This window comes from Mobula birostris, chromosome 21 (assembly GCF_030028105.1).
Source record: "Mobula birostris isolate sMobBir1 chromosome 21, sMobBir1.hap1, whole genome shotgun sequence".
Taxonomy (NCBI): domain Eukaryota; kingdom Metazoa; phylum Chordata; class Chondrichthyes; order Myliobatiformes; family Myliobatidae; genus Mobula; species Mobula birostris.
Genome location: NC_092390.1, coordinates 26,257,990 through 26,402,168, shown reverse-complemented (window position 1 = coordinate 26,402,168; position 144,179 = coordinate 26,257,990). Strand labels below are relative to the sequence as shown.

At 43.8% G+C, this 144,179-nt stretch overlaps 1 protein-coding gene across 1 annotated transcript; it reads right to left on the bottom strand.

The window, feature by feature from the left end:
• Positions 1–77,229: 77,229 nt before the first annotated feature.
• Positions 77,230–134,395, bottom strand: tmem26b (transmembrane protein 26b). Its single transcript, XM_072239717.1, has 6 exons — positions 134,148–134,395; positions 105,033–105,162; positions 80,488–80,556; positions 80,015–80,211; positions 79,854–79,930; positions 77,230–78,697 (listed from the first exon to the last, which is right to left on the bottom strand). Exons 1-6 carry the CDS (start codon positions 134,336–134,338, stop codon positions 78,357–78,359), a joined length of 1,005 nt encoding a protein of 334 aa, XP_072095818.1. The 5' UTR covers positions 134,339–134,395; the 3' UTR covers positions 77,230–78,356.
• Between the last annotated feature and the right edge of the window lie 9,784 nt (positions 134,396–144,179).

Here is a 144,179-nt window from a genome sequence, read left to right as displayed (position 1 = left end):
TCTGTTAGGTACACCTGTACACCAGGTTGCTAATATCTATTCAGCCAATCATGTAGCAGCAACTTGATGCATAAAAGCAGGCAGACACGTTCAGGCGTTTCAGTTGTTGCTCAGACCAAATATTAGAAGGGGGAAGAAAGGCGATCTAAGTGACTTTGACTGCGGAATGCTTGTTAGTACCAGATGGGGTGGTTTGAGTACTGTGTACATACATCTACTGATGCTTCTGGACACACCTTCAGTGATATTCCTGGAATCATCGGGTGTTTCGGGTCTTTCAACATCATACAACCTCCTCCAGGTGACCCAGCCGGGGCTGATCAGACCCCAGCTTGTGTCCAGATGGCTAGCTACTTCTGACTCCATGGCTCCCCTCTTTTGAGCTACAGCCATCTTGAGGCCCTCTCTACCGCATCGGTGGTACTGCGGATGGCTCTCGTCTTCCTCTCTCCCTCGATGCCCAAAATGCTGAAGGCTCTAACTAAAGAACGGGCTACGAATATTAGAATGACCAAATATTAGAATGGGGAAGAAAGGTGATCTAAGTGACTTTGACTGTGGAATGCTTGTTGGTGCCAGATGGGGTGGTTTGAGTACTCAGAAATGGCTGATTTCCTGTGTGTATTTATAATGTAAGTCCAATTATAAAAAGTGGTTTAAGTGTTTATAGTGCAGTGATGGGGCTAATAGATAGAGGGGGTTGGGGGGCTAACTGGAATGGTTGATCCGATTAAATGCTTGGGGTAAGAAACTTTTAAGTTGGCACGAATATTTTTGTTTCAATAGCTCCTCAGGGCTTTCCAGAAGCAAGCCTATTGAGAAGGCAGTTTGCAAGGTGGATGGTGCCCACGGTGATTTCTTTTTCTGCACGGTCCTTTATCCTGGTCACGTACAAGTTCTGCAGTGATGGTAGACTGCAGCCAGTGACCTTCTCTTCTGACCTGACAGTTCGCTGCAGTTTTTGTTTTTTTTTGTATACTGTGAAAGGACGCTGCACCAAACCAGACAGTAATGGCTGATGTGAGGTTGCTGTCTATAATGGCAGTGCAGAATTGCGCCAGGATATCTGGGAAAGATGGAATTTTACCAACTGCCACAAGGGAAGAGGTGATCTGTGAGTTGAGGAAACTTAGGAATGATAAAGTGCCCTTTAAAGTTGGGGAGGGTCAATTTTAATAAGAGTGATCATCTCTATGCTTGTTGCATCCAGGCCCTCCCGTTTCTTTCAAGAAGTTTTCCCAGCTTTTCATAGTCATAGTCACAGAAAAATCCAGCACAGGACCATATCCGTTGGCCCACCTACACCTTGCTCGCCCAATTAAACTGCCTAGTCCCATTGACCTGCACCCGGACCATAGTTCTCCATACCCCTACCCTCCACATACTATCAAAACTTCTCTTAAACGTTGAAATCGAGCTTGCATGCACCACTTGACCTGACAGCTTGTTCCACACTCTCGCCACCCTCTGAGTAAAGAAGTTTGCCCTCATGTTCCCCTTAAGTTTTTCACATTTCACCCTTAACCCACAACCTCAAGTTATAGTCCCACCCAAACTCAGTAGAAAAAGCCTGATTGCATTTACCCTATCTATACCCCTCATAATTTTGTATACCTTTATCAAATTTCCCCTCGGTCCTCTACATTCCAAGGAATGAAGTCATAACCTATTCAATCTTTCCATAGAGTTCAGGTCCTCCAGTCCTGACAACATTCTCGTAATTTTCTCTGTACTCTTTGAACAGTATTCACATCTATCCTGCAGGTAGCCGGTCAAAACTGCACTCAATACTCCAAACTCAGCCTCACCAATGTCTTATACAACTTCAATATAAATTCCCAACTCCTGTACTCGATGCTATCATTTATGAAGTCCAAAATGCCAAAAGCTTGCTTTATGACCCTATCTCCCTGTGCCAAGACTTTCAATGAATTATGGACCTGTATTCCGCGATCACTTTGTTCTACCACACTCCTCAGTGCCCTACCATTCACTATATAAGACCTACTCTAGTTGGCCCTACTGAAGTGCAACACCCCACACTTGTCTGCATTAAATTCCACCTGCCATTTTTCAGCCCATTTTTCCAGCTGGTCCAGATCCTGCTGCAAGTTCTGATAGTCTTCCTTGCTGTCCACAAGACCCCCAATCTTGGTATCATCTGCAAATTTGCTGATCCAGTTAACTATATTATCATGCAAATCACTGATGAAAATAACAAATAACAACAAAGCCACCGCTGATCCCTGCGGCACACCACAAGTCACAGGCCTGCAGTCTGAGAGGCAACCATCTACTACCACTCTCTGGTTTCTCTCTCAAAGCCAATGTATAATCCACTTCACTACCTCACCTTGAATGCTTAGTGACTGAACCTTCCTGAACAACCTCCCATGGGGACGTTGTCAAATCCTTGCTAAAGTCCATGTAGACAACACCAACTGTCTTGCCTTCATCAACTCTCTTGGTAACTTCCTCAAAAGACTCTATAAGATTGGTTCAACCCAACGTACCATGCACAAAGCCATGCTGACTATACCTAAGCAGTCTCTGTCTATCCAAATACTCATGTATCTGTTCCTTTAGAAAGCAGTCCAATACCTTTCCCACTATTGATGCCAGGCTCACTAGCCTATGCATTTCTGGGTTATTCTTAGAACCTTTCTTAAGCAGTGGAACAGCATTATTTATCCTCCAAGCCTCCAATACCTCACCTGTCACTAAGGATGTTTTAAATATCTCTGCTAGGGCCCCTGCAATTTTTGCACTTGCCTCCCACAGGGTCCAAAGAAACACCTTGTCAGGCCCTGGGGATTTATCCACCCCAATTTGCCTCAAGACAGCAAACACCTCCTCCTCTCTAATCTGTGTAGGGTCGATGAAGTTGATACTGTTTGCCTAACTCCTTATAGACTTTGTGTCCATCTCCTGAGTAAATACAGATGCAAAAAAATCCATTTAAGATCACCCCCCATCTCTTTCAGCTCCACGTGTGTATTACCATTCTGATCTTTCAGCAGACCAATTTTGTCCTTTGCAATCCTTCTGTTCTTAACATATCTGCAGAATCCCTTAGGATTCTCCTTCACCTTGTCTGCTTGAGCATTCTCATGCCTTCTTTTAGCCCTCCTGATTTCTCTCTTAAGTGTTCTGTTGTATTCCTTTTAGTATTTCATTTGTTCCTACTTGCCTATACCTATTATGCACCTCCTTGTGTTTCTTAACCAGGGCCTCAACATCACTTGAAAAGCAAGATTCACTAAAATGTTATCTTTACCTTTTATCCTGACAGGCACATACAAGCTTTGTACTCTCAAAATTTCACCTTAGAAGACCTCCCACTTTTGCTGCAAAACAGCCTGTCCCAATTCACACTTGCCAACTCATTTCTGATACCATCAAAATTGGCCTTTCTCCAGTTTAGAATCTCAACCCGTGGACCAGACCTATCTTTTTCCATATTTACTTAGACACTAATGGCATGTGGTCACTGGATGCAAAGAGTTCCCCTTCACAAAGTTCTACGTCATTCTCATGCCCTACCTCATTCCCTAATAGCAGATCAAATATCACACACTCTCTCACTGGGACTTCTATGTAGTGATTAAGAAAACTTTCCTGAACACATTTGACAAACTCTATCCCATCTAGTCCATTCACAGTATGGGAGTCCCAGCCAATATGTGGAAAGTTAAAATCACCTAGTATAACAACCTTATGTTTCTTACAACAGTCTGTGATCTCTTTACAAATTTGTTCCTCACTAATGGCTATAATGTCATAATTCCATGTGTTGGTTCAAACCCTGAGCTCATCTTGCTTTCCTACAAGACTTCTTGCATTGAAATATACGCAGCTCAGGACACTAGTTGCACCATGCTCAGCCTTTTGATACCTGACTTTATCTAAGGTCTTAACTACATCTGTCTCCACAACCGCTCACTGTGTGTTCTGATACTCAGGTTCCTGTCCCCCTTCAACTCTACTTCAAACCCACCATGCAGCACTAACAAATCTTCCATTAAGATATTAGTCCCATGCCTGTTCAGGTGCAAACCATCCGTTCTGTACAGGTCCCACCTTCCCTGGAAGAGAGCCAAATGATCCAAAAATCTGATGGCTTCCATCCTACACCAACTCCTTAGGCTCATATTAAACTGTATGATCTTTCTATTTCTGTCCTCACTATCCCATGGCACAGGTAACAATCCTGAGATCACAACCCTGGAGCTCCTGTCCTTTACCTTAGCGCCTAACTCCGTGAATTCACTTTGCAGTACCTAATCCCTCTTTCTACTGATGTCATTGGTACCGAATGCTGAACGTTCAATGTCCCAGATGGCATCTACGAGGCAGCGTAACATCTGGGAATCTCATTCTCGTCCACAGAAATGTTCCCCTAACTAACAAATCCCCTATTACCGCAGCTGGCTTTTCCTTCCCCCAACCTTCCCTTCTGAGTCACAGAGCCAGACTCAGTGCCAGAGACCTAATCGATGTGACTTCTCCCTGCTAGGTCATCCACCCACCAGTATCCAAAGTGGTATACCTGTGGATGAGGGGGATGTCCACAAGGATAACCACTTTACCCTTTCCTGTCTCACCCATCCTGTGCCCTGCACTTGGGTGTAACCACCCCTCTATACTGTACGTCCTATCTACCACCCACTCAGTCTCCCGAATGATCCGGAGCTCATCCAGTCCCTGCATAGTATCTGTCTTAGAATGTTTGATACAGGCGAAGACTGCGAGAGGCTGGCTACAGACAGTCTGCAGGTACTTCAGGTGTTTGCCACCTGGCCCCTGCTCTGGGCGAGGTGACGGCTTCCTTCTGCAGAGTAGTCAGGGTAGCAAGCCCAAACCCAGTGTCCGGCAGGATCACCATGTGTCAGCCAGGCTCAGAGTGTCATGGCATCTGCTCCTTCAGCAGCTGTGCCAGGAGGTTTGCTTGCTCATACCAGCCTGGGTGGTGTCTCTGGTGAAGTAAGTAACTTGGTCCGAATAGAAACATAGAAAATAGGTGCAGGAATAGGCCATTCGGCCCTTCGAGCCTGCACCGCCATTTATTATGATCATGGCTGATCATCCAACTCAGAACCCCGCCCCAGCCTTCCCTCCATACCCCCTGATCCCCGTAGCCACAAGGGCCATATCTAACTCCCTCTTAAATATAGCCAATGTACTAGCCTCAACTGCTTCCTGTGGCAGAGAATTCCACAGATTCACCACTCTCTGAGTGAAGAAGTTTTTCCTAATCTCGGTCCTAAAAGGCTTCCCCTTTATCCTCAAACTGTGACCCCTTGTTCTGGACTTCCCCAGCATTGGGAACAATCTTCCTGCATCTAGCCTGTCCAATCCCTTTAGGATTTTATACGTTTCAATCAGATCCCCCCTTCAATCTTCTAAATTCCAACGAGTACAAGCCCAGTTCATCCAGTCTTTCTTCATATGAAAGTCCTGCCATCCCAGGAATCAATCTGGTGAACCTTCTTTGTACTCCCTCTATGGCAAGGATGTCTTTCCTCAGATTAGGGGACCAAAACTGCACACAATACTCCAGATGTGATCTCACCAAGGCCTTGTACAACTGCAGTAGTACCTCCCTGCTCCTGTACTCGAATCCTCTCGCTATAAATGCCAGCATACCATTCGCCTTTTTCACCGCCTGCTGTACCTGCATGTTCACTTTCAATGACTGGTGTATAATGACACCCAGGTCTCGTTGCATCTCCCCTTTTCCTAATCGAATGGCTTGGGAACCCGTAGATCACGGGCCAAAAGGTGCCACCTAATTGCCACTTCCCATCACCAATGTCGCTGAGCCCAAGAGGAGGGCTTCACAGGAGACTCATGAACGAAACTAAACATCCGAATAGCTGGCATCCGATTGTTTGGAAATCTGACTCACTCATCAGTGTGGAACATGAGACAGGAGGACCAGAGTGTAAGGATGGAGCTGAGGACCTACAGATAGTCAGAGGCTGTCGAAACTCGCCTGTGGGCTGGGTGTGTGGCTGCCGGGAATGTTACAGGACCAGAGTGTGGCTGGAGTCAGGAATAGTTGTGTATTTCCCATTCATTTTAAGTTCACGGGGTTCACTGTAAAATTTAACAGACCGGTGTGAGATGGATGCAAGATTTTGAGGAGACCCTTCTGTCTAGGTTATTCCTGATCCACGTGCAGTCACCTGTACTGCAGAGCTGTTGCGCATGATTCAAGATGATAGATGTTCGGAGAAACTTGATGTCGAAAGCTCCCAGCCCTGTATCGACTCAGGATTTGTGCTCTATAATCTCTACAGTGCGCCTTCTCCAACTCTTACTCCAGTAGGAGCCTGGCAGTTTCAGTACATGCAATTACAACACTGTATTCTGCATTTTATTATTGTCTTACTTTGTGTCATTGTATGGATGGATCTATATGAATGATATGCAAGACAAGCTTTTCACTGCATCTTGGTACATGTGACAATAATAAATCAATTTACCAATTTTTAAATGTTGCTCAAGTATCATAAAGTCACAGGGTTACACCATGTAGAAACAGCCCCTTTGGTCTAACTGGTCAATGCCAGCCAAATGCCCCTCCAGAACAATCACATTTGCCTGCATTTGGCCTTGATCATTCTGAAGCTTTCCAGTCCACGTGCCCGTCCTCCTGTGAGGTGGACGTCCAGCTTTGTGCTGAGCAGCATCAAATGTTAGCACAGATGTCAAAATTCCACAGGTCTGAAATATGAACCAAGCAAAAATAAACAAACAAGCAAACTGACAGATAGATAAATGATACTCAAAGATCAAAGTTCAAAATTGGAAGTAAATTTATTTATTTATTTTATTTCGCGGTGCCCCACAGCATAGGACGTCCTGGCCCTTCGGACCACACTACCCAGCAGTCCTCCTGATTTAACCCTAAAATTAATCACAGGACAGTTTACAGAGACCAACTAACTTACTAACCGGTACGTCTTTGGACTGTGGTAGGGGGAATCTAGAGCACCCGGAGAAATATCACACGTTCCACAGGGAGGCATACAGACTCCTTACAGATGAAGTCGGAATTGAACTCTGAGCTCCACGCCCCGAGCGGTAACAGCATCGTGCAACTGCTGCGTGTTCTCTCGTTGTTCAGACCAAGCATCAGAATGGGGAGGAAACGTGATCTAAGCGATTGACTGGGGAATGATTATTCGTACCGGACAGCATGATTTTTGAGTCTCAGAAACTGCTGATCTCTTGGGATTTTCACACACAACAGTCTCTAGGGTTTATTGAGGATGGTGTGAAAAACAAAAGAAAACATCCAGTGAGCAGAAGCTCTTTGGGAGAAAATGCTTTGTTAATGAGAGAGGTTATTGATTCAAGCTGGTAGGAAGGTGACAGTTACTCAAATAACCATGCTTTACAATCTCTGAGTGCACAACTTGTCGTACCTTGAAGTGGGTGGGCTACAGCAGCATAAAACCATGAACATACACTCAGTGGCCACTTTATTAGGTACAGGGCACTTTCTTGTGCCCTGCTCTATTTTTGTCTTTCTCAGCCTCAAAGGGATCCATGTTTATTTTCACTATGTTCTCTTTTTTTTCCACAGACATTTACCACCTTGAAAAAACGTGCTGCTAAAATAGCAGTTGTCAAGTTTGCTGGGAGTGCAATGTTGAGACATCCCTCCCTAGCAGGATTCACTTCCGGTCCCTTGGGTCTGAAAACTGTGGCAAACTGGAGCAGAATTCCAAGCTGTGTCCATGGTAACAGCGCATGAGATTTATGCGGCGTCGCTTCCATAAATAATTAACATTTAATTAGGTGGTGTCTTTAGAAAGGCTAGAATTTCAGGCCTGTTTTAGTGGAGTGACTTATCTGTTATGATTAGATACATTTGCTTCAGGCACATTCAAGGTCACCTCACTGTAATTTTGGTGATCGCGTCAAGCAGTTCGAATATATGTCAGATCACATTAACCAGTCCAAAGCACTTCAACTCATCCAGGAGGGTGTCTGACACATTGAGATGGAGCTGTCTGGACTGGTATCTCCATGCTGCCCTCAATTTCATGGAGCTGCCTCATATCACTCGCTTAACCCTTTGATGAAGACATTGTTCTGAATAGTTTATGTCATCCACCCATCACTGAAAGGCATTTATCCAATATGCATTCAGGCTTTGGTTTTGTATTCCAATGAACTGAAGCTCAATTGCTTTGTGTAAATTGGTATTGTTGTCACAATGAACACAGATAGAATCATACACTTCATAATTATAGCCCATTCATTACTTCGGCTGTTTGGGTGAGGTGCTTTCCGAAATGAAATCTCAGAGTAAAGCTGCATGCTGGAGAGTGAGGCAGTGAACTCTGTTTACAATATACACTTCACATCCTGATATCGCCTCAGAGGTCTCCACAATGGCGAAGAGCACGAAGCTGCAAGGAGCCACCTGCAGCAAGTGAACTAGGTGAACGGACAATGTTTTAAGTCACTTTGGTGGAGACGTGAATACTGGCTAGGAGACTGGAAGAATTTGAATCAGGTTTATTACCTTTGACATGTGTTGTGAAATTTATTGTTTTATGGTGATAGTACAGTGCAACACATTGAAAACTATAAATTACAATACGAAATATGTTTTTTTAAAAATAAATTAAATTAGTGGTACAAAAAAAAAGAACAAAAATAGTTCATGGGTTCATTATACATTCAGAAATCTGATGGTGGAAGGGAAGAAGCTGCTCCTACAACATTGAGTGTGCATCTTCAGGCTTCTCTCTGAAGATGCACACCTCCCCTCACCTGCTCTCACCTCCTTTCTGAAGGCAGTAATAAGAAGAGAGCATGTCCTGGGTGATGAGGGTCCTTAATAATGGACGCCACGTTTTTGAGGGATCGTCTTTTGAAGAGGACCTCGATACTGGGGAAGCTAGAGCCCAAGGTGGACCTGGCTGAATTTGGAACCCTTTGCCACTTTTTCCAATCCTGTGCAGACCACATACCAGAGAGTGACACAATCAGTTAAGAGTGCATCCGTAGAAATTTGCTTGAGTCTTTGCTGACGTACCAAATCTCTTCAAGTTCCTAATGAGCAGTAGCCACTGCTGTGATGAGGGGGTGAGATAGAGTTAGGACTCCGTGAAGGTCTAATGCTGAGTCTTTATAAGATCATAAGACCATAAGACAAAGGAGCAGAAGTAGGCCATTCGGCCCATCGATTCTGCTCTGCCATTTTATCATGAGCTGATCCATTTTATCCTATTTAGTCCAACTGCCCCGCCTTCTCACCATAACCTTTGATGCCCTGGCTACTCAGATACCTATCAATCTCTGCCTTAAATACACCCAATGACTTGGCCTCCACTGCTGCCCGTGGCAACAAATTCCATAGATTCACCACCCTCTGACTAAAAAAATTTTTTTGCATTTCTGTTCTGAAAGGGCGCCCTTCAATCCTGAAGTCATGCCCTCTCGTACTAGACTCCCCCATCATGGGAAACAACTTTGCCACATCCACTCTGTCCATGCCTTTTAACATTCGAAATGTTTCTATGAGGTCTCCCCTCATTCTTCTAAACTCCAAGGAATACAGTCCAAGAGCGGACAAACGTTCCTCATATGTTAACCCTCTCATTCCCGGAATCATTCTAGTGAATCTTCTCTGTACCCTCTCCAACGTCAGCACATCCTTTCTTAAATAAGGAGACCAAAACTGTCCACAGTACTCCAAGTGAGGTCTCACCAGCACCTTATAGAGCCTCAACATCACATCCCTGCTCCTATACTCTATTCCTCTAGAAATGAATGCCAACATTGCATTCGCCTTCTTCACTACCGACTCAACCTGGAGGTTAACTTTAAGGGAATCCTGTACGAGGACTCCCAAGTCCCATTGCATCTCAGAACTTTGAATTCTTTCCCCATTTAAATAATAGTCTGCCCTTTTATTTTTTCTGCCAAAGTGCATAACCACACACTTTCCAACATTGTACTTCATTTGCCACTTCTCTGCCCATTCTTCCAATCTATCCAAATCTCTCTGCAGACTCTCCGTTTCCTCAGCACTACCGGCCCCTCCACCTATCTTCGTATCGTCAGCAAACTTAGCCACAAAGCCATCTATTCCATAATCCAAATCGTTGATGTTCAATGTAAAAAGAAGCAGCCCCAACACTGATCCCTGTGGAACACCACTGGTAACCGGCAGCCAACCAGAATAGGATCCCTTTATTCCCACTCTCTGTTTCCTGCCGATCAGCCAACGCTCTATCCACGTATGTAACTTTCCTGTAATTCCATGGGCTCTTATCTTGTTAAGCAGCCTCATGTGTGGCACCTTGTCAAAGGCCTGCTGAAAATCCAAATATACAACATCCACTGCATCTCCCTAGTCTAGCCTACTGGTAATTTCCTCAAAAAATTGTAATAGGTTTGTCAGGCAGGATTTTCCTTTAAGGAATCCATGCTGAGTTCTGCCTATCTTGTCATATGCCTCCAGGTACTCTGTAACCTCATCCTTGACAATCGACTCCAACAACTTCCCAACCACCGACGTCAAGCTAACAGGTCTATAATTTCCTTTTTGCTTCCTTGCCCCCTTCTTAAATAGTGGAATGACATTTGCAATCTTCCAGTCTTCCAGAACCATGCCAGAATCTATCGACTTTTGAAAGATCACCGCTAATGCCTCTGCAATCTCCACAGCTACTTCCTTCAGAACACAAGGGTGCATTCCATCTGGTCCAGGAGATTTATCGACCTTTAACCTATTCAGCTTCCTGAGTACTTTCTCTGTCGTAATTGTGACTGCACACACTTCTCTTCCCTGCCACCCTTGAGTGTCCGGTATCCTGTTGTCTTCCTCAGTGAAGACTGATGTAAAATACTTGTTCAGTTCCTCTGCCATCTCCTCATCTCCCATTACAATTTCTCCAGTATCATTTTCTATCGGTCCTATATCTACTCTCACCTGTCTTTTACTCTTTATATACTTGAAAAAGCTTTTAGTATCCTCTTTGATATTATTTGCTAGTTTCCTTTCATAGTTAATCTTTTCTCTCTTAATGACCTTCTTGGTTTCCTTTTGTAAGGTTTTAAAGACTTCCCAATCCTCTGTCTTCCCACTAATTTTTGCTTCCTTGTATGCCCTCTCCTTAGCTTTAACTTTGGCTTTGACTTCTCTTGTCAACCACAGTTGCATCCTTTTTCCACTCGAAAATTTCTTCTTTTTTGGAATATACCTGTCTTGCACATTCCTCATTTCTCGCATAAACTCCAGCCACTGCTGCTCTGCCGTCTTTCCCGCCAGTGTCTCTTTCCAGTCAACTTTGGCCAGTTCCTCTCTCATGCCACTGTAGTTTCCTTTACTCCACTGAAACACCGACACATCAGATTTCAGCTTCTCTTTTTCTAATTTCACAGTGAACTCAATCATGTTATGATCACTGTCCCCTAAAGGTTCCTTCACCTCAATCTCTCCAATCACCTCCAGTTCATTACACAATACCCAATCCAGTACAGCCGATCCCCTAGTGGGCTCAACAACAAGCTGTTCTAAAAAGCCATCTCGCAGACATTCTACAAATTCTCTCTCTTGCGATCCAGTGCCAACCTAATTTTTCCAATCTACTCGCATGTTAAAATCCCCCACAATTATCATAACACTGCCCTTCTGACAAGCCTTTTCTATTTCCAGCCGTAATTTGTAGTCCACATCCCTGCAGTTGTTTGGAGGCCTGTATATAACTGCCATTAGGGTCCTTTTACCCCTGCTATTCCTTAGCTCAACCCATAAAGATTCTGCACCTTGTGATCCTATATCACCTCTTTCTAATGATTTAATATCATTTCTTACCAATAAAGCCACGCCTCCCCCTCTGCCTACCTTCCTATCCTTCGGATACACCGTGTCTCCTTGGATGTTCAGCTCCCAGAGACATGCATCCTTTAGCCAGGTCTCAGTGATGGCCACAATATCATACCTGCCAATCTGTAGCTGTACAACAAGATCATCCACCTTATTTCTTATGCTGCGTGCATTTAAGTACAACACCTTAAGACCAGTATTTGATACTTTTTGCTTTGATTTCACTGCAACTCATCCCAATGGCTACACATTTGCCCCATCACCTGGCTTTGGTCCAACTGCACTTGACGTGTATTTTTGGTAATTGCATCAATATGGGTGGGGCCCAGGATCGATCTTCAGAGATGTTGAGACCTGAAGGTCTACTTCACTCTTGACAAGGGCTTTATTAAGGCTTTTTGATATCCCAAGGATGCGTCCTGGAAGACTAGCATGCCTTCAGGGTTCCAGGTTTTCATGGCTCTGGAGACATGCTGACTGAGGCGTCGCGGGAGAACACGGAACATTGGGAACAGTGGGTTAGCTGCCGGGGGTTGTGTGTCTGAAGAGCTGTGCCTTTCTGGGGCCGACTCTCTGGGCGCAGAGCTCAGAAAAAGCGACGTAACAGACTTTTAGCATCGTAAATCAGCAAGTTGTTTGTTACGTCTCCCATCTTGCTGTGAAATGGGGACATCTCGTTTTCCCTTATTGGGGAGAGAGAGAGAGCCTGTGGTATGTCGAATTACCAGGTGAATGGGTAGTCTCTGGGGTACTGCAAGTCTGTGTCTTTATAGATGCTTGCTGCACGCTTGAGTGCTCTTTGGAGGGCGCTGATGCTTTTTTGCTGGTGGGGGTGGGGGGATTGTTGCTTTGCAGCTGCTTGTACGTGAGGGGGGGAGCTGGGGGGGCTTTGGGGCTCTAACATCTAACTGTCATTCATTTTTTGGGGCACTCTGTTTTTGTGGATGTTTGCAAAGAAAAAGTATTTCTGGATGTATATTGTATACATTTCTCTGACATTAAATGTACCTATTGAAACCTAATGTCCATCTGATAGAGAAGATGAGGCCTAGTTTGACCTCTCCATTAAAAGTCTACACCTCCCTCAGTGTGTCAGTCAGCATTATCTAAGGCTCTACATTCCGTTGTCTGGGGGGCTTAAAACCATAAGCTTGTGAATAAAGTACAAAAATGCTCGCCTTAAACCACAATTGACAGCAACCACATCAATGACACATTCTCTTACTGAAGCATTTATCATTCAAAACGGCACAGACATTTCAATGACAGATACAGGCAGAGCAGAAAATAGAGGAGACAGGGAAATATCAAGAGTGATGAGCCGGGGCTTTATGAAATAGATGGTTTGGCAACACATTTTTGTGTGGACATGTAGTTGGAGATTCAGAGAGCAAATCCACAGAGCCAAGGGAGCGATGCAGATGGTAGGGGAGAAGGGGATAGAGACTATGAATGGGGAGAGAGATGGAGTTACAGGTGGGGAGGGGGATGGTGGTGCTTGGAGGACAGGTGAATGGAGTCAGTGGGTGGGGAAAGGAATGGAGTTGTACGAAGAGAGATGTAGAATCAGAGGGAAGAGTGGGGATTGGAATCACTGGGTGGGGAGGTAGATGGAGACAGATGATAAGAAGGGAAATCAAGATAGTTCTCCATGAAGATGTAATGCTGAGGCTTTAGTAGGCTTTGGTCAGACCGCACTTGTGGTTTTCTGTGCGGATTTGGATCATTTATCTAAGAAGGAATGTGCTGGCGTCCCAGTAATGAAAGGGTTGACGTATGAGGAGTGTTTGATGGCTCTGGGTGTACTTGCTGGAATTTAGAAGAATGAAGGGGATCTCATTGAAACATATTGAATGTTAAAAGTCCTAGATAGATGCGGAGAGAGTATGTTTCTTATAGTGGGACCAGAGGCACAGTTTCAGAATACAAGGATGTCCCTTTAGAACAGAGATGAGGAGGAATTTCTTTAGCTGTGGGGTAGTGAATCTGTGGAATTCATTGCCACAGACTGCTGGGGAGGCCAAGATATTGGATATATTTAAAGCGGAGGTTGATAGGTTCTTGATTAGTAAAGGTGACCAAGGTTACGGGTCGAAGGCAGGAGAATGGTATTGAGATGGATAATAAATCAGGCATGATGGAATGGTAGAGAAGACTTAATGGGCCAAATGGCTTAATTCGGCTCCTATGCCTTATGGTCTTAAGTTAGCATGGGATGTTGGTGTGGTTGCTGAGTGGGTGGGGATGAGGAATTTGGAAGTGGTGAGCAATTTGCACTGGGAAGCTTCAGATTCTGGAAACTGTGCTGATTAACACACGGGACTACGTACAGGCATGTGCATGCGAGCGTGCGCGCGCGCGCGCACACACACACACACACACACACACACACACACGCACATATTACAACACCTTGTGGCAGTGGAGAAAATCAGGGCACAGTTGACAGCGTCAGTGTTGGCTTGGCTTTTTGGCAGTCTCTGAGACCCGATGACTCTCCTTGTTCTACAAGCACTGAATCTATTTCTGGCATGTTTAAATGTTGATTCATCGGAATGTGGCTAGGGGACAAATCCTTTGCTTGGTACAGCAAAATGCTTGTCTCCTTTGATTCAAAAAAAGGTGAGATATGTGATACACATAACGTTAGAAGTGAAGGACGTCTTTCCATTCAACATATTCCTCCACCAACACCACTCCATTGTGTCTTGACTTCTCTTTATCCTTTCTTATATTGATAAATATGTAGTATTAAGATTACCTTTCATCCTTTCACTGAACTTGACTATTTACGCCAAATATTTACCACCCTTTGAGCAAATGATTTGAGATAGAAGTACAATTTCTTCGAGGTCTTCTTAGTTTTGATTGGTAAACAGGCAAAAATCCTTTCTGTTAGTAAGCAGGTAGGAACACAGAATTTTGATAATTGGCAAAAGAAGTCAGAGATTGATGAAGAGAATTTTTTTTACAGCAGTCTGGGCTGTTATGGCCTACACTGCATGACCTGAAGGGTGGTGAATCAGTAACTTAGTAACTATCAAAAGATATGGATCAATATTTGTGTGGAAAAATACTGCAGGACCTTTGGGAAAGAGAGTTAAGTGGGCCAATAGAACAGCTCTTCTAAAGATCTGGGACAGGAACGATGAGGTGATTGACAGCCTTGTGCTCTGTGCGATTCTAGATCTGCTTTAATATAATGCCACATTTTAAATGCTATCCACTCCCTGCCCTATGACTTTGATTTTGGTTTATTAAAAATGATGCCTCTTTTACAATGATAAGCTTAATGTTGTAGCATGCCACTTGTGACATACAGTACAGGGAAATGACAGAATCACTCTGCAGGACGTGACACCCAATATGGAATGTTTTCTGGGCTTTCACTCTTTGGTGGTCAAAGGCCATCTTCTGGCCAAGACTGGTATTGCACATCAGAATCAGAATCCGGTTTAATATCACAGGCATACGTCGCTTAATTTGTTAACTTATCGGCAGCAGTACAATGCAATACATGATAATATGGCAGAAAATAAGTAAATAAATTACAGTAAGTATATATATGTATATTAAATAGTTAAATTAAAAATTGTGCAAAAACAGTAATAATATATAAAATAAAGTGAGGTAGTGTTCATGGGTTCAATTCCCATTTAGGAATTGGATGGCAGAGGGGAAGAAGCTGTTCCTGAATCAGTGAGTGTGTGCCTTCAGGCTTTTTCTTCCTGACAGTAGCAATGAGAAGAGGGCATGTCCTGGGTGATGGGGGTCCTTAATAATGGACACCGCCTTTGTGAGGTACCGGAATGTGTGGCAACACTTGTGTGCAGTCTCCAGCTTGCTCTTGGTTGTATTGGTAGTTAACACAAATGACACATTTCGCTGTATGTTTTGGTGTACACATGATAAATAAACTTGAATCTTGAATCTTGAAAACATTAAACTGTGTCGTGTACCTCAATATTATGGAGAGGTTGCATCCCTAGAAAACATTTCTTACCACGACTTTCAATTATGTAAGTTGATGTTTCAGGCTGAGACTCTTTAACAGGACAAAGCCCGAAACGCTGACTCTTTATTCATTTCCATAGATGCTGACTGACCTGTTGAGCTCCTCCAGCATTTTGTGGCTGTACTCTGTTTTTAATTAAGTGAATCCTTTCTCCCCCAATTAAATCCCATGTTATCAGTGGAAATGTGTTCCCAAGGAAAGTTTTTCTCTTGATAATAAAGCCTTCTCCAGTGCACAGTCCATATCAAGGGAATTCTGATTGTATTGTTTGCAGATGTTGCTTTAAATAACTTGGAATAGATGTTATCACTGTACATTGAAGAATTGTTGAACAAGTATCAATAGAAGAGATTGCCTTGACATTTCCCAAAACAAATCTCTTTAGTGGCCTCTTGCCTTATACTAGTAGCATATGACCATTGCTCTTGATAAAATAGTTTAGTTCTATTTATATACTTTGTGTTTATTTATTTACATGTAAACTTCATAAAAGCAAAATTGAATTCTATATTCTAGCCTCTTTTTGTGGCAAATTTTCTAACCGCTGTTACGCAAACTGTCATAAAGTAGAATACACTGTTTTGGGTTGACATTAGGTTAATCCACAGGGATACAGGGTATTGTGATAACAAGGCATCTTATCACTGCAATGAGTTCGCAAGAGCACGAGACAACTTGATCGTAAGCTGAAGGTTCTATATAGAACGGTTGTTATAAAGGGCATTTCCTCACATTGCAGAATCTAGAGCTGGGGGTCAGTTTTAAACAAGCACAATCATAACAGAGATGAGGCAAAATCTACTCTCATGAGTCCTTGAACTCACTTCCTCTAGTGAGTCTAGTGGAAACAGAGTCATAACTGTTCCTGAACGTGTTGGTGTGGGACCTAAGGCTCTGCATCTCCTGCCTGATGGTAGTAGCGAGAAGAGGGCGTAACCTGGATGGCCTTTGATGGTGGACGCTGCTTTCTTGTGGCAGTGCTCCATGTGAATGTATTCAATGGTGGGGAGGGTTTTGCCTGTGATGGACTGGGCTGTATCCACCACTTTCTGTTGACTTTTCCATTCCGGGCTATTGGTGTTTCCACACCAAGCTGTGATGCAACCAGCCAGGATACTCTCCACTGTGCATCTATAAAGTTTTGTCTAAGTTTTTGGTGACATGCCGAATTTAAGCAAGAGCCTAAGAAAATGGAGGCTCTGTTGTATCTTCTTTGTGATGACACTTACTTGCTGGTACCAGAATAGATTTTCTGATAGGTTTATGCCAAGGAAATTAAAACCACTGACCCTCTCCACCTCCGATCCCCTAATGAGGACTTGCTCATGGACTCCAGCTTCTTCCTCCTGCAGTCATTAATCAGCTTTTTAGTTTGCTGACGTTGAGTGAGAGGTTGTTGTTATGGCACCATTCAACCAGATTTTCAATCTCCCTCCTATGCCGTACATCAATTCATCAACACCTTTAATTCAGCCAACAATAGTGCTGTCGTCAGCAAACTTAAATATAGCATTGGAGCTGTACTTTGTACACAGTCATTGGTATAAACTGAGTAGAGCAGCGGGCTGAGCACACTGCCCTGTGGTTTGCCTGTGCTGATGGTGATGGTGGAGGAGATTTTGTTGCCAATCTGTACTGACTGGAGTCTGCAAGCGAGGGAATCAAGGATCCATTTGAACAGGGAATTATCAAGGCCCAGGTCTTGCAGGTTAATGATTAGCTTTGAGGGGAGGATGGTGTTGAGTGCTGAGCTGTAGACAATGAAAAGCATGTATCTTCATTGACCAGATTGTCCAGAGCTGAGTGAAGAGCCAACTAAATGGTGTCTGCTGCAGTCCTGTTGTGACAGCAGGCAAACAATAATTCAACCCGTATTTGATATGCTGCATGACCATCCTCTCAATGCATCTCATCACTTTGGATGTAAGTGCAACTGGACGAGGCACTGAGGCAGGTTGCCAAGTTCTTGTTGAGTACCGGTATGATGGATGCAGGTGAGTAGCTCAGACTGCCAAAGCGAGAGGTTGAAAGTGTCCGTAAGTGCGCCAGTTGGTTGATTAGCACAGGTATTCAGTACTTGGCCAGATACACCGTCTGGGCCAGGTGTTTTCCACAGATTCACTCTCCATAGAAAATATAGTGGATACAGCCTAGCCCATCACAGGTAAAGCCCTCCCCACCATTCAGCACATCTACATGAAATGTTGTCGCAGAAAAGCAGCGAACTCCACTGCCCAGGATTTTCTCTCTTCTTGCTGTTGCCATCAGGAAGAAGGTACAGGAGCCTCAGGACTCGCACCGCCAGGTTCAGGAGCAGTGACTACCCCTCAGCTATCAGGTTCTTGAACCATTTGGGATAACTTCACTCAACTTCACTCGTCCCATCACTGAAATGTTCCCACAACCAATGGATTCATTTTCAAGGACTCTTCATCTCAATATTTATCACTTATTTCTTTATTATTATTATTTCTTGCTTATTGTATTTGCACAGTTTGTTGCCTTCTGCCCTCTGGATAACACCTAAGTTTGTGCAGTCTTTCACTGATTCTGTCATGGTTATTGTTCTTTAGATTTATTGAGGATGCCCGCGAGAAGATGACTCTCAGGGTTCCATATGGTGACAGACATATATGTACTTTGATACTAAATTTACTTTGAATTTTGAACCTTGAAGGATGCTCTCACGTCAGCGTCAGAGTCTGAACCCACAGGGTTGGCGGGGGTTGTGGGAGTTCATGATGGTGCCTTCGTGTTCTGTCAGTCAAGGCGAGTATAAAGGGCATTGAGCTCAACTGGGAGTGAAACCTCATTGTTACTTCTGTTGCTTGGTTTTGCTTTGTACGAGGTGATGGCATTCAAGTTCTGCCACAGTTGTCACTTATCCTTCTGTGACTCAGGTTTAGCGTGGAAGTGCCACTTCGCATGTGAGATGGCTTTCCAGAGCTTACACCTGGATCTCCTGAGCATACTGTCCCAGATCACCAGTCCTAAACACCAACGATCTAACCCTCAGCAGACTGCAAAGCTCTTGGTTCATCCAGGACTTCTGGTTGGGGAGGACTGGGCATGATTTTGTGGGGAGACACTTGCCCAAGCGTGACTTTATAAAGTCTGTCACAATCATTGTATGTTCATTCACATCCCCTAATGAATCCTTCAACATGGCCTAATCCACCGACTTGAAGATAGTCCCATAGCTGCTCAGATTCAGATTCAGATTTATTTATCGCATACATCAGAACTGTAGAGAAATGCGCTGTTTTGCGTTAACAAGCAACACAACCTTGGGGTGTGCTGTGGGCAGCCCACAAGCGTTGCTAAACATTCCAGTGCCAATCTGGTATGCTCACAGGGAGAGAACAACACAGAACACAGCAGGCAACAAAACTACAACAGAGAAACAAGCCCCAGGCCTCCCTTCCACCCACACACGTAGACAGACTTCCAGGTCATACCTCCAACCCACTCCTCCCTTCCACCCGTGCACAAGGGCAGACCTCCATCCCCAGGAAACGCCTCCAGCCTCCAGTCTCCAGGCTTCAGTCATTGGGCTTTAACTTCTGATCTTCCCATCAACCCCAGTTGGTGGTGCATTGAGATCAGCGCCGGACTCTGGAGCGAAGGGTCCTGAGTTCGAATCCGAGACGGGCCACCCCCCCCCGAGCACGCTTTCCATCCGTGCCGGGTTGAGTGTCGAGCTAGCCACTCGAGCTCGTAAAAATAGAGGGGTCGAGTCAGGAACATTCATAATGCGACCCGGTTAATCCTGACACCACACGCCAGACAAGAACGGCTGACTCTCTGGTGCAACATGCTTAAAAAAAGTCAACCCCAGAACTAGCCAATGATGAGACCCTGAACTCCAAGCTTCTCTGCTCCTGTTGTCTTTGTTGGCCTTACCCCTGGTGCCTTGCTGTTTAGTCTCTGCCTATATGCAGGTAAGAGGAGGACAGCCAGATGGTCAGATGTCCTCAAAATGCAGCTGAGAGATATTAGGATAAAAGATAAGGATATTCCAACTGAGAAATTGATGTTTTCCTGAACCTCAACATTTCACCTTATTTATTAAAGACTTGAATGAAGGAATAGAATTTTATAAAAGTTAATAGAGGTTTGGACTCATTTTCAAGCAGTATAAATTGGTGATAAATTGGATCACCAAATTTGCAAATGACACCAAGATTAAGGATGAAGTAGACAGCAGGGAAGGCTATGGAAGCTTGCAGTGGAACCTAGACCAGCTGAAAAATGGCAGATGGAATTTGATGCAAAGAAGTGTGAGGTGTTGCACTTTGGGAAGACAATCCAGGGTAGGACTTACATGGTGAGCGGGAGGGCACCGCAGAGCCTGGTAGAACAGAGGGATCTGCGAATATAAATCTATAACTGTAAGTGATAGGATCATAAAGGGAGTTTTTGGCACGTTAGCCTTCATAAATCAAAGCACTGAGTAGATGTTATCTTGAAATTGTGTAAGATGTTGGTGATGCCTAATATGGAGCATTGCAGTTCTGATTCCCTACTTACAAGTAAAGATATCAATAAGATTGAAAGAATACAGAGAAAATTCAAAGTTCAACATGTTACAACAGGGCGTTGGGAGTGGACACAAGTGCAGGGCACAGACACGTAGGTAGCATTAACAGAAGTGTGTTAATAGTTGCCAGGGAGGCCTGAGAGTGAGGATTAGGTGCTTACATGGACGTGAACATTAGACAATGAACCGGACGAGCCCGGACTTGGACACGGATGTGGAACCTGGACTTGGACTTGGACTCAGACACTGAGCCTTGACTTGGACTTAGACTCGGACTTGGACTTAGACTCGGAGCCTGGACTCGGACTTGGACTCAGACTTGGAGCCTGGACTCGGACTTGACTTAGACTTGGAGCCTGGACTCGGACTTGGAGCCTGGACTCGGACTTGACTTGGACTCGGAGCCCAGACTCGGACTTGACTTGGACTCGGAGCCTGGACTTGGACTTGGATACGGGACAACAAGACCAAACAAAGACAGACAATTCGTATCTTGGCTTGGAGTGGCGGTAAACGGCCTGCAAAACTCAGCTGGACACAAGACAACAAAACCAAACAACGACAGTCAATTCATATCTTGGCTCAGAGGAGGGGCAAATGGCCAGCAATCCTCAGCTGGACACAAGACGATAAAACCCAACAACGACAGACAATTCGTATCTTGGCTTGGAGCAGCGGCAAATGGCCTGCAAAACTCAGCTGGACACAAGACGACAAAACCAAACAATGACAGACAATTTGTATCTTGGCTCGGGGTAGCACATGAAATGGCAAATGGCCAACAATCACATAGCTGAACACGAACAGACAGAATTCCCGAAGCAACCCCAGGCACCGAAGCCACTTAGAATCCGCCATTCTCAGTGGTCCGGAACATGCATTGCCTCACTGACTGAGGAGTCCATTCTCGGTGGCCCCAGAACGTGCATTTCCGCACGGGCTGCGGTGTGACGGTCCACTATTCTCGGCGGCCCGGAATGTGCATTGCAGCACTGGATCAGGTAACGGTCCAGTAGATGTAAGGCGGAGTTGTTATGCTGCTGGTTCGGATGAGGATCTGGTGCCCTAATCAAGGAGCTAGGTAAAACACGGGGAAAAGGAAATTAATTGAAATGAGGAGTCAACGGACCAGACTGTGACAGTACCCCCCCTCCACCCCCCCCCAATGAGTGGGAGTCTTCAGGTGATACAACAGACTTGCCCGGATTATGGATGACCCGGGCGGGTGGGGTGGGGTGGTTTGGCAAGAGGAGACTCTGGTTAGCGAGAATTTGTAAAACAGTGTCTGTGTCCGCTGGGTCCGTGTTTGGCTGGTCCATTCTGTTACAATGGGGCATTGAGAGTGGACCCAAGTGCAGGACACAGACACGTAGGTAGCATTAACAGAAGGCTTGAGAGTGAGGATTAGGTGCTTACATGGATGTGAACGTTGGACAATGAAGCGGAGGAGCCTGGACTTGGACTCAGACGCGGAACCTGGATTTGGACTTGGACTCGGATGCAGAACCTGGACTTGGGCTTGGACTCAGACGCGGAACCTGGACTTGGACTTGGACTCAGAAATGGAGCCTGGACTTGGACTCGGAAATGGAGCCTGGACTTGGACTTGGACTCGGAGACTGAGCCTAGACTTGGACTTGGACTCGGAGCCTAGACTCAGGCTTGGACTCGGACTCAGACTCTGGACTTGGACTTGGACACAGGATGACAAAACCAAACAATTCGTATCTTGACTCGGAGTAGCGGCAAACGGCCAGCAATCCTCAGCTGAACATGAGACAACAAAACCCAACAATGACAGACAATTCGTATCTTGACACAGAGTAGCACATGAAGCAGCAAATGGCCGGCAATCACTTAGCTGAACATGAAGAGACAGAATTCCCGAAGCAACCCCAGGCACTGAAGCCACTTAGAATCCACTATTCTCAGTGGCCCGGAACATGCATTGCCTCACTGACTGAAGAGTCCATTCTCGGCGGCCCGGAACGTGCATTGCTTCACTGGCTCAGGTAACGGTCCAGCACCGAGTAGATTTAAGCCGGAGTTGTTATGCTGCCGGTTCGGATGAGGATCAGGTGCCCTAATCAAGGAGCCAGGTAAAACACAGGGAAAAGGAAATCAACTGAAATGAGAAGTCAACAGACCCAACCGTGACACAACATTCAAATTTACATTGATGTCGCTGGGATTTGAGGACTTGAGTTACAGGGAAATGTTGATGAGTTTAGGATTTTATTCCCTGGATTGTAGGAGAATGAGGGGAGATTGGATAGAGGTATACTGAATTATAAGGGGTATAGGGAGGGCAAATGCAGGCAAGCTTTTCCCACTGAGGTTGGTTGACACTAGAACTAGAGCTCATGAGTTAGATATCTGAGGGGGATCTGAGGGGGACCTGAGGGATAACTTCTTCACTCAGAGGGTGGTGAGAGTGTGGAATGAGCTGAGTGAAAGTGATGGATGCAGGTTTGATTTCAACATCTAAGATAAGTTTGAATTAGTACATGTATGCGAGGTGCATGGAGGATTGTGGTCCAGGTGTGGGTCGATGGGATAGGCAGAATAATGGTTTGACATGGAGTAGGTTATGCTGAAGGGCCTATTGCTATGACTCTTCAACCCTATGACCCCATCTGCAGCACAGGACTCAGCTTTAGGCACAGAGAGTCAGCTAGTAGTGTTGCTGCCTCTCAGCTCCAGTGACCTGGGTTCAGTTTTGAATTCTTGTATTGTTATTGTGGTTTGTACGTTCCCCAGGGAATGGATGAGATTCCCTTAGCTGCTCTAGATTCTTCCCCCTTTGCTAAAGCATGCTGGTTGGTAGGTTAATTGGCCATTTGTAAATTACCACTGGGGTATGTGGATGGTAGGAGAACGGGGCAGATTAAAGTACATTGGAGAGAATATAGGGGCTTCTCTCAAATTCTTGTTATTTCTCCTTCAGTGAGAAGTTCAATTGAAATGGGTAACTATTATGTTTTTAACTTCAAAACATTAAATTTCAAAGGAAGATACAGGAGTCCGAAATCTGCATCTAACTTTGAGTTCACTTTCAGTGAGGCACACACGGATCACGCAGTAGCGTGATGACATTTGCAATCCTGTTCTTCCTGAGGACCAGTTTTGTCCTTTGCAATCCTTTTGCTCTTAACATATCTTAGAGGATTTTTCTTCACCTTGTCTGCTAGAGCAACTTCGTGCCTACTTTTAGTCCTCCTAATTTCTTTCTTAAGTGTTCTCTTGCATTTCCTTAAGCACCTCATTTGTTCTTACTTTGTTCCTACATGACAATACCTGTTATACACCTCCTGAATTTTCTTAACCAGGGCCTCAATGTCTCTTGAAAATCAAAGCTACTTAAACCTGTTACCTTTTATTCTGAGAGGCTCTGTACTCCCAAAATTTCACTTTTAAAGGCCTTCCACTTACCAAGGACATCTTGGCCAGAAAACAACCTGTCCCAATCCACTCTTGCCAAATCATTTCTGATAGCATCAAATTTAGAATCTCAGTCCTTAGACTAGATGTCTATTTTTGCATATTTACTTTGAAACTAATGGCATTGTGGTCACTAGGTGTAAAGTGTTCCTGTACGCAGACTTCTGTCACCTGCCCTGTCACATTCCCTATTAGCAGATCAAGTATCACGCACTCTCTACATACTGATTAAAAAGACTTTCCTGAACACATTTGACAAACTCTATCCCATTAGTCCTTTTACAGAATGGGAATCCCAGTCAATATATGGTAAGTTAAAATCACCTACTATAACAACCTTATACTTCTTGCAATAGTCTCTACAAACTTATTCCTCTAATTCCCCCAATCAGATAGGGCTTAAAATCATCTTTTGAGTTGCGGGATTTGTCAACAGGAAACCCAATACCATCACGCCAGTTTTAGCTCAAATTTGAAGGAGAAATATCGTATTTAACCCTAATATGGTTATTGGTCAATTTGACCTGAATAGTTTAGTACAACCTGCTCTGTGTTTGGCGTCCAACATGATCGAAACGCTTGGAGACAACATTGCAGGATAGAAAGTCTAATGACCTTAGAGTACATATTAATGTACACCCTATCGTTATATGCAGGGTATACATTCCTCGCAGTCGACGCATGATGTGAAATCGCATAATGTAAATAATTAATTAAATGGAGAAAATAGGGATGCATTCCAGAGGGCTTCCTAAATATGTTTTATCTGTAATTTATTCACATTTTCATACCAATACAAAAGCAGTACCACAAGACAACATTTGTATTATATTTCATCAATTTAAGGTAATATTCAATATAATAAATCATAGAAAGTTAACATCCTAGGGTGTATAGTACTCACCAACAATGGCAGGTGTGTTCGCTCCGGGAGATGAGTGGTTGTTGTAGTGTCGGGCGGCTTTACATGGATAAGGTGGATGGTTGTGGTTGTCAGCATCATATCAAGCACAGCAAGGGGTGAAGGAAAACTCACAGAACTCTTAGAACTGCCGGCAGCAGGAGATGACACCGATTTGAAGAAAGTGGTGAGGGTTGTTTGCTTGGTAGCATTTTATTTTTCAGCATAAATTTGCTTGTAGGGAAGAAGGGTTGACGGTAGGGAACGACTGAAATGCTGACTCCGTTCTAAACTTGGGTCCATTTGTGCCAAGTGTTCCGACTTCCACCATGCCCTCACCATTGGTAAATTCCCGAGATTTTCAAAATCGTCTATTGCTTGCAGCATCTGAGAGATAGTTTGCTATATAAAAAAGTACGCCTTGAATGTGGATCACACCTTGGTCGAGTGGTTGAATCAGTGATGTTGTGTTAGGCGGCAGGAAACGCACTGTTACGTTAGGATGAATGCTGTCCAAATATTTAGGATGGGCTGGCACATTGTCAAGCAACAAAAGAACTTTAAAGGCAAGATTCTGTTCCTAGCGGTAGCGTCCCAAAGCTGTGTTACCTTCAGCTGATGCCGCGCTGTTTATAATCTCCAACTTTTTTCCAAGTGTTAAAGCGGTTCTCTGCCGCTCGGCTGACGGCCCAGGACATGACATCGGACGCTTAGGAGGCATAGTTAAATATTTCAAGCACAAAATCACTGCATTGTAGGTAAAATCAACGAAAGTTTAAGAGCACAAAATTGCACATCCACACCTTGCCAAAACCAATGTGAAACTGGCGGGAGTGAGACTGTAAGGCGCGCGCACCTGACTTGTATTGGCAGGAACGCAGTGCTCCTCATCCCAATGGTGAGACTGTGAGGTGTGCGCACGTGACTTGTATCGGCGGGAAGGCAGTGCTCCTCGCATAGCTGTGAGTTTTGGATGCATATAAGGAGACGTTGGTAGAAATAGGTTCCTCGCATAACTGTGAATCCGCATCGTCTGAAGACGCATATAATGAGGATAGGGTGTACATAAAATAAAATGAGAACTGAAATTATGGAACCCACGTTTGAATCAGAAAAGGGGTAAATGTTGAATATGCCAATGAAATGCAATGAGGATAAAACCCTCAGTCCCAGATGAATTGTATCTGCAAGTGTTTGAAACTTTCAGGGACTCCATTGTTTTGCATGGCTCCTCGTGAACAGCTGGCTAGAAGTTAGGAATGTTCTGAAGGTCAGATGCCTGAGTATCTGACCTTTACTCCACTGCTGGACTTCCCACTGTGGTGTTCGTAAAGTTGTTGAGTGAAGGACCAGCTGCACCTCCTACCTGACCCCGAGTTTTTAAGCTAGTGCATTTATTTTGAATGAGGTCAGTAATTTTCATTTAGGGACAGCAGGTAGCGTAGCAGTCAGCGTAAGGCAATTACAGCGCCAGTGACCTGGGTTCAATTCCCACCGCTGTCGGTAAGGAGTTCCTATGTTCTCCCCATGACTACGTGGTTTGCTCCAGGTGCTCCAGTTTCCTCTCTCATTCCAAAGACATATGCAGGTTGCATGGCCTTGTTGGGCCAGAAAGGCCTGTTTACCATGCTGTGTCTCTAAATAAAGAAAAATACAAATTTATAATGTAACTTTATTTTCTCTTCATTTCATAATACATGTATGTTTTCATCTAGCAGTTTCAAATGTTTCTAATTTGATACTTTAAATATTTGATCACATGTAATTGTTCAAGTTAGTTATCTTTCTTTTCTCCAACTGATTTTAAAAGTCTCTGATCTAGAAACAGTGTGGTTTTCTGACAATGTGAGCTTAGGAAGTTGACAGGCCATCATCATTGCCATCTTTGGATTAGTTGTAGCCCACTGATTCATTCCATCTCATGAAAGGGCCATGGCAATGACACTGACTGTGCACCTGAGGTGCACAGGACCTATAAAATTATAATGTGATCATTGGGCTACTGTGGATGGTTGCCATTAGCCTGGTGCAGGAGCAATGTGAACTTGCCTTTTACCACATAATGATTCTTCAGATATATATTCAGTGGCCACTTTATTAGCTACTTCCTGGACCTAATAAAGTGGCCATTGAGTGGCCATGTTTGTGGTCTTCTACTGCTGTAGCCTATCCATTTCAAGGTTTGATGTGTTGTGCATTCAGAGATACTTTTCTGCATCCTACTGTTGTAACTTGTCATTATTTGTGTTACTGTCATCTTCCTGTCAGCTTGAACCTGCCATGGTCCAGTCCCTGAAGTCCGCGTTCCAGTTCACGGTCCAGTCCGTGGACTCCGGACTCCAGGTCTTCCAGCTGTCCCTTGTTTCAGTTGGGCTTAATCATAGGCACCTGATGCTCATCTTGGGGCTGGGAATATAAGTGGCCCTGGATTTGAGTGTGGGTGCTGGTTTGTCTTGTCAGTATCCTGTCCTTGCCTCTGTGGGGTAAGACAGGTGGTCTTTGCTGTTACTCTGCGGATGGATCTGTCCCTTCCTGTCCTTGCCTCTGTTGGGTAAGCCAGGCCATCTTTGCTGTTACCCTGAGGCTGGACTGTTCCCTTCCCTTCCCCTTTGTTCTGAAGCCTTGCCTGCAACCTTGTCAAGTTCAACCACTGGAATGAGACTGGAGCCTTGCCATGTCATGATAAGGAACTGTCTATCATTGAGTTGGAACTGTCTCTGAGTCCACGCCTTTGCTAGGTAGGTCTGGTCGTTTGCTGCTACCTAGTGATGGGAACTGTCTCTGTGTCTGTACCTTTGCTAGGTAGGTCTGGCTGTTTGCTGCTACCTAGTGTTGGGAACTGTCTTGTTGTGTTCAACATTCTGTGTAGAGCCCCTGCCCCAAGCCCTGTTCCCAAGGAGGGGTCCTGGCTCTATGTTCTGTGTATGAGTCCTGGCCCTAAGTCCTGTTCCCAAGGAGGGGTCCTGGCTCTGTGTTCCAGGTCCCTGTATTCCTGTCTCTCAAGTCCAAGGCTCTGTGTTCCTGTGCTCTAGACCAAGGCTCTGTGTTCCTGTCCTCCCCAAGACCAAGGCTCTGTGTTCTGCATTCCTGTTGTCCCAAGTCCAAGGTTCTGAGGTTCCTGTCGTCCCAAGTCCAAGGCTCGGCTGTTCCTGAGTATCAAGTCAAGGCTTCCTGTTCTCGTCCTGTCCATGTGCTTCGTCCTGTCCCCTTGTCCAGTCTCTGGCTCAGAGTCCAAACTCAAGCCTTGTCATGTCCTCGCTTCGAAGTACCCAAGCCATGTCCAGTCCTGTAGCCACGTCATGTCCTCACCTAGTTCCGCAGTCCGAGCCTGGGTCAAGACCTAGGTTCTTGTCCAGTATCTGGCTCGGAGTCCAAGCCCAGGCTCCTAGTTCCCAGTTCCTTGTCCTGGTCCCGCTTTCCTAGCCAATGTCCTAGCCCAAGTCTGTGTTCTTGTCCCAGCTCTCCAGTCAAGTCCTGTTCCTAGTACTTCAGTATCCGTGTCTTGCATTTGGGTCTGCCATCAGTGCCCCCATTATGACAGAACCAGTCTGGCCATTCTCCTCTGACCTCATTAATAAGGCACTTTTGCCCAAGAACTGATGCTCATTGATGTATTTTGTTTTTTTACACCTTTCTCTGTGACCTCCAGATACTGTTCTGCATGAAAATCTCAGGGGACCAGCAATTTCTGAGGAACTCAAACTGCTCTGACAGGTACCAATGATAATTCCATGATCAAAGTCAGTAGTCCCCAACCACCGGGCCGCAAAGCATACGCTACCGGGCTGCGAGGAAACAATATGATTTGGCGATATGAGTCAGCTGTACCTTTCCTCATTCCCTGTCACGCACACTGTTGAACTTGAACGCACGTGAGGTCATTACCCGCGCGTCATCCATGTCAGAGCGGGAAAGAGGTCAACTCCTTGAGCTTGCAAATGACAGCGGGCAGAAAAGTATGTTTGACATAACATCTCTGCCAGCATTCTGGATCAAAGTCAAGGCTAAATATCCTGAGATAGCCACGAAAGCACTGAAAACGTTGCTTCCATTTCCAACATATCTCTGCAATGAATGCAACGAAAACTAAATTGCAGAATAGACTGGACAAAAGGAACTCCCTTCGAGTATCTCTGTCTCCCGTCACCCCTCGATAGGACCGTCTTGTTGCAGGGAAATAAGCCCAGGGCTCCCACTGATTCAGTGATATTGCTGTGTTGCAATAATTTTGTATGTACATACGGGAAAATATGTGCTGTGTTTAATATCCAAATGTTACTTAAAATGTTATGATGCTATTGACTTATATAACCATATAACAATTACAGCACGGAAACAGGCCATCTCTGCCCTTCTAGTCCATGCTGAATGCTACTCTCACCTAGTCCCACCGACCTGCACTCAGCCCATAACCCTCCATTCCTTTCCTGTCCATATACTTACCTAATTTTTCTTTAAATGATAATATTGAACCTGCCTCTACCACTTCTACTGGGAGTTCGTTCAACACCTACTTCAAGCTGCCCTGTCCTCCCCTGATAATTGACTTATCACCATATTCATGCGAGGAAAATATGTGCTGTGTGTTTAATATTAAATTTGTTAGATAAACCCTTTCAGAAACGAAATTAAGTGTATTAGCCACTTATCACCTATATTCCGGTCGAGATTAAGCCCCCCCCCCGCCCCACTGAACAGAATCGCCAAAAACAATTTGTAGAAAAAATATCGGTACGTACACACATGCGCACTGTTGCCCGTGCAAGGCTTCATGGTCATTGTAGTCTTTCTCTGGGTAAACCCAACGTATTTGACTGCTACTCTTGTCCATTGGCAACCCTACCCCCCACCCCACTCCCATCGGCCGGTCCGCAAGAATATTGTCAACATTAAACCGGTCCGCAGTGCATAAAGGTTGGGGACCCCTGATCAAAGTCACTTAGATCACATTTCCTCTCCATTTTGATGTTTAGTCTGAGCAACAAATGAACCTTTTGACCATGCTTTTATTCATTGAGTTGCTGCCACATGATTGGCTGCTTAGAGATTTGCTTTAATGAACAGGTCTACAAATGTGTCAAATAAAGTGGCCACTAAATGTATGTGTGAATAATACAGAGGGCATGTGGTTTGTTTACATTGTCTATTAATAAGGAGGTGAAGAGAACAGAAATAAAAACTAATTAGCTTAACATCTGTGTTATATTAAATAACCGAATCATTATTTTTAAAATCTAGAAACTCTATGTAATGAATAATCAGCACAAATTTAAAAAGAAAATGTCTTGTAACACCACGCTCCATTAAATATGATGTTGAAAAGGCAATAAGGAACATCTTGACCTTTTTCCACCGTGCACGATAATATTCAGAGATTTCTTTCTGCAACCAAAAGTCTTTATATGATTTTTTTTTTGAGCCTCAGCTTCAACTCAGTCATTTTGCAGCAAGACCAGTTCTTCCTCCATCCTTCCTGTTAATTCCTCTTTCCAAGTGTTCAGGAATTAATTTATTACCCAATTGGGAAATTGGATAGAGAAAATATCATGAAACCTCTCTGACATATTCTTATTCATCTCATCCAGGTGGGCACAGTATACTTGAAGATCAACTTCTGGTATCCTTTCTTTCTCTTCCAACTCTGAGGCTCAGAAACTAGAAAAGGTCATGATGTCCAATGTTGCACTTAAATAGGGTTAACTCACAGAAATGTGGAGACAACTGATTTGGCTTAGATAAGGTTCACATCTTTCCTTGAAATTGAAGATTGATTTCTTTAAACTTTGTGAATAATTCTGACAAATAATCAATGTCATGCCTAATATTCTTGAGTTGATTATCAAATAAAGTATTCAAGTCTTCAAAGGACTTTATCACAGTTTCAAAAATATTGATTCCTTTTGAGAGCCATCTGACTTCTATGTGCAACAGCATGCACTCAGTCTGCTCATTATTCTTATTACACAGCTTTTGAAATAGTTGAGAATTGACAGCATGGGGCTTCAATTTATTTACCACTGTGATAACAGTATTTAGTGATTTGTGCAGCCAATCACTTGTTTTTATTTTTGTGACAAGATGTTGTCTGTGAATTACACAGTGAATGGGAAATATATTAGATACAGCATTTTTTCAAAAAAGTGATAAACCCACAATGGTGTCTTGTCATTTATGGTGCCCCATCTGTTGCTCAAGCAAGAACACTGGTGAGCAGAATATCCTTCTCTTTGAAAAACTTTTCAACAACCCAAAATATTGACTCCCCCTTCATATCTGCTTCTAGTCCCCCTGCAAATAATTACTCTTGAATCATGATCTCATCCTTTATGAAGTGAACATAACCAAGAAGCAAAAATTCATTGCATGGCAGAGTTGACTCATTTAACTGCAGAGCAAATTCTTTTGTCTGAAGAATGTTGCACAATGTGTTTTCCATATTCTCAAGCATTCCATCTATTCATCTTTGAACAGAGTTGTTGAACGGAATTGCTTTGATTATTTGGTCCAGTGCTTTATGGAAAATCGTACCCAGAACCCCTCTTACTGCTGGCAGAATCAGTTATTCTCCAATTGTATGGGGCTTTCTGGATTTAGCAATGAGCAATGAAATGTTGTACAAAGTATGCAAACCATCACTGTTTTACTGTGAAGTGCTGGCAAACATGTTTTAAGATGTTTTCCATTTCTGAAAGTTTTCACAAAGTGACTGAAATAAGCCAAGTTCTTATTTGGCTTATCAGAGTGTATTCTCTTCAAATGTTCCAGGAGGCTGGACAGTTTTATTGTCTCAGTTAAAAATTGTTTTCACACAACAGACACTTGGGCTGCTGTTGGTTGCTTCGTGCAGATATTAATCCATATTTCAGATACTCCACACTATGCTGCTTACATCTCTTATTTCTTTGGTCTGTTTCTACCATTTTTGTTATGGATTAACAACCATGGTCAATCACTTGTTGCTTAAGTGCAACCTCAAGTGCTGCGATAAATAAAGGGGAAAGTTATGATGTCAGGCAAACTTGACTTTCTGCCTGAAGGTACATAAAGGATCAGGTGCTTATAATAAGTATATAATTTATTAAATTAAGCTTGTAATCCTTTAGCTGCTCCCTTGCTACTGAGCAACCCCACTACCACCTTCATCTTTATCACCCCATTAGAAACTCCCACCTATCGGGGTGGGGGGAAGCGGGTGATATTGCCCACTTTGGGATTAAAGTTAAAATGTTAAAACAAATCAAGCATAAAATTCATTTCTAGATGAATAGAACTGAGTAGTGAGGAAGTTATGTTAAACTTGCATTCAATCTTCATTAGACACACACAGATTACTGTGTAGGAAGGATGTGGAAATCCTGGAGTCCTGATGAAGTGTCCCAACAAGAAACGTAGACTATTTAATCCTCCATAGATGACCTGCTGAGTTCCTCCAGCATTTTGTGTTCGTTGCTCTGGAAATCCTGGAGGAAGTGCAAAGAATGGATGAGAAGAAAGAGTTTCTGTTCTGTTTAAAGAGAATAGTGATTTTTTTTTAATGGAGTACACAAATAGAAATTGTTTCCTTCTCTAGAAAGATGAAAAGCAGATACCCTCAATATGAAAATGACCAATAACATGTAGAATTCAGAGGAATTACTAAATGGATGGTGAAAAATGTTTCCTGTTATGCCATGTAATAGTAGGGATGAATAGAACACTCAGTTAAGGAAGAGCTAATGCAATAGAAGGCTTTATTGATGGGGTTAGGCGGATGAAGAGCAGATGGCTCATCTAGTGACATTTCAGGATTTAATCATGCTTTACGTTTAGTTCTGAGGTTAGTAGCAGTATTCTGCACTATATAGACATTTAGGGCTGCACAGTGGTTAGTTAGTTCTGCTGCTGTGCAGCAATTCAGGTGCGGCACGTGTGGAATTTGCACATTTTTTACTCTGTGACTATGTACATTCCTTCCTGGAGCTCCACTCCCTCCTTCCACCTGAAAATGTGCTTGTGGTTTAACTGTAAACTACTCTCAATGTAGGCTAATGGTAAAGAGAATCAAAGGGAAATTGAAAGGAATCTGGGTGAGAGAATTAGCCACAGGGACATGGAGAAATAAGGAGAGGAGGAAGGCGCATCAGGGAATAGCTCCTTGACATGTCTCTGATGGGCTGAATAGCCTTCTTCAGGGATTTTGAGTAATATCATTAACTGTACCAATGATTACTCTTAAATAATAAGATGCTTGCCAGATGAGCTTCTCTGCTGCTAATCACAAATACTGGAAAATATTCTAGGCATGCAATATCTCAGCACATTTTATATATAAGTACTTCTGTGGTGGAACTTCAGCCAGGGAAAGGGAAGGAAATAACTCCTTTCCATTTGCTCCACCTAAGCATTTCATAATTTAAACTTAATTTAAGTCACAACCTCAGCCCACCTTTGACCCAAAGAAAACATTGCTAGTTTACCTGTCTTTCTTCATAACAACAGTTTTACTGCGCTGACAATATCCATTCAAAGCCCCCTTGAATCCCTTCCAAGGCAATATTTCATGTAAAGTGATTACTAGAATTATAGATAGTACTCAAGCTGTTATCTCTCTTGTGCTGTTTACAGTTCCAGCCTACTCTTGGGCCTCATTTTATGCCTTACCTCATACAGTCAAACATTGATTGTTTTCATAATCCATCTAATTGTTTCTCCTGCTGCCTTTAAAGATTGCCTTTCACCAACTCCATCTATCATTCCACACCAATCAATATCCTCCATTAACTGTATTTCTTTGCCTTATACCCCACCCAACCCCCCCCACCAGACATAATGCATCAACATAATCTGGATTACATTCATTTGTCTATTTAATATTTCAATAATATTTGAGTAATCTTGTATATATGTTAATTAAGCATTCATGTTTATTTAAATAATTCATTACAGATTATATGTATAAATATATGAATTAATACATCATCACACTACCATGTAATATGTGCATGCCTTACTTAAAAATGGTTAAACTCACATTTTGTACTCCCACGTCTTCCTTTGAATTATTTTAATGTTTTTAAGTTACAAAACATAACCACAGCAACAAAACCGAGATGGCTATCGACCTGTTGAAGCACAGCCAGCATGTGTTCTTCGGAAAAAAAGACACAATTGAGTTTTTAAAAAACAGGCAGAAAACACAAGAATTCACAGGTGTTCGTAAACAATGAGAACTGTGTGATAGTAATTATGAATAAAAAGAGCAAAAATGATTGGCTATTTCAGAAAAATTGGCAAATTTGATTCCATAAGAGATAACTGGCTCATGTATACTGAGCTAATTGAACAGTATTTTGAAGCAAATCAAATGAAATAGCCAATGAGAAATGAGGACCAATTTTGCTGAATGCATTGGGTTTAAAGGCATACAGTTTGCTTTGAAGGTTAAATGCTCCAACCAAACCATCCGAACTGAGCTTTGCTGTTATTGTGAAAGTGATGCAGGAACATTTAGAACTAAAACCATTGTTGATTGCAGAAAGCTTTGGGTTTCATAAACGGAATAATAAAGGGGAGTCCATTTCAGCATATGTGGGTGAATTAAATAGATTGAGCATTGTCAGTTCAGTAATGGGGTCGATGCACTGAGAGATCATTTAGTGTGTGGAATCTTACAAGAAAGCATTCAGGAACGGTTCTTAACTGAAGCACAACTTATATTTTGAACATCTATTGGTTGATTAAACATTCTTGTTTGTTTAAATAATACATTGCAGGTTATATCTATAAATACACTTAAAATACACACAAAGTTAGACTCACAATTCGGACTCCCGTGTCTTCCTTTGAATTAGTTTAAAGTTTTGAAGTTACAAAACATAACTCATTCTATTTATTGTTTTTCTGTCCATATAACCAGAGCAGAAATAGGCCATTCGGCCCATCAAGTCTGCTGCACTATTTGATCATGGATGATTTCTTATCTTTCCCAACTCCATTCTTCTGCCTTCTCCTCATGACCTTTGATGCCCTTTCTAAACAAGAGCCTATCAATCTCTGCTTTAAATATACCCAATTACTTGGCCTCCATCGCCATTTGCAACAATGAACTCTACAGATTTACCACCTAAAGAAATTCCACCGCATTTCGGTTCTAAAGAAACATATTCGTATTCTGAGGCTGTGCCCTTTGGTCCAAGACTCCACTACTATTGGAAACAATCTCTCAATGTCCATTCTTAACTTAGTAGCTACTTTATTAGGTTCACCTGTCCACCTGCTCAGCAATGGAGCCAATCATGAGGCAGAAGGTCAATGGTCAAAAGGTTTAGTTGTTGTTCAGACTAAACAAGAGAATGGGGAAGAAATGTGATCTAAGTGACTTTGACCATAAAATGACTGTTGGTATCAGACGGGGTGGTTTAATTACCTCCAAGACTGCCAGTCTCGTGGGATTTTCATGCACGACAGTCTCTAGAGTTTACAGAGAATAGCGTAGAAAAAAAAAACATCCAGTGAGCAGCAGTTCTGTGGACTAAAATGCCTTGTTAATGAGAGAGGTCAAAGTGAATGGCCAGACTGGTTCAAGCTGACAGGAAGGTGATGGTAACTCAAATAACCATGTGTTGGACGAGCATCTCTGAACATACAACATATCGAACCTTGAAGTGGATGGGCTACAGCAGCAGAAATCCATGAACATACATCAGTGGCCACTTTATTAAGTACAGGAGGTACCAAATAAAATGGACAGTGGGCATATTTTAGCCTTTCAGTATTCTATAAGTTTCAATGAGATCCTCCCCCGCCCCCATTGTTCTAAACCCAAGTCACTATAGGCCCAGAGCCATCAAATGCTCCTCACACATTAACCCTTTTATTCCTGGAATCATTCTTGTAAACCTCCTCTAGACCTTCATCAATGTCAGGACATCCTTTCTTCGATTAGGGGACCAAAACTGCTGACAGTGCTCCACATGCAGTCCGATCAATGACTCAGTGTTACCTTCCAGCTATTATATTCTAGTCCTTTTTGAAATGAATGCTAACATTGCATTTGTTTTCCTGGTCCACCAACCAGGCCATCCATATTTTCCTGCAGCCTAAAACCTTCCTTCACGCTGTCAACCACAGGACTAGTTTCCGAATGGCAATAAAAACATTGCAAATCTCCCTTGATAATCTGCCAATATTACCTCCTCAGTTCAGGGACTGTTCTTTAGATTGGATAATTGTGCCTGTCACACCACTATTTGTGTAAAGTGAGAGTGAGACACTGGATGATTATAGAGATATGAGCTTGATATCTATTGCTGGGAAATTACTATAATTAAGAATAAGAGTAAATGAGCACCCTGAAACATTACAGTTGATGGGGGAGAGGCGGCATAGATTTAGAAAGTGCAGGTGATAACGTTCTCAGCCAAGGTGCTGAGAACGGAGAATCCGTGGATGTTTTGTTTTATATGGATGGTGAATCCCTCTCAGAGAGTAGATGGCCATGGAAGTGAAGGAGATTTATTGACTTGGCTAGAAAATTGTCTGAACAACAAGAGACAGGGTGCTACATTTGACAAAAATCCCAGAAAGATCTCAAACTTTTAACATTGTAAATCAGTGAGTTGTTTGTTATGTCTCCCCTCTTGGTGTGAAACAGGGACATCTCTTTTCCCTTATTAAGGAGAGAGAGAGAGAGAGAGAGACTGTGATATGTCGAATACCCGGTGAACGAGTAGTCTTTGGGGTACTGCAAGTCTGTGTCTTTATTGATGCTTTGCTGAACATTGACTGCTTGGAGGGGGGCGCCAATGCTTTTTTGCTGGTGGGGGGGGGGTCATCGCTTTGCTGCTTGTGCGTGGGAGGGGGGAGCCGGGGGGCAGACTTTGGGATTCTAACATTATAACATTTAACTGTCATTCATTCTTTGGGGCACTCCTCTGTTTTCGTGGATGTCGGCAAAGTGTTTGGTGGCTCTGGGCTTGTACTTGCTGGAGTTTTAGAAGAATGAAGGGGATCTCACTGAAACCCATTGAATATGAAAGGACTAGATAGAGTGCTTGTGGAGACAATGTTTCCAATAGTGGTAGAGTCTAGGACCAAAGGGCACAGCCTCTTAGGTAGGCCCATGAATGAAAAAGAAATGAAGGTCTGTGTGGGACAATGACAGGCCTGAACAGGCAGATTCCTCCCAGTCTCCACATAGCTAACAGTGATCACATGCTAGAATTACCTCAGAGTATGTCACTGTCTGAGCTAGGGACCGCCATGTTGTGAATATTATAAGGTCCATGATTGGCACAGAAGACTTCTAGGCAGATCATCACCTGATCTTCTCCACTATGTTTCAAAGGATTCAAGGTTTCAAAGGTACATTTAATGTCAGAGAAATGTATAAAATATACATCCTGAAATTATTTTTCTTTGCAACCATCCACGAAAACAGAGGAGTGCCCCAAAGAATGAATGACAGTTAAATGTTAGAACCCTAAATCTCCCCCAGCTCCTCCCTCCCATGCATAAGCAGTAGCAAAGCAACGATCCCCTCCCCACCAGCAAAAAAAAAGCATCGGCACCCCCCCACCGAGCACTCAAGCGTGCAGCAAAGCATCAATAAAGACACAGACTTGCAGTACCCCAAAGATTACTCGTTCACCCAGTAATTCAACATACCACAGGCTCTCTGTCTCCCTAATAAGGGAAAAAGAGATGTCTCTCCTCTCGCTGTGAAACGGAGACATAACAAACAACTCGCTGATTTATGATGTTAAAAGTCCGTTGCAACGCTTTTTCTGAGCTCTGTGCCTAAAGAACTCTGGTCTCTGGGCACACGACCAGAGATCTTCCATCTCCCATGACACACCAATTTCCTGCAGATGCACCGACCTCAAGTCCATCCACCTCCAGAGCCACGAAATCCCAAAACTCCGAAGGCGAGCTAATCTTCTAGGCCACGTCCTTGGTATATCGAATAACGGCCAGTCGTGAGACCCCGAGAGCAGATCCCATTCCCACAAAGAAATGAAGTCAGTGTGTAACTCCAGGTCAGGGTCTTCAAAAGAACCCTGAGAGGGGAAAGTAGAGATATTAAAGATGGAAATAGAGCTGTTTCCAAAGATGCAAACAAAGGAGTCGTTGTTAGGCGCCATTGTCCATCAGATTCATGAAAAGGAGAAGGGTTTATAAGAAGCAGACCAGGCCAAGACTAAAATTTGAGAGCCTGCTTGACACTTTCATCCAGCAGTGCCTTCAGGCCTTGTTTCAGAAAAACCTCCAACAGGAATATCTGGAAGATATCAAAGAACACTGCGATCTATTTAAATCCATCAACCTCAATACCTGCAAAAATATCCTTATGCCTTTTTCTCAGACAGAAATGGCTAACATGAGAGGGCATAATTTTATAAGGAATAGGTCTTTTAGACAGAAAGTGTCAAGTGTGTGGAACACGGTAGCAGGGGTGCTGCTGGAGGGTGGATAGCACATAAAACACAGAACACTACAGCAGAGTGCAGGCCCTTCGGCTCATGATGTTGTGCCGACCTTTTAACCTACTCTAAGATCAATCTATCTCTTCCCTCCCACATAGCCCTCCATTTTTTATATTATCCATGTGCCTGTCAAAGAGTTTCTGAAAAGTCCATAATGCACCTAGCACTAGCTCGCTCAATCTATCCTCATAAGACATAAGGATATATTATTTCAACTCTCAGTTGAAGAAATGTCAGCGAGCTCCTGACGAGAAAAGGAAATGTTTCAAAGGTAACATCAAACTGAGCCCGAATAAATTCAACATTACATCGAAAGACTGGGCAGACATTGCACCGTGTAGATACCCCTGGAGGAAATCTGCTCACCGGGGAGCTGGCTGCACGAGAGTGGACTCCACTGTGTCACAAAGAGCAAGTTGCAGCTGCAAGAGGAGAGACCGGACCACCAAAAGCTCCAACCACTAACCACAGCTGCTACTTAACCTTGCCTATACTGCACCAGAATATATGGATCCCAGATCGGCCTCTACAGACACCTGAGGACCCACCAATAGACAACCCCTTGGGAGAACATCATACTCGACTCGAGTGATCACACTGCTATGTTAAAAGGTCAGCACAACATTGTGGGCCGATGGGTCTGTACTGTGCTGTACTGTTGCATGCTCTGTAGGTTCTAAACAAGCCCAGTCAATCCAAACTCCCATTACAACTAAAATCCACCAATCGAGGCAACTTCCTGGTAGACCACCTCTGCATTCTCCCTAGGAGAATGAAAGCTGAAGATTCTATCAAGGGCAGAGAGGATGTTGAGAACATATTAAGGAGTCATACTGAGGGGCCAGAGAGGAGGAATCATTGTGGTTAGAGGGAAGTAAACAAGTAAAAGGATCCAGAGGAGTCTTGGAATTCAGGAACTGTTAAAGCTTATTGTTAAGGAAGAAAAAAGTTCCTTTACTGAAGCAGGACAAATTTGAACTGAGGGTGTCAGTGTTGAACATGTTCTTGACTTGCCTCTCCCCTGGTGCCCGGTGGCGCAAAATATTTGATACTGTGGTCCCCACTGCAGAAAACACAATAGCTACTTTTGAACACATCAAGATCAAACAACAATGTGATAAATCATCAGATCTGTAGCTTGAGTTGAATGTCAAGAACTGTGCAGGCTCCAACTCCTCTTTGAAAAATGTGTTGAACTGAGAGAATAGTTGTGACTGATTTTGGGAGTGGATGAGACTAATTTTAAATGAATTATTTTGAGTTTGACAGTGGATGAAAATGATTTTGCTTTTAAAATTAAATGGGGCCGATATTTTTATTAAATATTTTTGATTTTGAGCAGATGGGAAAAATTTTGATTTGATTTAATGCTCTATTAAAGAGTACAACATTCCCTCCCTTTAGACCTAGAATTTGTGGACAACATCTCAGAGAAATCATCTGTCTCAAAGACAGGAAATAATAATCAATAGAAAATAATAGCAACATGTTTACTGCATCATGACAGGTATTACTTACACTCAGATGCATCTTTGATTATTAACTACATGCCTACCATAGATCTGGGAAATGTACAGAAGAGATTCTTAGAGGCGTAGGGTCATAGAGCACTACAGCACAAAAACCAGCCCTTTGGAACATATTCCTCCTTACCCCTTCCATCTATGTACTTATCCAAACTCCTCTTAAATGTTGAAATTGAAACTGCATTCGCCACTTCCGCTGGCAGCTCATTCCACACTCTCAGCAACATCAGAGTGAAAATGCTGCCCCTCATGTTCCCCTGAAATATTTCACCTTTCACCCTTCACCCTCAACCCATGACCTCTAGTTCTAGTCTCACCTGACCTCAGTGGGGAAAAAAGCCTGCTTGTATTTACACTATCTATACCCTCATAATTTTGTATACCTCTATAACATCACCCCTCAATTTCCTACACTTGTAGCCAGGAACAGTATGCATATTTTAGAGTCATAGAGCACTACAGCAGAGAAATAGGCCCTCCGCCCATCAAGCCTGTGCTGAATTATTATTCTGTCTAATTCCATTGACCATTGCCCTCCATCCCCTCCCCATTTGTGTGTGTTGTTCTGGATTTCCAGCAACTGCAGAATCCCTTGTGTTTATCACGTACTTATCCAATCTTCTCTTAAATATTGAAATCAAACCCACATCCACTGGCAATTGACTCTTGCCAATAAATTTCATTAGTCGTGTCTCGTGTGACCTTCCATGCACGTTTGAAAGATATATTATGGGTTTGTTGGCCCTCAGCAGTAGATGCAGGCCACTGCATTGAAACCAAAATTAAATGAAAGTTGATATGGCTTGTTTCATTTGAGACTTGATTGCAAAAGTGGGACATGAGCCATTTTAAAAAGTTAAGGCTAAGGAGCAGGGGTGATCTAATGCACATGTACACATTTAAAAATCTATATATAATAATGATAATTAAAATCAAGTATCAACCAATCAATTTATCTTTCTCTTATCTTCTGGCACGATCCTGGTTCAAAGCTGTGCAGCTGGTGCCACCTTTAACACTGACAGTCACTTCCAGGTAAGGAAGAAGCCAGCACCTCACCACAACCTGCCACCATGACGATACCAGCCAGGTTCCACTCACCTACTTTCAGCAGCTGGTGGAACCGCGGAGCGTAAGTTGGATGCTCCACCACTGCTGAGAGATCACAGCCAGGCCAAGCAACCGGCCAGTAACAATATGGGGCTGCCCACGGGTTGAACCAGTTGAACATCCTATTTTTACCCTGGCGCTGTCAGTACTGGGCAGCTACAGTTTGTGCACAAGCCTATTCGAAGACAGCATGTGCACGAGGTTGGCAGCAGAAGCATTGATAGGAGACTTGTGATAGAGTCAGACTCATAGAGCACTGCAGTGTTGAAACAGGCCCTTTGGCCAATCTAGCCAAGCTATTATTCTGCCTAGTTCCATCGACCTGCACTCAGAACACAGCCCTCCATACCCCTCCCTCCCATGAACCTATCCGATTCTCTCTGAACTGTTGAAATCGAACCTGCATCCATCACTTCCACTGGCAGCTCGTTCCACACTCTCACCACCCTCTGAGTGAAGAAGTTCCCCCTCAGGTTCCCTTTAAACATTTCAGCCTTACTGTATAACCTCTAGTTTTTGTCTCACACATCCTCGGTGGAAAACGCAAACACGAGGAAATCTGCAGATGTTGGAATTTCAAGCAACACACATCAAAGTTGCTGGTGAACGCGGCAGGCCAGGCAGCATCTCTAGGAAGAGGTACAGTCGACGTTTCGGGCCGAGACCCTTCGTCAGGACTAACTGAAAGAAGAGCTAGTAAGAGATTTGAAAGTGGGAGGGGGAGGGGGAGATCCGAAATGATAGGAGAAGACAGGAGGGGGAGGGATGGAGCCAAGAGCTGGACAGGTGATTGGCAAAGGGGATATGAGAGGATCATGGGACAGGAGGCCCGGGGAGAAAGATGGCGGGGGGGGAAATCCAGAGGATGGGCAAGGGGTATAGTGAGGGGGACAGAGGGAGAAAAAGGGGAGAGAAAAAAATTAATAATAATAAATATATGTATAATGGACGAGGTACGAAGGGGAGGTGGGGCATTAACAGAAGTTAGAGAAGTCAATGTTCATGCCATCAGGTTGGAGCCCAAAGGGAATATAAGGTGTTGTTCCTCCAAGCTGAGTGTGGCTTCATCTTAACAGTAGAGGAGGCCGTGGATAGACATATCAGAATGGGAATGGGATGTGGAATTAAAATGTGTGGCCACTGGGAGATCCTGCTTTCTCTGGCGGACAGAGCGTAGATGTTCAGCAAAACGATCGGTGGAAAAACCTGCTTGCATTTGCCTTATCTATATCCCTCATAATTTTGTAAACCTCTATCAAATCTCCCCCTCATTTTCTCACACCCTAACGAATGAGGTCCTAACCTGTTCAAGCTTTTCCTATCATTCAGGTCCTGAAGTCCCAGCAACATCCCTTGATAGAACAGGTTTATTCTTAAGCAGTCTTCTAGGATCAAGTCCTCTCCTCTTTGGTGAATTCTGAGGTGGTTGATGAGTCAATGTTGGAATCACTGGTTCCTCCACAGATGGGGCAGGAGGCGCCTGATTTAGTTTCTGAGTTGTGCGTTCCTTCCCCCCACTTACACAGAGTGTTTGGGTTCTTCTGATGCATAGACCTAAGGTTCTCAGTACAATCCCAAATGTTTCTTCTTTATAAAACCCAAGGACATTTCTGCTTCATTGTGGCTGAATATGAAGCAAAACCAGCCTCCCTGCCCAATGGAGCATTGTTGTCAGGGAACTCAGGTACAAGTGATGTCCCAGAGACACATCATAATGTCCCAAAGTCCAGGCTGTTGATGTTTCAAGGTGGTTCCACCCACTTAGGGATGGGTGGTCACCATATGCAGAGGTAACCTCTACTTTCATGTAAGCAATTTCATTAATATTGAAATGTGAATGAATTACAGTTTTTATAACTGTCAGAGATAATGATTGATTCATGGGTCTAATCATTGATAGAAAATCTTAGACTGACAGAACTTCCCTGAGGCTTGTTATCAACCACTGTGGTTGATAACATAGGTCCACATGTGTTGAGTGCACACTAGAGTTGAGCTCAAGTAATGGAATGGAAGGATTTCTTTGAAACACATTAATCGTTCAAGTATCATCCTGGAAAGGTGAAAGATATTGAATAAAGCAATTCTGACCTTGCTTCTTTTGTGATCTTGGATCCTAAATATAATATGCAACCATCATCGGCTTAAACAGATGTCCTGAGCTCAGATACTGGCAACTTGGTGGGCAGGATTTACAGAGCAAAGTTAAAGTCAAAGTTGGGTTTATTGTCATATGAACAAGTACATGTATGCACAGGTGCAATGAAAAACTTGCTGAAAGACGTGGCCAGAGCACCATATAAGCAGCACTCACAAGTAAAATGTAAATTATATACCATGTTTACAATAAAAAACAACGAGAACAAGTAAAGTCCATTTTAGTGCAAAGTGGTCAAAGTGTTGATAGTGATATTGGCCCAGAAAAGGTCATTCAATGTATTAACAGCCAAGAAGTTGAAGCAGGGGCGAAATCAGGATTAACAAGGATGCTGGAGAGTACCTGCAGGAAGGTACATACATAGGACATAGAAATCTACAGCACATTACAGGCACTTCGGCCCACAATGTTGTGCCAACCATTTAACCTACTCTAGAAACTGCCTAGAATATTTCTACCGCATAGCCCTCTATTTTTCTAAGCTCATGCATGGCTCAAATGATCACAGATAAAAACAGGTAAATGAAGCCTGAGATGCATAAAGCTTCTAACTTCAACTGCTAGTCCATTGTTTGTGGTAGAATTGGCCCCACATCATCACACCCTCACCCGTATAGAAGCAGATGACCAATGTGGTGTTTCACAAGAGATAGAGGTTTCGGTCTTACTGTATGTTGTGCAATGGGTAATGGTGTGTGTACTGGAGAAAATCATTGAGACTTCAGAGAAATGATGCAAGTGTGGAACAGATAACTTTAAAACCACTTTTTATAATACTTTTTACATTGTAAATACATGCTGGTGTTTATATATACACATATACACACACATTTTATTCCATATTTGTACCCTAACTTCTAACTTTATTTTTGTATAATTCTTTATTCTTTCTAACTGTTCCAAATAGTTGTTAACTGGTGCATGTTGTGCCCTGACGATCACACCACAGCAAATCCCTAATACTTGTAAATGTATATGGTGAATAAAGTTGATCCTTGATCCTCTTGTTTATCATGGTATGGGCATCTGGCTAAGTTAAAATTTATTGCTCGTTCCTGACCACCACAGGTGGTGGTGAATTCCCTTCACGAACTGCCCTGTTGTTTCTGATGAAGGTCCTCCCACGGTGCTGTAGGAATAAAGAGTTTGGTCATTTAGATCCCCAGCAATGGCGAAGGAAGGGTGACATGTTTCCAAGGCAGGATGGTGTGTGGTTTGAAGGGGAACCTGCAGGTGGTGATGCACCCATGGACCTGTTGTCTTTGTCCTTCTTGATGGTAGCAGTCACAAGTTTGGGAGGTTGGATTAGACGGCAGTTTCTTTGGTCGATTGTACTCAGTGCAGCCATTACACACAGGTGGTGGAGGAGCGACAGGTCATCTTTGCACATGGCCAGGTAGATGTTATATTTTGTAACTCCAGAAGCTAATCAAAAGAAAAACTCGGGAGCTGGGATGCGTGTGCTTAGTTCCTTTTTCTTTAGTGAGGTGTTCACATAGGACTTAATGGCATATTGATGTATGCCATTCATGTACTTCTTACATACCGTATAATCTGTAATAAATTATGTAAATAAGCAAACAATGCTTAATCAAACAATATAATATTACTCATGTATTACTGAAATACTGAATACACTACACTCTTCTCTGCTTAGTTATAAACTCCAACTCAGTGTAGAATACATCTCAACTTAAATATGAAACACATCGCTCTCCAGTCAGCTATATACAGTATACACAGCATACTGTACAATACAGCCTCTATATAGACACCAACAGCATAGTAAGTTTTATACTGTACAATACAGCTTCTATATAGACACCAACAGCATAGTAAGTTTTAAACTGACCCATTCAGGCCAAAAGATCTAATCGTTGTGGAGAATTTCTTACTCTTGTGGGATAACGTCTTTCCTGACAAGGCAGATCACCTTGCTTGGCAGGTGAGACTTACTATGAAACAATCTCAAGTGATGAGGCCTTTTCCATGGTGGTTGTAGGAGTTGACTCTGGGACTGCAGGAAGTGGTTCTGACAGCTCTGGACACCTTTCTTCTGGATGAGGTGGCATTCCAAACCGTGCATGGTGAGCTGCTCGATCTGCTGACCTATCCCAGGCCAGCAGACCAAGCTTCGAGCCAACGCTTTCATTTCGACCACGCTTGGATTAACCAGCATGTAACTCCTCCAACTCTTTAGATTCTCAACATTGATGAGACAATTCTCAATCTCCACATAAGTCACGCTCTGTCAAAGGCTAGTTCACCTGGCACTGGGAAAAATAGGGGAACTGAAACCTCTGCTGTACATTCCAGCCATTTTGGGTGGCCATGTAGACTTGAAACAGTTTCCGGTTTCCCGTTGGATCATCTCTGCCATAATAGGGAGACTTTCAATTTGCATTGTTGAATTGAATTGAATTAACTTTATTTCTTACATCCTTCACATACATGAGGAGTAAACATCTTTACGTTACTTCTCCGTCTAAATGTGCAATGTGCAATATTAGTAATTTATAATAAATAGAACAGTCAATGCAACTCAAATCAGTGTGAGCTAATCAGTCTGATGGCCTGGTGGAAGAAGCTGTCCTGGAGCCTGTTGGTCCTGGATTTATGCTGTGCTACTGTTTCCTGGATGGTAGCAGCTGGAATAGATTGTGGTTGGGGTGACTCGGGTCCCCAATGATCCTTTGGGCCCCTTTTTCACACCTGTCTTTGTAAATGTTCTGAATCATGCGAAGTTCACAACTACAGATGCGCTGGGCTGTCTGCACCACCCTTTGCAGAATCCTGCAAGTAAGGGAGATACAGTTCCCATGCCAGGCAGTGATCCAGCCAGTCAGGATGCTCTCAATCGTGCCCCTGTAGAAAGTTCTTAGGATTTGGGAGCCCATACCAATCCTGCTCTACTGTCTGAGGTGAAAGAGGTGCTGTTGTCTCTTTTTCACCACACAGCCGGTGTGTACAGACCACATGGGGTCCTCGGTGATGTGGATGCTGAGGAACTTAAAGCTGTTTACCTTCTCAACCCCAGATCCATTGATGTCAATAGGGGTTAGCCTGTCTCCATTCTTCCTGTAATCCACAACTGGCTCCTTTGTTTTTGCAACACTGAGGGTGGGGTTGTTTTCTTGACACCACTGTGTCAGAGAGATAACTTCTTCCCTGTCAAGAGGAGTGTCTTCTTCTGGAAATTTTTCAGGTATGTCCTACTCCAAGGGTAAGCGGGACAATCCATCAGCATTTCTTTGATTATTTGCCTCCTGCATTCCGTCTTGTCATTGTGCCCTCTAGGAAACAGAGTCCATCTCTGGATTTGTGCTGCTGCTCTTAGAGGAACACACTCCTGTGGATTGAAAATGAACATGTAGTTGATCATCAGTAATGAGGGTAGATTCTGTCACATACAGGTACTGGTTAAGATGCTTTCTCTCAATCTGTGCATACTTTTTCTCTGCAGTGGTGAGGGAACGTTCACTTCCATCACTCATAACATGTGACATGACTGCAGCTACACCATAAGGGCGAGGCGTCACGGTCACAAGGATGATGTGGATCATAATGTGTGAGTACAACGTCTGATGTCACGATTTCTATTACCTTTTGGAAAGCCACCTCACACTACTTTGTCTATTGCCATTTCTCCCCAGTCTGTAGTAATGAGTTCAAGTGGTTGAGCACAGCAGCCAGCAACCATAGCCTAATCACAGAAAAATTTACAATGGCCAATTAACCTATTAACCAGTACGTCTTTGGACTGTGGGAGGAAACTGGAGCATCTGGAGGAAACCCACGTAGTCATGGGGAGAATGTACAAACGCCTTGCAGAAGGCACCGCAATTGAGTTCCAAACTCCGCCGCCCCGGGCTGTAATAGCATCGTGCTAACTGCTACTCTACCATGGCACCAGGGTAAAGAGATGAGGGGAGAGGGTGAGGCAAGAGATGGCAAATGATTGGTGGATCCAGGTGCGGAGGAGTGATTGGCAGACATAGGAGGGAAGAGCGGAAATTGTGACAGAGGCTGGGAAGTGATAGGTGGAGGCGACAAGAAGGCTGCAAATGGTGGAATCTAATAGGAAAGGAAGGTGGAGTATGAAAACAGATGAGGGAGACATGGTGGGAACAGTGGCCAGGGGAGGAGGAAGAATGAGGGCAGAGGGAGGGGAAGGTTTGGATGTATTTAGGAGAAACTGGGTAGATCAAGAGGAAAGCGAAATGGGCCAGAGGGAGAGAAAGTTACCTGAAATTGGAGAATTCAGTATTCTTGCTGTCAAATTACCCGATTACCTAAGCAGAAAATGAAGTGTTATTCCCCTAGCTCACACTTAGCCTCAACCTGGCAGTGGAGGAGGCCAAGGACCAACAGGTTGCTATGGCAATGAGGAGCAGAACTAGAGTGGCTACTGGATGCTGCTTTCGGTGTCCAGCATGCACATAGTCCTGTGTTGCAGTCCTGTCAGAAGCACGTCTCATTTTTATATTCACCAGGTCCTGTGTCAGCATGACCCTCTGCACTTCTCACTGACCAGCGGGGTGGGTGACAAGCAATTCAAGTTTGGCTGTAATGGCGGAGTGAGGGGCTGCCACAGATTGTGAATGACTGAACAGTGGTGGAACATGATTTGCTTCTCCCTTCCAGCCACACCTCTCATGAATTCCCTGCTCCAAGGACAAACCCAGGATTGTTCTGACCTTGACACTGTGGAGAATATTGTCATGTGTGAAGGCCAGGTTTAGACTCCTGTTACATACTTCATGGATATCTTGTGACTGTCTTATGACCATGATGTAATTGAGTATCTGATGAGCATGATGTAATGATCTTGTGGAGGTCACATGATGTAATTTTCCCGCCAATGTGAGGTCACGTGATGACAAGTTCACCACAGGTATTTAAGGGGAGACACCTGGGGTGACACAGTTCGTTTCAGTTTATATCATCAGTCAGATACTCTGCTATGCTGTGTATTTGGCTTATGATGCAGTTTTGTTTTAAAGTGGAATTCTACTCTCTATTGTAAGTAGTATTGGAGAGTGAAGACCTTAACAAAGTACAGGAATTTGCCGAGTCGTGTAAAGCTGATATCGTTTGGTGGTTTTGGAGAGGGTCGACCTTTATTGAATCTTTGTTCAAGAAAAAGTGACCTGCAACTGAGATATCCCCTGCTAAAGTAGGAAGAATAGTGCAGTGTCTATTCTCCAGAGGAAAAGGTCAGTTCCTTTAAACCGTTTTATTTCCGTCGTGGTGAACCCTGCGGACAAGGCAGGCTCCGGCTGGGGTCAGCAGTAACTTCACATCTTCGAGGAATTCTTTACTTCAGGAAAGTATCTCCTAATTGACTGTATAAATCTCTTGGACTTTCAAATTTACCATTCTATGAACCGTGTTCGAATTTACCACATTAAGAACTGTTTTCGCATTTACCCTTTTAAGAACTGTTCCAGAGTTGCCGTATGGCAGTTAACTTCCAGTTAAATTAGTTGTTTGAATATTTTGGCTATTGTTGATCAGAATTTAATAAATGTTTGTTTGTTTTTATAAAACCTGACTCAATTGATATATTCATTGTTGCCGGTCATGTGACACACCACAAGGATTCTGCAGTGAGGACGTGCACCTGCAACCTGTAGATTTGTAGGAATCAGTACAACTAAGTTTAGCCCTCATGGTGGTCCGTTCCCTCTTGCCACAGACAACTTGGGCACGGCATCTTCAGGGCTCAGTCAGTTCAGTGAATGGCCATAGCAAAAGGACACACTTGATGATAGTCATTCAAGTACCCCAATCCAGAGCCCTGGATACTCTGGGTGCATTTTACAAATGCTGTCCAACAGAGAATGTTGGTGGAAGGTGTTAAGACGAGGTTTCCTTATCCATGACACTTCGTGGAGTCCAAGGCCATTCCCTGTCACCTGCCTGCCAATCGGGTAGAGAAGGCCAGAAAGTGTGATAGAAGATGCTGCTCTTGATCTGTGAAGTAGTGACTGAAAGCATGACCAGGTAAGGCTGTTGTTTGACAGCTTGATGGATCAGAATCAGCATCAGAATCATTTCCTGATCAGTCAGAGCATCAAAGCATATCGCAAGAAGGCAGATGTATGAGTTTGAGTGGAATCCAGGATCAGCCATGATGGACTGGCAGAACAGACTCAATGGGCTGAATGGCCTAATTCTGCTCCTATATCTTATGGCCTTAATCAGAATCAGGTTTATTATCACTGATAAATATCATGAAATTTGTTGTTTTGTGGCAGCACTACGGTGCAAGATATAGAAAATCACTCTAAGATCCATATATCCCACAAAGTTGCCACATGAGTTGACAGGATGGTTAAGAAGGCGTATGGTGTGTTGGCCTTCATTAGTCACGGGAGTGAGTTCAAGAGCTGCAGTGTAAAAGCCTGGTTAGACCACACTTGGAGTAATATGTTCAGTTTTGGTTGCCTCCTTATAGGAAGGATGTGGAAGCTTTAGAGAGTGTGCAGAGGAGATTTACCAGGATGCTGCCCGGATTAGAGACATGTCTCATGAGGAAAGGTTGAGTGAACTAGGGATTTTCTTTTTGGAGAGTAGGAAAGTGAGAGGTAACCTGATAAATGTGTACAAGATGATAAGAGGCATTTATAGAGTGGATAGCTCGAGACTTTTTCGCATGGCTGAAACGGCTAATACAAGGGGGCATAATTTAAGATGTTTGGAGGGAAGTATGGGGGGGTATCAGAAGTTGATTATTTTACACAGAGTGGTGAGTGCATGGAACATGCTGCCAGGGTGGTGGTAGATGCCGATGCAAAGGGCTGAAGAAGAAGGAATTTGATAGGAGAGCAGAATGGACCATGGAAGAAAGGGAAGGTGGAGGGGCAATAAAGGGAGGTGATGGGCAGGAGAAGTGAAGAGGTGAGAGGGGAGCCAAGCTGGGGAAAGGAAGAAGAGAGAAGGAGGAGGGGGCAGAACGGACCTCCAGGTTGAATATGTTCCAAGTTTCTTGTGAAAGCCAATTTTGAATCCATGCAGCCAAATTTCCATAGATCCAAATACTTTCTGACTTTCTGAATAAGCCTTTCATGGAAATCCTTTTTGAATGTCTTACTGAATTCCATATACACTACATTTGCTGCTCTACTTTCATCAGTTTGTTTTGTCACATCCTTGAATTCGATCAGGCTAGTGAAGGGCAGGTCACTGCATTGTGCTAACTATACCTAAACAGATTACGCTTGTCCAAATGCTTGTAAGTCCTGTCTTTAAGAACCCTCTCCAGTAATTGGAAAGTGTATGGTCATGCACTTTGGTAGAAGAAATAAACGGGCAGACTATTATTTAAATGGGGAGAGAATTCAAAGTTCGGAGATGCAATGGGACTTGGGAGTCCTCGTGCAGGATACCCTTAAGGTTAACCTCCAGGTTGAGTCGGTGGTGAAGGCGGCGAATGCAATGTTGACATTCCTTTCTAGAGGAATAGAGTATAGGAGCAGGGATGTGATGTTGAGGCTCTATAAGGCACAGGTAAGACCTCACTTGGAGTACTGTGTGCAGTTTTGGGCTCCTTATTTAAGAAAGGATGTGCTGACGTTGGAGAGGGTTCAGAGAAGATTCACTAGAATGATCCCGGGAATGAGAGGGTTAACATATAAGGAACATTTGACCACTCTTGGACTGTGCTTCTTGGAGTTTAGAAGAATGAGGGGGGACCTCATAGAAACATTTCGAATGTTGAAAGGCATGGACAGAATGGATGTGGCAAAGTTGTTTCCCATGATGGGGGAGTCTAGTACGAGAGGGCATGACTTAAGGATTGAATGGCACTCATTCAGAACAGAGATGTGAAGAATTTTTTTCAGCCAGAGGGTGGTGAATCTGTGGAATTTGCTGCCATGGACGGCAGTGGAGGTCAAGTTGTTGAGTATATTTAAGGCAGAGATTGATAGGTATCTGAGAAACCAGGGCATCGAGGGTTTTGGTGAGAAGGCGGGGGAGTGGGACTAAATGGGAGAATGGATAAGCTCATGATAAAATGCCTTATGGTCTTATAGTCTTATGGTAATTTCCTGACCATTAAAGTAAGACTCACTGGTCTATAATTCACAATTACCTTAAAGGAATAATGGTCTCTGTAGTATAAAATTAATCAACGTGATATGTTCTTTATTGTTGTGTTCTGTGTTGTTCTGCCAACTATTGTGGGCATGTTATGTTGGCATTGGATGTATGGCCATACTTGAGGGCTTCCTGCAGAACATATTTGGGTATGTTGGTTGTTAATGCAAATGACACATTTAATTGTATATTTCTATGTACATGTGATAAATAAATCTGAATTTCAATCTGTATATTAAGAAATTAAGAACCTACCTCTTGAGACTGGCAGAGAGAGGAAAGAAACACAATGAAGAAAATAAGCCTTTTAAATAAGAAAGAATACTTCAGTTGAATTGTACTCTGATTCAATTATTACCAATGTAACAATTATTCAAATTCAAAGTTGAAGTTTATTGTCATATGCACGAACACTTCAATGTACAGGTGCAGTGAAAAAACTCTAAGATCCATATATCCCGCAAAGTTACCGCATAAGTTGACAGGTTGGTTAAGAAGGTGTATGGCGTGTTGGCTTTCACTAGTCAGGGGACTGAGTCCAAGAGCTGCAAGTAATTCTGTAGCTCTATAAAACATGGAAATCTGCAACAACAGCATAAATTGCTGGAAATACTCAGCAGGTCAGGCAGCATCTGTAGAGTAAGAAAGAAATAATGTTTGGTTAATGGCCTGCCCTATTAAAGAGTGCCTTACAATTAGAATGGTTTGGGCACATTCCCAATGATGCAACATCGTCGCAGATGACCTGAGATGGTTTGGTTTGCTCAGAGATCGGCTCTCTGGACTGCAGGGTGTGGTGGTTATACTGGAATGTGCTTTGACTGCAGGTTAGATACTGTATTTCAAGATTTAGAGAAATGGATTCTGGCCCTAGAATGCTTGTGAAGAAATGAAATACAGATGCCTCTCACAAACTAAATGGTAACTGAACAGAATGAGGATATAGGTTGTTGTTCATCCAACAGTTTCTTACTAATATTATATTATAAACCATCATGTTACCCACCACTGCATGCATTTCTGAGTGGAGGTTTGTCCTTGGGTAGATGATCAGGTAGGGGAGATGCCAGGATCGAACATAGTGCTCACCAATCGGCACCAGTAGAAGATAAATAGGCCGATACTTAAGTACCCTCTGAAGTGGCTGTGAAACTCTTCCATATGCCTTCCTAACTATCCTGTCAACTTGCGTGGCAATTTTGTGGGATATATGGATCTTAGAGTTTCTAAGTGAAATAAATACCTTAGCTTACCCAATGTAAAACAGGGCCGCGATAGGGAGGGATCTCTCAGACACTGGAAAGGAAATTCTCAGACACATGAGAGATTCTGCAGATTCTGGAAATCTGGAGCAACACAAAATGCCAGAAGAACTCAATGGGTCAGGTGGCATCTGTGGAGGGAAACAGACAGTTGATTTTTTTGGGTTGACACCCTTCGTAAAGTTTTGACAAAAAGAGAGGAGATAGCCAATGTAAAATAAAAATGGAGGGAAGGGTGGAGCATGAGTTGGCAGGTGATAGGTGGATCCAGGTGAAGGGATGATAGGTGGATCCAGGTAAAGGGGTGACAGATGGATCCAGGTGAAGGGCTGATAGGAGATCCAGGTGAAGGGGTGATAGGTGGATCCAGGTGAAGGGATGATAGGTGGATCCAGGTGAAGGGGTGATAGGGGATCCAGGTGAAGGGGTGATAGGTGGATCTAGGTGAAGGGGTGATAGGCAGATTGAGGTGAAGGGGTGATAGGTTGATCTAGGTGAAGGGGTGATAGGTGGATCCAGGTGAAGGGGTGATAGGCAGATTGAGGTGAAGGGGTGATAGGGGATCCAGGTGAAAGGGTGATAGGAGGGGGGAATGAGAATTTAGAGGAAGCTGGGAGGTGAGAGGTGGAAGTGCCAAAGGGCTGAAGAAGATGAAATCTGATAGAGGAGGACAGTGGACCCCAGGGGAAATGTAAGGAGGTTGGGAGGGGAACTAGTGGGAGGGCTGTGTGGGTGATAGGCACATTGAGAGGATGGTGAAGTGGAAAGAAAAAGGTTTGATGGAGCTGATGAGATAAGAGAGGGAAGGGGGACGGTTACTGGAAATTAGAGAAATAGATGTTCATATTGTCAGGTTAAGACTACCAAAGTGGCATACACGGTGCTGTTCCTCTAAACTGCAACTAGCCCCAAGTTGGCAGTAGAGGAGACCGTGGACAGACCTGCCAGTGTGGGAATGAGTAGTGGAATGAACTTGGGTGGCCACCTGGAGATCCTGGCTGTTAGTGATGGACGGAGCAAAGGAACTCAGTGAAGCAGTGGCCAATCTGACCGATGTAGAGAAGGCCGAACCAGCAGCACCAGATGCAATAAGTGACACCGATGGATTCACATGTGAAGAGCTGCCTCACCTGCAGTCACTGCTTTGGGCCCTGAATGGTAGTGAGGGAGGGAGAGTGGCACTTGTGCCTGGTGGAGGATCAGTGCAGAGGGGTAAAGGAGACATGGAGAGCGCGATCCTGGCAAAACACGGGGAGGGGAGGGGAGGGGAGGGGATGACATGCCTGGTGGTGGGATCCCATTGGAGATGGAAGGAGCTGTGGACACTGATACGTTGAATGCATAGGCTCATGCAGTGGTAGGTGAGGACAAGGGGAACTCTATCAGGGAGGGAATGGGGTGGGGGCAGACATGAGGGAATTAGAGGAGATATGGGTGAGGACAGCTTTGGTAGTGATGGGGGGGGGGGGAGGGGGGAGAAGTTCTGTTTTCTGACAGAGGAGGACATCTTGGACGTCCTGCAGTGGAAAGCCTCATCATGAGAATAAGCTCTGCAGGAAGAGTGGAACTGAGAGAAAGGAATTGCACCCCTGCAGGTGAAAGAGCGGGAGGAGGCGTAGTCGAGGTAACTGTGCGGGTCGGTGGGCTTGTATAAGATATCAGTGGATAACTGTTTCCTGAGATGGAGACAGAAAGATCAAGAAAGGGGAGGGAGGTGTCAGAGACGAGCAAGTGAATTTGAAGGCAGGCGGAAATTGACTACGAAGCTGATGAAATTGAAGAGCTTCGCACGGTGCAGGAAGCAGCAGGAAGTAGAAGAAAAATCGTCGGAATTGTGACTGGGGTAGGCTTGGAATGAGGATTACTCCACGTAGCCAAGCTGGGGCCTATGCAAGTACCTATGGTTATGTCTTAGGTCTAGAAAAACTGGGAGGAACCAAAAGAGAAGTTGTTGAGATTGAGCACCATTTCTGACAGATAGAGGAAGGTAGTGGTAGAGGGAAACTGGTTGGGTCTATTACTAGAAAGAAGCAGAGAACGCTGAGGCTTTCCTGATGGGTAAAAAGGAGTATGGTCCACGATGAAAAGGAGGCAGTTGGGGCCAGGGAGTTGAAAGTTGCTGAAGTGGTGGAGATCATGTGAAGTATGCAAAAGAAAATCCTCACTTGTTTTTCTGGTGCTTTATTCCATGAAGTATTATGGTACTGTGAAGCGTTCTGGGACTTTGTAGGTTTGTGAAAGCCTTTTTAAGTACAAGTTTGGGGGCGCAGTGGATGGTGCGGAAGGCTATCAAAGCTTGCAGTGGGATTTGGACCAGCTTGGAAAAATGGCCTGAAAACTGGAAGGTGGAATTTAATGCAAACAAGTGTGAGGTGTTGCACTTTGGGATGACAAACCAAGGTAGTACTTGGACATGTATGGCAGAGCACTGAGGAATGCAGTAAAACTGAGGAAAGCTGATCCAAAATTCCTTGAAAGCGGTGTCACAGGGAAATAGGGTTGTAAAGAGAGCTTTTGGCACATTAGCCTTTATAAACCAAAAGTATTGAGTACAGGAATGTTATGTTGAAGTTGTATAAGATGCTGGTGAGGTCACCACCAGATATCAATAAGATTGAAGCAGTGCAGAGAAAACTTACAAGGATGTTGCTGAAACTTGGGGACCTGGGTTGTAGGGAAGGGTTTAATAGGTTAAGACTTTATTCCCTGGAGGTTAGGAGAAAGAGGGGAGATTTAATAGAGGTACACAAAATTATGAGGGGTTTAGATAGGGAAAATGCAAGCAGGCTTTTTCCACTGAGGTTGGGGAGACTACTATTAGAGGTTTTTGGTTAAGGGTGAAAAGTGAAATATTTAAGGGAAATTTCTTCACTCGGAGGGTGGTGCGAGTGTGGAACGAGCTGCCAGCGGAATGTGTGAATGTGGGTTCAATTTCAACATTTAAGTGGAACTTGGATCAGTACACTGATGGAAGAGGTATGGGGTCCAGGTGCAGGTTGATGGGACTACACAAAATAATAGTTTGGCACAGTCTAGATGGGCCAAAAGGTCTGTTTCTACGCTTGGAATGCTCCATGACTCTAAGTTTTTATACTCCCCATTTAGGATCCTGACCTTGTGTAGTAGTGAAATAAAAGATAGGGAGAGCAGTGAATCAAACTGCTGTAATAGACAAAAACTTAGTGTCAGCCTCAAACTCAAAGCAGCAGGACAGCAGTAGAGCACCATCTAGTGGTGATAAAGACTAAAGTTTTCGACTAAACTGCTGCTACATATGGTATTGATCGACTTCACCGGATCCACAAACACCTACCAAGCCAACCCACCTCCCTGGGTCCCGTATGTTAGCTCTATGAGTTCTCGGAGTTCTCACTCAATGCTTCCTTTAGATACCAATGCCCTTGAATGGAAAATCTTATAAAACATGGTGGATACGGCCCAGTTCATCACGGGTAAAGCCCTCCCCACCATTCAGCACATCCACAGCGAGTGTTGCCACAGGAGAAAAGCATCCATCATCCACACCCCTACGTCATGTTCTCTTCTTGCTGCTACCATCAGGAAGAAGGGTACAGGAACTTCAGGACTCAGACCACCAGGTTCAGGAATGGTTATTCCTTGTTTAGTATTCAAGTCCTCTGGAAATGAATGTTAACATTTGCCTTCCTTACCACTGACTCAGCCTGCAAATTAACCTTCAGGGAATCCTGCACAAGGACTCCCAAGTTCCTTTGCTGTCTCTGATTTTTAAATTTTCTCACCATTTAGAAAATGGTCTATGTCTTTATTCCTTCTATCAAAGTGCTTCCTACCCTGTATTCCATCTGTCACTTCAGTGCCCATTCTGATAACCTGTCAAGTTCTTCTGCAGACTCCCTGCTTCCTCAACACTACCTGCCCCTCCACCTATCTTTGTATTGTCCACAAATTTAGCCACAAAGCCATCAAATATGTCATTGAAATCATGTGGGTACAATGTAAAAAGAAACAGTCCCAACACAAACCCCTGCGGAACACCACTAGTCACTGGCAGCCAGTCAGAAAAGGCCCTCTTTATTCATACTCTTTGCCTCCTGCCAGTCAGCCAATTTTCTATCCATGTTAATATCTTTCCTGTATACCATGGGCTCTTATCTTGTTGAGCAGCCTCATGTGTGTCACCTTGTTAAAGGCCTTCTGAAAATCCATGCAGACAATATCCACTGACTCTCCTTTGTTTATCCTGCCTGTTACTTCCCAAAAGAATTCCAACATACTTATCAGGCAAGATTTCCCCTTAAGGGAGCCATGCAGACTTTAGCCTGTTTTATCATGTGTCTCCAAGAACCCTGAAACCTCATCTTTAATAATGGGCTCCAACATCTTTCCAACCACTGACGCCTATAATTTCCTTTCTGTTGCCTCTCTCTCTTCTTAAATATTGAGTGACATTCACAATTTTACAATCCTCTGGAACTATTCAAGAATCTAGAGATTATTGAAAGATCACAACTAATGCCTCCACAATCTCTTCAGCTATCTCTTTTGGAACCCTGGAGTGTATTCCATCTGGTCCAGGTGACTTATCTGCCTTCAGACCTTTCAGCTTCCCAAGCACCAACTCCTTCATAATAGCAACTACAATCAATTCTGCCCCCCGACTCTCTCAAATTTCTGGCATACTGCTGGGGTCTTCCACAGTGAAGACTATTGCAAAATACTTATGATCTGCCATTTCTTTGTGCCTGTTAGTAACTGTCTAGCATCATTTTTCAGTAGTCCGATATCTACTTTTGCCTCTCTTTTACTCTTTATATATCTCTTTTGGTATCCTCTTTTATAGTATTGGCTAGCTTTCTTTCACATTTCATCTTTTCTCTCCCTTTGGCTTTTGTGGTTGCCTTCTCTTAGTTTTTAGAAGCTTCCCAATCTTCTAACTTCCCACTTATTTTTGCTATATTGCATGCCCATTCATTTGCTTTAATGCTGCCTTTAACTTCTCTTGTCAGCCATAGTTGCCTCATCCTCCCTTTAGAATGGTTCTTTTTCTTTGGGATGTATCTACCCTGCACCTTCCACATTGCCGTCAGAAACTCCAGACTCTGCTGCTCTACCATCACCCCTGCTAATGTTCCCTTCCAATCAACTTTTGCAGCTCCTCCCTTGTGCTTCTGTAGTTCCCTTTACTCCAGTGTAATACTGAAACATGTGACTTTATCTTCTTCCTCTCAAATTGCAGGGTGAATTTTATCTTATTATGATCATTGTATCCTTAGGGTTCCTTTACCTTAAGTTCCGTAATCAAATATGGTTCATTACACAATACCCAATCAAGAATCACACACAAAATGCTGGTGGAACACAGCAGGCCAGGCAGCATCTATAGGAAGAGGTACAGTCGACGTTTCGGGCCAAGACCCTTCGTCAGGACTAACTGAAAGAAGAAATAACCTTTTCTTTCAGTTAGTCCTGACGAAGGGTCTCGGCCTGAAACGTCGACTGTACCTCTTCCTATAGATGCTGCCTGGCCTGCTGCATTCCACCAGCATTTTGTGTGTGTTGCTTGAATTTCCAGCATCTGCAGATTTCCTTGTGTTTGTGTTTTTAAACCCAATAAAGAATGGTCTTTTTCCTTGTGAGCTCAACCACAAGTTGCTCTAAAAAACCCATCTTATAGGCATTCTGCAATCTCCCTCCCCTGGAATCCAGCACCAACATGATTTCCCCCATCTATCTGCATATTGAAATCCCCCATGACTAGCATAACGTTGTCCTCTTTAGACACCTTTTCTATCTCCCATTGTAATTGCACCCCCCCCCCACATCCAGGCTACTCAATCATTTGGACTTTAATAATAAGTAATATCTTTTATATCTTGCAATTTTTTTTTTCCTGCTTTAACCATTAAGGTGATTCAACTGGTAGTACAGAGGATTCCATGACAGTTAACATACCAGAAATTCCAATACTGCCTCAAAGTGAACAGTAAATTAACAGTATTTGTATAACAGTCAGCACAGACCTGTTACGGTAATTTGTATATAATTAGATTGACTAGATCTATGATGTTGCAATGAGGAAGGTTGATGTCATTGTGAGCATGCTACTTTGGCACCAGAATGTGTGGTGGTGACCCTTGCCGGCTGCCCCCAGCTCATCCTTGAGTGTGCTGGTTATTAATGCAAACAATGCATATCCCTGTATGTTTCCATGTAAATGTGGTAAATCAATATGAATCTGACGTAAGTAGTGTGGTTGAAACTGTGAGCAAGGATTTTCAAGAAGCATTTTATAAGGTAACACAGAGTAGATTGTTTGCAGCTTTGTAACTCTTGGGATTAAATCCAGAGCGGCAGAATGAATCTGAAATTGGCTAAGCCGGAGAGTAATAGTGAACAGTCGTTTTTCAGACTGGAGAGAAAATACAGCCTTTGATTAAAGTTAACAGTGGCAGTACTGCACTCCTTGATGTACATTAGCAGTCCCCTGTTTGAGCACAGTGGGCATAATTGACAAAAATTTGCAAACCATTTTGAAAGTAGTTTGGAAGATTGTTACAGACTTCAGCAAAACAAGAACCACTGGAAACATGAGGGGTAGCAAAGCAAATTTAATAGGCTGTCAACTATCAGTACCCATTTACAACACCATATTCTGCATTCTGTTTACTTTTTACTCTCTCGATGTAATTATGTATGGCATGATTGCTAGGCATGGCATTCAGAATAAAAGCTTTTCTCTGTATCTTCGTACATGTGCCAACAATAAACCGATTTCTATACTGATACCAATACAATAATCCCATTTATTCTCCCCACATTGGTCTCATGGATGTAATTGGGTGGTGTAGGCTTGTTGGGTTAGAAGGGGTTTGTTACCCTGCTGTATCTTCAACTAAAAAAATCAATAGATTGTATCTCTCATCTACACACCAGGGGCAATTTATAGAGGTTAATTAACCTGTCAACACACACATCTTGGGGATGTGGAAAGAAACACCTGGTAAGATGGCGGCAGCCTCAGGTGTAGTGGCTTCTACAGGGCCAGCCAAAGGTGTTACTGTCTTTTTAAAATGTATTTGTCATGATTGCAAGACCCTGCTGGACATAAAGAACATGGGGTCCTGCAAGTCTGCCCCATTCACCGGGTTGCTCATTGGCGGGGAAACTGAGGGAGCTGGACTTGGTGCGGATCGTGCTGCTGCCTGCGACACAGAGGCATCGGTGCACGAAAATGGTGTGCAGTCTAACAGCGAGTAATTGTCTTATTCACTTTCCTTGTGATCGCAAGACCCTGTTAACATTGGTAATGTGGAATGCTGCAAGTCAAATTCTCTGTTTTACTGGTGAATGGCAGGGGAGCTGCTTGGCCCTGGTCGTAGCAAGCTCAAAGCCTCAACCCACAGTGCTGTCTGTTTGCAGCCACCTTGGAGAGAGGCATTGGGGGTGGGGTGGTGTGGCATCCATGCTGGAGTCAGTGCTGCTCTCCAGTGTTTGCTCGGCAGAAGACAAGATATATTGTGTTCAACTGCAATCTGCAAAGGTGCCGGAAAAAGACCAGCAATATCATGAAGGATCCCGCTCACCCTATGCACGGACTGTTCATCCCATTCCCATCAGGGAAGATTAAGCTGCGTTTATAGCAGGACCACCAGACTCGTAAACAGTTACTTCCCCCCAGGTTGTCAGGCTGATCAACACCTCCACCCATTAACCCACCTCACCACCAATAATTTATCGTTTTCTGTCAGAGTCACCTTATGTCACCTGCACCTAATGTCATATCATGCACATACAATTAATTTATGTATATAAGCCAATCTTGTGTATCTATATTTATTGTGTTTTATTGTGTTCTTTTTTAATATTGTATAAGATCCAGAGTTACAATTATTTGGAACAGAGAGTGAGTTTCTAAATTTGGCAGTAGGAATAGATGTAGGAAATTGTGAGGGTGGAGTGCCACGGGAGAGGTGTAGGACACGTAGCAGAGAGGGAGAGCCAGGGGTGGAGGTGGCATGGGTGCAGACACACCCAGCCCTGAGACACCAGGCAACGTCATTTGACTCCAAACAACTGGTTTATTGATCATTACAGAATGTCGCTCTGGTGCTTCCCGCTTCCTCCCCTCTCCCTTCCCCTTTTCCAAACCATGAATCCCCTTTCCCACTTTCAGTCCACAATAGAGACCCATATCAGAATCAGATTCATCATCACTCACATATGTCATGAAATTTGTTATTTTTTTGTGGCAGCAGTACAGTACAATGCATAAAATTACTGCAGTATTGCGCAAAAGACTTAGGCACCCTAGTTATATATATGTGTTTGTGTGTGACTTTCAGAGAGTACTGTACTTGCATTCTGCAAGGATTTGGGCTTGCGCCTCATCTATCTACACAGTTTGCGGTTGTAACTTAGATGAAAGGAACAATTACATCACATCCGGGTTCGCTGCTGATATGGAATAGGGAGGTGTAGAGTAGAGGATGGTGAGGATCCAAGAAGGTTACATACAAGAATAGATAGAAAAGTAAGTAGGCAAGAAGGTAGCAGATGGTGCATAGTGTGCAGTAAGGTGAGGTTATTCACTTTGGAAAGAAATGTTTTCTTAGATGTGGAACATGTATTAAATGCCTTTTAAAGCCTTAGCTATAAAGCTATAAGACATTGGTCAAACCACACTTGGAGTATTGTGAGCAGTTTTGGGCCCCTTATCTAAGAAAGGATGCACTGGCATTGGAGAGGTTCCATAGGAGGTTTATGAGACTGATCCTGGGAATGAAAGGGTTAACATATGAGTGTTTGATGTCTCTGGGCCTGTACTCGCTGGAGTTTAGAAGAATTGGGCTGGAGGGGGGATCTCATTGAAACCTATTGACTATTGATGGGCCGAGATAGAGTGGACGTGGAGAAGATGTTTCCTGAAGTGGGGGAATCTAAGACCAGGGCACAACTTCAGAATACAAGTACTTCCCTTTAGAACAGAGCTGAGGAGTATTTTTTTTTAGTCAGAGTGCGGTGAATCTGTGGAATTCATTCCCAAAGATGGTAGTGGAGGATGTCATTGTGTATATTTAAAATGGAGGTTGATAGGTTCTTGATTGGTATGGGTGCTTAAGGTTATGGGGAGGAGGCAGGAGAATGGAGTTGAGAAAGATAATAAATCAACCGTAGTCGAATGGCAGACAGACTCAGAAGGCTGAAGGGCCAAATTCTGTTCCTATGTCTCATGGTGGTCAATGTTGATATTGCAGAAACCACACTTTAAACAGTAACTAAGTAACCGCACATAGTTTTGCAATACTTCAAGAAGAAGCTATGAGACCTCACATCTGATAAGAAACGTGCCAAGGTTCTTCTTAGGGAACAGATTGAACATGAATACTGAAAAGGAAGAGATCAGGATCTGTGGATTTAAATGGAAGTTCTATGGGAGATGTTCCAGAAATAATGGTTGGGTCAGGTAGGTATCACCTGCTGTAGACCTGCTCCAGTGTGTTGTAGCGTGGATGAAATTACCGGAGAGACAGAGTCACTGGTAGATACAAAGCAGCTTCTTTATTCGACACAACATGGTACAGCAGGCATCTTAACTGACGGAGACGCTTTCCGCAGAAAGGTCTGCTAGCTAAATGTGGGCTCGATATTTATATGCTAAACACAAAGGCAATCGCTACTTAAAAGTTACAGACAATGCATAAACAATGCTTCCCTTTGAAGTTACACACAAAATATCACACTATCCTTTCCTTCTGATGTCTGTGCGGGTATCCACAGCCTTTAGTTCAATCCACAATACATTTATTTGGCATTTTACGTGCTAACATAGAAGACAATTAATATTTATAATGTATAGATACTACTGTCTTCGAAACTACAGCATCAGGCACCAGAAGAATCTGGTATTTACACCTTTTAGGAAGCCCATTGTGGTGGACTCAATCCACAGTCCTTTGTCAAACAGTTAAAATAAAAGTCTGGTGGCCAAAGTCATTTAAGTGTTAACAAATCATCTACCCAAAAAAAATCCACTCTAACACAGTGGAAGCACATTTCAGTGTGTTATGGTTGTCTGGGGGGCAGGAATTAATGAATGGGTTCTGGAAGCCCTTCATGATGTAAATGTCAGAGCCACCTGGGTGGTAGTCAATGGTTCAGTGATTCCATATTAGAAAATGTATGCAATATACAACCAGAAATTCTTACTCTCCACAGACATCCACAAAACAAGAAAACCCCAAAGAAGGAATGACAGGAAAAACACTAGAACCCAAAGTCCCCCCTTCCCCTCCCATGCACAAGCAGATGCAAAGAGCAACCCTCCTCCTTCCCCACCACCTACCTATTCCAGCAAAAAGCATGAGCCTCCCCATCACACACCATGCAAGCAATAGCAACCCCCCCCCCAAAAGAGATCAAGATTTAGAGTCCATCAAAAACCACTTTTCACCCAACAGTTCGACATGCCACAGGCTCTGCCTCTCACTAGCAAGGGAGAGGGAGGTATCACTCCCGCCACAGCGAGAGGGGAGACCAACAGCTCACTGCTTCAATTTTACAGTCTGCAGTGTCAATTTTATTTCATTAAGGCATGTTACCCTTTTTTTAGGTACTGGGATGATAATTGAGGCATGGGATTTATTAACCTTAAATCCTGCCAGTTCCCTTAACACTATTCCTCTATTTATACTGACTGATGAAGGCCAGTATGCCAAACACATTGTCTACCCACGATGCCAATTTCAATTATCTATGTACTTGTACTCCTAGATCCCTCTATTCCACAACATTCCACATTCACTGCATAAGTCCTGTTGTGGTTTGACTTCTCAAAACTTCACACTTATCTGAACTGAAAGCCAATTGCCAATCTTCAGCCCACTTGTCTAGTTAATCAAGGTCCTCCTGCAATTTTTGATAATCATCTTCACTGTCGACAATGCCACCTATTGTAATATCCTCCACAAAGTTACTAACTCTGCTTTATACATTTGCATCCAAATTGTTTATATAAATAACAAACAACAAGGGTGTCAGCGCTGAAGCCTGTGACATGCCACCTGTCACAGACCTCCAGTCTGAGAAACAGCCTCTCCTGCCCAGAGCTTCAGTATCTCGTCAGCCATCGTTCCCCAAGCTTGCCAGCTTTGCCAATCACCCTAGCAGAAACATACTGCTTCTGAACTCTTAAAAACCTCACACTTTTAAAAACCTCTTACCTGCCAGCCATCATCCCTTTACCAGCAAATAGACTCATCCAATCAACCTCAGCAAGATCCCACCTAAAGATTCCCGTCACGAACCCCGTGATGGGTTGAAAAGGACCAGCAGAAATGGAACACACCTGGAGTCTGGTTAACTATAAATTAAGACTATATTTATTCCTACTACGAATTAATATCATTAAACTGAATAATACAATATAGGTTATAAACTATTATATATATATCTGTAAATGTGTGTGTGGATACAAAAATAATAGTCCGGGAGGTAGATATCAGTCTTACGGTGTCAGGTAAGTTTAAGCAGTTCAGTTCACTTTGTGTTGCGTTGAGTTGAATTGATGGAGAGAGAGAGAGTTAATTGAGTTGATGTTCAAGTTGGCAGCTTTGGTTGTTCTTGCTTCCGAAGTCTTCAGTGTCACTTCGTGTGACCCCCACACAGACACAGATGGACAGAGCCCCTTCTAGGGAACGGTCTACTAACCCATGGCACAGGTTTACCACCAGCAGACCCCCACAAGCAAGCTCTTACCCGCACTGAATCACGGGTTGAAATTAATCGGTCCGTCGCCTCCACCCTCGTGGTGGTCTTAACCTCCACCAATGGTTTCTCGGGTAGCTTCTGCAGTTCTCTCGTGTCGTGTCTCCTCTGCCGTTATCAGACCGAAGGATCAACTTTTTATAATCCATCCAAAATTCCAGCGTCCATTAGCTCAACCACTCCGAGCTGTTACCATGGTGACTTCCCAGCTCTTGTCCCAGCTCGTGTCATACTCTCTCTCTCTCTTTTAATTGCCTCCTTGTTCATTAGACTGCTGAACTTTCTAGCAGTTTCTCCCCTGCATGACACTCCAAAGCTGGCCCATCCTAGTTAAGGACCTTAATCTGTGGACCTGACCTATATTCTCCTCCCGAGTATTTTAAAACTAATGGAATTATGGTCATTGGACACTCAGTACTCCCCTATTGACACATTGGTCATTGGACCTACCTCATTTTCGCAGAGGAAGTACAATGTTAAGCCTTCTCTAGCAGGGCCCTCTACGTATTGATTGCACACTCTACCCCATCCAAGCCCTTTGCACTATGGGTATTCCAGTCAACAATAGGAAAGGTTAATAGCTCCCACTTATACCACTCCATCATTTTTACAGTTATCGGCAATCTCTCTACACACCTGCTCCTTTAGTTCTCACTGACTTTTGGGTAGCCTACGTAGTCAAGTGACCATACCGTTCTTGTTTCTAAATTCTACCCATATGGCCTCAGTGGATGGTGAGGACTATCCTCATAGAGCTTGGTACCCCCCCCCAACATCCCCCACACCTGGTCACTGAGTCATTGGCCGGTTCCGAGATCAAAGTTCCATGTGGGCACGAGAGACAAGGGACGGTGACTGCCAGGGTACGTGAGTTGGCAACGCCAAAGTTCCGGGTCCTCACTCATCGTCACTGGGAGGGTCGATACCAAAGATCGAAGTTCAAAAGGTTAATCAGAATTCCTGAAGACAAGGCCATACGGCTGGAGCCCTGAGACGGCAAGCCTAGGGGAGTCAAAGCCCAATGTCTGTGAGTCCAAGTCTGCTGGGGTCTGGGGGCTGAAGGTAGCAGGTCCGGGGACTGGAAGACCGTGTGTGTGAGTGGGCAGATGCGTAGGAGGGAGGAATGGGATTTGTTTTGATGTTGCTCTTGCTCATTGTGTGTTGTGTTGCTCTGCAAAGCTTTGCATGGGTATTTTGTTGGCCCTGGAATGTGGGGCAACACTTATGGACTACCCCAAGCACATCCTTGGGTTTGTTGGTTGCTACTACAAATGATTCATTTCACTGTATTTTTAAAGGCACCCAAGGTAAATAAATGAATCTGAACATGAATCCTCTTTAATCATTGTTATTACATCTTTTCTCATCAAAAACGCAGCTCCTCCTCCTTTCTTACTGTCAATCCTGCAGCATCAGTATCCAGACAGATTAAGTCACCAGTCCCACCCCTCCCTCAGCATGTTTCTGTTATGTCTCTGATATATCACTTCCCAGATCCAATCCAGGCCCTGAGTTCATCCACCTAACCCATTCAGCCTCCTACACTGAAATAAATATTGTTTAAAGCAGCAATAATTTTCTCTTCCTTTACTGAGAACCTAAACCAAACTTGCTCTTATTGGCTATAGTATTTTCTTCTGAATTCTTATTAGTGTCCCTACTGCTCAGGGTCTCATCAGCCTGCTAATTCAGTTTAAATTCTCCCAAGTCACACTAGCAAACCTCCCAGCCATGATATTGGTCCCCCTCCTGTTCAGGTGCAACCTATCCCTCACATACAGCTCACCCTTACCCTAGATGAGATCACAATAGTTTAAGGCAGCAGTCCCCAACCACCGGGCCGCAAAGCATGTGCTACCGGGCCACGAGGAAATGATATGATTTGGTGATATGAGTCAGCTGCACCTTTCCTCATTCTCTGTCACGCACTGTTGAACTTGAATGCACGTGAGGTCATTACGCATGTGAGGTCATTACCCGCGTGTCATCCATGTCAGCGCGGGAAGGAGATCAACTCCTCGAGCTTGCAAATGATGGCGGGCTGAAAAGTATGTTTGACATAACATCTCTGCCGGCATTCCGGATCAAAGTCAAGGCTAAATATCCTGAGATAGCCACGAAATCTCCTGAAAACATTGCTTCAATTTCCAACATATCTCCGCGAAGTGGGCTTTTCTGCAATGAATGCAACGAAAACTAAATTGCGGAATAGACTGGACATAAGGAACCCCCTTCGAGTATCGCTGTGTCCTGTCACCCCTCGATGGCACCATCTCGTTGCAGGGAAACAAGCCCAGGGCTCCCACTGATTCAGCGATATTGGTGTGTTGCAATAATTTTCTTTGTTCATACGGAGAAAATATGTGCTGTGTGTTTAATACCCAAACGTCACTTAAAATCTTATGATGCTATTGACTTATAAGTGACTTATAATTGACTTATCACTATATTCATGCACTGTGTTACATAAAACCTAAAATAACACTACTATACAGTAAAAGCAGGAATGATATGATAAATACACAGCCTATATAAAGTAGAAATAATGTGTGTACCATATAGTTTCACTGAACAGAATCGCCAAAAACGATTTGTAGGAAAAAAATGGGCACGTACACGCATGCGCACATAAGTGCCTGCGCAAGGCCTCATGGTCATGGTAGTATTTCTCCGGGTAAACACAACGTATTTGACTGCTACTCTTGTCCGTTGGCAACCCTACCCACAACCCCCCGCCCCCCGGGTCGGCTGGTCCGCAAGAATATTTTCAATATTAAACCTGTCCACAGTGCAAAAAAGTTTGGGGACCCCTGGTTTAAGGCCTGCGTCTGTGATCCTGCCCTGTGTTTTCATTTCTGCCTCAGCAGCACGTGGCACTACCCTTGAGGTCCTGCTTTTTAACTTCTTTCCTATCATCCTATACTCACTCTGCTAGACCTCATCCCAGTTCCAACCTATGTCATTTATACCACTTCTGGCTGTTCACCCTCCTCCCTCGAATATGTTCTACAACTACTCTGACCCCGGTACCTGGGGGGGGGGAACACACCTCCCTGGGATCTCCACTGTATCCACAGAATCTCCTGTCTGTCCCCCTCAATATCAAGTACAGTCCATCACAGGCAAAGCCATCCCCACCATCGAACACATTTACAAAGAGTGCTGCCACAAGACAGCAGCATCCACCATCCAGGCCATGTACTCACCTCTCTCCTACCACCAGGCAGGAAATCCGGGAGCAGGAGCGGTCTCACATCACCAGGTTCAGGAACTTTCATTACCCTACCATCAGGCTCCTGAACCAGAATGAATTAACTTCACTTACCTCAACTCTGAAATGACTCCACAACTTACAAACTCACTTTCAAGAACTCTGCAGCTCATGTTCTTAGTATTATTTATTTTGTTTATGTTTTGCTTTGTTTACGTAGTTTTTCATAAATTCGATGGTATTTCTTTAATTTCCTGCAAATGCCTGCAAGAAAATGAATCTCAGTGTAGCATATGTTGACATATTTTGATGATAAATTTACCTATAACTTTGAAGTTTCCTATCCTGATCCCTTTGTCTGGCTGCATCCTTTCCTGCTGAGTTTCAGAGCCAGTCACAGACTGCTGCTATGCCCGGTAAGTTCATCCCCACCCCCAACTGTATCCGAAGGTGTGTACCTGTTAGGGAAAGGGAATGGCCACAGGAGAACTCTGTGCTGTCTGCCCACACCCCCTCCCTCTCCTTGTCACTCAAACTACTCTATTCTATCAGCCGTCTGCAGTCTAAGGAACTAGAGCTAGAGGTGGATCCTGGATGCCTCCACCTCCAGCTTTAGATCCTTAATGTAGTCAGTCAGGAGCTGCACCTCCATCGTGTGGAAGTAGCATCCCCACTATTGAGGTCAACTTCAAAAGGCGATGCGTCAGGAAGGCAATATCCACCATTTCGTTTCCCCACTGCACAGGGCATGCCCTCTTCTTGTTACTACCATCAGGGAGGAGGCACAGGAGCATGAAGACACAAACTCAGCACTTTAGACACAACTTCTTCCCCTCTGCCATCTGATTTCTGAATGGACAATGAACCTATGAACACTACCTCACTCATTTTGCATGACTACGCTGCTGGTTGGCATCCGTCTGTCTCGAAGGGCAATGGGTGATGACGATCATCACCACAATCCTGGGCAGAAGGTATGGAGATCCTAAGGTGCCCAGTCATCAAGGTCCCTCTCCCGGCCTCACCAATGTAGTCCAAAGGAAAGCTTATGAAGCAATACATTTGACACCAGCTTGGCTGCAGGAGATGCTGGAAGGATGTTCAACAACATCCAGCTGCCTGAGGGGCTCCACTCTGGATTTGCTGTCTGGGTTTACTCCCATAACCTTCGTCTCTCTCGAGTCTGCCCACAAGGCAGTGGGGCTTCTTACCTATAGCTGGGGTTCTGGTTTGTGAGCAACAGGGCATGTCCGCACACCAGTGGGCCTGTGTGCTACGTGTGCAGGGGCTAGCCACTACTATATTGTATATTATATATATTTTTTTTTGTAATTTTCTTATAGTAATTTATAGTTTGTTTGTGTATTGCACTGTTCAATGCACCAAAACAGCAAATTTCACAACATATGTCAATGATAGTAAACTTGATTCTGATTCTGATTCTGACGTTTACCACGCCCACTGGCTGTTCACCACCTCACTTCTGAATACCCTGCAGCCGCCAGGACATCCTTAACCCCAGCATCAGGAAGGCAACATACTATCCTGAAGCAACAAGCTAACTCCTGGAGAAACTCAGCAGGTCAAGCAGCATCTGTGATGGGAAAAGAATGGTTGATGCTTTGGATCAAAATCCTGCCCTGATGCAAGGAGGAGAGGACTAGGATGCCTGAGGGGCAACAGTGGAAGGGACATCATGAGGGGAAGGCACCGAGGAGTCTCCGCAGGAGATTGGAAAGGCAACGGTGGAACGAGCTGGTTACTCTACCACTGTTCTAATCTCAAGGCCTGATTGACAGGGCCTGAAGCCCTTCTCTCCTCAGAGTCAGATCTCAGTGCAGTCTCAGCAGAACTCTATTCATGCTGAACACATGTGCGAGGAAGGCTGGTTATGGGAAGTGGAAGTGGATGTTTCTGTATGACTTTTTTCCATGAACAAGTGGCAGAGTGAGCTGTTCAAACATGACATCTCAGAGCTCGCACTCTGCTTCCTGCTAACCATAACTGGAATTACTTAAATCACTGCCACTTCTCAGCTCTCAATCTGCCACCTTGTAGTTTATGGAAGAGTGTTCACCCAGGTATGTATGACAGTGGTCGTCAGATACTTGGGAGTGTTTCTAGCTTCATGCTTCCCTCCAAACGTGGAAATCTACCACTCTTCCATCAGCACTGATGAGTCAAAATCCTGGAATTTTCATAGTCAAGTATTCAAGAGAGGGCATAGAAGAGGTTTACCAGGATGCTGCCTGGGCTAGAGAGCAGGTCATATGAGAGCAGGCTGAGTGGGCTAGGCCTTTACTCTTTGGAGTGAAGAGTGATCAGAGGTGTACAAAATTAGAGGCATAGATCCAGTAGATAGCCAGAGACTTTTTCCCAAGGTAGATATGGCTAATACAAGGGGGTATCATTTTAAGGTGACTGGAGCGAAGTATAAGACATACAGTACTTAGGCACATATATACTGTATAGCTGTAGACTTTTGCACAGTACTGTACTTGTCAGCATGGAGCGGAGAGCGGGTTTGTAATTCTGGCAGGGGCAAAGGATGTTGGGAATAGCGAGGTGGAGCACCGCAGGAGGGGTGAGGGACAGGTGGCTGAGAAAGAGTGCCAGGGGCGGGGTTGGTGCAGGTGCAGACACACCCAACCTTGAGACACCAGGCAAGGTCATTTGATTACAAACAATTGGTTTATTGATCATTACAGAATGTCTCCCTGGTGTTTCCAACTCCTTCCCCTCCCCCTGCCCCCTTCCCAATCTCAGTCCACCATAGAGTCCCGTGCTGTATCAGAATCAGGATTATCATCACTTAAGTCTAAGAACACCGAGGCTGTCTACAAGAAGGGTCAGAGCTGTCTCTATTTCCTGAGGAGACCGAGGTCCTTTAACATCTGCCGGACGATACTGAGGATGTTCTATGAGTCTGTGGTGGCCAGTGCTATCATATTTGCTGTTGTGTGCTGGGGCAGCAGGCTGAGGGTAGCAGACACCAACAGAATCAACAAATTTAATCGTAAGGCCAGTGATGTTGTGGGGATGGAACTGGACTCTCTCACGGTGGTGTCTGAAAAGAGGATGCTGTCTAAGTTGCATGCCATCTTGGTCAATGTCTCCCATCCACTACATAATGTACTGGTTGGGCACAGGAGTACATTCAGCCAGAGACTCATTCCTCCGAGATGCAGTACAGAGCGTCATAGGAAGTCATTCCTGCCTGTGGCCATCAAACTTTACAACTCCTCCCTTGGAGGGTCAGACACCCTGAGCCGATAGGCTGGTCCTGGATTTATTTCATAATTTACTGGCATAATTTACACATTACTATTTAACTATTTATGGTTCCATTAATATTTATTATTTATGGTGCAACTGTAACGAAAACCAGTTTCCCACGGGATCAATAAAGTATGACTAATAATAATAATAGACTAATTATATAGGTTGTGAAATTCAATTTTTGTGGCACCAGTACAGTGCAATACATAAGATTACTACAGTACTGTGCAAAAGTCTTAGATATCCTATCTATATATATCTGCCTAAGAACTTCATGCGGTACTGCAGGTGCAGAATTAGGCTATTCAGTTCATTGAATTGGCTCAGCCATTCCATCACAGCTGATTTATTTTCCCTCTCAACTCCATTTTCCTGCCTTCTCCCTGTAGCCTTTGGTGCCCTTACTAAAGAAAAGTCTATCAAACTCTGTTTTAAATATACCCCATGACTTGGCCTCCATAGCCATGTGTGGCAATGAATTCCACAGATTCATCTTCCTCTGGTTAAAGAAATTCTGCATCATCTCTGTTTTAAAGGGTCATCCTTCTATGCTGAGGCTGTGCCCTCTTGTCCTAGACTCTCCCTCTACAGGAAACTATAGGAAGGATGTCGGAGATAAGTTTTTACACAGAGTGTGGTGAGTGCGTGGAATGCCCTGCCAGTGGGATGGGGAGATATTTTAGAAATTTTTAAGAAATTCTTAGATAGGCACATGGATGATAGCAAAATGAAGGGCAATGTGTGAGGGCAGAGTTATATTGATCTTAGAGTAGGTTAAAAGGGCCTGTACCATGCTGTAGTGTTCTGTGTTCAATGCAAGTCTTGAAAAGAAAACCGACACCTCGTGAATATATCATTTTAGAAGCTAACTTCTGGTTTAAGATGGCACTGGTGAAGCTCAGTGACTACTTTCTGGCGGCAAATAAAACAAATAAATACTTTATTAACCACTTTTTCTGGTAAATGATCACAGCAAACAATAGCCTGCAACTTCCCTGCCAGAGCTGAGCCTTTGAACCAGCTGTCCAACCTGAAGTCTCGAAGGTGTGGTATGTACTAGATGAATCGAGGCAGCGGGATCTGGGCCTGGGAGTGGGAAATGAGCCAATAGCCATTACTGGAGCGGACTTGGAGGCATCTTGATGTGGCAGAACTGAAGTGAGGCGATGCAGAGTCAAGGCAGAACCTGGGCTCGGGAGTGAGGGAAGACCGATATAAGCACCGAGCTGAATTATAAAGGTCGAATACAGTCTGAATCAAGGCAGCAGGGCTCAGGCCTGAAAGCATATCAAAGTGGCAGTGCCCTTTTCCGAGAGCAAGGAATGACCTGAGGTTTGGATGATTTAAGCGCTGAGCCAGATTGAAAAGCTAAGGGTGTCAGGGCCTTAGGTGAGGAACAGTCTGGTTCAGCTCACTGCTCCATCAGGTTCACTCGTCTCTGCACTGAACTGAGGCTGTGGCCTGCAACTAACGGGTTCCTGATTTGGCTGCTGTGACGCCTGTCTTTGTGTCGGTGACTCACTTTCATGAACTTCAGTTCTGAATGCTAATTTGCTTACTTTTATTTGCACAGTTTGTTTTTGTTTCTTTGCACATTGGATGTTTGATGGTCTTCTTTTGCTTTAGTGGGTTCTTTTGGGTTTCTTTGTTTTATGGCTGCCTGTAAGGAGACAAATCTCAAGGTTGTTTATCGTATACATGCTTTGATAATAAATATACTTTGATTTTTGAACTTCAATAATTTTTCAGTTAATAATTTACTGAATGTCTAGTCCCCCAAAACCAAGATTAGTAAACAGTGGAAAAAACACAGTATACCAAGGATATGGGTCAATGAACATTTATTGTCAGAAACTGATAACTAATAAATAAACCACGTAACAATAAAATAATAATGTCTGTACATTTCTTCTCATATAAAAAATTATGCAATTCCTATCTGAGTAATTGCATCTACTCATCCAAATGGATATTAGAATAGCATGGCATGTAACTGGATGAGGAATCTTACATTAAACCTGACTCTCGCACCTTGGTGTGAAACAGATATATAAGGCCATTAGACATAGGAGCAAAATTAGGCCATTCAGCCATTGAACCTGTTCTGCCATTCCATCATAGCTGATTTATTATCCCTTTCAACCCCATTCTTCTGCCTTCTTCCCTGAACCTTCGACACCCTGACTTATCAAGAAGCTATCAACCTATATGGAGCAAGGGAAACTGTCAAAGTGTCACTGGTAATACAGTCATATTGTAATATTGGATTGTCAACCCAAACTACTGGCTCTGAGGTTTCTGGGACCAGTGAGCAGAGAGAATAAGCACCTTTGCTTCGGATTTACGATCTCCAGGTTATCACGTGCTGCACTGCTTTGACTCCACAACACCTGGAAGCCAACCTGATCTATAAGTGCCCTACTCAGTGGAGAACAGTCGAAAGGAACCCATCATCCTGCAGGTTGGGGCCTTGCGTCTGGGTCAATGGGAGCACTGGAGGGGTACATGCCTAATCTTGGAGGAGGTTCTGATCAAGGGAGATCATTGAGAATGGGGAGAGGCCTTTCGTGTTGATGGGGAGAGGCTCTCAAGGCAAGGACAAGGCATATTTATTGAGGAAGAGTCTCAGTGGGGAGTAGTTATGCTGTAGCCACAGAACTGGTCTGGGATGGGGTGGGGTTCCACAGTCAATCCCAAGGATTGCATAAAAAACAGGTAGATTAGTGAGATGAAGAGAAGTTCTTTGCTCCTCCTGTCCCACATGGAGAAAAAAAACTGAGTTACATTAACTATAGATACATATATCTATTAAATAGTTCAGGTAAAATAAGTAGCGCAAAATAACTCAAATAATAAGTAGTGAGGTAGTGTTCAAGGATTCAATGTCCATTTAGGAATTGGATGGCAGAGGGGAAGAAGCTGTTCCTGAATCAATGAATGTGTGCCCTCAGGTTTCTGTACTTCCTTCTTGACATGGACAATGAGAAAAGGACTTGTCCTGGTAGTGGGTATCCTCAACGATGGACACCACCTCCCTAAGGCACCGCTCCTTGAAGATATCTTGGATACTACGGAGGCTGGTACCCATGATAGATCTGAATAATTTTACAAGTTTATGCAACTTATTTTTATCTAGAGCATCATCCCCTACCATACCAGACAGTAATGCAGTCAGTCAGAATGCTCTTCACAGTACATTTGTAGAAGTTTTTGAGTGTTTTAGTTGACAAACCAAATCCCCTCAAACTCCTACGAGATATAGCCACTGTCTTGCCGTCTTTATAGCTGCATCAATATATTGGATCCAGGTTAGGTCCTCAGAGATAATGACAACCAGAAACTTGCAATTGCTCACTCTCTCCACTTCTGATCCCTCTATAAGGATTGGTTTGTGTTCCCTCACCTTACCCTTCCTGAAGCCCACAATCAACTCTTTGGTCTTGCTGATGTCGAGTGCAAGGTTGTTGCTGCGACACCACTAAACTAACTAGTATATCTCGCTCCTGTATGTCCTTTGGTCACCATCTGAAATGCTGCCAACAATGGTTGTATCATCAGCAAATTTATAGATGCTGTTTGAGCTGTGCCTAGCCACATGCTCATGAGTGTAGAGAGAACAGAGCAGAGGGCTAGGCACACATCCCTGTTGAGAGCCAGTGTTAATTGTCAGCGAGGTGGAGATGTTATTTCCAATCTGCACAGATTGTGATCTTCCGGTGAGGAAGTTGGGGATCCAGTTGCAGAGGGAGGTACAGTGGCCTAGGTTCTGCAGCTTTTCGATCAGGACTGTGGGAATGATAGTGTTAAAAGTCAATAAGCAGTACCACGACATAGGTATTTGTTTTATGGAATCTTGGTTAACCTCTTCTGTGCCAGACACAGCGACTCAAATATATTGGTTCACAATTCATTGTCAAGATAGGTCAGTTGAGTCCCTCAAAAGCAGAGGTGGAGATGTTTACCTCATGATCAATTTCTCATTGTGTGCCAATCATGGTGATGTCCCAATATTGCTCACCAGACCTAGAATATCTCGCAGTTAAGTGCTGTGGGAGATTTCAGCAATCTTTTAGGTAGCAGTGTATGTTCCATCTCAGGTTAATGTCACACATGCTCTGACCAATGTAATCAACAGGCATGATCCTGATACCTTCCCCATCATTTTGGGGGATTTTAACCAGGCCAGCTTGATAAAGTCACTATATAATTATTATCAACAAATCACCTGCAGTACCAGAGGAAGTAACACATTGGACCACTGTTACTCTAAGTTCAAAAATGCATACCATGCTATCCTATGCCCACACTTTGATAAGTCTGATCACTTGGCTATACTTCTACTGCCTGAATATAGGCAAAGACTGAAGACTGCAGCACCAGTAATGAGGACCTTGAGGGTATGGACCAGGAAGGCACAGGAGCATTTACCTGACTGCTTTGACTCAGTAGTCATGGTGTTCAGGGAGTCATCTTTGAGCCCGGATGAGTACGCCACAATTGAGAACGACTTCATTAAAACCTGTGTGGATGAGTGTGTGCCTACGAAAACTGACTGTACATTTCCCAACCAAAAGCCTTGGATGATCAGGAGGTCCATCATCAGTTGAGGGTTAGATCTATGCCACTTAAGTCTGGCAATCCAAGCCTGTATAAGAAAACCAGGTATGACTTGTGAAGAGCTATTTCAAAAGCCAAGAATCAATTTTGAAAGAGGTTGGAGGCGACACTGGATGCACGCCAACTCTGGCAGGATTTGCAGGCCATTACTTCCTACAAAGGGGAACCCAACTTCATGAATGGCAGTGATGCTTCACTACCAGATGAGCTCAATGCCTTTAATGCTCACTTTGAAAGGGAGAATAAAACTGCAGCACCCGATAACTCTGAGGCTGACTCTCTGTCTTGGAGGCCGATGGCAGGCTTTCAAGAGGGTGAACCTGGACCCACAGTAATTTGCCTTTTGCCACAATAGGTCTATGGCAGACATGATCTCAATGGCTCTCCACGCAGCTTTGGATCACTTGTGCCTTTAGGTCTCCATGGCCTCCCTTGTCCTGTGTTATACTTCTGAAACATTCAATCTGATATTTAAATAGACAATCCACTTCTCGGAAACAGATCATTGCCCTTCCCCTGTTCCATCTCTGCTCAAGCTAGAAGTTGCCTGATTAGTTGAAGTTGGTTTGGAGGTTTTGCAAACTGCAGCTTCTCTAGCAACTCCAGCCCACCTACTTTGGAGGTGAAGATTATTCCCTATGGTCCATCAATGTCCTTTGGTTTTACCTGACCAGCCTGTATGTGACTCTGGTCCCAGATCAACATGGTTGACCTTGGACTGCCTTCTGATTAGAACAGCAACCCACCCGGTGGTCTCTGACCACTCGGAACAAAAATGCCTGTGGTTCAAGAGGGAGGCTCACCAGGACCTGAGTCCAGCAGGGATTGTGATAAATGCTAGCTTTCCTGAGGACTATTTCCAAAATCTTTGGTTTTATCAGCACAGCCAAAAATGAACAAATATTTACCTCAAAGAGAAAGACATTGTGTGTTGCTACTTTTTAAAATACTGAGTGTAGTGAGACAACGTGGGCCAGGGGGTGGGGGGTGTGCATGGTGTGGGTTAATAGGGGTAGGTGGTGACTAGTTGTGATATATTCTAGCCCACTATAGATAGCAGGCGTGGACATTTCCTGCAGGTCAATTTCACAGATTTGCACGAAGGACATGTGGCAGCTCTGGCAAATGGCCAAGAGGCCAATGCACTCATAAGGTGACCAGTCAGTCTTTGTCAAAACATTAAAGAAACAGCAAAATAATGAATGATTACTTGTGATCCTGGGTGAACAACTTAGTTAATTGTCCAATGATGGGAAAAAAATGGATACACTTAACTACTGTAACCCTAGTAACCCCCGATTAATATGGACAGCAGACCACTGGAAAATCAAAAAGGAGAACTGGGAAAAAAAAAAATCAATGAATGGAGAAATAAAATTTCAGAGATGAAGGCAGTTAAATGTGTGATTATTATTTATTTTTATTTATTTAGAGATTCAGCACAGAACAGGCTCTTCCAGCCGAACGAGCCACACCGTCCAGCAACCCACCTATTTAACACTTGCCTAATCACACGACAATTTATAATGACCAATTAACCTATGTCTTTGGACTGTAGTGGAAAACTGGAGGACCCAGAGGAAACTCACGTGGTTCACGGGGAGAATGTACAAACGGCACTGAAATTGAACTCTGAACCCCAGCAGAAAAGCATCGCGTTAACCACTACACTACCGTGGCGCCCGAGTTGGTGTTTTGTTCTGCATTCCTCCCAAGTCAGAGTCAGCCGATTATTGGATTTAAATGGAGCACACTGACTGAAGATATTCACAGAAGGGAAGTGAATCTGTTGAACAAAAGGGCTCCACAACACAGAATGAGCACCAGGAAGTAAAATTGTCATTGTGGAAAACATGAGGGAAAAAGATCAGGTTAAAAGTGAACCTGTGATGAATCCTGATTGAGCCTGGTCAGTAATTTCAGAAAATTATGATAAAAATCTATTATTAATAATCTACATATTATAAAATAAGGAAAACAGGTAAATATAAAATAGCTCTATTTCTGGTTTTTGTTTCAATCTAATTTATTCTTGTGCTCCAAAGCACATTTGACTTTAAGTGAGAGGCTGAATCCAATGAGACTTCACTGGATGATTTACAAAAGGAAACACTGCTCCTATGTTTTTTTATCAAATGTTAAAAATTCAGTGTCTGCACAGATTGGACACAGTAGCAGTATAGAAAATACACTCTGCATTCAACAGTATTCACTTAACACACACGCCCTGTTTTCAAAGAACAAGCTGGCCTCCATCTAATCACTGCACTGCAGCAACAGTGCAAGAATTCATGAAATTTACATTTATTCAGATAATCAGTAATTCTCGTTTGTCTCTTCCTATGCACGTGAACACAGAATAACCCACAACAAACAGAAAAAGTTACATTTTCGACTCCACATGATTCCTTACAAAGAAATAACAATGTTAATTCAACCAAAATTTGAAACAAGGCACATGGGGGGTTTTATGAAATTTACTAGTTACTTTAAAACAGGATAAAAAACAAACAGAGTACAGACAATGCATTGGCTTTGGTTTGACAGGTAGCTATGTGACCACTGAACCTTTAAAAGAAGTTATCTTCTGAATAAGGTGTTAAGCTCTCAATGTAAGTGGTAACTAATCAAAGAATCAAAGAGGGATTCGCCTGATGCTTAGTCCGCAGTTATCTGCTACAAAGTTCAATTCCTGTCCATAAATTAGTTACCATACTTCCTCTAGTACAATAAGGGATAGCTTTGGATTCCCCAAGGTGATGAAAGGTGGCTCAAAAATTAATCCTCTCATTTGGTTTTGGATGAGCAGAGACAACGGCAGGGTGTCCGGGTTGTAAAGGGATACATTTCTAATCCTATTCTTTCAAAGAGGGAGGGTTGGTCAAAGAACTGGAGATACACCAATATCAGTCTGTCTCTAACTCATAAAATCACATGCTGAGAAAATATTCCTCTAAATGATCCTGGAAGTCTACTTGCCAGCGCTCCTACTTTGGCACATTAGCAAGTGTGTGATCCAACTCTGATGAAAAGCTTTCTATCTCAACCAATTGGACATGATGGTGCTGGCAAAATCTTGGTAAGTCCACATCTAGTATTCCTTTTCTTGCCCCAGTTAGAAGCACCTTTTACTCAAGGATGTCATCCAGCTCAATGGGATCAGAAACAACGTCGGCCTCAGTAGCCATCTGGTTTTCTTTCTGATTGGGCTGGCGTATTTCTAAATATATAACAACCAGCCGATAAATCTGCAGCGTCAGCACTAAGCTATTCTTGATTGTGAAGAATAATAGCATCTGGTGCGTTATCTTTCTATTTAACATTAAGAACAGTCGGAAAATGAAAAAAGGTCCATCTTGTATAAATATAGTTATAGATATAGTCCAGAGGTCTGCTCTGTATTTGTATAGCTTTTCTTTCCACACTGGGATATGACATCTTGTAGGTTTCTCGTCTTCTTCCTGCATCACTGGAATTAAATGAGCAACTTTAGAACTGTTTTGAAATTAATGTGCAATTTGGTGGATCCAAATGTTTTTTGTGATCCAAAAGTTCTTCAGAAGTTAAAAATGAGGCATAAAACTTGTTGCTTACACACATTTTATTAACTGTTACAAGAACAAAGGAGAGGAAGGGAGAAGCATGGCGAGAGATAGAAAGGGAAAGAGAAAAGGTGGAAAGAGCATGGGGTGGGGAAGAAGAGAGGAAGATAAGAGCAAGACAAAGGTATGGTGGTGGTCTTATACTAGAATATTGATAACAGTAAATAATAATGAAATTCCAACAGATAACATTTAACAAATTAGCCTGATTTAAGCAATGTGGAATCTGAACAATGACGTGTATGGCATAAAGGAGATTGAAAACACAAACAAGCATAAGGATGTTAAACTACAATAAAAATAAGTATTCTACACCTGAATCCAACAATGCTATTTCCCCCTATAGTGTATTCTCTTCCTGCTCCTCATTATAGGAAGGATGTGGAAGCTTTAGAGATGGTGCAGAGGAGGTTTACCAGGATGCTGCTTGGATTAGAGAGCATGTCTTAGGTTGAGTGAGCTAGGACTTTCCTCTCTAGAGCAAGGGAGGATGAGAGGTGACTTGACAGACGTGTACAAGATAGTAAGCGGCACAGTTCGAGTGGATAGCTAGAAACTTTTCCCCAGGGCAGAAATGGCTAATACAAGGGGGCATAATTTGAGATGATCAGTATTGGGTGGGTGTCAGAGGTTAAGTTTTTTTTTACACAGAAGCTGGTGAGTGCATAGAATGCCCAGCCAGGGGCATTTAAAAAACTCTTAGATTGGCACATGGATGAGAAAAAAGTGGAGGGCTATGTAGGAAGGTAGGATGAGTAGGTTGAAAGGTTGGCATAACATCGTGGGACAGAGGGCCTGTACTGTGCTATGTTCCTATCAACTCCCCCCAGATTCTACCCTTCACCTAGACACTAAGGACATTACAGTGATCTTCAATATGTTTGAGGAAATTGGAGCACCCAGAAGAAACATAAGGTGAGGGTCAACACGGAGGTCAGGATTGAAACCAGAGTACAGGAGCAGCTCTATCAGTGTGTTCTGTGCTGTCCTAATGATGGAATAGAAAGCACTATTATGGTTTACCTGTAAGATCCAAGGGAAATTGCAACATACTCCATGTCCACAGGGCCAGAATGGCAAAAACCAGCTCAACACAGCACCTGAAAACAACATCACAGCTCCTTAGTTAATGATGCATAGCTCCAACAACAATGAGGTGCTTTAGATCTGAGTTTGACGCCCACCTGACTCCTTTATCTGACAGTGTTTCACTCTTAAACTCCAATATGTCAGCTGCTGTCCCCACAAACATTAGGAGCAGTTGGGATAGCTGGTCTCGATTGACTCCTTTTCCCATGGGCAGTATCCATTTCCCGACTATAAGTATAATCAGGAGAGTCTGGTGCAGGCCTAGAATCCAATCAACACTCTGTAGAATTTGCTAAAGAAATATGTGAGATGAGAAGAACACGGGAGAAATAAGAATTAAATCACTGACACACACTCAAAGCTTTTAAGAGTAATTTCTTAATTTATTTTTGAAAAATTTAGAAAAAGAGGTTGCAAAGAATATACTGATTGGTGACAGTCTTTGCTATTAATGTAAATGCTGTATGTTGTTGTTTACCAGCAGAAATACACTTAGGAACCAAAATTAAATCAATTAACACCATTTTTGCAAAAATACTAAGTGTAAAGAAAATAAACTGAAACTTACAAAGTTGATTGTGGAACTGGAATTCATTTGCCTTTCTCCACATGGAACTCTGCCCAGATAGGTAACGTACTGTAAGAGAATCACCAATCAATCACATTGTTTGGCACTACAGAAAGGCACATGCAACAAAACTTTAACTCAAGAGTGACTGACGAAATGCCTATAAGACATAGGAGCAGAATTAGGCCATTTGGCCCATCAAGACTGCTCCACCATTCCACCATGGCCGATTTGTTACCCCCTCAACCCCATTTTCCTGCCTTCTCTCCATAACCTTTGACACACTGATTAATCAAGAACCTATCAATCTCCACTTTAAATATTTCCAATGATATGGCCTCTAGAGCCATCTGTGGCAATGAGCTCCACAGAGTCATTACCCTCTTGCTAAAGAAATTCCTCCTCATCTCTGTTCCAAAGGGATATCCTTCTATTCTGCGGCTGTGCCTTTTGGTGCTAGACTCCCCCACGACAAGAAACATCCTCTCCATGTCCGCTCTACCTAAGCCTTTCAATACTTAATGGGTTTCAATAAGATCCCTCCTTATTCTTCTAAACTCCAGTGATTACAGGCCCAGAACCATCAAACACTCCTAATATGTTAACCCTGTTACATACTTCATGGATATCTTGTGACTGTCTTATGAGGATGATGTAATGGTCTTGCAGAGGTCACATGATGTAGTTTTCCCGCCGATGGGATGTCATGTGATGACCTTTTCCAACCAGGTATATAAGTGTAGACCCCTGGTGACACAGTTAGTTTTCAGTTAGATCGTCAATCAAATACTACGCTATGCTGCTTATTAATCTCATGACGCAGTATAGTTCTAAAATGAAGTTTTACTTTCTATTGTAAGGTACAGAAGTGCTGGGCTGGCAGTTTCACTAATCGCTGCCAGGTTTGTTGATGTACCTTTTCAGTAATATTGGAGAGTGAAGACGGGAACCTGAAGGAGTTTGGTGGTTTTGGATAGGATCGACCATTGTTGAATTCGTCCAAGAAAGAGTGATCTGCATGAGGTAGCCTCTGCTGAAAGCAGCAGAAAAGGCTGTGCAGTATCTAGTATCCAGAGGGAAAGTTCAGTGCCTTTAAACCGTTTTATTTCTGTTGTTGTGAATCCTGCGGACAAGGCAGGATCCAGCTGGGATTGGCAGTGATGTCGAGTCTTCAAGGAATTCTTTACTTCGGGAAAGTTTCTCCTAATTGACTGTATAAATCTCTTGGACTTTCAAATTTGCCATTCTAAGAACTGTGTTTGAATTTACCAACTTTAAGAACCGTTTTCGCATTTATCGCTTTAAGTACTAGTACTGAGTGGTGGTTTGCTAAATGGCCGCATAGCAGTTTATTTCTGGTGAAGATTGTCGTTTGCTTTTTTTAATATTGAGCAGAGTTTAATAAATGTTTGATTTGTTTTTATAAAACCTGACTCATTTCTATATTCATTGTTGCCGATCACGTGGCAACCTTTTCATTCCCAGAATCATTCTCGTGAATCTCATCTGGATCCTCTCCAATGGCAGCACATCCTTTCTGAGATAAGGGGCCTAAAACTGCTCACAGTCCTTTAAGAGTATCGTTGCCCTGAAATCTATTTCTCATACCACTGATGTTTTCTGACTAGTTTGCACTTGGCATTACTTTCTGCTTTTATTTTTGGCTTGAGATTTAACTTCATGAGGGATTAAATGTGTCTAGGGCTCAATAGATGAGGCACAGAGGTCACTGAACATAGGACTGGACAGAGGGCTCCTTTAGCTGCATTACTGGGGTTTGGACATCAAGCCCATTCTGTACTTTCGTTACTGCCTGTCTGAATCATGTATACTTATTACTGTGTATTTGTCTGTCCAGGCCGGGTCTGCCTTCTCTATCTGCCCAAACTCTTTTCCTACATCTGGCAATGCAAGTTCCTAAAGTTCCTAGAGTCTACACTTATCTGGGGAAAGTTTAATTACATGGCATTGGTGGAGCACAAGTATTGGATTATCAGATACATATTGAGATTCTGTAGATGCTGGAAATCCAGGGGAACACCCACACAATGCTGGAGGAACTCAGCAGGTCAGGCAGCATCCGTAAGGGGGGAATGAACAGCTGATGTTTCAGACCGAAAAGGAAAACGGGGGAAAAGCCAAAATAAGAAGGTTGGCAGAAAGGAAGGAGTACAAGCTGGCAGCGATTATGTGAAGCCACGTGAGGTGGAGGTGGGTGAGTGAGGAAGGGGAGATGAAGTGAGAAGCTGGCAGGTGACAGGTGGAAAAGATCGAGGACTAAAGAAGGAATCAGATTGGAGAGGAGAGTGGGCCATGGAGAAAGGGAAGGAGGAAGGGCACCAGAGGAAGGTGATGGGGTAAGTGAGGGGAAAGGAAGAGGCAAGAGGGGAGCAGGAATGGGGAATGCAAAAGAGAGAAAGGGGAGGGGGGGAGAAACTACTGGAAGTTAGAAGAATCAATATTCATTCCATTAGGAGGCTACCCGAACAGAATATGAGGTGTTGCTCCGATAACCTGAGAGTGGCCTCATCAGGGCAGTAGACAAGGCCATGGACTAACATGTCAGAATCAGAATGGGAAGTAACATTAAAATGGGTGGTTACTGGGAAACCCTGCCTGTTGTGGCAGACAGAGCAAATGTTAGATATCTGTATTGGGTTGTAAGCAATCGGGTTGAGTTGCCTTGTCTAAACTGAGATATAGTTGCGCTGTCAGGGTCTGGCTGAATTGCTGGCGTTTGGGTTGAGCTGTTGATTTCATAACTAGTTTGCAGATCTCTGGGTTGGATGTCAGCGTATCATGTCAGATTACAGGCCTTTGGATTGAGTTGTCAGTGTTTCAGTCAATTTATAGTTTTGGATTGAGTTTCACGTGTTTGGGCTGAGTTGCTAATTTTTGGCTTGACTTGTCATACCTGGGTCGGATTGCATTAATTGGCTAAATTGTCAATGTTTGGTTAGAATTGACAGTACTTACGTTGTTTGGTCAGCATCTGGGTAAATTTGCTAGTACCTAGGTAGAGTTGATTCTGTTTGAGTTGTGCCACTCTGTACTCAGGTTTGATTGGCTTACTGCTGTGTTGAGTTGTCATTATTTTGGATTGAGTTTCTGCTGTTTGGGTTAGTTGCTGGTGTTTGGGTTGAATTGTCACCGGCGAGGTCAAGCTGCCAGATTGGGTTGTGCTACTGTTGTCCGGGTTGAATTGCAGACTTGTACATTCAATTGCCAGCTTCCAGGTTAGTTGCTGGGATCTGGGGTGGAGCTGTTAATATCTGAATAAGTTGCTAGCATTGCTTTATCAATGTCTACTTTGGGTTGTCAAGTCTGAGTTTTGTTGCAGGTATCCATGTTGAGTTGGTCAGTGTCTGGGCTAAATTGCCAGTCACTGGTTTGAGTTTCTGGAATTTGGTTTAAGTTGCCAGTGTTTGGGTTGGATTGCAAGGGCCAACAACTCAAGGCATCTTGACCAACTTGTTAGTGTTTGTGTTGAGTCTTAGTCTCTGTGATAAGTGGCTCATATTTGACAGAGTCTTCAATACTAGTATTAATATTTGAATTGAGCTGTTGGCAACTGTGTTGGATTGCATGACTGTAATCCATGTTTGCATCAAGACTGCAATGAAATCCAGAGCCAAGTGGTCCTGGTAAAACTCAAATTGCAGATTGGTGAGCAGGTTATTGGACAGCATGTGGCACTTGATAGCATGATCAACAATGGCAACCATCACTTCTCTGATGACTGGGAATAATCTAATTATGCAGTTATCCCCATAATTAGGTGGATTTCAGTGATGTAATGGTACTGGAAAAGCTTGCTATTCTGGAGTGTAGATCTCTGGAACTGTATCTGCAGTGTTGTCTGGTCCTGTAGCCTTTGCTTTGTCCAGTGCTCTTATCTGTTCTTTGATACCATGTGGAGTGAATCAAGTTGATTGAGAACTGGTCATTTCACAAATTGTGTCAAGTGAGCCATATTGTTATGGGTTCCCAGTTTTGAAGGAATGGCAGATTTCCTCTCCGGAAGTCATTAGTGAGTCACAATGGGCTTTTATGACAATCCAGCAGTTTTGTGGTCAGCTTTACTAAGACTGGTTGTATTTTTAAGTTTCAGTTTACTAACTGAATTTGAATTCCCAAACAAGTGGTTAGTCCAAACCCATGGATTACTCACCTGTTTAGTCAACTATTGTGCAACCATGTAGCTGTAACTTACATGTACATAATTGCCTGGTTGCCAGCGTGCTGCTGGGTTAATGATGAATTGTAATCTTTACAAATTGCACAAGATGAGCAATAGACAGAGAACCGCCATATTCGATTGGAGTTTGGGAAATTTCACCATTTACGAGGGGTGATTGATAAGTTCATGGCCTTAGGTAGACAGAGTCAAATTCAGAAAACCTAGCACATTTACTTTTTCAACACAATCCCCTCCTACATTTACACACTTAGTCCAGCAGTCGAGGAGCATACGAATCTTGGACCTCCGGAAAGTATCCACAGCAGGAGTGATTGATAGGTTTGTGGCCTAAGGTAGAAGGAGATGAGTTATACGGCTCTCGTTACATGCACATACAGTTCAACTCTTTGAGTGATTATGCAGAAAGTTTGAAATTAATAACTCATCAGGGCTGTTTGGTAAGTTTGTGGCCTAATGTAGAAGGAGATGAGTTATTAACTTCAAACTTTCTGCATAATCACTCAAAGAGTTGAACTGTATGTGCATGTAATGAGAGCTGTATAACTCATCTCCTTCTACCTTAGGCCATGAACCTAACAGTCACCTCTGGCATGTCAGTGATAATAAACCCGATTCTGATTCTGATTTTGGCAAAGGACACAATGTCACAAGCCGGGTACAAAGCAAATGAAATTGAGTTGAGGACAGGCATGATTCAAATCAATGGAGAAAACCAAGTGGGGATTTCTGAACATCTGAATAGGAAACAGCTTGTAATAATTTACTGATATGGGAAGTCGTTGTGCTACCCTACTAATAACTTCAACCATTCAGAGAACTCACACTCAAGTTCCACCTTGGAGGTCTGGAAATTTGATTTTAGTTTCAAAACCTTTTCTCTGGATATACTGTATATCCCAAATGTTGCAGTTATAGGATGTGTCTTGTTTTAAGAGTGAAGGATTGTGATACTTCTTATTTTCTTGTTCCCTTTACCATGATACCTGTTCATGCTTTCCATCTTCTTTTTTGTTATAGCATTTATTGCCAATATCCAATCCTGTCCACTACAAACTACACGTAAAATTAGTGAAATGGCATCCGAAACTATACCAAAGTTGTTCATACCTATAAGCAAACACTAAATTCGCGACAGGATCTTGGCCAATGTCATTGCATTTCCCGACACACTGCTGTATGCTAACCAGAGAAGGAGGTCATTTCTTAAAGACATGGTCCTCGTGGCAATCAGACATCAGCAAACCATACTTGGCTATCAGACAGGAAACAGAATGGAGTGCAGTGGGAAACAACGTGCACCTTCACTCAATGGGACATTCAAGTCCTGGTCAGAAGGAGCCTCCTGGGTGCCTGGGCTCAGGGTACACATGAGACCCACCAAGGGCAAACCCTGGCAAGAAGCACAAGGGGCAATTCCTACCTAATGGAGCAATGCTGTAAGCCATTTCGCATACTCAAACTGAGTCAAGATGATCTGCACACAAATGCCTGCACTGTTCTCAGAGTGCAGAGATATTGTACAAGCCAATTAAATAATCAGAACAGGCATTCATTCACTAATGCATGGTAATCAATGCAGCTGCATCTACAAAGCAGGGAGTCCTTCTAAAAAAGCTTCCTTCCTCTGCTCATCTGGGAGATGAGCCTAGGTACGCTGAGGGTAAATCAAAGTCAAAGTAAATTTATTATCAAAGTACAGATATGTCACCATATACAACCTTCACATCCATTTTCTTACAGGCATTTACAGGAAAATAAATAAATACAGCAGAATTTTTGAAAATGTATACATATAATAACTGATAAACAACCAATGTGCAAAAGACAAATTGTCCAAAATATATATATATACAGTATATATAAATTATAATATACATACACACACATACACACACACACACACACACACACACACACACACACACACACACACACACACACACACACACACACACATATATATATAAAAATACTGAGAACGTGAGTTGTACAGTCCTTGAAAATGTGTCTGTATGTTGTGGAATCAGAATGGAGGTGAGTGAAGTTATCCATGCTGATTCAGGACCCGGATGGTTGAAGGGTAATAACTTCATACTTCATACTTTATTGTCGCTAAACAATTGATATTAGAGAATACACATAGAATTAAGATGTTTGCTGGCCTGGGCTAGCATCAGTGGCATCAGCAGTTGGTCTGCCACCTGTCCTCAGGGGAAGGAGAGATAAGGAACAATGAAGCAGCATCTGGAGATGTGTAATGAAGGGACGGGAGAGAGAGCTGTCTGGAGCGGCTCCCCCTTTGAACCCTGAACTGTTTGGAGTGATGGACAGGCGATACCCCAGCAGGGGGATAAAAAGGGACAGGTTCGCTAAGGCAGACACACACGACACCCAAGGTAATGAGACCCTGGAAGCGGTGCGCCTCTCACGAGTCGGTGGGAAGTACCGGACCTTAAACGCACAGGGTGGAAAGGTACGATCAGCGGGAACCCGGTGTGTGTCCACCCTCGCTTGGGTGCCGGGTTCACTGCAGAGGATCGACCGCATCTGGAGGAGGGGTCACAGTCGGTGACCTCAGGTGACATCACCAAGGACCTGCCCGGAAAGCTGCTTCTGAGCAATATCGCCGGTCTGTGAGTGGAAGCCGTTTCTGAATGATCAATCGTTCCCGTTCTCTCTCTCTCTCTCCCCCCACGTTGTCCATCGCCATGGCAACGATTACTGCGAACTGAACTAAATTGGATTGAACTTTTGTGTCACTTTGAAGTTTGGTCATTTACCCCTAGACAACGATAGAGCTTGATTGATGCTGTTATCTTAATTCTGTGCACATGTGTGTTTATCATTGCTGAACTGTTGCATTTATTATCCTTTCGATTACTGTGTTGCTTGTTTCTTTAATAAAACTTTCTTAGTTCTAGTAATCCAGACTCCAACTGAGTGATCCATTTCTGCTGGTTTGGCAACCCAGTTACGGGGTACGTAACATAAGGTACAATCATCACAGCGATATTTGATTCCGCGCTTCCCGCTCCCTGGAGTACAAATCGATAGTAAATATTAAAAATTTAAATTATAAATCATAAATAGAAAATAGAAAATGGAAAGTAAGGTAGTGCAAAAAAAAACGAGAGGCAGGTCCAGATATTTGGAGGGTACGGCCCAGATCCGGGTCAGGATCCGTTCAGCAGTCTTATCACAGTTGGAAAGAAGCTGTTCCCAAATCTGGCCATATGAGTCTTCAAGCTCCTGAGCCTTCTCCTGGAGGGAAGAGGGACGAAAAGTGTGTTGGCTGGGTGGGTCTTGTTCTTGATTATCCTGGCAGCACTGCTCAGACAGTGTGTGGTGTAAAGTGAGTCCAAGGACGAAAGTTTGGTTTGTGTGATGTGCTGGGCCCTGTTCACGATCTTCTGCAACTTATTCCGGTCTTGGACAGGACAACTTCCGTACCAGGTTGTGATGCACCCTGTTCCTGTTCCTGAACCTGTTGCTGTGGGACCTAAGGCTCCCGTATCTCCTGCCCGATGGTAGCACTGAGACTCTTTGGTAACCACCATCCACCTCCTGCTGCTCCTCAGACTCTGCCTTATGAAATCAAGGCACTGACCTCTGTGCCGGCACTGATTGCTGTCAGCAGTTTACTGTACGTAAGTGTGCAATATACAGTGTCTCCACACCTCCTTGATGGGTAGCCCCAGCACTGATGCAGAAAACAAAATCACATCTCAGAATAGCCAATGGCAATTTCAATTGCTCTCCTGTCAGTTGTACGGCTGTTTTTTGGAAATCACACAGGGCGAGGTGCTGGCAGACTCAAGTGTAGCCCTGGCATCAGGACTTATCACTCTAGGCAGTGCTGGTCACTGAAAATCCTCAGCAGTGCAGTGCCCTTCAGGGTGAAGAGGTGGCATCTATGATGCCTGGAGGCATGGCATTCACCACCAGGAGGTTGTGAGTGAGTAGAGATCTTTCCTGTTCAAACCAATGTCCAAGCCCCTCATGAGAAAAGTTATGGACACACGAGCGCAGTCAATGCAACACTGCCCTTTTGGGAAGCCAGCACTACTGGCAGATCCCAGTGTCCCAGATGCCAGTCTTTCCATGCTGAAATCAAAGTAATTGAGATGATTTCTTCATAAATGCAGTGAACAGTAAATTAGAAAACTTGGTTGAGAATGGATTATTATTATTTTAATATCAGATTCATCTATGTATTACTTGTCATAAATAAATACAGTGAAATGCATCATTTGCATTAACTGCCAACAAACCCTAAGGGCAGCCAGCAAGTGTCACCTCACATTTGGGTACCAACATAACATGCCCACAATGTTCACAAAACACACAACAGCAGAACAACGTCAAGAAACATTGGCACTTAACATAGCAAAAATTAGTGGGAAGTTGGAGGATAGGGAATGGCATATAAACTTAATAAGTATTTTGTGTCAGTGTTCGCTGTGGAAGACACTAGCAGTATGCCCAAAATTTAAGAGTGTCAGGGAGCAGAATTGAGTGTGGTTGCTATTACTAAGAAGAAGGTGCTTGGGAAGCTGAAGGGTCTAAAGTAGATCAGTCCAGGATGGACTACACTGCAGGGTTCGGGAAGAGGTGGCTGAAGAGTTGTGGAGGCTTGGTATTGATCTTTCAAGAATCATTAGACTCTTGAATGGTTCCAGAGGACTGGAAAATTGCAAGTGTCATTCCACTCTTTATGAAGGGAAGGAGGCAGAAAAAGGGAAATGCTAGGCCAGTTAGCCTGACTTCAGTGATTGGAAAGATGTTGAAGTCCATTATTAAGAATAAGATTTTGGGGCACTTGAAGACACATGATAAGGTAGGCCAAAATCAGCATAGTTTCTTTAAGAGCATAAGACCAGAAGATACAGGAGCAGAAGTAGGCTATTCAGCCCATTGAGTCTGCTCAGCCATTCAATCATGGGCTGATCCAATTCTTCCAGTCATCCCACTCCTCTGCCTTCTTCCCATACCCTAATCAAGAACCTATCTATCTCTGCCTTAAATGCACCCAATGACTTGGCCTCCACAACCGCTCATGCCAACAAATTCCACAGATCTACCACTCTCTGACTAAGGTAATTTCTCTGTTCTAAATGGATGTCCTTCAATTCTGAAGTCATGCCCTCTTGTCCTAGACTCCCCTACCATAGGAAATAGCTTTGCCATATCTAATCTGTTCAGGCCTTTTAACATTTGGAAAGTTTCTATGAAAATTTTCCTCATTCTCCTGAACTCCAGGGAATACAGCCCAAGAGCTGCCAGACATTCCTCATATGGTACCCCTTTCATTCCTGGAATCATTCTCATGAATCTTCTCTGTACCCTCTCCAATGTCAGTATATCCTTTCTAAAATAAGGAGCCCAAAACTGCACACAGTACTCCAAGTGTGGTCTCACGAGCGCCTTATAGAGCCTCAACATTACATCCCTGCTCTTATATTCTAGAAATGAATGCCAACATTGCATTTGCCTTCTTCACCACCGACTCAACCTGGAGGTTAACCTTTAGGGTACACTGCACAAGGACTCCCAGGTCCCTTTGCATCTCTGCATTTTGAATTCCCTCTCCATCTAAATAATAGTCTGCCTGTTTATTTCTTCCACCAAAGTGCATGACCATACACTTTTCAACATTATATTTCATTTGCCACTTCTTTGCCCATTCCCCTAAACTATCTAAGTCTCTCTGCAGGCTCTCTGTTTCCTCAACACTACCTGCTCCTCCACCTATCTTTGTATCATTGGCAAATTTAGCCACAGATTCATTAGTCCCATACTCTAAATCATTGACATACATCATAAAAAGCAACGGTCCCAACATCACCCCCTGTGGAACTCCATTGGTAACCAGCAGACAGCCAGAATAGGATCCCTTTATTCCCACTCTCTGTTTTCTACCAATTATCCAATGCCCCACCCATGCTAGTAACTTCCCTCTAAATCCTTGGGCTCTTCTCTTGCTAACCAGCCTTATGTGCGGCACCTTGTCAAAGGCCTTCTGGAAGTCCAAGAACACCAAGTCTACTGCATTTCCTTTGTCTACCCTGCTTGTAATTTCTTCAAAAACTTGCAGTAGGTTAGTCAGGCAGGATTTTCCATTCAGGAAACCGTGCTGGCTTTGGCCTAACTTGTCATGTGCCTCCAGGTATTCCGTAATCTCATCCCTAACAATCGATTCTGCTGCCTCCCACCCTCCTTAATTAGCAGAGTAACATTTGCAATTTTCCAGTCATCCGGTACAATGCCAGAATCTATCTATTAAGTGGAAATCTTCCCGGACAAATCTGTTGAAAAGAGTCAATGCTTGTTGTTTACTTGGATTTTAAGAAGGCCTTAAAATCCACACGTGAGCCTGCTTAACAAGACAAAAGCCCACAGTATTACAGGAAAGATACAATCATGGGTAGAAGATTGACTGACCAGCAGAATGCAAAGAGTGGGAATGAAGGAAGCCCATTCCGGTAGCCTACTGGTAACTATTATAGTTCCGCAGGGGTCAGTGTTCGGGCCACTTCTTTTCACATTATACATCAATGTTTCGGATGACAGAATTCATGGCTTTGTGACCAAGTTTGCAGATGATATGAAGATAGTTAGTGGAACAGCTAGTGTTAAGGAGTCTACAGAAGGGCTTAGATAGATTTGGAGAATGGGCAAAGAAGTGGCAGATGGAATACACATATAGGTAAGTGTATGGTCATGGACTTTGGCAGAATATATAAAGGCATAGATTATTTTCTAAACAGGGAAAAAGATTCAAAAACCCAAGGTGCAAATAAACTTGGGAGTCCTTGTGCAGGATTCCCTAAACGTTAACTTGCAGGTTGAGTCAGTGATAAGGCAGGCAAATGCAATGTTAGCATTCATTTCAGGAGTAATAAAATGTTAGAACAAGAATATAATGCTGAGGCTTTATAAGACATTTGTCTGACCACACTTGAAGTATTGTGAGCAGTTTTGTGCCCCTTATCGAAGAAAAGATGTGTTTTTATAAGACTAAAAGACATAGGAGCAGAATTAGTTTATTTGGCCCATTGAGTCTGCTCTGCCATTCCATCATGGCTGATTTATTATCTTTCTCAACCCCATTTTCCTGCTTTCTCCCTGTGACCTTTGATGTTCTGATGAATCAAGAACCTATCAACCTCCATTTTAAATATACCCAGTGACTTGGCCTCCACAGTTGCCTGTGGCAATAAATTCTACAGATTCACAGTGAACCAAAGGTTGGGGGTGTTAATGACACAAAGGTTAGGGGTGTTGTGGATAGTATGGAGGGCTGTCATAGGTTACAGCGGGACATCAATATGATGCAAAACTGGGCTGAGGAGTGACAGATGGAGTTCAACCCAGATAAGTGTGAAGTGGTTCATTTTGGTAGGTCAAATATGATGGCAGAATATAGTATTAATGGTAAGACTCTTGAGAGTGTGGAGGATCAGAGAGATCTTGGGGTCTGAGTCCATAAAACACTCAAAGCTGCTGTGCTGGTTGACTCTATGGTTAAGAAGGCATATGAAGCATTGGCCTTCATCAATCGTGGGATTGAGTTTAAGAGCCGAGAGGTAATGTTACAGCTTTATAGGACCATAGTCAGACCCCACTTGGAGTACTGTGCTCAGTGCTGGTTACCTCACTACAGGAAGGATGTGGAAGCTATAGAAAGAGTGCCGAGGAGAGTTACAAGGATATTGCCTGGATTGGGGAGCATGCCTTATGAGAATAGGCTGAGTGAACTTGGTCTTTTCTCTTTGGAGCGATGGAGGATGAAAGGTGACCTGACAAAGGTGTATAAGATAATGAGAGGCATTGATTGTGTGAATAATCAGAGGCTTTTTCCTCGGACTGAAATGGCTAACACGAGAGGGCACATTTTTAAGGTGTTTGGAAGTAGGTACAGAGGAGATGTCAGGGGCAAGTTTTTGTTATGCAGAGGGTGGTGAGTGCGTGGAATGGGCTGCCAGTGATGGTGGTGGAGGCAAATACAATAGGCTCTTTTAAGAGACTCCTGGATAGGTACATGGAACTTAGAAAATTAGAAGGCTTTGGGTAACCCTAGGTCATTTCTCAAATAAGTACGAGTTCAGCACAGCATTGTGGGCTGAATGCCTGTATTGTGCTGTAGGTTTTTTATTGTTTCTATGAACCTCTGCTGGACCCTCTCCAATGCTAGCATATCTTTTCTCTGATAAGGGGTCCAAAACTGTTCACAATATTCCAAGTGTACTCTGACCAATGCCTTACAAAGCCTCAGCATTACATCCTTGCTTTATACTCCAGTCCTCTGGAATTGAATGCTAATGTTACATTTGCTTTCCTTACCACAGGCTCAACCTGCAAGTTAACCTTTAGGGTAACCTGCACAAGAACTCCCATGTCCCTTTGCGTGTCTGATTTTTGAATTTTCTCCCTGTTTAGAACATAGTCTACACTTTTATTTCTTCTACCAAGTGCACTATATTCCATCTGCCACTTCCCGACACTATATTCTATCTGCTACTTCTTTGCCCATTCTTCCAGTCTATGTCCTTCTGCAGACCCCCTACTTGGTTATTCAACTATCTTCATTACATCTGCAAACTTGGCCTTCAAATTCTTCATCCAAATCATTCACACATAATGTAAAAAGAAGCAGTACCAACACCAATCCCTGTGGAATACCACTAGAAAACAATAGCCAACCAGAAAAGGCCCCCTTTATTCCCACTCTTTGCATCCTGCCAGTCAGCCAATCTTCTACCCATGTTACTATCTTTTCCGTAATACCATGGGCTGTTATCTTGTTAAGCAGCCTCATGTGGGACACCTTGTCAAATGCCTTCTGAAAATCCAAGTAAACAACATTCACTGATTCTCCTTTGTCTGTCTTGCTTGTTGTTTCCTCAAAGAAATCCAACAGATTTGCCAGGCAAGATTTCCGCTTAAGGAAACCATGCTGACTCTGGCCTATTTTATTATATGCCTCCAACAGTCTGAAACCTCACCCTTAATAATGGACTCCAACATCTTCCCAACCACTGAGCTCAGGCTAACTGTCTTATAATTTCCTTTTTTCTGCCTCCCGCCATTCTTAAAGAGTGGAGTAACATTTGGTTCATTACGCAACTTCCAATATAGAATTACATTTCCCCTAGTTAGGCATTCTACAAATTCACTCTCCTGGAATCCAGCACCAACCTGATTTTCCCAATCTTCCTCCTTCTGAAATCCCCAATTATTATTGCAACTTTGCCCTTTAGACATGCCTTTTCTATCTCCCATTGTAATTTGTGGTCCACATCCTGGCTATTGTTCAGAAAGGTCTTTTTACCCTTGCAATTTTTTTTAACTGTACCCATAGGGTTTCTACATCTTCCAGTCCCACGTCACCTTTTTCTAAGGATTTGATTTGTTTTCTTACTAACGGAGACACTCCACCAACTCTGTCTACCTGCTTGACCTTTGGATACAAGGTGTATTCTTGGATGTGAAACTCCAAACTATGATCTTCTTTCAGCCACAAGTCAGTAATGTCCACAATATCGTACCTGCTAATCTCTAATCGCATTACAGCAACATCTACCTTCTTCTGTACACTGTGTGCATTCAAATATAAAACATTCAGTCCTGTATTCATCACCCTTTTTGATTTTACCCCCATGTTACACTTCAACTCACCCGACTGACTGCAATTTTGCCCTATCATCTGCCTGTCCTTCCTCACATCCTTATTACACACTGCATGATTGCAAAGAAAGCACATCGGCGCCTCTACTTCTTCAGGAGTCTTGGAGGTTTGGCACATTATCGAAAACCTTGGCAAACTTCTACAGATGTGTAGTGGAGAGTGTGCTGACTGGCTGCATTAAGTCTTGGTGTGGGAACACTAATGCCTTTGAGTGGAAAATGCTATAGAAGGTCATGGATTTGGCCCAGTGCATCATGGGTAAAACCCTTCCAACCATCTACATGAAACATTGCCGTAAAAAAGCAGCATCATCTTCAAAGATCCTCACCACCCAGGCCAAGCTCTTTTCTTGCTGCTGCCATCAGGTAGAAGGTGCAGATGCCTCAGCATTCACACCATCAGTTCTAGAACAGTTACTACCCCTCAACCGTCAGGCTTTTGAACAAAAGGGGATAGCTACTCATTTCTGTTATATTGTTATTTCATGCTCATTATTTATTGATATTTATTTATATCTGTATTTGCACAATTTTACAGTTAATAGCTCCTGATGTTAATAGTTTACAGATACTGTTCTACAGATTTGTTAAGTATGCCTGCAGAAAAAGAATTTCAAGGTTGTACTCTGATAATAAATGTTACTTTGAACTTTGATCTACTTGTATACCAACTGCCCTATTCCAAGCCCTCTGATTACATTCCCATCCTCCTGCCAAATTAGTTTAAACATTCCTCACCAGGTCTAGCAAACCTGCCACAAGGATATTGGTCCCCCTCAGGTTCAGGTGTAACCCACCCTTTTTGTATAGGTTTTACCTTCCCCAGAAGAGATCCCAATGATCCAGAGATCTGAAACCCTGCTCCCTGCACCAATTCCTCTGCCAAGCCATCCTATTCTTACCCTCACTGATGCGTGGCACAGGCAGCAGTCCAGAGATTACTAACCTGGAAGTCCAGCTTTTCAACTTTCTACCTAACTCCCTATATTCTCTCTTCAGGACCTCCTCACCTTTCCTACCTATGTTGTTGGTACCAATATGTACCATGACTTCTGGCTGATCATCCTCTCCCTTTAGAATCCTGTAGATCTGATTTGAGATATCCCTGACCCTGGCACCTGGGAAGCAACACACCATCTGAGTTCTTTTTCACGTTCATAGAATCTCCTTTCTCCTGCCCTAACCATGGAATTATTTATCATTATTGCACTCCTCTTCTCAGTGCTGCAGACCTACTCACTGCAGCTTATCCTTGGTAGGTTGCTCCCCCACGACAGTATGCAAAGCAATATACTTATTATTGAAGGGAATGGACACAGGGGCACGCTGCACTGGCTGCTTATTTTCTCTCCCTCTCCTGACAGTCACCCAGGTATCTGCCTCCTGCAACTTAGGGATGACTCTGTCCCTGTAGCTCCTATCTATCACCTCCTCATTTTTCCATATGAGTTGAAGGTCATCCAGCTGCAGTTCCAGTTCCTTAACACTGTCTCTAAGGAGCAGCAGCTCAGTGCACTTCACACAGATATAGTTACCAGGGGGACTGGAGCTTCCTCAAAGTTTCCACATCTCACACAAGGAGCATATCACCAACTCTGAACCCATCCTCAGTGCAGTAGCTATGTACTAACAGGGGAAAAAAACACTTTTTTATCCATAAAAACTTATGGACACGACAACAGCAAAAAAAAAGCTCCTTACCTCACTCCCATCCAGCCACCCCCAACGCACACACACAGACAGTCCGCCAGTGCCAGGACAGACCATCTCCGGGAGCTCAATGGATTCATTGACAAGCAGATATTAGGTTTTTGACTTCCCCAGTGGGCTTGTAGACCCAGTGCTCCCACCACTGGTCCTCGAAATCCAGATAGCCCATCAACCTTTGGGTTTTGATCTTCAGTATTGACATCAGGACTCGCTGGTGACGACAAATGAGCCTCAACTCTGCACTCACTGATGTCAGGACCCTGACCACAAGGCGTCGAACTCCAGTCTCACTGACTCGTATGTAGGGGGTAACTGGCTCCCGCCCCCACTTCCTGTCCGCAAGGAACTCCAACCCCAGAATCTGCTGGCAATTTGCTGAGTGGGAGTGAAATTATTGTGAGGCAAGGTAGTTGAAAGACAATGTAACTTCCATGAAGCGAGCTGTCTGGCCATGTGGCATGGCTGAAGGTCATATATCTCAGTGACAGCAGCATTGAAAAGCGCGGGCCTTTGAAAGCACAGGATGCAGAATCTCAGAAGATTCAGGATTAGCCTCTTCACCAATGGGCATGTTTGTACCTCTTGCCTTAAACGACTAAGTTGACCACCTATGCCCATAACGGTGCCTCCAATAATGGTCTGCTACCACAGCCACTCATGAAATGAGTCTCTCAGTAGCTGCCTGCCAGAGAAAACACTTCATGCATACTGGAGAAACATCTGAGCAGCCCACATTGATTCTGAAGCTGGCTGGTCACGCCTCCCTGAGTTAACAGATTTCCCTTTAAATAACACTGTCCTGTCAAATAGTGAGAAAGGCCATCAACTGGCACTGCATGTTTCTAGGTTTAATAAGCTTGCTCCAAGACAGCTATAGTTTGGAGCGTTCAGCTTCGATTCATGTTGAGATTGGTGGAAATCGGAATTACACACGTAACGAGCTCATTAGGTACAGGCTGGGCCTGTACTCGCCGCAGTTCAGAAGGATGAAGGGGGATCTCGTTGAAATCTATCGTATCTGCAAGGCCTAGATAGAGTGGCCTCTGAGGAGATGGTTCCAGTAGTGAAGGAGTCTAGGACCAGAAGGCAAAGCCTCCGAATACAAGGATATACACACTTTATTGATCCCAAAGGAAATTATAATGTCACAGTCACATTACAAGCGCACAGATATAAATATTAGATGATAAGTAGAAAGTATAAAAAATAAAAGTTACCACAAAACAGTCCGTGAGCCATTAGGGTTGGTCGGTAGCATCTGAGGGGAATAATGCTCAGAGTGATTTTTGGCAAGGTATACATCTCTAGAGTTAGAAAATATGTGATTGCATTGCACCAGTGGTAGCTTTGTTACTTCAAATAAGTAATCACTTTTTGTATATATTCCATATTAACATCAGTACAGCAGAAAATGTTACCCCACCCTCCAAAAGGTTAAAAAACCTCATTTGGAGAGATTTCTGGAGTTTCATCAATGTCATGATATTTTCCATATTTTCCAAATCAAAACAATCTTAAGCTTTTGTCATAGCATATAGAATTACAGTACAATAATTCAAATGTGGGGTTCCACACGGCCATAACCTAGGCCCCATTTGGTTGTAAAATGATTATATTTAATTAAAGACTGCTTTCCATACTTTCATAACCTATTATTAATCATAATAATTTTCCAAGTCTTCCACATCTTCCACATGAAAGTTCATCTGAACTTTCCACACTCTCTGAGGTGGATGGCTGGTTCTCACAGTCTGCCAGTCTACACATGTCAGTACATCTGAGGCCATTTGTAACACACATACATCTTGAGAGTGAACATGTTTTTGGACAGTTACAGGCCAGTAGATCCAGGACGGCATCGGGTGCTGGCTGGCCTTCCATCCAATGCACCACCAACTGTTCAGCTTCCTCTTCTCTCTCCATCTTCCATCCTCTGCCAACAGGGCTTGGCACTTGTGGGTCCTTCTCCAAACATCTTCTCCATATACCAGCCTGGTAGTTGGCTCGCTGTGAATGTTTTGTTAAGCAGTCCTTGCATGGTGGGAGTTGATGACTTTCGATTTCACCTTTTTTGGCACAGAAAAGGTGATACCTGAGCTCATTGACCTTGGTGGTCGATGCTTTTGGGGCATACAGGAGACATGTAAATGCTTCCAGTTTGGCCATCATTTCTGGGGAGAGGTCCCATTCCTGACCCAACCCTAAGAATGTGTCCTGAGTTTCCCTGTTGCTGGTCAGAAGCTTTAGGGCACTTGTCTTCCCTTTGCCTGCAAAAGCGCTTACAGTGTCACATCCTGTATAGGCATGCAACCGGATGAGAGCCCTACAAAACTCTATGCCAACAGTGGCAGCAGCCTTCCTGATGTCTACAAGCCTTGTACAGGTTCTAGTGCCACACTTCTGGAACAATGGGGCCTCAATCTTGTCACAAAATGCTAAGACATGATAAAGACATCTGTGTCTTCTGAGCAGATCACTACAGATTGGTATCCCTGTCTTGTAGCATGGGCAGCATGGAGAAGTAGGCTTATTCTTGTTGACACTGAAGAGCTGACACCTCCTCACTGTCTTGAGATGTGATTCTGTAACATTTGTCATTCACAGCTGCATACAGAATCTTCTCCTGTAGCTTTGCTCTGTACTCCGCCTTCCTCCATTCATGGACTATGAAGCTAATGAGACTATTTTTGAGACTGACTTTGCTCAGGAAGCTCCTCCACTGCCTCACCATCTGTGTGCCTGTGACACCTTGCAACTCATGACCAGTCTCTTCACCCCGTAGAGATCTTTCACTATTCTTGATAGAGTTCTCCTTGTATGTGTCGAACACAACATCTATTCCGATACTCTGACTGCCTTCCCTCACAGCCATACCCAGAATTGTTGTGGCAACATCTCTGAAAGTAACTTGATCACGTTTCACTCTTTGGACCAAGTTCATCCCATCAACAACTGTAGCAGAGTTTCCTGGGAGTTGCTCTTCTACTGCTACATTTTTCTGCAAGGTTGTGGCTAAAGTAGCTTTATTTGTCTTTCTCAGCAATCCTTCTGGTGTGGACAGGGCCCAGGGCAGTGGTCCAAGGGGATGAGAAAGGATATCCTTCATACGTAGACTGCACCCTTGTGCCATCACTATGATGCGTCCAAACAAAGACCTGTCTGCTTTCAAGATGATCACCCTCCCATTTGATTTCACTTCTCTCTTCTTACACATATCACTGAATGTTTTCAGCTTGTTGGCTTTTATTGGGTCATGGAATTTCTTTGCTGGTGGGTCTTCCTCTAGTCTCTCATCCTTGAAGGTTGCACAGCATTGCTCACCAATCTCATACGCCTTCATCAGGTCGGAGGCAATGTCCTTGGGGGTTGCCTTTGCTGTAGAGATGCTAATGAGCTCCCGCTTCTCTGCAAATGGGTTGACCCATTCATGTATGAGGCTAACCTCTGCTGAAACTGCTTCCTCATCTTTCTGGATTCTTGGCCGCTGTAGCTCCGTATGACAAAGCTCTGATTTGTTGCCTTGCACCATCTCCCTTAACTGTCCCAGGAATGCACTGCGGTGCTCAGCTGCAATGTAGTAACGCTTGATAGCTCCGGCATTCAGGCTAAACCGTGATATGCCTCCAGGAGTCTGTGTGTCTTTGTTCACTGTGGCTTCAATAGCCTGGTCCACAGGGATCTGCCTAAAGGGGTTGTTACTTGACAACTGCACTGAGAATTGGCCTGTTTTGAAGGCTTCAAACACAGAAGGATTCTACTCTGGGAAGTTCATCATCTGAGCAAAGTAAGGGGACAGGTACCTGGCATAATTCATCTTATCATAGGCAAAGCACCATGGGATCATGGTTCTTATAGCATGGAGGTGCAATTCCCAGTCCCCCTCACAGACAGCTACCACCGCTGCAATGCTATCACATATTTTCTAGCACTAGGGGTGTATACCTTGCCAAAAATCACTATAAGAATTATTCCCCCCAGATGGTACCAGTGGCCCAAATTTGGGGTCCTGGTTCACTGACTATAACAGGAACAGTCATCACTTCCCTGGCTATAGGTTGACTCATTATGGAGCGTAATGGCTGAGGGTAAGAATGACCTCATATAACGCACTTTGGAACAGCGCAGTTGTCTTAGTCTATTCCCAAAAGTTTTCCTCTGTTTAGCTAAGGTGACATGCAGAGGGTGAGAAACATATTGTTCAGAATTACCAGGATTTTCCATAGGGCACTTTGTTCTACCACAGCCTCCAGTGTGTCCAGTTTGACTCCTATAACAGAGCCAGCCTTTCTAATCAGTTTATTGAGCCTGTTGGCATCACCTATGTTGATGCCATTGCCCCAGCATATCACCACATAGAAGATTGTACTGGCAACAACAAACTGGTAGAATATGTGAAGGAGAGGCCTGCAGAATCCAAAAGATCTCAGTCTCCTCAGGAAGTAGAGGCGATTCCGAACCTCTGTGTTGGTGCTCCACTCAAGTCTGTCATCCAGGTGCACTCCCAGGTACTTGTAAGTCCTCAGCATCAATAATAACAGGGAGCAGTGCAGGCTTAGTCTTCCTAAAGTCCATCACCATCTCCTCTGTCTTACTGATGATGAGTTGCAGATGATTCAGCTTGCACCATTTGACAAAACCTCCACCGGGGCCCTGTATTCTTCCTCCCACCCTCCCTTTATACACCCAACTATCGCTGAGTCATCAGAAGATTTCTGCAGATAACATGACTCAGTGTTGTATCAAAATTCCCTTGTGAGCGGAGATTAGCTGGAATTTCATTTGCCAGAGTATGATGAATCTGTGGAATTCATTGCCACAGACAGTTGTAGAGGCCAAGATACCGAGATGGACATTGACAGGTTCTGGATTAGTAAGACTGTTAAGGGAGAAGGCAGGAGAATGGGGTTAACAGGGAAAATAAATCAGCTGGGAGAGAATGGCAGAGCAGACTCAGTAGGCCGTATGGCCTAATTCCGCTCCTACATCTTTTGGAATTTTGGACATATGGTCTTATGCAAGTATGTCCATTGAAGAAACTAAGCTGATTTTGAAATTGGCAGTCTCACCCCGAAACATTAACAAGTGTGATCATTGATGGGTAAATTCAAGTTCTGTGCAATTAGCACCGAAAAATCAATTGTGTACAATCCAATTCCTAGACACATTGGAAACACTATCAGTAGGGAATAGAATTCTGCATGGATTACTACTACAACAGATATGGCACATCATCACTAAACTGTTTTTCCATGACAGTATGTTCCCTTTCAACAGACAACGGTGCTCGGAGCATCTTGATTTCATGCTTTCCGTGATCCAAGGACAGCGGTGCTCCATCGAACTCTAAAGGCATACAGGTGGCCTCCGTTTTCAGAACGTTCACTTTACGACACCTCGTTGTTACGAAAGACCTACATTAGTTACCTGTTTTCGCTAACAGAAGGTGTTTTCACTGTTATGAAAAAAGGCAGCGGTGCGTGCCCAAACAGCCAAGCTCCTCCCCCGGAACTGCATTCTAGCCGGCATTGCTTAAACACGTGCTTTATCTCGATTCATTTTGTGCATTTGTTAGCAAGATGAGTTCTAAGGTATCAGAAAAGCCTAAAAGAGCTCATAAGGGTGTTACACTTAGCGTAAAACTAGACATAATTAGGCATTTTGATCGTGGTGAACGAAGTAACGACACTGTCCGTACGTTGAACTTGCCTGCGAACACCATTCGCACTACTTATACGCAGAGAGAAAGAATTTTGAAAGCTGCCGATGTTACTGTTGGTTCTGCTCGTAGCAAAGTGATCTCTCTTAGTCGGTATCCAATAGTGGATAAAATGGGAAGTCTGTTACTTGAGTGGATTGATGGGTGTACAAAGCGTGGTGTTCTGTTAAGTTTTCTTATACTTAAGGAGAGATCAGTCAGTCTTTTTAATAAGCTGAAACAGAAAGTACTGGACGATGGTGATGAAAGTGTTGCGAAAGTGGAATTTAAAGGTAGTCATGGGTGGTATGATCAGTTTCTGAGGCGAGGGCAGCTTCATAGTTTAAGCAGTGGTCCCCAACCTCTGGGCCGTGGACCTATACATTGTCGCGAAGAATGCAGTGGTGCAGCGGTAGTCGGAACGCACCCATTACATCTTTAAGAAAAAAGCCAAAATAAACAAGCTAATTAATTAGGTGCCGCCCGGCACATAAATGTTGGCCCAGATCAGAGGCAATTGCTGATTGCATCAGGTGGTTATTTGTATAAGCAAGTGTTTAACTGTGACAAAGCTGCAATTTATTAGTCTTCCCAATTCAGATAAGTGAAACTACACTGTACGTACATTATTTCTACTTTATATAGACTGTGTATTTTTGTGTTATTTGGTATGATTTGGCAGCTTCATAGCTTAAAGGTTACTGGAGAGAGTGTTTCTGCCGAGAGCGCTTCCGCGAGATTTTCGCTGCGCTAGACAGTGCTGCAGAAAAGTATTTCTACTTTATATAGGCTGTGTATTTATCATATTATTCCTTCTTTTACTATATGTTACTGTTATTTTAGGTTTTATGTGTTATTTGGCATGATTTTGTAGGTTATTTTTTGGGTCTGGGAAAGTTCAAAAATTTTTACCATATTAATAAATGGTGATTGCTTATTCACTTTACGACGTTCCAGCTTACGAACCATTTCATAGGAACACTCTACCTTCGGATAGCGAGGGAAACCTGTACTTCAAATTACTTCATTAAGATTTCTTTATCTTTTTCATCATTTTAATCTCTTACTAAAACACGGTCTCATTCTTAACATGCATTAGTTTGGCAAATATGATCCCAATTCCGAATCAGATTTATTGGATTCAGGAGTATTTATCACATGGACATTGGAACACACAGTGTAATGTGTTGTTTGCATTGGCAACCAACACACCCAAGGATGTGCTGCGGGCAGCTTGCAAGTGTTGGCCACACATTCCAGCACCAACATAGCCTGCCCACAATGCTTGGCAGAACAACACAGATCACAATAAAACAGAGCACAACAAGCGACAAAACAACAACCAAACAGGCTTGTTCCTCCTTCCCACTCAAGCACATATGCAGTTCTCTTACCCGAGGGCAGGCCATCTTATTCAGCCTCCAGCCTCCTGAGATTTCGCAGATTTGTAGACACTGGGACTTCGACTTCCCCAGCGGACTCACAAGGATTTGCAAACTCAGAGGTCCAGCCATCAGGCCTTGGCTACTGGACTTCTTCTTCACCGTCAGACTTCAATCTTCAGTATCGACTGAGGATTCACTGATGATGAGGACCCAAACTCCAGGTCTCAAACACCAAACTCACCGATGATCTGACCAAACACTGTGCCTCAGATTCCGGTCTTGCTGCCTCCCGTTCACATGGCATTCTGGTCCCAGAACATGCTGACCTGGGTGGGGGCACCAGTCCTCATCTTTGCTGTTCTGCTAGCCCGACATCTGGTCATGTCCATGTCTCTGGCCTTTGAATGTGGAGTGGAGGCTGAGATTCCAGCCTGTCCTCAAATCCTCCCCCTATCCCTGTCCCTAAACCCTAACCTGACCCCTAACTCCCCTCTCCATCCTTGAACCCATCCCCATGAAACTAAAAGCCGAAAAAACACCCAAGTCTAAGCTGTGACCTCGATGGAGACCGCAGTTCAGTCCCAGTAACTTTTTATGCAGCAATTTTTGTTAGGTTGAATTTAAAAAAGGTTACTGTATAGTATTCCAATGCCAGCTGTAATTTAACTCTCCTTTTAGGGCAATTATATACCTAGACCAAGATACAACAAATGAAGCATCATTAGAAGTGATCCAAGACCTGTATTTCTTTCTTGAGCGAGACTGCTCAGAATAAACTTCATTCTCCCTATAGAGTCCTACTAAGACATAATACAGCTGTGACATTACTTTATCACCTTTGTTTTCTTGCGGTGTGAGCTAAAAGTCAAGAGCCTACTAACATTTTGTGTGTTGCATCAAGATATAGCGCATTGAAATTTATGGTAAGCAACAACGAGCCACTCTTAATTGAGCAGTGCAATTTCTGAATGTGGAAATATTAGCTGGAAAATTTAGCTCAATCCCAAATCATAAGGAGAAAGTGAATTAAAGAGAAGCAAAAAAAAAGCTGTAATTACAAGGGAAAAAAAGAGAAAAATCTTCAAAAAAATCATTATGAAAAATCAATTACAAAGAACTAAGATTCTGTATTTGTAAAGTTAATTTTCAGTGCAAAAGCAATTGCTTGGTATTAAATCTGATATATCACATAAACTGTAAGTTTGTGGGCATACAGTAATTTCATGCAATTCCAGGTTCCGATACAAAGTCCCACGACGACATTTTGTTATAATGTCACTCCTAGAGGCACAGGACCACAAAGACCATCTCCCGTATTTCCAGGTTCATCATTGTGCACTACCACCATAAGATGCTTTATTGTCATTCGTGATAAAAGATGAAAACTCCAGTGTTATTCTTACCAATAAAAATCTGACTCTCCATGTTCTAAATATGAATAGATATTGGTATTGTTCTTCTATTGTCTCATTTACCAAAAACACAGTGAAGAGATTTTGTTTATGTGATCTGGACTGACAGAGGTAAAGTGCTGTCCCAGTGTGGTTGGCACACTATCCAGCTTATTTTAATGATATATCATTTGTACATGCGACTGACTAGCTGACTTCCTTGTATTTAACATTAATGCTTCATGAAAGATAAATTATTTCAGCTATGTCAATTAGCTGCCCCACACATTAAATGCACCAATTTCTGCATTGAAACTAGACTGCAAAGTATAAATATAAGTATCATTCACTTACAACAAGATAAACAAGAAATCTATATGCCTGCAGAATTAGACTGGAAGCTTATTTTTATGGGCATTCAATAACTGTGAAAATTCATAAATGAAACATTTATGATACAAATAGGACAGTCATACCGCACATGTTGAATTTTCCTTTGAAGCATCACATTCCTTGCTTTTTATTTGCTCATGCAGCTGACATACTTCAAGGATCCAAATTGGAGGTATTATGTTGATCAGATAAAAAAACAGGGCTGGAGAAAACCTGTTCAAGTGAGCACACAGAGGTGTTAGAATGCTGTAATACATTTATTGATAAGCATTCTTTTGGAACTAGTACTTGTTCATCCATATTTAATTATAATGAAACTTTCAATGAACATGACATTTAACGCAGATGACAAAATCCAATTTGTATAAATGTTGCCAAATTTATCAGTGCTGAGAGAGCTGTTCAGCAGCTTGTGTACGTCATTGACACCCCATCTCAATTGATGAATCAGGCTAACTTACTAGTGTTAGTGCCTGTTGATTGTGCATAGTTTGAAAGGGCCAATAGAAGCATAATCTCTTACAATACTATGACAAGGACTCACTAGTTTGCACATATGTGTATACACTCGTATGATTTTAATCTGTCCTAAAAGAGATTATTGCCCAAATAGAGACAGACAACAAATTATCTGTTGGTTGAGAGATCTGTATGATACCACACATAAAACAGCAGTGGTTGGCAGTCAGATACAGGAAGTAATTAACGGAGTAAATTGAACATTGATCTTTATTGCAAAGAAGATAGAATATAAAAGTCAGTAAGCTTAGCTACAACTATTTAAACATTCTGTAGTTATGTTCTCCTTGTTCAGAGAAGGATATAAGACCATAAGATATAGGAGCAGAAGTAGGCCATTTGGCCCATCGAGTCTGCTTCGACATTTTGTCATGACTCATCCAACTTTCCTGTCAGTCCCAATCTCCTGCCTTCTCCCCGTATCCCTTCATGCCCTGAACAATCAAGAATCTATCAACCTCTGCCTTAAATATACATAAAGACTTGGCTTCCACAGCTGCCTGTGGCAAACAAATTCCACAGATTCACTACTCTCTGGCAAAGAAATTCCTCCTCATCTCCGTCCTAAAGGACACCCCTCTATTCTGAGTCTGTGTCCTCTGGTCTTAGACTTTCCCACCATAGCAAACATTCTCTCCACACAGGCTCTATCAAGGCCTTTCACTGTTCAATAGGTATCAATGAGGTCACCCCTCATTCTTCTGAATTCTAGTGAATACAGGCCCAGAGCCATCAGACACTCTTCATATGACAAGCCATTCAATCATGGAATAATTGTTGTGAACTTCCTTGAACCCTCTCCAGTTTCAGCACATCCTTTCTAAGATAAGGGGCTCAAACCTGCTCACAATACTCTAAGTGAGGCCTAACAACTGCTTTTTAAAGTTTCAATATTATATCCTTGCTTCTACTGTATATTCTAGTCCTCTAGAAATGAGTAACATTACATTTGCCTTCTTCACCACAGACTCAATCTGCAAATTAACCTTAATGGGAATCCTGCTCAAGGACTCCCATGTCCCTTTGCACCTCAGTTTTTTAAATATATTCTCTCCATTTAGAAAATAGCCTTTCATTTCTTCTGCCAAAGTGCATGACCATACATTTCCCAACACTGTATTCCATCTGCCATTTCTTTGTCCATTCTCCTAACCTGTCCACATCCTTCTGTAGCCTCTCTACTTCCTCAAAACTACCTTCCCCTCCACTTATCTTCATATTGTCTGCAAAATTTACAACAAAGCCATCAATTCCATCATCCAAATCATTGACGTATAACATAAAAAAGAATTGGTCTCAAAACAGACCCCTGAGGAACATCACTAGTCACCGGCAGCCAGTCAAGAAAGGCTCCCTTCATTCCCACTCTTTGCCTCCTGCCAATCAGCCACTGCTTTATCCATCCTAGAATCTTTCCTGTAATACCATGGGTTCATAGCTTGTTAAACAGCCTCATGTATGGCACCTTGTTAAAGGCCTTCTGAAAATCCAAGTACACAACATCAACCAATTCTGCTTTGTCTATCCTACTTGTTACTTCTTCAAAGAATTCCAACAGATTTGTCAGGCAAGATTTTCCCTTGAGGAAACCATACTGACTACCACATATTTTATCATGTGCCTCCAAGTATCCTAAGGACCTCATCCCTAATAATTGACACCAACATCTTCCCAACCACTGTCAGAATAACTGGCCTATGGTTTCCTTTCTTCTGCCTCTCTCCCTTCTCGAAGAGTGAAGTGGCATTTGCAATTTTCCATTCTTCTGGAACCATTCCAGAATCTAGTAATTCTTGAAAGATCACTACTGATGTCTCCATGATCTCTTCAGCCACCTCTTTCAGAATTCTGGGGTGTAACACTGTCTGGACCTCGTGACTTATCTACCTTCAGACTTTTCCGTTTCCCAAGAACCTTCTCCTGGTAATGGCAACTTCACACACTTCTGCCCCATGTCACTCTTGAACCTCCGGCATATTGCCGGTGTCTTCCAGAATGAAGACTAATGCAAAATACTTATTCAGTTCATCTGCTATTTCATTATCCTCCATTACTACCTCTTCAGCAGCGTTTTCCAGCAGTCTGATATCCATTCTTGTCTCTCTATTACACTTTTATATCTGAAGAAACTTTTGGTATCCTCTTTAAAATTATTGGCTAGCTTACTTTCGTATTCCATCTTTACATTCTTAATGACTTTTTTATTTTCTTTCTGATGGTTTTTAAAAGCTTCCCAATTCTCTAACTTCCAACTAATCTTTGCTCCATTATATGCCCTCTCTTTGGCTTTTATGTTGACTTTGACTTCTTATTAGCCATGGTTGTGTCATCTTTACTTTAGAATATTTCTTCTTCTGTGGGATGTATATATTATGTGGTCTTTGAATTGCTTCCAGAAGTTCCAGCCATTGCTGCTCTGCTGTCATCCCTGTCAGTGTATATTTCCAATCAATTCTGGCCAGCTCCTCTCTCATGCCTCTGTAATTTCCTTTTCTCCACTGTAGTACTGATACATCCGACTTTAGCTTCCCCTTCTCAAATTGCAGGATGAATTCGATCATATTATGATCACTTTCCCGAAGGGTTCTTTTACCTTAAGCTCGCTAATCAATCCTGGTAAATTGCACAGCTCCCAATCCAGAATAGCTGATCTCCAAGTCGGCTCAACCACAAGCTGCTCTAAAAAGCCATTTTGTAGACACTCCAGAAATTCCCCATCCTGGAATCCAGCACCAATCTGATTTTCCCAATCTAACCGCATATTGAAATCCCCCATGACTATTGTAACATTGCCCTTCTGGCATGCATTTTCTGTCTCCTGTTGTAATTTGTATACCACGTCCTTACTACTGTTTGGGGGTTTGTATACAATTCTCATCAGGGTCTTTTTACGCTTGCAGTTCCTTAGCTCTATCCACAATGATTCAACACCTTCTCACCTATGTCACCCATTTCTCAAGATATGATATCATTTTTTTACCAACAGAGCAACACCACCCCCTCTGCCTTTCTGCCTATCCTTTTGATACAATGTGTACTCTTGGACATTAAGCTCCCAGCTACAATCTTTCAGCCATGATTATGTGATGCCGACAACATTATACCTGCCAAACTGCAACTGTGCTGCAAGTTCATCTACCTTATTCTGTATACTGCACGCATTCAAATCAACACCTTCAGTCCTGTATTCACCCTTTTCAACTTTGATGCACTATACTCAACTTTTTGATTCCTAACTTTGTCTGAGGTCTTACCAACATCCCCCTACAACTAACACACATCAAAGTTGCTGGTGAATGCAGCAGGCCAGGCAGCATCTGTAGGAAGAGGTGCAGTCAACGTTTCAGGCCGAGACCCTTCATCAGGACTAACTGAAGGAACAGTGAGTAAGGGATTTGAAAGTTGGAGGGGGAGAGGGAGATCCAAAATGATAGGAGAAGACAGGAGGGGGAGGGATAGAGCCAAGAGCTGGACAGGTGATAGACAAAAGGGGATACGAGAGGATTATGGGACAGCAGGTCCGGTAAGAAAGACAAGGGGGGGGACCCAGAGGATGGGCAAGAGGTATATTCAGAGGGACAGAGGGAGAAAAAAGGAGAGTGAGAGAAAGAATGTGTGCATAAAAATAAGTAACAGATGGGGTACAAGGGGGAGGTGGGGCCTTAGCGGAAGTTAGAGAAGTCGATGATCATGCCATCAGGTTGGAGGCTACCCAGACGGAATATAAGGTGTTGTTCCTCCAACCTGAGTGTGGCTTCATCTTTACAGTAGAGGAGGCCGTGAATAGACATGTCAGAATGGGAATGGGATGTGGAATTAAAATGTGTGGCCACTGGGAGATCCTGCTTTCTCTGGCGGACAGAGCGTAGATGTTCAGCAAAGCGGTCTCCCAGTCTGCGTCGGGTCTCGCCAATATATAAAAGGCCACATCGGGAGCACCGGACGCAGTATATCACCCCAGTCGACTCACAGGTGAAGTGTTGCCTCACCTGGAAGGACTGTTTGGGGCCCTGAATGGTGGTAAGGGAGGAAGTGTAAGAGCATGTGTAGCACTTGTTCCGCTTACACGGATAAGTGCCAGGAGGGAGATCAGTGGGGAGGGATGGGGGGGACGAATGGACAAGGGAGTTGTGTAGGGAGCGATCCCTGCGGAATGCAGAGAGAGAGGGGGAGGGAAAGATGTGCTTAGTGGTGGGATCCCGTTGGAGGTGGCGGAAGTTACGGAGAATAATATGTTGGACCCGGAGGCTGGTGGGGTGGTAGGTGAGGACCAGGGGAACCCTATTCCTAGTGGGGTGGCGAGAGGATGGAGTGAGAGCAGATGTACGTGAAATGGGGGAGATGCGTTTAAGAGCAGAGTTGATAGTGGAGGAAGGGAAGCCCCTTTCTTTAAAAAAGGAAGACATCTCCCTCGTCCTAGAATGAAAAGCCTCATCCTGAGAGCAGATGCGGCGGAGACGGAGGAATTGCGAGAAGGGGATGGCGTTTTTGCAAGAGACAGGGTGAGAAGAGGAATAGTCCAGATAGCTGTGAGAGTCAGTAGGCTTATAGTAGAGATCAGTGGATAAGCTGTCTCCAGAGACAGAGACAGAAAGATCTAGAAAGGGGAGGGAGGTGTCGGAAATGGACCAGGTAAACTTGAGGGCAGGGTGAAAGTTGGAGGCAAAGTTAATAAAGTCAACGAGTTCTGCATGCGTGCAGGAAGCAGCGCCAATGCAGTCATCGATGTAGCGAAGGAAAAGTGGGGGACAGATACCAGAATAGGCACGGAACATAGATTGTTCCACAAACCCAACTAAAAGGCAGGCATAGCTAGGACCCATACGGGTGCCCATAGTTTGGCGGAAGTGGGAGGAGCCAAAGGAGAAATTATTAAGAGTAAGGACTAATTCCGCTAGACAGAGCAGAGTGGTGGTAGAGGGGAACTGATTAGGTCTGGAATCCAAAAAGAAGCGTAGAGCTTTAAGACCTTCCTGATGGGGGATGGAAGTATATAACTCTAGTCTAAACCCCACCATGCAGCACTAACAAACCTTCCCACTAGGATATTATCATGTTCAGGTGAAATCCGCCCCTTCGTATAGGTCCCACCTTCCATGGGAGAGAGCCCAAAGATCCAAAATTTTTTTGCCCTCTCTGCTACACCCACTCCTTAGCCACATACTAAACTGTATAATCTTCCTGGTTCTGGCCTCACTAGCACATGGCATGGGTAAAAATCCTGACATCATAACCCCAGAGGTCAATAGACAATAGGTGCAGGAGTAGGCCATTCGGCCCTTCGAGCCAGCACCCCCATTCACTGTGATCATGGCTGATCATCCACAATCAGTATCCAGTTCCTGCCTTATCCCCATAACCTTTGATTCCACTATCTTTAAGAGCTCTATCCATCTCTTTTTTGAAAGCATCCAGAGACTTGGCCTCCACAGCCTTCTGGGGCACAGCATTCCATATATCCACCACTCTACGGGTGAAAAAAGTTTTTCCTCAACTCCGTTCTAAATGGCCTACCCCTAATTCTTAACCTGTGGCCTCTGGTTCTGGACTCACCCATCAGCAGGAACATGCTTCCTGCCTCCAGCGTGTCCAATCCCTTAATAATCTTATATGTTTCAATAAGATCCCCTCTCAGCCTTCTAAATTCCAGAGTATACAAGCCCAGTCGCTCCAATCTTTCGACATATGACTGTCCCGCCATCCCGGGAATTAACCTTGTGAACCTACACTGCACTCCCTCAATAGCAAGAATGTCCTACCTCAAATTTGGAGACCAAAACTGCACACAGTACTCCAGGTGTGGTCTCACCAGGGCCCTGTACAACTGCAGAAGGACCTCTTTGCTCTTATACTCAATTCCCCTTGTTATGAAGGCCAGCATGCCATTAGCTTTCTTCACTGCCTGCTGTACTTGCATGCTTGCTTTCAGTGACTGATGTACAAGAACACCTAGATCTCGTTGTGCTTCCCCTTTTCCTAACTTGACTCCCTTTAGATAATAATCTGCCTTCCCGTTCTTACCACCAAAGTGGATAACCTCACATTTATCCACATTAAACTGCATCTGCCCACTCACCCAGCCTGTCCAAGTCACCCTGCGTTCTCATAACATCCTCCTCACATTTCACACTGCCACCAGCTTTGTGTCATCGGCAAATTTGCTAATGTTACTCTTAATTCCCTCATCAAAATCATTAATATATATCATAAACAGCTGTGGTCCCAGCACTGAACCCTGCGGTACCCCACTAGTCACCGCCTGCCATTCTGAAAGGGACCCGTTAATCGCTACTCTTTGTTTTCTGTCAGCCAGCCAATTTTCAATCCATGTCAGTACTCTGCCCCCAATACCATGTGCCCTAATTTTGCCCACTAATCTCCTATGTGGGACTTTATCAAAGGCTTTCTGAAAGTCCAGGTACACTACATCCACTGGCTCTCCCTTGTCCATTTTCATAGTTGCATCCTCAATAAATTCCAGAAGATTAGTCAAGCACGATTTGCCCTTCGTAAATCCATGCTGACTCGGACCAATCCTGTTACTGCTATCCAGATGTGTTGTAATTTCATCTTTTATAATTGACTCCAGTATCTTTCCCACCACCGACGCCAAGCTAACCGGTCTATAATTCCCTGTTTTCTCTCTTCCTCCCTTCTTGAAGAGAGGGACAACATTAGCCACCCTCCAATCCACAGGAACTGATCCTGAATCTATAGAACATTGGAAAATGATTACCAATGCATCCACGATTTCTAAAGCCACCTCCTTAAGTATCCTGGGATGCAGACCATCAGGTCCCGGGGACTTATCAGCCTTCAGACCCAACAGCCTGTCCAACACCATTTCCTGCCTAATATAAATTTCCTTCAATTCATAGAAACATAGAAACATAGAAAATAGGTGCAGGAGTAGGCCATTCGGCCCTTCGAGCCTGCACCGCCATTTATTATGATCATGGCTGATCATCCAACTCAGAACCCCGCCCCAGCCTTCCCTCCATACCCCCTGATCCCGGTAGCCACAAGGGCCATATCTAACTCCCTCTTAAATATAGCCAATGTACTGGCCTCAACTGCTTCCTGTGGCAGAGAATTCCACAGATTCACCACTCTCTGAGTGAAGAAGTTTTTCCTAATCTCGGTCCTAAAAGGCTTCCCCTTTATCCTCAAACTGTGACCCCTTGTTCTGGACTTCCCCAACATCGGGAACAATCTTTCTGCATCTAGCCTGTCCAATCCCTTTAGGATTTTATACGTTTCAATCAGATCCCCCCTCAATCTTCTAAATTCCAACGAGTACAAGCCCAGTTCATCCAGTCTTTCTTCATATGAAAGTCCTACCATCCCAGGAATCAATCTGGTGAACCTTCTTTGTACTCCCTCTATGGCAAGGATGTCTTTCCTCAGATTAGGGGACCAAAACTGCACACAATACTCCAGGTGTGGTCTCACCAAGGCCTTGTACAACTGCAATAGTACCTCCCTGCTCCTGTACTCGAATCCTCTCGCTATAAATGCCAGCATACCATTCACCTTTTTCACCGCCTGCTGTACCTGCATGCCCACTTTCAATGACTGGTGTATAATGACACCCAGGTCTCGTTGCACCTCCCCTTTCCCTAATCGGCCACCATTCAGATAATAATCTGTTTTCCTATTTTTGCTACCAAAGTGGATAACTTCACATTTATCCACATTAAATTGCATCTGCCATGAATTTGCCCACTCACCCAACCTATCCAAGTCACTCTGCATCCTCTTAGCATCCTCCTCACAGCTAACACTGCCACCCAGCTTCGTGTCTTCCGCAAACTTGGAGATGCTGCATTTAATTCCCTCATCCAAGTCATTAATATATATTGTAAACAACTGGGGTCCCAGCACTGAGCCTTGCGGTACCCCATTAGTCACCGTCTGCCATTCTGAAAAGGTCCCATTTATTCCCACTCTTTGCTTCCTGTCTGCTAACCAATTCTCCATCCACATCAATACCTTACCCCCAATACCATGTGCTTTAAGTTTGCACACTAATCTCCTGTGTGGGACCTTGTCAAAAGCCTTTTGAAAATCCAAATATACCACATCCACTGGTTCCCCCCTATCCACTCTACTAGTTACATCCTCAAAAAATTCAATGAGATCCGTCAGACATGATTTTCCTTTCACAAATCCATGTTGACTTTGTCCGATGATTTCACCGCTTTCCAAATGTGCTGTTATCACATCTTTGATAACTGACTCCAGCAGTTTCCCCACCACCGACGTTAGGCTAACCGGTCTATAATTCCCCGGTTTCTCTCTCCCTCCTTTTTTAAAAAGTGGGGTTACATTAGCCACCCTCCAATCCTCAGGAACTAGTCCAGAATCTAATGAGTTTTGAAAAATTATCACTAATGCATCCACTATTTCTTGGGCTACTTCCTTAAGCACTCTAGGATGCAGACCATCTGGCCCTGGGGATTTATCTGCCTTCAATCCCTTCAATTTACCTAACACCACTTCCCTACTAACAAGTATTTCGCTCAGTTCCTCCATCTCACTGGACCCTCTGTCCCCTACTATTTCTGGAAGATTATTTATGTCCTCCTTAGTGAAGACAGAACCAAAGTAATTATTCAATTGGTCTGCCATGTCCTTGCTCCCCATAATCAATTCACCTGTTTCTGTCTGTAGGGGAACTACATTTGTCTTTACCAGTCTTTTCCTTTTTACATACCTATAAAAGCTTTTACAGTCAGTTTTTATGTTCCCTGCCAGTTTTCTCTCATAATCTTTTTTCCCCTTCCTAATTAAGCCCTTTGTCCTCCTCTGCTGAACTCTGAATTTCTCCCAGTCCTCAGGTGAGCCACTTTCTCTGGCTAAATTGTATGCTGCTTCTTTGGAATTGATACTATCCCTAATTTCTCTTGTCAGCCACGGGTGCACTACCTTCCTTGATTTATTCTTTTGCCAAACTGGGGTGAACAATTGTTGTAGTTCATCCATGCAACCTTTAAGTGCTTGCCATTGCATATCCACCGTCAATCCTTTAAGTGTCATTTGCCAGTCTCTTAGCTAATTCACGTCTCATACCTTCAAAGTTACCCCTCTTTAAGTTCAGAACCTTTGTTTCTGAATTAACTATGTCACTCTCCATCTTAATGAAGAATTCCACCATATTATGGTCACTCTTACCCAAAGGGCCTCTCACGAAAGATTGCTAATTAACCCTTCCTCATTGCTCAAAACCCAGTTCAGGATAGCCTGCTCTCTAGTTGGTTCCTCGACATGTTGGTTCAAAAAACCATCCCGCATACATTCCAAGAAATCCTCTTCCTCAGCACCTTTACCAATTTGGTTCACCCAATCTACATGTAGATTGAAGTCACCCATTATAACTGCTGTTCCTTTATTGCACACATTTCTAATTTCCTGTTTAATACCATCTCTGACCTCACTACTACTGTTAGGTGGCCTGTACACAACTCCCACCAGCGTCTTCTGCCCCTTAGTGTTACGCAGCTCTACCCATATCGATTCCACATCTTCCCGGCTTATGTCCTTCCTTTCTATTGCGTTAGTCTCTTCTTTAACCAGCAACGCCACCCCACCTCCCCTCCCTTCATGTCTATCCCTCCTGAATATTGAATATCCCTGAACGTTGAGCTCCCATCCCCGGTCACCCTGGAGCCATGTCTCTGTGATCCCAACTATATCATCCATTACCCTAGGTCTTTTGGCCACTATTACATCTGGGAGATTGTTTGTGTCTTCCCTAGAGAAGACAGATCCAAAATACCTGTTCAACTCGTCTGCCATTTCCTCGTTCCCCATAATAAATTCACCCGCTTCTGTCTTCAAGGGTCCAATTTTGGTCTTAACTATTTTTTTCCTTTTCACATACCTAAAGAAGCTTTTACTATCCTCCTTTATATTCTTGGCTAGTTTACCTTCGTACCTCATTTTTTCTCCGCGTATTGCCTTTTTAGTTACCTTCTGTTGCTCTTTAAAAGTTTCCCAATCCTCCGGCTTCCCACTCATCTTTGCTATGTTATACTTCTTCTCTTTTATTTTTATGCTGTCCATTACTTCCCTTGTCAGCCACGGCCTCCCCTTACTCCCCTTAGGATCTTTCTTCCTCTTTGGAACAAACTGATCCTGCACCTTCCGCATTATTCTCAGAAACACTTGCCATTGCTGTTCCACTGTCATCCCTGCTAGGGTATTGTTCCATGAAACTTTGGCCAGCTTCTCCCTCATAGCACCATAGTTCCCTTTGTTCAACTGTAATACTGACACTTCCAAGTTTCCCTCCTCCCTCTCAAATTGTAGATTAAAACTTATCATATTATGGTCACTACCTCCTAATGGCTCCTTTACCTCGAGGTCCCTGATCAAATCCGGTTCATTGCACAACACTAAATCCAGAATTGCATTCTCTCTGGTAGGCTCCAGTACAAGCTGTTCTAAGAATCCATCTCGGAGGGACTCCACAAACTCCCTTTCTTGGGGTCCAGTACCAACCTGATTCCTCCAGTCTACCTGCATGTTGAAGTCCCCCATAACAACTGTAGCATTACCTTTGCAACATGCCAATTTTAACTCTTGATTCAACTTACACCCTATATCCAGACTACTGTTTGCGGGTCTGTAGATTACTCCCATTAGGGTCTTTCTACCCTTAGAATTTCTCAGTTCTATCCATACTGACTCTACGTCTCCTGATTCTATGTTCCCCCTCGCAAGGGACTGAATATCATCCCTCACCAACAGAGCCACCCCACCCCCTCTGCCCATCAGTCTGTCCTTTCGATAGGTTGTATACCCTTGAATATTCACTGCCCTTTAGCTCAGCACCTAACTCCCTGAACATCCTGTGCAGAATCTCATCACTCGTCCTACGCATGTCATTGGTACTTACATGTACCAGGACTTCTGGCTGTTCACCCCCCCAATTAAAAATACTGAGGACTTGATTTGAGATATCCCGGACCCTGACACCCGGGAGACCCAGCCACTGTGATTTTCCTCTGTTAGGTCATCCCCCTTGCCCCCCGACAGTACCCAAAGTGACATACCTCTTGTTGAGGGGGAAGGCGACAGGGTACTCTGCACTGGCTCTTTAATCCCTTTCCCCTTCATGACTATCACCCAGTTTTCTCTCCTGCATCTTGGGTGTATCTACCCCTCTATACTATACGTCCTTTCTATCACCCCGTCAGCCTCCCGAATGATCCTGAGTTCATCCAGTTCCAGCTCCCTTAAAGCAGTTTGGTAGAAGCTGTAGCTGGATGCACTTCTCGCAGGTGTAGCAGTCAGGGACACTAGCTATCTCCTTGCCTTCCCACATCCCGGAAGAGGAGCATTGCACTATGCTGCTTGTCATCTCTACCTAGCTGAATAGATATAAAGAAGAGAAAGCAAAACGAGCTCTTCTTTCCTTTGCTTTCTCTAAGTTAAGCCTTTCTTCGCTGAAACCTCGAAGAGCTAAAGCCTTAAGACCACCACTCAGATGATGGCTGCTGCGTTTGCCCCTGCCTTCCTTCAATTTGCCATTAATTAACCCAAACACCGAATGGTGGCTGGTCAAAGCTCTATTACTCTGCCGTGAATCCCTCCTGCTTTTTATCCTTGGGTGGTGGACATGATTGAAGACTCCTCTTCTCCAAATTTCCAAGGTCCAGATTGGCCACTGGTCAAAGAACTATGGGTAGTTCAGAAAAGGCTTCCTTGGTTGATTCCTGGAGTGGTTGTGTTATGAGAAAAGTTAAGCAGATTGGTGTATATGCTGGATCCGGGAGGGGATGTCGGGAGGGTGGGTCTGGACCTGTGCAACCCCCTACTCACCTAAAATCCACTCACGCACACGCTGTTCCTTTCTGAGGAGTGGGGTACCACCCCACTAACTGACTGAAAGGAACCATCATCATCCATAGGATGGATAGCCAGAGACTGGAGCTCAGCTGAACAGGAGGTGATCTAACTAAAACATGTAAAATCATTAAATTGTGACAAGGCTTGATGCCCAGAGGTGGTTAAAATGCTACCTAAAGTATCTCTTCATGAGGGATCTTGGGACAAGGGATAAGGATTCGGAAAAAGTGATAATATTTTAAGAAAGAGAAATTCCACTCTCAAATCATTATGAGTATTCGTCCCCAGAAAACAGCATGGGCTTAAATATTAATTGTACTCAATGCCAAAATGCCTGGGTTTTTGGTTCATTGGGGAACAAGGTTCACTGCCTTGTTATCGGGGGACAAGGCAGAAAAGTTAATGAAGCTGTCAGGTCAGCCATAATCTAACTAAATGGTGATACACATTTACTGCTAGATCCTCTCCAATGATCATCTTCTGGCATTTCTCAGATTTTATTTTCTTGACATCAGAATTTACGGCAGATATTGGACGATGCTGCAGCCCATGCAAGTGCCCATGACTACTCCTTCAGTTTGGAGACAGTGGGAGCAGCAGTAAGAGAAATTATTGAGGGTAGTTATCAGTTCTGTAAGCCATTGGAGGGTGGTAGTGGAGCGGAACTGGCTAGGTCTATTGTCAAGAAGAGCAGAGAGCCTTAAGACTCTTAAGACTTCTTAAGAACCTTAAGAAGCAGTGTAGACTCCCCGAGTAAATATATTTAAGACAAGGTTGGATAGATCTTGGCATAGTTGGGGAAGTAAAGATTATGGGGTAAAGACAGTTAGGTGGAGATAAGTCCATAGCCAGATCAGCCATCATCTTATTGAATGGCAGAGCAGGCTTGACAGGCCAGATTTCTTACATTCTTATGAGACATTCCAGATGGGGGATAGAAATGTATAAGGACTGGATGTACATAGTGAAAAGAAGGCAATCCAGATCAGGGAGCTGGAAGTTATTGAAATGATGGAGGGCAAGTGTCGCAGATATAGCTGGGAAGGGACTGAACCAAAGGGGACAAAATGGAGTTGAGCTAGGCAAACACTAGCTCAGTGGGACAGAATGAGACAGAAACAATGGGCCTATGGTGATAGTTAGGTTTGCAGATCTTGGATAAGAAGACGATATGTGCAGTATGGGATATGAGAACAATGAGGTTGGAGGCTGTAAGTGGGAGATCTCCAGAGGAGATAGGTTGTTGATGGTGTGGAAGATGATGACTTGATGCTTCTCAATGGTTAAGAGGTAAAAGGAGGTGTCCGAGAGCTGCCATCCGGCTTCAGCAAGTTAGATGTCAGTCTGCCAGACCACAACAGCACTGTCTTTGTCCGCACATTTGATGGTGAGGTTGTGATTGGTGCAGAGAGAGTGGAGGGCAGAGCGTTCAGAGAAGTTGAGGTTGGAACAGGCAAGGGAGGTGGTAAAGTTAAGATGGTTGACGTGCCAAAGGCTGTTAGGTATAGAGTGGGCAGAAGACCAGAGCAGGGTCTCCAAAAGGAAGAGGAGGGTTTAAGGTAGAAGAAGGGGTCATCGGTAGGGAGGTGAGAATTCTTTGCCAAAGAAGTATGATAGAGACAGAGGCAACAGACAAAGAGCTCGACATCATGACAGACGTGGAACTCATTGAGGCCTGTGCAACGAAAGTAAGGCCATAGCTGAGGACAAAACACTCCTCCATAGAGAGGTGATGGTGGAATCACAGCATGGGTTGCTAGGGTTTGGGAAGGGTAGAGGGTTGGAAGGGTCAGAGAAGAGAGAAGGGTTTGATTATTCAGTCAGAGTGGGGTGGAAGGAAGATGGGGGCAGGGTCAGAGGAGGGACAAGGAGTAGAGGGGAGCCAGGGTGGCTGGCGATTAGTGGTGGAAGTAGTAGAAGGACCCAGCGGCAGCGAGAGAGGTCTCAGACTGCACGTTGCCAGGGGCCAAGGTCCAAACCCCAAACCTTTAAATGAGTAGGCCCACACAAGTCATCAGCGGTCCTGATAAACACTAGGGTAACTGGTGAGCTCAAAAACCTGTGAGCCTGTGTGAGTGAACAAAATAAATGAAACAACCATCCAATCAATGTAAAAATAACAAACACTCTGTCCACTTCTTATTTTTTTAAGATTTATCTGAACTTCCTGTAAAGTGTTGTGTTACTGAATCACACCAAGTCTCATTTTCAATGAAAGTTCAATGGCAATTTCTAGCAAAGAGTTTATTTTAACTATTTGACCATGTATAAACCTGGAGAGGCAAAAATGTAAAGCTAAGAAAGTTGGAGAGCGAGCAAAAAAGCAAAGTATTTGGGGGTTGCTGCCAAGGTGCAAAAGCCGACAGTTAGAAAGCTGGGCATTTTTTAAGTTAAGACCAAACACAAGATGTGATAAGTAACAAAGTGGAACCTCAGACAAACAATTAGTGCTGTGGATAGGATTAAGGGAAGGCCGTTTGGCTCCAAGATTTGTTCTGATAATCTATAATTTCTTCTCTGATCTGTACAAGTCTTTCACGTTCATATAACACAGTTGTAAACTTCAGGAGAGGGAAACCAGAGGTCCCTGAGCCAGTCCTCATCGGAGGTCCAGAGGTGAGAAGAATCAGTAACTTTGAATTCCTGGGCGGCACTATTTCAGAGGACCGTCCTGGGCCCATTATATAAATGTAAATGCAAAGTTAGCACAACAGTGCCTCTATGTCATCAGGAGTTTGTGGCGATTCAGCATAACATCAAAAAATTTGACAAACTTCTATAGATGTGCAGTGAAAAATGTCTGACTGGCTGCTTTACAGCCTGGTATGGGAACACCAATGCCTTCGAATGGAAAATCCTACTAAAGGTCGTGGATTCAGCCCAGCACATCATGGGTAAAGCCCTCCCAAACATTGAGTTGAACTACTTAAAATGTGGTTGTAGAACAGCAGCATCCATCATCAAAGATCCTCAACTCGCAGACCTGCTCTTTTCTCGCTGCTGCCATCAGGTAGAAGACACAAGAGCCTCAGGATTCACACCACCAGGTTCAAGAACATTTGCCGTCCCTCAACCATCAGACTCTTGAACAAAAGGGGATAATGTCACTCCTTTATTGAGATGGTCCCACAACCAATGATCTCACTTTAAGAATGCTTTATCTTGTTATTTCTTGCTCTTTTTGTTTATTACTATTTATTTATATTTGCATTTTCACAGTTTGTTGTCTGACACAGTGGTGTTGTGACAAGAATACACATAGATGTTAGCTGTCCTGTGTGATCAGCAGTTGGTCTGCCACCTCTCTTTGGGAGAGAGAGAGATAAGGAAGACAATGGAGCAGCATTTGGGAGATGCGTAACAAAGGGACGGGAGAGAGAGCTGTCTAGAGCGGCTCCCCCTTTGAACCCTGAACTGTTTGAAGTGATGGACAGGCGATACCCCAGAAGGGGGATAAAAAGGGACAGGTTCGCTAAGGCAGCACACACGACACCCGAGGTAACGAGACCCTGGAAGCGGTGCGCCTCTCACAAGTCGGTGGGAAGTACCGGGCCAAAAACGCACAGGGTGAAAAGGCACGATCGGCGGGAACCTGGTGTGTGTCCACCCTTGCCTGGGTGCCAGGTTCAGCGCAGAGAAACGGTCGTATCTGAAAACGGAGGGGTCACGGTCGGTGACCTCAGATGACATCACAAAGGGCTCGCCCGAAAGCTGACTGCGAAGGTCTGTGTGTGGAAGCTGTTTTGAATATTCATTCGTTTCGCTCTCCTCCTCCCCCTCCCCCACTGTCCATCGCCATGGCAACGATTACTGCAAACTGAACTAAATTGAACTGGACTTTGTGTCAGTTTGGTCATTTACCCCTAGACAACGATAGAGCTTGATTGATCCTGTTATCTGAATTCTGTGTACATGTATGTTTATCATTGCTGAACTGTTGCATTCATTATCCTTTTGATTAAGAGTACTGTGTTGCTTGTTTCTTTAATAAAACTTTCTTAGTTCTAGTAATCCAGACTCCAGCTGAGTGATCCATTTCTGCTGGTTTGGCAACCCAGTTACGGGGTACGTAACATAAGTGGGGTTCTCGTTCGTGATTTTGAATGCTAAATTTGGGACGGAGTAAATTGATTGGGTCAAAATTCCCGAAAGAAAGAAAAGACAAACAGCAGAAATGGAGGCTGAGGAATTTATAAAGGCGCCGACCTTGGAGGCATTAGAGGATGCCAGGAAATCGGAATTGGTAGCTGTGGCCAAACTGTTGAATCTTGCTAAGGGGAAGTCGACAATGAGGAGAGAGGAGATACACAGAGCTAGCGTAGAGCACTATGCATCTAAAGGTGTGTTTCTCCAAGGCGAGCTGGGGGTGGTGTCTATTGAAAAACCTGCCGGAGACGCGGTACAGGTACAGCTTGAAAAACTGAGACTCGAGCATGAGTTCCGGGTACGACAGTTAGAACGCGAAGAGAAGCAGTTAGAAAGGCGGGAGAAAGAGAAAGAGTTAGAAAGGCAAGAGAGAGAGAGAGGGAGAGACAGTTGGAGCGAGAAGAGAGAGAGAGGCAGAGGGAAAGGGAATTTGAGCTGGAGAAGTTAATGATAAGGGCCGAGCAGGGGCTCGTGCCGAACCAAGGTGGAGGGCTCCGGGCGACCCAGGAGGTTAGGCTGGTTCCCCCATTTGACGATACCGACGTGGATCGGTACTTTCTCCATTTCGAAAAAGTGGCTATAAGTCAGGAATGGCCGAGGGATAAGTGGGTTGTTTTGCTTCAGAGTGTACTGAAAGGGAAAGCCCAAGAAGCTTACTCAGCTTTGTCCGCGGAAGATGCCCAGAGGTATGAGGTGGTGAAAGAGGCCATCCTCAGGATTTATGAGTTGGTCCCGGAGGCATACCGGCAGAGGTTCCGGAATGCGAGGAAGCAGTGGAACCGCACGTATTTGGAGTTTGCCTGTGAGATGCAGACATATTGTGAGCGTTGGTGCGCCTCGAAGGGGGTAGAGGGGGATTATGACAGACTGCTACAGCTGATCCTGATTGAGCAGTTTAAAGGTTGTGTCCCTGAGGGTATGAGACCCTACCTAGATGAGAAAGAGGCAGCCACGTTAGCCGCAACTGCTAAGTTAGCGGATGAGTATGCGTTGACGCATAAAATGAAGTTTGCCCCGAGTAAAGGCTACCAGAAGGGTAGTCAGGACGGCGGGGAGGGTCCGCCGGAAAAGTCAGAAAGTAAGCCGGGGACTAGTGAAAAGGATAAGGTAGACCGGGAGCAGTCTGGCAGGAAGTCTCCTGGGGTCGTCTGTTATAATTGCGGGAAAGTCGGACACTTTGCGTCCAGGTGCTTTGCCCCAAAGAAGGAGACGAGAAAAGGGAAAACAGCGATTTTGACTGGCTGTATCCAGCTGGTACACGAACCGCTAGGGAAGGACAGGTCTGCCAAAGTTCAGGAAGGGCGCGAGAGGTTTATCTCGGCCGGATTGGTGTCGGTGAAGGAGGGGTTAAAACCAGTTCCAGTGCGTATCTGGAGAGACACGGGAGCGTGTCAGTCATTGATATTGAAGAGTGTATTAGAGTTTAGCTCAGAGACCCAGACTGGGGAGGTAGAGGTCAAAGGTGTTGGGGAAGGGACAGAGTCAGTCCCTTTGTACCAGATACACTTACAAAGCAACCTGGTCTCTGGACTAGTCACGATCGGGGTGAGGTCCGAATTACCGATGAAGGGCGTGGAAGTCTTGCTCGGTAATGATGTCGCCGGGGGAATCGTGTTCCCAGTCGTGAGGTTGACAGGTCAGCCTGCCAGCATTGAGGCCTCGCCCATGGACTCACAGGTTCATCACGGGACAGTCTTGTACGAGACGGGGGTAGAAAATGAAAAGAAGGAGTGTAGTGAGACAAGAGGTAGTGAGGGAGCTGGGACAGACGTAGCATTAGCCAGGAAAGAATTTGTGCAGACGCAGGAGCGAGACGAGGGTCTGATGGTTTTGGCAAAGACAGCTCTCTCTGACACAGACTTGACAAGGGAACTGGTAGGCTATTGTGTGGAGGAGGAAGTGCTAAGAAAGAAAGGGAAACCAAGTACCGTACCCGCAGATGAGGAATGGGGGGTGGTGCAAAAGAGTTATGGGGATGAGGTTTTTAACCTGGCCCACGAGGTACCCCCCGGTGGACATTTTGCGGTACTGGAGGAAACAGTTGGTGGAATCATGAAAGAGGTTTACCGGCTGCCCAGGGGGAAGGATGTTATTGATTATGACCGACGCGAACTGAGACGGTCACAGGCTTTTGATATGCTAACAAACCTAGTCGGTGTTAGCATGGAAATCAATGAAGCTAGGGTCCCCCCGATAAGAGAAAAAAACCATTTTGAAAAGATGAGTATGGTATCGACCAGATGGGAGAAGGCTATTGTTTTGGCCAGGTCTGCTGATAAGGTCTCTCCCTTAATCCCCGAACAAAGCGACTCTTTAGGAGAAGTAATTAAACGACTCGCACCCGTGTGTTTGATTGTCCCGAGGCGATGCAAAGAACTGGAACGTTGGGTGGTGTCTGTTACAATAGGTCAGCCTAGTAAACAACATCTATATAGAATGAGTAATTCAGTGACTAAAGGGCTGACGAACACAGAGGTGTGTATTGGCAATTTAATACAGCTGTCTGAAGCCAGCTTGAGGTGAACCTTGAAAAAAATGAGTTCGGCCACGCGAAGGTCACTTACCTGGGAATTGTGGTGACACAGGGGCAGCTGGCAGCGATGCAAGCTACAGTGCAGGCTATCGCTGACCTGCCAACCCCGACAGACAAGAGGGCCCTCAGAAGGCTCTTGGAGATGGTGGGGTACTGTAGGAAGTTTTGCAATAACTCTGCGGTCACTACCCCTCCCCCTCCTACTAAGCCCTTGTGAGAGAAAACTGAGTCAGAATGGGACGACCCTTGTTATTGTAGTCCGGGACAAAACCAAATGAGAGGTTACATTGATCGCAATTCACCAGTGTTTTTGGCCACTATGAAGTTTGCTAAGTTGGAGCCTGGTCTAAGGGATTATTAATAACACATATAAAAGGGACGGAAAATGTGATTGCTGACTGTCTGTCAAGGTGTTGACAACTTCAAACTCGCTGTGTTAGCCAAATAGCTGATAAAGATGTATATTTGTGTGTGTATCAAATAATGTATTCATGTTTGTAATTTTTACCCCCCGGTAAAAATCCTTAAAGGGGGCAAGTGTGACAAGAATACACATAGATGTTAGCTGTCCTGTGTGATCAGCAGTTGGTCTGCCACCTCTCTTCGGGAGAGAGAGAGATAAGGAAGACAATGGAGCAGCATTTGGGAGACGTGTAATGAAGGGACAGGAGAGAGAGCTGTCTAGAGCGGCTCCCCCTTTGAACCCTGAACTGTTTGAAGTGATGGACAGGCGATACCCCAGAAGGGGGATAAAAAGGGACAGGTTCGCTAAGGCAGCACACACGACACCCGAAGTAACGAGACCCTGGAAGCGGTGCGCCTCTCACAAGTCGGTGGGAAATACCGGGCCATAAACGCACAGGGTGGAAAGGCACGATCGGCGGGAACCTGGTGTGTGTCCACCCTTGCCTGGGTGCCAGGTTCAGCGCAGAGAAACGGTCGTATCTGAAAACGGAGGGGTCACGGTCAGTGACCTCAGATGACATCACAAAGGGCTCGCCCGAAAGCTGACTGCGAAGGTCTGTGTGTGGAAGCTGTTTTGAATATTCATTTGTTTCGCTCTCCTCCTCCCCCTCCCCCCACTGTCCATCGCCATGGCAACGATTACTGCAAACTGAACTAAATTGAACTGGACTTTGTGTCACTTTGAAATTGGTCATTTACCCCTAGACAACGATAGAGCTTGATTGATCCTGTTATCTGAATTCTGTGTACATGTATGTTTATCATTGCTGAACTGTTGCATTCATTATCCTTTTGATTAAGAGTACTGTGTTGCTTGTTTCTTTAATAAAACTTTCTTAGTTCTAGTAATCCAGACTCCAACTGAGTGATCCATTTCTGCTGGTTTGGCAACCCAGTTACGGGGTACATAACAGTGTCAAGAAAACAACCTCTCTTTCAATGTTGCAAAAACAAGGGAGCTGCTTGTGGATTACAGGAGGAAGTTCCTCAGCATACACATAACTGAGGCTCTCACGTGGCCTGTACATACTGGCTGTGTGACGAAAAAAAGCTCAACAGCGCCTCTTTCACTTCAGATGGTTGAAGAAGTTTGGTATGGGTACCCAAATCCAAAGGACTTTCTACAGGGGCACAATTGAGAGCATCCTGACTAGCTGAATCACTGCCTGGTATGGGAACTGTACGTCCCTCAACTGCAGGACTCTGCAGAGAGTGGTGTGGACAGCCCAGCACTTCTGTAGATATGAACGTCCCACTATTCAGGATGTTTACAGAGACAGGTGTATAAAAAGGGCTTGAAGGATCATTGGGGACCCGAGTCACCCCAACCACAAACTGTCCCAGCTATCCAGGAAATAGTACTGCAGCATAAAAGCCAGGACCAACAGGCTCCAGGACAGCTTCTTCCAACAGGCCATCGGACTCATTAATTCACACTGATACAATTGTATTTCTATGCTATATTGACTGTTCTGATGTACATATTATTTATTACAAATTGCATATTGCACATTTAGATGGATACGTTACATAAAGATTTTTACTCCTCATGTATATGAAGGATGTAAGAAATAAAGTTAATTCAATTCAATTTAATTCTTGCTCTTTTATTTACAGTTTACAATTACTATTTATGTTTGCTGAGGATACTCACAGGGAAAAGGATCTCAGGGTTGTATGTGATGACATGATTCTGATAATAAATTTTACTTTGAACTTTACTAGGAAAAGTCTGAACCCAGTTTGAACCTCAACAACTTTTAAGTATAGCAAATTACAATTTACATAACTCCTAAGCAAGATTTCTCTAATTTTTATATTCTTGTTCTACACTCCACCATTCCCGCCCCCCCCTGCCCGCCAAGAAATAGTTTCTCCTTCTCTTCTTTGACTCGTGATTGATAATGATTCCACTGAGGAGAGTAAAATTTCATCTATTTCTGGATCTGATTTTAATTCACCATTCTCTACATCTCCTATAACTCATTCAGTCACCTGAAACAAATTAGTCTGATCATTCTTATAGAAAGAAAAATCACTAAACATTCAAAGAAGTGATGTTTAGCTCTCAGAATATGATCTCCTTACATGTGAAGTAAGATGGAAGCTCATTGATTTTAAATATAAAACTACAAGAGATTGTTTTTTCTTCTGGAACTTGTTCAATTTTGGTACAATGGGTTTAACATTAAAAAAAAAGATCTGTTGTAGTTTATTGACTAGTTCCAATGGTCAAAGTATGATTCTCTGAAACTATATGATTCATTGTTAACAGCTGGACAGGAAGTTTTTTTTATCTTCACTGTCTAGTGGAGCAGATTCCATGAGCAGCCTCTCAGTTTTTCTTATCTTCTGCCCTACATATTGCTTCACTAGTTAACTCATTTGTACACTGCATTTTTTAAAGTTAATTTTTACATAAAATTGTATATTGTCTTTTTCGACTTTCATAGAACATTTCCTTCTGGTGTTGCTCGAAACAAAAATGTATTTGCTAATACCATGTGTTCTAATTGTGGAATGATATGTCCATCACTACTGCAACTATTTTGCATTTAAAATGCCCAAGTTATTTATCTTTTCCATCCAACTGCTGTAACCAAATGCGTACACTACATATCATCAAACTGTCAAATAAATAACCGCTCCAACCTCACTGCTAAACTTTTCGCAAAAGCCAAGTATTAAAGTTGGTCTTTGACAAAAACACTATTAAAGGAAGAATCACCACGATGCAGGGCACAAATTGGGTGTTGTGTGCATCTACAGACCAGTTTCACAGCTGGGCAAAAAAAAAACCCAACCCCACATGACAGTGTTACCATCTCTAATAGAAATACCACCATCTTATCCTACACAATATTCTTGGAAATATACTACTGTTTTTTTTTCATTATTTGTGGGTTTTAATCCCTATCTGGCACCACTGTTTTGTAAAACCCAGATCCCAAAATTTAAAAAAGAGCTTTCAGATAATCAACTTTGTTTTTTTCTGTAAGCCAATAATTCTTCTTTGAACCTTGCTCAAAGAATGTAAGTAATGTTTATACAGAAACAGCACAAAGTCTGAAATACTGAAACTCAAGTAGGCCATTCAACCTCACAACCCTAATCAGACATTCATGAACGAGAAAATCTGTAGATGCTGGAAATCCAAAGTAACACACAAAATGCTGAAGAAACTCAGCAGGTCAGGCAGCATCTATGGAGAAGAGTAAACAGACAACATTTTGGGGCCAAGATCCTTCTATAGGACTGAGAAGGAAGGGGGAAGATACCTGAATTAAATGTGGAGGTGGGGGCAGAAGGAAAACAGGCTGGCTGGAAGGTGGTAGGTGAAAGCTAGGTGGGCGGGAAAGGTCAAGGGCTGGAGAAGAAAATATGTCAGGTGGACAACAGGAGAATGGGAAGGAGAGGATCTGGGGGAAGCAATAGGCAGGTGAGAAGAAGTCAACGGTCAGAGTGGGGAATGGCGGAAGGGGCAGTTTTGTTCACCAGAAGGAGAAATCAATATTTATACCATCAGGTTGGAGGGTATCCAGACGGAATATTGCTCCTCCATCCTCATCTCGACACAAGAGGATTGAAATGTCGGAACGGGAATGGGAATGGGAATTAAAATGTATAGCCACTGGGAAGTCCAGCTCGTGTGGAACGTGCAGAGATGCTCGACAAAGCGGACCCCCAGTTTACAACAGGACACACTAATGTAGAGGAGGCCGCATCAGGAGCACCAGACACAATAGACAACCCCAGACGATTTGCGGGTGAAGTGTTCCTCACCTAGAAGGACTGCTTGGGGCCCTCAATGGAGGTGATGGAGGAGGCGTACAGGCAGATGTAGCACTTGGGCCACCTCCAGGTTAATAGCCTGGAGAGGGATTAGTGGGGAGGGTTGAATGGACAAGGGAATCATGGAGGGAGCAATCCCTTTGGAAAGTGGCGGGGGGGGGAGGTGAAGATATGTTCAGTGGTGGGGCCCCTTTGGAAATGGGGAAGCTGTGGAGGATAATGTGGTGCATGCAGTGGCTGATGTGGTGGTAGGTAAGGACAAGAGAACACTCTCACTATTAAGACAGTGGGAAGATGGGGTAAGTGCGGATATACAGGAAATGGAGGAGATGTGGGTGAGGGCAACATCAATAGAAGAGTGAGGGAAACCCCATTCTAAAGAAGGAGGACATGATGTCCTGGCATGGAAAACCATATCCTGAGAACAGGTGTGATAGAGGTGAAGAAACTGAGTAAAGAAAATAGCATTTTTACAGGAGACAGGGTGGGAAGAGGTATTGTTGAGATAACTGGGAATCAGTAGATTTATAAAAGATGTTGGTTGACAGTTTGTCTCCAGAGATGGAGACAGGGGGATCAAGAAAGGGGAGGGAGGTGTCAGAGATGACCCAAGTGAACTTAAGGGCAGGGTGGAAGTTACAGGCAAAATTGATGAAATTGATGAGCTCAGCATGGGTGCATGAGCCAGTGCAGTTTTCAATGTAGTGGAGAGAGTTGGGGAGTACAATCGGGGAAGGCTTCAAACATAGACTGTGCTACATAGGCAACGAAGAGGCAGGCACAGCTCAGGCCCGTGAGAGTGCCCATGACTACTCCCCAGGTTTGAAGAAAGTGGAAGGAGCCAAAGGAAAACTTGTTCAGGATGAGGACCAGGGTGATATTCATGGCTGTGTCTGCTTCAACTTACAATTTTCTGCTTATGATCCACATCCCTTAATATCTTTAAAGAGGAAAAATATCCTGTTGACCTGCTCATGGAATTTTCAAAGGGTAGACAGAGTCCAAAGCATTTTGAGCCCAGGGTTCTTCATTTCTATTGCCATATATGTGGAAAAATTGCTTACTGATTTCACTCCAAACTTTTATAACTTTAATTTTAATATTGTCTCTGACTCCAGCAAAAGACAAAATGGCTTTCTCCAAGTAAGACAGACTTTCAAGAATTTCAATTTGAATATGTCTTCAAGTTTCCATACCCAAGAAAATATAAGCCAGATTTTAAAGGAACATACTGCTAGAAATGCTCTTCCTCAAATATAAAACAGATTGAATTCTCAAGAACATAGGAGCAAGAAGAAGAGAGGTTATGTGGCCTCTCAAGTTTACTCATCATTCAATATGGTCATGGGTGGTCTGTGCTGTTCTCCTGGCCACACAATTCCTTGATTTTTTAAATGTTTATCTATCTCCACATTAAATATACAGTGGTATGCAGAAGTTTGGGCACCCCTGGTCAAAATTTCTGTTACTGTGAATAGCTAAGCGAGTAAAAGATAACCTGATTTCCAAAAGGCATTAAAGTTAAGGATGAAACATTTCTTTATATTTTAAGCAAGATCACTTTTTTATTTCCTTCTTTTACAGTTTCAAAATAACAAAAAAGGAAAAGGGCCCGAAGCAAAAGTTTGGGCACCCTGCATTGTCAGTACTTAGTAACACCCCCTTTGGCAAGTATCACAGCTTGTAAACGCTTTTTGTAGCCAGCTAAGAGTCTTTCAATTCTTGTTTGGGGGATTTTCACCCATTCTTCCTTGCAAAAGGCTCCTAGTTCTGTGAGATTCTTGGGCCGTCTTGCATACACTGCTCTTTTGAGGTCTATCCACAGATTTTCGATGATGTTTAGGTTGGGGGACTGTGAGGGCCATGGCAAAACCTTCAGCTTGCACCTCTTGAGGTAGTCCATTGTGGATTTTGAGGTGTGTTTAGGATCATTATCCTGTTGTAGAAGCCATCCTCTTTTCATCTTCAGCTTTTTTACAGATGGTGTGATGTTTGTTTCCAGAATTTGCTGGTATTTAATTGAATTCATTCTTCCCTCTACCAGTGAAATGTTCCCCATGCCACTGGCTGCAACACAAGCCCAAAGCATGATCGATCCACCCCCGTGCTTAACAGTTGGAGAGGGGTTCTTTTCATGAAATTCTGCACCCTTTTTTCTCCAAACATACCTTTGCTCATTGTGGCCAAGAAGTTCTATTTTAACTTCATCAATCCACAGGACTTGTTTCCAAAATGCATCAGGCTTGTTTAGATGTTCCTTTGCAAACTTCTGACGCTGAATTTTGTCCACAGTGAGCCAAGGCATGTTTGGAGAAAACGCTCCGTCCACCAGAACAAGCAAGATCTCCCAATGGCCACCCATTTTAATTCCACTTCCCATTCCGATATGTCCATCCATGGCCTCCTCCACTGCCGTGATGATGCCACACTTGGGTTGGAGGAACAACACCTTATATTCCGTTTGAGCAGCCTCCAACCTGATGGCATGAACATCGATTTCTCAAACTAACTAACACCCCTACCCCCACTCCCCCTTTACCATTTCCCATCCCTTTCTCCCTCTCTCATCTTATCTCCTTGCCCACCCATCCCCTCCCTCTGGTGTTTCTCCCCCCTTTTTCTTTCTTCCATGGCCTTCTGTCTCTTTCACCAAACAACTTCCCAGCTCTTTACTTCATCCCTCCCCCTCCAGGTTTCACTTATCACCTGGTGTTTCACTCTACCCACCCCCCGCCACTACCACCACCTATTTAAATCTACTCCGCAGCTTCTTTTTCTCCAGCCCTGCCAAAGGGTACCTACCCGAAACGTTGCCTGTATTTTTTCCCCATAGATGCTGCCTGGCCTGCTGAGTTTCTCTAGCATTTTGTGTGTTACTCGGATTTCCAGCATCTGCAGATTTTCTCTTGTTTGTGACCTCTCAGTTCCCCATGTTAAGCTCCATTTGCTAGATTCTCAGTCAATTAAGCACCACACTGCCTGTTTTGTTTCATCAACTAACATGTAAACACAGTAAATCTTGCATTCATCATCTGCCAGGTCATTAGGGCAAGTCTTTACGGCAACCCACATGGGACCCAGCTATGCTTGCCTCTTCATTGGTTATGTGGAACAGTCTGTGCTCCAAACCTATTCTGGTACTGCTCCCCAACTTTTCCTTCACTACATTGACGACTACACTGGTGCTGCTTCCTGCACCCATGCTGAGCTCGTCTATTTCATTGACTTTACTTCAAACTTCTACCCAGCCCTCAAATTCACTTGGTCTATCTCGGACACTTCTCTCCCCTTTCTCGATGTCTCGGTCTCCATCTCTGGAGACAGACTGTCCACTGACATCTTCTACAAGCCCACTGACTCTCATAACTACCTCGACTATACCTCTTCCCACCCCGCCACATGCAAAAACGCCATTCCCTATTCCCAGTTCCTCCGTCTCTGCCACATCTGCTCCCAGGATGAGGCTTTCCATTCCAGAACATCTCAAATGTCCTCTTTCTTTAAGGATCATGGTTTCCGTTCTACCATCATCAATGATGCCCTCACCTGCATCTCCTCCATTTCCCGCACTTCGGCCCTCACCCCATCCTCCCGCAACCGCAACAGGGACAGAGTTCCCCTTGTCCTCACCTACCACCCCACCAGCCTCCGGATCCAGCACATTATCCTCCGCAACTTCCACCACCTTCAACAGGACCCCACCACTAAGCACATCTTTCCCTCTCCACCCCTCTCTGCTTTCTGCAGGGATCGGTCCCTCCGCGACTCCCTTATCCGCACGTCCATCCCCACTGATATCTCACCCGGCACTTATCCCTGTAAGCGTAAGTGCTACACCTGTCCCTACACCTCATCTTTTGCAACCATTCAGGGCCCCAAACAGTCCTTCGAGGTGAGACAACACTTCACTTGTGAGTCTGTTGGGGTCATCTATTGCATCCGGTGCTCCCTGTGTGGCCTCCACTACATCGGTGAAACCTGACGCAGATTGGGGGACCGCTTTGTTGAGCACCTCCACTCCGTCCACCACAACAGACAGGATCTCCCGGTAGCCACCCACTTCAACTCTACTTCCCATTCCCATTCAGGTATGTCCATACATGGCCTCCTCTACTGCCATGATGAGGCTAAACTCAGGTTGGAGGAGCAACACCTCATCTAGGTAGTCTCCAGCCCCTTGGTATGAACATAGAATTCTCCAACTTCCGTTAATTCCCTCCCCCTCCCTTCCTCTATCCCTATTTCACTCTACCCAGCTCCCTCATGGTTCCGCCTCCTTCTTCTACCACCCATTGTTTTCAGGGCTATGATGTCGATGCTTCCCCTCCCCCACCCCTTTGTCTTTCAAATTACTGGTCTTTCAACTGACGCTACAAGCATTCTTCAAATCCTTCCCCATCTTTCATTCTTCAGACCTGACGAAGGGTTCTGGCCCCAAAACGTCGACTCATCGTTTCTGACTGATGCTGCCCGACCTGCTGAGTTTATCCAGTGTCCTGAAAGTGTTGCTTTGATCTTTTACAGCATCTGCAGATTATTTTGTGTTTATCATTAGGGCAAGTATCAAGCATCCGATGGCCAAGAACTATCCCCGACGGTACTCAACCAGTTACATCTAGTTTCAGTCAATCTTTTATTTTTGATCAGATTTAGGAAATAACTTACGAAAACTATCTGAGTTGAAACATTCTCCTCTGTAACTGTACATAGAACATTATAGCACAGTACACACCCTTTGGTCCACGACGATATGGTGACATTTTACCTACTCTAAGATCAATCTAACCCGCCCTTTCTACTCGCCCTCCATTGTCCTATCTTCCATGTGCCCATCTAAGAGTTTCTCTAAATCCCTAATGTGTTTGCCTCTACCAGCCCACCTGGCACAGTGTTCCACACACTCTCCAATCTCTGTGCAAATAACTTACCTCTGACATCCCCCCTATACTTTCTTCCAATCACTTAAAGTTATGCTCCCTCATATTAACCATTCTGCTCTGGGCAAAAACCTCTGGCTATTCACTCAATCTTTGCGTTTTATCATCTATCAAGTCACTTCTCATCCTCCTTCCTCCTTGTATTTTTGCGTTTTCTAGTTATACTTCAGAATACAAATAAAGTCCATGAAAATCCTCTTCATTATGTATCCTCGGTATCTGGAATGAGGGTGAGGCAGTCTTTCTTTAACATCGCATTGCAAAGTGCCAAGTCTTTTCACACAAATGCATCCGCAATTCCTTCTCTCACCCGTAGGAGAATGCAAAAAAAAGTTGCCAGAAAACTAAAATAAAAATGAATATATATATATATATATATATATATGAAACGGTCAGCATCTGTGGAAAGAAATAAAACGATTTACTGTGTTTCAGTGTTGGCAAGGCTCTTCTACCTGACTTGCTAAGTGATTTCGCTTTTTTGGGGGGGGGGGTTAATTTCTCTTTGTGTTAAAACATAGGGAAAACTGCAGCATTAAAGACGCGGTAAAATCGCATCACTTTTGCATTGCCCTCAACTCCGTGTACACTGACTCCTCGTACAGAAAATCTGTTGGTTTCATCATGTTGTGTTTGTGCAGTAACGATGAAAGAAAACGATCGTCGCTTCAAATCAACTTCGAACGCCCACACTTCGAACTGTCTTCGCAATTTTCAGTCAAAGCAAAATGCAAAAAGCGTTCAAGTACATAAAGTTCTTGTGTAGCAACTCTCTGGCTGGAGTTTCCGGTTAAATTTTCAGCCTAGGATACCGACCAACTAAAAGCTGAGTGTTTTTTTTAACCTAAAAACAATAACCTCCTTGTTACAAGCTTGCAGAAATGAGAGAAATTGGCTCTTTTGCCCAATATTTCAATAAAATATTCACATGTTGAACTAAGAAGCGTTCTTACCCTTTGTAATCGGATCCTTTCTGGATGACGATGGTCACTATCATTTCTACAAAGATCAGTAAAGTCAAAAGCAGCAGAAGCCAGTACATAGGGTCATTCATTACTCCAGCCACCCGCCAAACTGCGATAAAGACGTGAAAGATAAAAACGAGTCTGGGAACAACAGCGCTCAGATATACGTGCCAAGCCATTGTCCTAGTCCTGAAATCAGACCCGAGGCACCCTGACCAACTTTGAATCTTGGCTCAAAGAAGTGAAAGAGGGGCGATTTTATTGTCGTTCAAGGCTTTCCCGCCCACAGTACTGATCTAGTCTAAACTCCTCCCGCTTGAAGATTCGGTCTCCAATAGTAAAGTGTACAGATTAATGGATACAAAAATACTTACAATCTGGTAGAGGAAATATATTCTGGCTACCGTCACCCCTTGTTCTGAAACTATTCTATACAGTTCTAGATTATACCACGGGGGAAACTTCTTCACAGAATCTAGCTCAAGATTGTCTTTCATTTTTCTAGAGACCAGTCCTCTTAATCCTACACTGAAGTCCTCAAATCTAACAGGCAGAGTGGAGCAACACTACTAGGAAGGGAGGGGATTAGTGAAGTGTTGAGAATTGATCTTTGCATGACAGCTCGTGATTCGATTTAGAATTAACCTGGGTCAAGCTATGGGATAGCAAACAGCAGAAAAAAAGGTAAAAATCTATTTCTGACCCATGAAGTAGCAGTTGCAATATCGGCATTGCATAGAAAATTAGAGGTGCATGTAGTAAGGACAATGCAGTAATCATGGGAAACTCTGGAGGAATTTAGCGGGTCAGGCAGCATCTTTGGAGGGAATAAATAGTTGAAGTTTTGGGCTAAGGCCCTTCATTAGAATTGGAAAAGAAGAGGAAAAGCACCAGAATAAGAACATATGGGGGTGGGGGAAGGAGTACAAGCTGGCAGGTGACGTGAAACCAGGTGATTGGGAAAATGGGGGTGGGGTGGGGTGGCTAAAGTAAGAAACTGGAAGGTGATAGGTGGAAGAGGTAAAGGGCTGAAGAAGGAGGAATCTAATTGGAGGGATGAGTGGCCTATGAAAGAAAGGGAAGGAAGAGAGACACCAGAAAGAGGCAATGGGCAGGTGAGAAAAGTTGGGAAAAGGTTTCAATAGGTGCATTTAATGTCAGAAAAATGTATACAATATACATCCTGAAATTCTTTTTCTTTGCGGACATCCATGAAAACAGAGGAGTGCACCAAAGAATGAATGACAGTTAAAACACAGAACCCTAAAAGCTCCCCCCCAACTCCCCCCTCCCACGCACAAGCAGCAGCAAGGCAATGACCCCCCAACTCCACCAGCAAAAAAGCACCAGCACCCTTCACTGAGCACTCAAGCATGCAGCAAAGCATCAATAAAGACACAGATCTGCAGTACCCCAAAAACTACCCAATAATTCAACATACCACAGGCTCTCTCTGTCCCTAATAGGGGAAAAAGAGATGTCCCCGTTTCACAGTGAGAGGGGGAGACACAGCAAACAACCGCTGATTTACGATGTTAAAACTCAATCGTAAAAAGATTTATGAGGTCAAAGTAAATATGTAATCACCATATGCAACTCTGAGATTCACTTTCTGGTGGGCATACTCAATAAATCCATAACAGAATAATAACCATTGTAGAATCAAAGAAAGACCACACCAACTGGGTGTTCAACAAATTCTGTAAATAAAAAAAGAAAGAAAGAATAATAATAGTGAATAAATAAGCAATAAATATCGAGAACATGAGATGAGGAGTCTTTGAAGGTGAGTCCATTGGTTGTGGGAACAGTTCAATGATGGAGCAAGTGAAGTTATCCCTTTTGGTTCAAGGGCCTGATGGATGAGAGGTAACAACTGTTCCTGAACCTGGTGGTGTGAGTCCTAAGGCTCCTTCTTCCAGATGACAACAGAAAGAAGAGAGCATGACCTGGGTCGTGGAAGAGAATGGGTAACAGATCTTTGGGGAAGAATAACCACAATAATATGAAATTTTGGACGAGGTCTAAAAGTGATGCAAATCAATGTGAGACTAGGGTCTTAAATCTAAAAAGGTAGGGAAAGTATGGCAGTGGACCAGGGAATAGATTGCATTTGTTTTAAAAGAAGCACAATTTGCAGAAAAATGCATTCCTTTACAGCACAAAATCCTAAAATGACAAACTTGGTTGAGGGCCCAATGTCTGCAAATCCACAAATCCGCTGGAGGCTGAAGGCTGAAAACAGCCCGTTTTGGGATTAGAGGAGTAGATCTGACATGGATTTACATTTGATCATTCTGTTAGAGTCCTTCCAGGATAGCATAGGAAAAACAAATGACAGGAAATATTGTGGATGTGGTGCATTTGGAATTCCCCCCAAAAAATTGAAAAGGTTACACACAAGGGGTTGATTTACAAAGTTGGAAAACATGGAATTGGGGTTAATGTACTGTGATGAATTTAGAATTATTTTTGAGACATAATGCAAAGAGTGGAAATAAACAGATACTTCTCTGAGTGGCAGGCATGCCTGGTGGATTACAACAGTGATCAATGCACAGTCTGCAACTACACGCAGTCCATCACAATGATTTGGCTGAGGAGACTTTATATTGTATTTCCAAACTAGGTTGGATACTTATTATGTAAAGAGGCTTCAAGGGCATTAGCACAGGAGGAATACACAGCAGATGGAATAATAGTGAAAACTGTTAAATTGTCCTCTTTTTTAGATAGATAGATAGATATACTTTATTAATCCGGAAGGAAATTTGGTTTCGTTACAGCCGCACCAACCAAGAATACAGCGTAAATAGCAATACAAAAACCACAAACAACCAAACAAAAAAATGCAAACTATGCCAAATGGAAAATAAGTCCAGAACCAGTCTATTTTCTCAGGGTGTCTGACACTCCACGTGAGGAGCTGCACGTTCGATGGCCACAGGCAGGAATGACCTCCCATGCCACCAAGTGTTGTATCACGGTGGAATGTGGCCGAAGTCCAACAGTAAAAAGTTCAATATCCGGTCTACAAACACGTTCCTCGATCGTAGTATGACCCGGATTGCACCAGATCAGTAAGCACCCAACTCCTTTACGCTTACTGCTCTCAGTGCACTTCCGGTCAGCCGAACAGTGTTACCTACTGAACTCCTCTTCTCCATAAGTCTCTGTTGTCTCGACCTGGTCGTCTTTCCGTGACTTTGTGATCCCCTTCTGCATCCTCTGTGTGTTTTCCTCCGGATTTCAGCAGGGGTGTCCACCGCTCTGTTCGCTAAACTGGCCGGCATTTTGAGATTATTTGTTAAATACTAAGAAGTTAGGTGGTGCTAATATTCAGAGGGATTGAGGTTTACATTTGTATGTGACTAGAGGCCAACATGCAGGTGCAACAGGAGGGCAGTTGGAAGCCTTTTTATGAAAGGGTTTGATTTAGAGGAATAAGAAAGTCTTGTCACAATTGAATAGGTACATGGTGAGATCATGCCAGGAGTTTCATGTGTAGTTTTGGTCTTCTTCCTGAAGAATGGTTGTGCTTGCCACTGTGGGAGTACAGTAACAATTATCTAAACTGCCTCAAGAAATGGTGGGTTTGATGTATAAGGAGAGACTGAGTAGATTGGAACTGTATTCATTAGAGCTTCGAAGCATGAGGGGAGATTGTATTTAAATTTGCAAAGTCCTTGAAGGACTCAACAGGTTAGGTGCAGGATGGAGGTTTTATAGACAATAGACAATAGGTGCAGGAGTAGGCCATTTGGCCCTTCGAGCCAGTACCAACACTCACTGTGATCATGGCTGATCATCCACAATCAGTATCCCGTTCCTGCCTTCTCCCCATATCCCTTGACTCCACTATCATTAAGAGCTCTATCTAACTCTTTCTTGAAAGCATCCAGCGAATTGGCCTCCACTGCCTTCTGAGGCAGAGCATTCCACAGATCCACAACTCTCTGTGTGAAAAAGTTTTTCCTCGACGCCATTCTAAATGGCCTACCCCTTATTCTCAAATTGTGGCCTCTGGTTCTGGACACCCCCAACTCCTGCCTCTATCGTGTCCAATCTCTGAATAACCTCGCAAACATGAGGAAATCTGCAGATGCTGGAATTTCAAGCAACACACATAAAAGTTGCTGGTGAACGCAGCAGGCCAGGCAGCATCTCTAGGAAGAGGTACAGTCAATGTTTCGGGCCAAGACCCTTCGTCAGGACTAACTGAAAGAAGAGCTAGTAAGAGATTTGAAAGTGGGAGGGGAGGGGGAGATCCGAAATGATAGGACAAGGCAGGAGGGTGAGGGATGGAGCCAAGAGCTGGATAGTTGATTGGCAAAAGGGATATGAGAGGATCATGGGACAGGAGGCCTAGGGAGAAAGAAAAGGGGGAGGGGGGAAAAGCTCAGAGGATGGGCAAGGAGCATAGTGAGAGGGACAGAGGGAGAAAAAGGAGAGAGAGAAAAAGAATGTGTGTATATAAATAAATAACGGGTGGGGTACGAGGGGGAGGTGGGGCATTAGCAAAGTTTGAGAAATCAATGTTGGTGACACGAAGCTGGGCGGCAGTGTTAGCTGTGAGGCGGATGCTAAGAGGATGCAGGGTGACTTGGATAAGTTAGATGAGTGGGCAAATTCATGGCAGATGCAATTTAATGTGGATAAATGTAAGATTATCCACTTTGGTGGCAAGAACAGGAAAACAGATTATTATCTGAATGGTGGCCAATGAGGGAAAGGGGAGGTGTAACGAGACCTGGGTGTCATTGTACACCAGTCATTGAAAGTGGGCATGCAGGTAGAGCAGGTGGTGAAAAAAGGCGAATGGTATGCTGACATTCATAGCAAAGGATTCGAGTACAGGAGCAGGGAGGTACTACTGCAATTGTACAATGTCTTGGTGAGACCACACCTAGAGTATTGTGTGCAGTTTTGGTCCCCTAATCTGAGGAAAGACATTCTTGCCATAGAGGGAGTACAAAGAAGGTTCACCAGATTGATTCCTGGGATGGCAGGACTTTCATATGAAGAAAGACTGGATCGGCTAGGCTTATACTCTCTGGAATTTAGAAGATTGAGGGGGGATCTTATTGAAACATATAAAATTCTAAAGGGATTGGACAGGCTAGATGCAGGAAGATTGTTCCCGATGTTGGGGAAGTCCAGCATGAGGGGTCACAGTTTAAGGATAAAGGGGAAGCCTTTTAGGAACAAGATGAGGAAAAACTTCATCACACAGGGAGTGGTGAATCTGAGGAATTCTCTGCCACAGGAAACAGTTGAGGCCAGTTCATTGGCTATATTTAAGAGGGAGTTAGATATGGCCCTTGTGGCTAAAGGGATCAGTGGGTACAGAGAGAAGGCAGGTACAGGGTTCTGAGCTGGATGATCAGCCATGATTGTACTGAATGGCAGTGAAGGCTCCAAGGGCCAAATAGCCTACTCCTGCACCTATATTCTATGTTTCTATGTTTCTATGTTTCATGCTATCAAGTTGGAGGCTACCCAGATGGAATATAAGGTGTTATTCCTCCAACCTGAGTGTGGCTTCATCTTTACAGTGGAGGAGGCCGTGGATAGACATGTCAGAATGGGAATGGGACGTGGAATTAAAATGTATGGCTACTGGGAGATCCTGCTTTCTCTGGTGGACAGAGCGTAGGTGTTCAGCAAAATGATCTCCCAGTCTGCATCGGGTCTCGCCAATATATAGAAGGCCACATCAGGAGCACCGGACGCAGTATATCACCCCAGCCGACTCACAGGTGAAATGTCTCCTCAACTGGAAGGACTGTCTGGGGCCCTGAATGGTGGTGAGGGAGGAAGTGTAAGAGCATGTGTAGCACTTGTTCCGCTTACAAGGATAAGTGCCAGGAGGAAGATCAGTGGGGAGGGATGGGGGGGACGAATGGACAAGGGAGTCGCGTAGGGAGAAATCCCTGCGGAAAGCAGAGAGAAGGGGGGAGGGAAAGATGTGTTAGGTGGTGGGATCCCATTGAAGGTGGCGGAAATTACAGAGAATTATATGTTGGATCCAGAGGCTGGTGGTTTGGTAGGTGAGGACAAAGGGAACCCTATTCCTAGTGGGGTGGCGGGAGGATGGAGTGAGAGCAGATGTGCGTGAAATGGGGGAGATGCATTTGAGAGCAGGGAGTATGTTTCAATCAGATCCCCTCTCATCCTTCTAAATTCCAGTGTATACAAGCCCAGTCGCTCCAACCTTTCAACATATGACAGTCCCGCCATCCCGGGAATTAACCTTGTGAACATCCGTTGCATTTCCACAGTAGCAAGAATGTCCTTCCTCAAATTTGGAGACTAAAACTGTACACAATAGAAACATAGAAACATAGAAAATAGGTGCAGGAGTAGGCCATTCGGCCCTTCGAGCCTTCACCGCCATTCAGTACAATCATGGCTGATCATCCAACTCAGAACCCTGCACCTGCCTTCTCTCCATACCCCCGATCCCTTTAGCCACAAGGGCCATATCTAACTCCCTCTTAAGTATAGCCAATCAACTGGCGTCAACTGTTTCCTGTGGCAGAGAATTCCACAGATTCACCACTCTCTGTGTGAAGAAGTTTTTCCTCATCTTGATCCTAAAAGGCTTCCCCTTTATCCTCAAACTGTGACCCCTCGTTCTGGACTTCTCCAACATCGGGAACAATCTTCCTGCATCTAGCCTGTCCAATCCCTTTAGAATTTTATACGTTTCAATAAGATCCCCCCTCAATCTTCTAAATTCCAGCGAGTATAAGCCTAGTCGATTCAGTCTTTCATCAAATCCGCTGATAGACAGGTTGTGAGTGATGGTAAAAATCCTCTGAGGTGTATATATTTCAATGCTAGGAGTATTGCGGGGAAGGCGGATGAGTTGAGGGCGTGGATTGACACGTGGAATTATGATGTTGTAGCAATTAGTGAAACTTGGCTACAGGAGGGGTAGGACTGGCAGCTTAATATTCCAGGGTTCCAATGTTTCAGATGTGATCGAGGCAGAGGAATGAAAGGTGGGGGAGTGGCATTGCTTGTTAGGGAAAATATTACAGCAGTGCTCAGGCAGGACAGATTAGAGGGCTTGTCTACTGAGTCCTTATGGGTGGAGCTGAGAAACAGGAAAGGTATGGCCACATTAGTGGGATTGTATTACAGACCACCCAATAGTCAACGAGACTTGGAAGAGCAAATCTGCAGAGAGATAGCAGGCAACTGCAGGAAACATAAAGTTGTGGTGGTAGGGGATTTTAATTTTCCATACATTGATTGGGACTCCCATACTGTTAGGAGTCTAGATGGTTTAGAGTTTGTAAAATGTGTTCAGGAAAGTTTTCTAAATCAATATATAGAGGGACCAACTAGAGGGGATGCAATATTGGATCTCCTGTTAGGTAACGAATTAGGGCTAGTGACAGAAGTCTGTGTAGGGGAGCACTTTGGTTCCAGTGATCATAACACCATTAGTTTCAATTTGATCATGGACAAGGATAGATCTGGTCCTAGGGTTGAGGTTCTGAACTGGAAGAAGGCCAAATTTGAAGAAATGAGAAAGGATCTAAAAAGCGTGGATTGGGACAGGTTGTTCTCTGGCAAAGATGTGATTGGTAGGTGGGAAGCCTTCAAAGGGGAAATTCTGAGAGTGCAGAGTTTGTATGTTCCTGTCAGGATTAAAGGCAAATTGAATAGGAATAAGGAACCTTGGTTCTCAAGGGATATTGCAACTCTGATAAAGAAGAGGGAGTTGTATGAAATGTATAGGAAACAGGGGGTAAATCAGGTGCTTGAGGAGTATAAGAAGTGCAAGAAAATACTTAAGAAAGAAATCAGGAGGGCTAAAAGAAGACATGAGGTTGCCTTGGCAGTCAAAGTGAAGGATAATCCAAAGAGCTTTTACAAGTATATTAAGAGCAAAAGGATTGTAAGGGATAAAATTGGTCCTCTTGAAGATCAGAGTGGTCGGCTTTGTGTGGAACCAAAGGAAATGGGGGAGATCTTAAATAGGTTTTTTGCGTCTGTATTTACTAAAGAAGCTGGCATGAAATCTATGGAATTGAGGGAATCAAGTAGTGAGACCATGGAAACTGTACAGATTGAAAAGGAGGAGGTGCTTGCTGTCTTGAGGAAAATTAAAGTGGATAAATCCCCGGGACCTGACAGGGTGTTCCCTCGGACCTTGAAGGAGACTAGTGTTGAAATTGCGGGGGCCCTGGCAGAAATATTTAAAATGTCGCTGTCTACGGGTGAAGTGCCGGAGGATTGGAGAGTGGCTCATGTTGTTCCGTTGTTTAAAAAAGGATCAAAAAGTAATCTGGGAAATTATAGGCCGGTGAGTTTAACGTCAGTAGTAGGTAAGTTATTGGAGGGAGTACTAAGAGACAGAATCTATAAGCATTTGGATAGACAGGGGCTTATTAGGGAGAGTCAACATGGCTTTGTGCGTGGTAGGTCATGTTTGACAAATCTGTTGGAGTTTTTCGAGGAGGTTACCAGGAAAGTGGATGAAGGGAAGGCAGTGGATATTGTCTACATGGACTTCAGTAAGGCCTTTGACAAGGTCCGGCATGGGAGGTTAGTTAGGAAAATTCAGTCACTAGGTATACATGGAGAGGTGGCAAATTGGATTAGACATTGGCTCAATGGAAGAAGCCAGAGAGTGGTGGTAGAGAATTGCTTCTCTGAGTGGAGGCCTGTGACTAGTGGTGTGCCACAGGGATCAGTGCTGGGTCCATTGTTATTTGTCATCTATATCAATGATCTGGATGATAATGTGGTAAATTGGATCAGCAAGTTTGCCGATGATACAAAGATTGGAGTTGTAGTAGACAGTGAGGAAGGTTTTCAGAGCCTGCAGAGGGACTTGGACCATCTGGAAAAATGGGCTGAAAAATGGCAGATGGAGTTTAATACTGACAAGTGTGAGGTATTGCACGTTGGAAGGACAAACCAAGGTAGAACATACAGGGTTAATGGTAAGGCACTAAGGAGTGCAGTGGAACAGAGGGATCTGGGAATACAGATACAAAATTCCCTAAAAGTGTCGTCACAGGTAGATAGGGTCGTAAAGAGAGCTTTTGGTAGATTGGCCTTTATTAATCGAAGTATTGAGTATAAGAGCTGGAATGTTATGATGAGGTTGTATAAGGCATTGGTGAGGCCGAATCTGGAGTATTGTGTTCAGTTTTGGTCACCAAATTACAGGAAGGATATAACTAAGGTTGAAAGAGTGCAGAGAAGATTTACAAGGATGTTGCCGGGACTTGAGAAACTCAGTTACAGAGAAAGGTTGAATAGGTTAGGACTTTATTCCCTGGAGCGTAGAAGAATGAGGGGAGATTTGATAGAGGTATATAAAATTATGATGGGTATAGATAGAGTGAATGCAAGCAGGCTTTTTCCACTGAGGCAAGGGGAGAAAAAAAACAGAGGACATGGGGAAAAGTTTAAAGGGAACATTAGGGGGGGCTTCTTCACACAGAGAGTGGTGGGAGTATGGAATGAGCTGCCAGACAAGGTGGTAAATGCGGGTTCTTTTTTAACATTTAAGAATAAATTGGACAGATACATGGATGGGAGGTGTATGGAGGGATATGGTCCGTGTGCAGGTCAGTGGGACTAGGCAGAAAATGGTTCGGCACAGCCAAGAAGGGCCAAAGGGCCTGTTTCTGTGCTGTAGTTTCTATGGTTCTATGGTTCTATCATATGAAAGTCCTGCCATCCCAGGAATCAATCTGGTGAACCTTCTTTGTACTCCCTCTATGGCAAGAATATCTTTCCTCAGATTAGGGGACCAAAACTGCAGACAGTACTCCAGGTGTGGTCTCACCAAGGCCTTGTACAACTGCAGTAGTACCTCCCTGCTCCTGTACTCGAATCCTTTTGCTATGAATGCCAGCATACCATTCACCTTTTTCACCGCCTGCTGTACCTGCATGCCCAATTTCAATGACTGGTGTACAATGACACCCAGGTCTCATTGCACCTCCCCTTTTCCTAATCGGCCACCATTCAGATAATAATCTGTTTTCC

Excerpts from the sequence above, each read along its gene's own strand:
- tmem26b (XM_072239717.1), bottom strand. The coding sequence starts at position 134,338 with ATGGCTTGGCACGTATATCTGAGCGCTGTTGTTCCCAGACTCGTTTTT. Across the intron at positions 80,557-105,032 it reads AGGAAAATTCAACATGTGCG|TACGTTACCTATCTGGGCAG; the intron begins GTATGACTGTCC and ends ATTCTCTTACAG. Across the intron at positions 79,931-80,014 it reads CTGTCAGATAAAGGAGTCAG|GTGCTGTGTTGAGCTGGTTT; the intron begins GTGGGCGTCAAA and ends TGTTGTTTTCAG.